The sequence below is a fragment of the Brachypodium distachyon genome, chromosome 1 (assembly GCF_000005505.3).
Source record: "Brachypodium distachyon strain Bd21 chromosome 1, Brachypodium_distachyon_v3.0, whole genome shotgun sequence".
Taxonomy (NCBI): Eukaryota; Viridiplantae; Streptophyta; class Magnoliopsida; order Poales; family Poaceae; genus Brachypodium; species Brachypodium distachyon.
The window spans coordinates 27,345,996-27,465,437 of NC_016131.3; the positions used below are offsets into that span (position 1 = coordinate 27,345,996).

At 46.2% G+C, this 119,442-nt stretch overlaps 17 protein-coding genes and 2 long non-coding RNA genes across 28 annotated transcripts; 6 read left to right on the forward strand and 13 right to left on the reverse strand.

Annotated features, from left to right (window-relative positions):
- Window positions 1–2,474: 2,474 nt before the first annotated feature.
- On the forward strand, window positions 2,475–7,215 carry LOC100846182 (receptor-like cytosolic serine/threonine-protein kinase RBK1). Of its 2 annotated transcripts, XM_003563302.4 has the most exons (9): window positions 2,475–2,913; window positions 3,098–3,154; window positions 4,050–4,628; window positions 5,084–5,338; window positions 5,761–5,915; window positions 6,010–6,089; window positions 6,203–6,338; window positions 6,487–6,636; window positions 6,714–7,215. In XM_003563302.4, the coding sequence occupies exons 1-9, from the start codon at window positions 2,898–2,900 to the stop codon at window positions 6,873–6,875; spliced, it is 1,590 nt and encodes a 529-aa protein (XP_003563350.1). In that variant the 5' UTR covers window positions 2,475–2,897; the 3' UTR covers window positions 6,876–7,215. The 2 variants fall into 2 exon arrangements, with proteins under 2 accessions (XP_003563350.1, XP_010240347.1); XM_010242045.3 differs by lacking the exon at window positions 2,475–2,913 and having other exon boundaries at window positions 2,928–3,154.
- A 7,962-nt stretch (window positions 7,216–15,177) lies between these two features.
- Window positions 15,178–20,664, reverse strand: LOC106865915. Its single transcript, XR_002960547.1, has 6 exons — window positions 18,278–20,664; window positions 17,032–18,172; window positions 16,491–16,578; window positions 16,357–16,410; window positions 15,996–16,275; window positions 15,178–15,904 (listed from the first exon to the last, which is right to left on the reverse strand). It is a non-coding gene; the product is annotated as an uncharacterized LOC106865915 (long non-coding RNA).
- Window positions 20,665–21,125: 461 nt separating this feature from the next.
- Window positions 21,126–23,509, reverse strand: LOC100833448 (fructose-1,6-bisphosphatase class 1). The gene is made up of 3 exons (XM_003560361.4): window positions 23,075–23,509; window positions 22,197–22,593; window positions 21,126–21,779 (listed from the first exon to the last, which is right to left on the reverse strand). Exons 1-3 carry the CDS (start codon window positions 23,483–23,485, stop codon window positions 21,379–21,381), a joined length of 1,209 nt encoding a protein of 402 aa, XP_003560409.1. The 5' UTR covers window positions 23,486–23,509; the 3' UTR covers window positions 21,126–21,378.
- Window positions 23,510–24,911: 1,402 nt separating this feature from the next.
- LOC100833752 (aspartic proteinase nepenthesin-2) lies at window positions 24,912–26,333 on the forward strand. The gene has a single exon (XM_003560362.1). The coding sequence runs from the start codon at window positions 24,912–24,914 to the stop codon at window positions 26,331–26,333; it is 1,422 nt and encodes a 473-aa protein (XP_003560410.1).
- Window positions 26,334–28,821: 2,488 nt separating this feature from the next.
- On the reverse strand, window positions 28,822–31,546 carry LOC100834062. The gene is made up of 2 exons (XR_733235.3): window positions 30,830–31,546; window positions 28,822–29,799 (listed from the first exon to the last, which is right to left on the reverse strand). It is a non-coding gene; the product is annotated as an uncharacterized LOC100834062 (long non-coding RNA).
- A 1,171-nt stretch (window positions 31,547–32,717) lies between these two features.
- On the forward strand, window positions 32,718–37,634 carry LOC100841921 (vacuolar-sorting receptor 6). The gene is made up of 13 exons (XM_003563288.4): window positions 32,718–33,338; window positions 34,453–34,933; window positions 35,017–35,323; window positions 35,424–35,493; window positions 35,653–35,736; window positions 35,834–35,910; window positions 36,040–36,121; window positions 36,206–36,288; window positions 36,386–36,449; window positions 36,568–36,696; window positions 36,799–36,902; window positions 37,010–37,115; window positions 37,296–37,634. The coding sequence occupies exons 1-12, from the start codon at window positions 33,047–33,049 to the stop codon at window positions 37,112–37,114; spliced, it is 1,878 nt and encodes a 625-aa protein (XP_003563336.1). The 5' UTR covers window positions 32,718–33,046; the 3' UTR covers window position 37,115; window positions 37,296–37,634.
- On the reverse strand, window positions 37,572–41,884 carry LOC100823137 (formin-like protein 3). 5 transcript variants are annotated; one of them, XM_010242064.3, is made up of 5 exons: window positions 40,979–41,884; window positions 40,737–40,880; window positions 39,676–39,861; window positions 38,810–38,902; window positions 37,572–37,913 (listed from the first exon to the last, which is right to left on the reverse strand). In XM_010242064.3, exons 1-4 carry the CDS (start codon window positions 41,882–41,884, stop codon window positions 38,822–38,824), a joined length of 1,317 nt encoding a protein of 438 aa, XP_010240366.1. In that variant the 3' UTR covers window positions 37,572–37,913; window positions 38,810–38,821. The 5 variants fall into 5 exon arrangements, with proteins under 5 accessions (XP_010240366.1, XP_010240368.1, XP_010240370.1 ...); XM_010242066.3 differs by having other exon boundaries at window positions 37,572–37,929; XM_010242068.3 differs by having other exon boundaries at window positions 37,572–37,932.
- A 3,920-nt stretch (window positions 41,885–45,804) lies between these two features.
- On the forward strand, window positions 45,805–49,009 carry LOC100834368 (myb family transcription factor APL). The gene is made up of 6 exons (XM_003560364.4): window positions 45,805–46,332; window positions 46,449–46,525; window positions 46,670–46,727; window positions 47,080–47,140; window positions 47,366–47,438; window positions 47,899–49,009. Exons 1-6 carry the CDS (start codon window positions 46,128–46,130, stop codon window positions 48,451–48,453), a joined length of 1,029 nt encoding a protein of 342 aa, XP_003560412.1. The 5' UTR covers window positions 45,805–46,127; the 3' UTR covers window positions 48,454–49,009.
- A 3,798-nt stretch (window positions 49,010–52,807) lies between these two features.
- LOC100821898 (ALA-interacting subunit 1) lies at window positions 52,808–56,499 on the forward strand. The gene is made up of 8 exons (XM_003563308.4): window positions 52,808–53,217; window positions 53,665–53,723; window positions 53,830–53,904; window positions 53,986–54,102; window positions 54,174–54,244; window positions 54,447–54,747; window positions 54,973–55,262; window positions 56,130–56,499. The coding sequence occupies exons 1-8, from the start codon at window positions 53,124–53,126 to the stop codon at window positions 56,182–56,184; spliced, it is 1,062 nt and encodes a 353-aa protein (XP_003563356.1). The 5' UTR covers window positions 52,808–53,123; the 3' UTR covers window positions 56,185–56,499.
- Window positions 56,500–57,067: 568 nt separating this feature from the next.
- On the reverse strand, window positions 57,068–60,733 carry LOC100826520 (haloacid dehalogenase-like hydrolase domain-containing protein 3). Of its 2 annotated transcripts, XR_002962427.1 has the most exons (6): window positions 60,558–60,733; window positions 59,926–60,381; window positions 58,884–59,591; window positions 58,082–58,383; window positions 57,791–57,997; window positions 57,068–57,701 (listed from the first exon to the last, which is right to left on the reverse strand). XR_002962427.1 is itself a non-coding variant. In XM_003563323.4 (4 exons), exons 2-4 carry the CDS (start codon window positions 58,337–58,339, stop codon window positions 57,339–57,341), a joined length of 816 nt encoding a protein of 271 aa, XP_003563371.1. In that variant the 5' UTR covers window positions 58,340–58,383; window positions 58,884–59,126; the 3' UTR covers window positions 57,068–57,338. The 2 variants fall into 2 exon arrangements, 1 of the variants encoding a protein (XP_003563371.1); XM_003563323.4 differs by lacking the exons at window positions 59,926–60,381; window positions 60,558–60,733 and having other exon boundaries at window positions 57,068–57,689; window positions 58,884–59,126.
- A 3,396-nt stretch (window positions 60,734–64,129) lies between these two features.
- On the reverse strand, window positions 64,130–65,856 carry LOC100834974 (protein UNUSUAL FLORAL ORGANS). Its single transcript, XM_003560366.3, has 2 exons — window positions 65,000–65,856; window positions 64,130–64,902 (listed from the first exon to the last, which is right to left on the reverse strand). Exons 1-2 carry the CDS (start codon window positions 65,794–65,796, stop codon window positions 64,323–64,325), a joined length of 1,377 nt encoding a protein of 458 aa, XP_003560414.1. The 5' UTR covers window positions 65,797–65,856; the 3' UTR covers window positions 64,130–64,322.
- A 3,525-nt stretch (window positions 65,857–69,381) lies between these two features.
- LOC100835283 (probable allantoate deiminase) lies at window positions 69,382–74,256 on the reverse strand. The gene is made up of 11 exons (XM_010242092.3): window positions 73,945–74,256; window positions 73,762–73,856; window positions 73,013–73,116; window positions 72,852–72,936; window positions 72,638–72,754; window positions 71,753–71,862; window positions 71,560–71,665; window positions 71,389–71,475; window positions 70,574–70,813; window positions 70,336–70,461; window positions 69,382–70,225 (listed from the first exon to the last, which is right to left on the reverse strand). The coding sequence occupies exons 1-11, from the start codon at window positions 74,012–74,014 to the stop codon at window positions 69,878–69,880; spliced, it is 1,488 nt and encodes a 495-aa protein (XP_010240394.1). The 5' UTR covers window positions 74,015–74,256; the 3' UTR covers window positions 69,382–69,877.
- A 7,730-nt stretch (window positions 74,257–81,986) lies between these two features.
- On the reverse strand, window positions 81,987–83,823 carry LOC100835591 (F-box protein At5g07610). The gene has a single exon (XM_003560368.3). The coding sequence runs from the start codon at window positions 83,653–83,655 to the stop codon at window positions 82,510–82,512; it is 1,146 nt and encodes a 381-aa protein (XP_003560416.1). The 5' UTR covers window positions 83,656–83,823; the 3' UTR covers window positions 81,987–82,509.
- A 1,878-nt stretch (window positions 83,824–85,701) lies between these two features.
- Window positions 85,702–87,557, reverse strand: LOC104585431 (F-box protein At5g07610). The gene is made up of 2 exons (XM_010242118.3): window positions 87,320–87,557; window positions 85,702–87,232 (listed from the first exon to the last, which is right to left on the reverse strand). The coding sequence occupies exons 1-2, from the start codon at window positions 87,412–87,414 to the stop codon at window positions 86,026–86,028; spliced, it is 1,302 nt and encodes a 433-aa protein (XP_010240420.1). The 5' UTR covers window positions 87,415–87,557; the 3' UTR covers window positions 85,702–86,025.
- A 4,987-nt stretch (window positions 87,558–92,544) lies between these two features.
- LOC100835898 (F-box protein At5g07610) lies at window positions 92,545–94,477 on the reverse strand. 2 transcript variants are annotated; one of them, XM_003560369.4, is made up of 2 exons: window positions 94,323–94,477; window positions 92,545–94,203 (listed from the first exon to the last, which is right to left on the reverse strand). In XM_003560369.4, exons 1-2 carry the CDS (start codon window positions 94,400–94,402, stop codon window positions 92,946–92,948), a joined length of 1,338 nt encoding a protein of 445 aa, XP_003560417.2. In that variant the 5' UTR covers window positions 94,403–94,477; the 3' UTR covers window positions 92,545–92,945. The 2 variants fall into 2 exon arrangements, with proteins under 2 accessions (XP_003560417.2, XP_014753020.1); XM_014897534.2 differs by having other exon boundaries at window positions 94,300–94,459.
- Window positions 94,478–95,568: 1,091 nt separating this feature from the next.
- Window positions 95,569–97,576, reverse strand: LOC100836207 (putative F-box protein At3g52320). 2 transcript variants are annotated; one of them, XM_010242136.3, is made up of 3 exons: window positions 97,049–97,576; window positions 96,932–96,973; window positions 95,569–96,839 (listed from the first exon to the last, which is right to left on the reverse strand). In XM_010242136.3, the coding sequence occupies exon 3, from the start codon at window positions 96,832–96,834 to the stop codon at window positions 96,052–96,054; it is 783 nt and encodes a 260-aa protein (XP_010240438.1). In that variant the 5' UTR covers window positions 96,835–96,839; window positions 96,932–96,973; window positions 97,049–97,576; the 3' UTR covers window positions 95,569–96,051. The 2 variants fall into 2 exon arrangements, with proteins under 2 accessions (XP_010240438.1, XP_010240434.1); XM_010242132.3 differs by having other exon boundaries at window positions 95,569–96,416; window positions 96,509–96,839; window positions 96,932–97,576.
- A 241-nt stretch (window positions 97,577–97,817) lies between these two features.
- LOC100836509 (putative F-box protein At1g50870) lies at window positions 97,818–99,598 on the reverse strand. Its single transcript, XM_024456561.1, is given in 3 exon segments — window positions 97,818–99,174; window positions 99,177–99,340; window positions 99,435–99,598. Coding segments are annotated over 3 exon segments (1,179 nt in total). The 5' UTR covers window positions 99,455–99,598; the 3' UTR covers window positions 97,818–98,179.
- Window positions 99,599–100,176: 578 nt separating this feature from the next.
- On the forward strand, window positions 100,177–102,001 carry LOC100836821 (F-box protein At5g07610). 2 transcript variants are annotated; one of them, XR_001406519.2, is made up of 3 exons: window positions 100,177–100,334; window positions 100,422–101,744; window positions 101,913–102,001. XR_001406519.2 is itself a non-coding variant. In XM_010242141.3 (2 exons), the coding sequence occupies exon 2, from the start codon at window positions 100,440–100,442 to the stop codon at window positions 101,586–101,588; it is 1,149 nt and encodes a 382-aa protein (XP_010240443.1). In that variant the 5' UTR covers window positions 100,177–100,334; window positions 100,422–100,439; the 3' UTR covers window positions 101,589–101,887. The 2 variants fall into 2 exon arrangements, 1 of the variants encoding a protein (XP_010240443.1); XM_010242141.3 differs by lacking the exon at window positions 101,913–102,001 and having other exon boundaries at window positions 100,422–101,887.
- Window positions 102,002–103,869: 1,868 nt separating this feature from the next.
- LOC104582103 lies at window positions 103,870–104,606 on the reverse strand. The gene has a single exon (XM_010231432.3). The coding sequence runs from the start codon at window positions 104,434–104,436 to the stop codon at window positions 103,990–103,992; it is 447 nt and encodes a 148-aa protein (XP_010229734.1). The 5' UTR covers window positions 104,437–104,606; the 3' UTR covers window positions 103,870–103,989.
- Window positions 104,607–119,442: the final 14,836 nt, after the last annotated feature.

Sequence of the window (119,442 nt, forward strand, 5' to 3'; positions counted from 1 at the left end):
CGGTAAAAAAGTGGGGGTATACTTCTTTTTGTTTCTGCTTTGCTTCGTTTGTCACGTCTAACTGTCTAAGTCTGGTTCGGGCATGGGGGGTTAGTGGAGCACGATTTGGATTTGGAGCCTTATCCGCCGCCCAGGAAATTAGTCCGAAAGTGTGTAGAAAAGGATGAGCATATAGTTCCAGCTAGTGTTTTGACCCGTGCCCGGACGACGCACGTTCGTGCGATGCTAAGGCTCCGTTTGGCATTACGGTAGATTATCATAAAATTGTTTTTTTTATTTTTTTTTATTTTCGTGTTTGGCTAACCAACTTTTTATTATTTTTATGTGTGTTTTCTCACAATGAATTATAAACTAAGTTTAGTGCAACACAGTTTAGCAATGTCAACTGAACATACGTCGCTAGCTACCGCTCGAGATTCAACTAATCCTTCCATCGGGCTACTAGCGTCTTGCAGCCTCGCGTGTCACATTGTCGGCGTGTCCTACGCGTCCAGCTGGATTTTAATCTCAGACATGGAGCTGGGTAGGACTTTTTTTTAGGAAGGAGCTGAGTAGGACCGTAGGAATGTGGTATTAGTCAAATGCGGTCCGCATCAACGCATGCCCCGCTGGAGGAGGTGGCATTGAAGCCAGGCGATGACTAGGATTAAGAGCCTCGTTGATCCTGACATTTGGTCCGACACACTGATTTTTTTTTTGAACGCACGTCCGACACACTGATTGTTACAAGCGCAATCAATTTTACCTGAAAACATCTTTTTCTTCTTCATTTTGAGACGCAGAACCGGAATTAACGGGAGAGGAGGATTTGGTTCACCGGCCCACGGAGTGTTTCTTTGTCACGCGCTCCTGCTCACGTTTTGTTGCCGATGGGATCGTGGGACGGACAAAGTTTTCAGGTCACGTACGTGGATGGATGTACGGTCGCAGAAAAGGCTGCTGCGTCGTCTTGCAGATTTGATTTGCACGAGCGGCCCCTTTTGAAAGAAAATAAAGTATAGAGTTGGGAGGATCAGCCTCACCTGCTCCTGAGTTCCCCTGAGTTCAGCTCGAAACCAAAGCCACCAAAGAGCTTCAGCTTTTTCTTTAATAAAAAGATACTCCTAATGACGAAAGGAGTACTGTGTTTTTTAAGACAACGACGAAAGAATTTCAGTTTGCACGATCCCATGTCAGCTCGATGGGCGATGGTGCCCGGGCAAGACATTGATGCCAGACTTTGAATTTCGAGAGCAGACAAGTACTACTAGTCTGCCTACGTGCGTGGTAGCTGTAAAATGTGGAGTACGTACAAGTCTTGATTCTTGTCGTGTCCAAGGTAGATACCACGGATTTATGGATCATGCTTTGCTCTCTCCGGTGATGTACTAGTAGCACGGAGTATACAGGAGCGATTAATGTTCCTTCTGTGGGGGCCAACGGAATGCTCTCCGACGTGCTTCGGTGTTCGAAATTCGAACCTCCCTACACGATCGACCAAAGAGGAACAAAATTTGAATCCCAAGAGTACAGAAATGACCCCTTTCTTTCTTTTTTTTCTTTCCTTTTTTGGCAGGAGATCTTTGATTTTTATGGTCGCAGGGAAATGACAGTTGTCTCATTCTTTGATCTTTACTGGGGTACTAGCATTTTGTTTTAACTCGTGAAAGTTTAAAGGCTTGGCGGTTACCCATTGGGACAAGGGATGCTTTATGCGACCTTTTGAAACGAGCCTTTATTGCCGCCACGCCGTGTAGCGAAGCATGATCCATAAATCTTGCCAACCGGCCATGCCGCTTTTTGCACCAAATCAGGCTACTCAAATTTCGCATTCTTCATTTCAATGCATGTATTCTTTCCCCCAACGCCTACTCCTCCTCCCGGTACTGCTCCTAGCCTCCTACCAGGCAAAATGGAAGTGCCCCAGCACCAAAACCTCACAGTACTTATCCACTAGGAGTAGAATGGAACCAGAAGAAAAAAAATATTAAGTGCTGTGGTTGGAAGGACTACTCCATAGGAAAGATGTCGCCTTCCAACTGCCAACCTTACTGCCAACCTTACTGGAGTAGATCCAACATGGTCAAAGAAGTTTATTGTTTGTTTACGCCTAATTGCACAAAGGCAACCACAAAATCAACTTAATTGCCCCCCTCCACTGTCCCTAACACTCTAACAGCAACATCTAATCCATGCACCAAAGATTTACTGATATGCAAGGTAGAGACAAGACACACAGAAACTGATCAAAATATAAAAATAATCCAGTTTTCCCCACACCACCAACTCTGGTATCTCCTCTCTTTGCATCACCCAGTGATGAGACCATGAGAACCATTCCATTACAGAGTTTTTTTTCTTTGTGTACACATTTTTTTTTCTTTCTCTCTTGCTGGTCTTGGCTTGGGCGGTGTTTGTATCTGGTGTGTGGGCCCCCTACAAGTCCAAGGAGGTCATTACATAAAGTTGCATTGCACCATACTCATTGCTCATTGCCCTGTCCCTCTCTCTCCCCACACTCTCCCTCTCTCCATAGACTTCCTTCTACATTGTTCTCTTCTTTTGAGAGAAGAGAGGAATATCTGCCAGCAGAGAGGGAGAGAGAAACACTCCCAAGTTTCAAAAGAACCCGCCAGCCACCCTTTCTCCTTCTCTCTCATATTTATTTTCGGTTGCCTCCATCCTCCATTTTCTTGGGCGCCGCGCAGAGCTGCAAGGACGGCTGCTGCTGCTGAGACCCTAGTAGTACCTTGCATCGCATCTACTATCTTCCTCATTTCTGGTTCATCCGACAGTCTCTTTGGTCTTCAATGCAAGAAAGCATAGGTAGAAGAAGCTGTCCTTGGTGAGGTCTCCCGTCAAAGCCCATCGCCCCCCCTTGGAAAGCGAAGTTTTTGGCGGACGGACAGGCGGATATAATGGCCTCCAAGGAAGGTATTCTTCCGTTCTTCTTCCTTTCTTCTCCCCCCGCCAGATTCGTTCTGGTGCTCAGAGCACACAAAAAATCGCCCTTTTTTGTTGTTGTTGTTGCCCCCCTTCTCCGTTCTTGGCGTCCATTAATCTGAAGAAAAATTGTTGGCGATGAAACTGAAGGAGTATTTCTTGCTTGAATCTGCAGAGGCAGGCGAAGATCAGCAGCGGAGGGTGAAGATTCTTCTTGGCCCTGATGAGGAAGGTTAGCCGCGGTTACTGATTGCTTTCCTCATTTCTACCTCTGAGTGATTTGTTTCTATGCTGGATCTTTTGTTTCCCCCTTTGGCCATTGTGCTCCACTGTGCAAATTAAAAAAATCTCTCTTTTTTGGCACTCTATTTTGGAGCTATTTTTTCTTCTCATTTTTGTCCTGGACTTTAGTTTGAGCCACTGCCACCACACGTGTTCTAAGGAAGCGTATGTCACAGCTTTGAATAGTACCAGTATACTATTCAAAGTTGATCCCGGAGCATGTCTGAGTCTTTTTGAAGAGAGATAATTGATGTCAGTTTTGGATGTGGCCTTGTTTGTAAATGTTTAATAGTCTTTTATATCTCTCTCCATAGAAAAGACTAGTACTATGCAAAATTGATCCTGGAGTATTTGTCTTTTTAAAGAGAGATAATTGATGTCAGTTTTGGGATTCTGGCCTTATTTGTAACTGTTAAATATTTTAGGTTGAGCTGTCTTATATACCTTTCCATATAAAAGACTGATAGGTTGTCAAATTCCTCCAAAATGTCCTCCCTTTACCAGAATCTCCGAAGTGGACATTTATATTTGTTTATCTGCACCCACTTCATATTTTGGAAGGGTGCAGGGGTGGTGCAGACGTCAATTTGTTGGGGGAATGCATATCTATGCATGAGAATGTCTCAACAGGCAGCATGTGCCTTTCATGGCAGACCAGAATCATGGTGGAATAGAATAGAGTTTGTATGTGATAATGATGTGTTCCTTGGGGTGATCCGTGTCACGCTTTGTCTTGTTCTTGATAATAGGTGGTTGATTTGTCCATGACTAGCTCTTCAGTTTTGTAGCCTAACAAAGTTATGGCAGCCCATTCTATTGTGTAAATCTCGTTTTTGCCTGCTTAGTGCAAGGAGTGAAGCAAGAAGAGAGCAGGAGGGGCTCCAGCAAACCGGCTGATGAAAATTGTGATAACAGCGGTTCGATAATTGACACCGCTGTACCGAGTGAAGATCCTAGTTACAGGCACATCAGTGATACCAGCAGCCAGTGTGCTGATTCTGATGGAGGTAGCACAGGGGTGCCTGAAATCAACTCCAAGGACAGCAATGATGAGAGCAGCGACTGCGTAGATAGGAGCTCTCCCCGTGCTGTGCTCGACATCTCGTTATCCGGCAGTGTGGACTCAGACGAGAGCTCCACCGTTGAGCAGTCAGCAGAGTCCAGCCGCAATGTGCAGTGGAGGAATCTGATCACTGGACTAATAGTGAGGAGAAAGAAGTGGATGGCGAGAGCAGTGACTTTCCCTCAGAGATCTAAGAGCACAGGGCTTAAAAGGTACCTGGAGAGAATCCGCAGTGGTAAGAACCAGATGGACTGCAGCGCCATAGCGCCAGAGATCTTTCCTGAGATTGAGAAGTGGAGGCCATCATGGAGAAGCTTTGACTATGATGAGCTTTGTGCTGCAACTGACAAATTTAGTTCAGGTAACATGCACACCAACTTCTATGCTACTGAAATTCCGTGACTTAATTAGACTGTTACTATCATTGCATAACTTGTGGGATGTAGCTTTGACATAAAGTTTTGGATTATAATTGGATTGGTATGGTTTCACTAAGGAAAGAAGGTTTGAGGTCCTAATCATGAACTGTTGTTTAGGTTAATGATGGTTGTTACTGCTTACCAGCTGGAATCTCAATTGCTATGACCTGCTATTTTATTACTATATGCTAGTTTCTTTAGCATGTCTGGACTGGACTTCTACATCTCAGTACCTTCAATATCATGACAATAAAAACATGGAAATCTAATCCCTTAAGTTTTGTTTTACTTCCAAATGTCCTGCAACACACATATTGTTCCTCACTTGAGTTAGTTTTCTGTTTCTGCATTGCCTCTTAATATTTTGTATTGACTCCTGAATACCTGATATCACTAGAAAACTTGATCGGGAAGGGAGGGCATGCTGAGGTGTACAAAGGACAGCTTGCTGATGGACAGTTTGTGGCGGTGAAGAGGTTAACAAAAGGCGGTAACAAAGAAGACAGGATTAGTGATTTTCTATCCGAGCTTGGAATAATAGCACATGTTAACCACCCAAATGCGGCTCAGCTCTTGGGGTTCAGTGTGGAAGGGGGCTTGCACTTGGTTCTTCAGTTCTCACCTCATGGAAGCTTGGCTTCTGTTCTCCACGGTATAGTCCTCAAACAACAACTTGTTAGGCAATGAATGAAATAGTTGAGGTGTTGCAGCGGCATAGTTTACCACATTTGTCCAAAAGAGAGAGGAATACATAAAATCTCTTGACGTTGTCAGTACAACATAACCATTCAAACAGCATCTTGGATGTGGTTGTCCATTGACTGCATAATAATATCATGAAGGGTCATAATTTGCATTTCTGCGAGCTATGTGTAAATTCTGTGTCATCACTTCCGTAGTATTGTTTTCAGTTGCCTCAGAATCGCATATAACCTCAGCATGGTCTGAATCATCATTTTTTTCTAAATAAAGACAATATAAATAAGGTTCGTTTCAAAACAAAAGGCAATTATAGAAATAAGGTGTACTTGAGGTGCTGTTAGTCTAGTGCTAACATAGAATTTAGCTGATCAGGTGCCAAGGGAGCCCTCAAGTGGAATGCCAGGTTCAATATTGCACTTGGAATCGCTGAAGGGCTCCATTATCTACATGAAGGGTGTCATCGGCACATAATTCACAGAGACATCAAGGCTTCAAATATTCTTTTAACTGAAGAGTATCAACCTCAGGTATGTATTCTACTTTTAGTCACTTTAAACTAGTCAGTACCGCCCATTCTGCCAAGGATGTAAACTCCAACATCTTTGCTTCCTTCTCAACCAGATCTCAGATTTTGGCCTCGCAAAATGGCTTCCTGACAAATGGACCCATCATGTTGTGTTCCCTATTGAAGGCACATTTGGGTGAGTTTGATATGTTCCTGACGAAAACAGTGATTCATGATGATTTCATACTACTCAGTATACCAAAACAATGTCTAACTCTTATTTCAACTATGATTTTTACACCTTTACAGGTATATGGCTCCAGAGTACTTCATGCATGGGATCATAAATGAGAAGACCGATGTGTTTGCATATGGAGTTTTGCTTCTTGAACTAGTGACAGGGCGGAAAGCGGTGGACTCTTCCAGACAAAGCCTAGTGATATGGGTAAATATAGCAGATTGCTCTAATATATACTTCATGATACATAGATTCAATCAGCTCGCTCAATATTATTGTTGATCATAAAAGCATGCTATACATACGTATTTCTGGAACCCTTTGAATTCACAAATTGTTCTTTATCATCTCAAAGGCAAAACCACTGCTCGACTCGAACAACATGAAAGAACTAGTGGATCCTTCTCTTGATGTTGGATATGACAGAGAAGAGATGGCACTCACCCTAGCAGTGGCATCCATGTGCATCCACCACAGCTCAAACTTGCGGCCTAGTATGAAATCGGTGAGTGACTTCGACGGCTCTGTCGCTCAAGTGGAAAAATAAGGATTTAAATTGATGAAGGAATGTCTTGGTTGCAGGTGGTCTGTTTCTTGAAGGGTGACAGAGAGTCACTTGAACTGATGGGGAAACCTAAACCCACAAAGCCCCTTATGTTTGACTCCTGTGATTCAGAAGATTACACCCGGTCAACTTACCTCCATGACCTGGACAGGCACAAGCAGCTTGCCTTGGAGCAATGAAATTTAGTTGACTTTGGACAGATTTTGGCATCTTTTTGTACATCATCACTATCCACGTTGTGATCCTCCGCTTTCCAGAGATGTTTAAAGATTGTATGGATGGATGTGAGGCATCAATCTGCCATTTACTTCCTGGTTGCTGATCTGAGGTTTCATGTTGTCTTTCCATGCTTAATGCATGTTCTGATACTCTATGATCTGTATGCCCAGGCCATTATATCAAGTGATGCTGCCCAGTAACAGCATATCACTAGTCTTCATATGAAAACATGTTTAGAAATATAGAGGTGTGCATGTATTTTGATCATCTGAGGTGTTAATTCATATTTCCTTGTTGTGAGCTTTTCTTCTCAGCAGTTGTTGGGGGGATGACCCCGGGTAGAGTTATGACGACACGCTTTAGCCGAGAAGACGAAGGCAAAGTTGGCAAAGTCATGTATGCTGGCATCGTTAAGCCAAACTAATACTAAGCCGGCATACCAAGTGTATGTCTGCATGACTATCTTGTCTTATAAGATTGCAGGATAAAGACGAATATTTTGATCTCGGCTGGCGTCAAGATGTTTCAACGGTCTTATCCTCATCGCGTGGCGCAAAGTAAAACAGTGCTATCTTTATCACGAAAAAGCAGTTGCCGCTTACGTTGCGGTGCCAGGCGATTGCGCAGAGAAGCACCGAAAGAGAATCTCTGACGGAAGCTGGCAGATGACTGCTGTACTTGTTGCAGGGCGCCAGGGAAACGTGAAGTTGTTTTGTCCCCTGCGGCGCCACCCGGAGGGAACCAAGGCGCGTGCCCGGCGGGTCCGAAAGAAGATAACGTTAGGTTTCGGCCCGCATGTCAGTGTGACATGGGCGGTCCATAAATAGAGCACTACCCCTCCAGAAGAGGGGGGCGATCACTTAAGCATCTAGGGTTTTCTCTTTCTCCTTCTTCTTCTTCTTCCTCAATAATACAGCTCAAGGAGTGCCATTGTAGAGCTTGTTATCTCGGCTAATACAACAAAGCAGGAGTAGGAGTCTTACCTCGGCAAGAGGGCTCCGAACCTGGGTAAATCTGTGTGTGCTTGTGTATTCGTGTGTGTTTACCTTCATGTCCTCCCTCCTCTGGTTCCTCCTTTGTCCATCGGCCCCAAGATAAGCCATCCCATGGCATCTGCCGTGACCGCACCACGACAATTAGCGCCCACCGTGGGGCCAGCAGCGGCGCTGGCTGGAGTTGCCATCCGGACGGGAAGCTTTCTCGCCACCGAAGAGCGCGTTGGTCTCCGGTTTGGTCCAGAGATTCGGCTCTCTGGGCTTCATCGACAACAACGTGGGCTGCTTCAACACACCGCTTCCTTGCGTGGGCCGCTTCATCAACTTCGGCATGCATGAGGTTTATGTCACTACTGACAGTCCCTGCAGGTATCCCGAACAGGTGGTGGTGGCCGAAGATCTCCCCGCTGTCTGCACGGTTCGCGGCCGGCATGTCGACTGCCCCGCTGACCATGTGGAGGTCATGGTGACGGTTCATGGCGTCGATGCTGGCAAGGGCACCGCAGAGACTGGCGCGGTCCCAAGCAAGTCCGGTAGAATGGCGAAGTTCCCCCTGGAGAAGCCGGATAATGTCGCTGCTCAAGCCGGCACGTCGGCTTTGCCGCCGAAGCCGACTCAGCTCTAGGCCTCCATCAAACGGCTGACTGCGCTGGTGGCGTCAAACGCTAACCCGGGCCAGCTGCAGGCGGAGTTGGAGTTGGAGCGCCAAAAGCTGCTGAAGGAGGCCGTCGAGGTGGCTCGCCCTCGGCAAGAACTTGATATTTCGCTCCGTGAGTATAACAAAGCCCATGGTCTCAATTCTACTGCATTGACTAACCCTAGCCGAGTTGGCGAGGTGCGTAACCGTGGCAGGAACTTGAATGCCGAGATAGCCAGAGATGGCAGAGGGGTGCCCGCAGTGTCGGCAAGTTTTGCTTCAGCGCTGAGGCCAAAATATAACACCCCTGCCAAGAATCTCAGGGCCGCCGAGGCTGCGGCCGAAGAGTTGTCGAATCTCACGAGAGAGGCACTCCGGCTGCAGCAATTGCACGTGAAGGAATTGCTCCACACAACCAACGAGCAGAATGAGGCATACATGAGGTTCACTCGGCAGTGAGTGCCGATGGCCGGGCTGACAAACAAACATCCTCGCCTGGTGGCAAACGGGACAAGAGTGTCAACTCAGGCCGAGATAAGCGCCTAGAGCATTATGATCTGGTTCTGGCCGAGAGACAAATGGTCAGGAGAGTCGATGACAGCCAGACTGGTCTCCGTCTCGGCAATAATCGCCGAGATCAGTAAGAACGTCACTCGGCTGGTCATGGACACCAACCTCGGGGTCTGACACCCAATACTGCTGCAGGTCAGCAGGGTGTCGGGCGTAACCCCCTGCATCGAGGTGAAGATCGCCGTTAAAATCGTTATGATGACGGGTACTCGGCCATGGGTGATGAAGGTTATCTCAGACGGGAGCGTGATAATCTCGACCCGCTCGGAGCCCGAGTTGGGAACCGACAAGTATCGCCGCTAGATGCCCGGCATCGGCTTGACAGAATTTATCTGTCGGAGCTTCTGAAAGAACAAGACCCACCGGGACCGTGTTGTTTCGCGCACCGGATCATGAGGGAGACACCAGCTCAGGGGTTCCAGCTGCCCAGGGGTACGAGAACATATGACGGCAGTACTAAGCCGGAGGATTGGCTGGAAGATTATGTCACGGCGGTGCATGTGGCAGGCGACAATCGCCGATGGGCACTACGATATGTATCCCAAATGCTGGTAGGGCCGGCAAGGATATGGCTGAACAATTTGCCGGAAGGCAGCATAAATTGTTTGATAGACTTTGAAGAAGCTTTTGTCAGCAATTTCACTAGCACTTACAAGAGGCCAAACCGCCCTCAGCAGTTGTCCATGTGCAAACAAAGAGACAACGAGACTGATCAGGATTACCTGACAAGATGGAACAACCTCCGCAATTCCTGCGAAGGGATAGTGCAATCGCAAGCCATAGCGTGGTTTGCCCAAGGATGCAGACACGGCAGCATGTTGTGGCAAAAGCTGCAAAGAGAAATGCCGGCAACTCTGTCTGAGATGATCAAGATCGCCGACATGTACGCGCTCGGTGATCCGACTCAGCCATCGCTGATGTCGGTGAAACCGCAAAGGGAACAGCCGACATACAATCCTGCTGGAGCATTCCGGAGAAATGATCATCAAGACCACCGCAACAAGAGAAGGGATGACAGGCCGGATTACCGGTATGGGCCAGCCCATGTCATCGTATTCAGGATCAACCCGATGCCGGCTCTAGCCAGTGTCAGAAGACAAGGAATCAGCAGTGGGTCAAGAGAGCAAAAGAAGCCCTGGCAAGATAAGCCGAAGTATACGTTCGAGGTGATGCTGGATCAGCCTTGTCATTTTCACACAACAAACTGGCCAATCACACAACGCGGCAATGCAGCTGGATGCAGCGGGTCGAGAAGGGTGAGGCAAGTCGGCTGCCCCCTCCTCCACCGCTCACAGGTGCTAACGCACAGATCCAGGGACCCCCTCCGGCAAACAATGTCGTCAACCAGGTGGAAGACCAAGCTATTCCGGAATATGCCGGAAGAAATGAGTATAAGGAGCATCACCAAAGCTACATGATCTTCATCACGGAGCCGACTGACAAGCAAAGTCAGCGCAGGCAAGAGATGGAGGTCAATGCCGTAATGCCGGCTGTTCCGAAGTTCATGTACTGGTCGGAGCAGGAGATCAACTGGAACCGGGCAGATCATCACAAGGTTATGCCCAACCCCGGTGGATATGCTCTGGTGGTTGACCCGACACTCATCGGGCCCGACATTAATGTCAAGTTCACTTGGGTTCTCATTGATAATGGGAGCAGCATAAATATCCTCCGGGACACGATGCTTAAGCTCGGCATCACTGATAACATGCTTGAGCCTAGCCGGACTACCTTTCATGGTATTGTGCCGGGAGTGTCTTGTGTCCCATTTGGCAAGATCCGAGTTGACGTCTTCTTCGGCACCAGGGAGAACTGTGGGACCGAGAACTTGGTGTTTGAGGTGGTAGACCTTAGCAGTCCATATTATGCGCTGCTCGGCAGTCCGGCACTCGCCAAATTCATGGCGACTACTCATATTGGCTATCTAAAGGTGAAGATGCCGGGACCTAATGGTACCATCACCATCACTGGCAACTACAAGCGTTCAATAGAATGCGCGGCGGCAGGGTCTGCTTTGGCCGAGTCACTAGTCATCGCTGGCGAGAAGAAGAAGTTACAGCAAGCTGTCGCGATGGCCCAGGAGGCACAAATTGGTCTGCCGGCTATGACCAATCCCCATGGGAGTGTGGCTTTTGAGGAAGCCAAGGAGACGAAGAAGATACAGGTCGACAGTGAATTCCCGGACCGCACCGTCATCATTGGTACCGGCCTGGGTGAAAAATAGGAAGGCGAGCTCACCAGCTTCCTCCGTGAGCATCGGGACATCTTCGCATGGTCAAATCAGGACCTACCGGGTGTGCCGAGGGAGCTGGCTAAGCACTCATTACATGTTAGACCAGACGCAAGACCGGTGAAGCAGCCCCTTCGACGCTTCGCCGACGACAGAAGAAAGATCATATCGGAAGAGATGCCCCAGCTTCTAGCTGCCGGCTTTATCATGAAAGTTTTGCATCCCGACTAGCTGGCAAACCCGGTCATGGTCGACAAAAAGAAAGATGACTCAACTGCTGCCAAGATGTGGCGCATGTGTATCGACTACACCAACCTGAACAAGGCATGTCTCAAAGATCCTTTTCCATTACCTCGGATCGATCAAGTGATCGACTCCACTGCTGGGTGTGAGTTGCTGTCCTTTGTGGACACGTAATCTGGTTTTCAGCAGATACCGCTGAATGATCAAATAAAGACATCATTTATCACCCCGTTCGGGGCTTATTGCTATCGCACTATGCCGTTTGGTTTGAGAAAAGCTGGGGCTACTTATCAAAGATGCATGCAGAAATGCTTGCACGATCAACTCGGCAAAAATGTATAGGTATATGTCGACGATGTCGTCATAAAAGCCAAGGAAAGTGCCACGCTCTTGGATGATATCCGGGAAACATTCGCAAATCTAAGGAGATTTCGAATGAAGCTAAACCCGGCCAAATGCACCTTCGGTGTGCCGGCAGGAAAGTTGCTTGGGTTCCTGGTATCAAGCCGAGGTATAGAAACGAACCACGTGAAAATCGCCACCATAGAGAGAATGAAACTGCCAAAATGTGTAAAAGATGTGCAAAAATTCACTGGATGCCTAGCATCGCTAAGTCGTTTCGTTAGTCGGCTGGGTGAAAAGGCAATGCCCTTATACCAGATGATGAAGAAAACTGACAAATTTGTCTGGACACAGCAGGTAGAAGTAGCTTTTCGAGAGCTGAAGAAGATGATTGCCATGTCGCCGATATTAGCCTCGCTGATGGAGAAGGAGCTGATGTTGTTATACATAGCAGCAATAAACCGAGTCGTTAGTGCCGTCATAGTAGTGGAAAGAGATGAGGACGGCAAATCGGTGCAAAGGCCGGTATATTACTTGAGCGAGGTGCTATCATCGTCTAAGCAAAATTATCCCAATTACTAGAAGATGACATACGGTGTTTATATGGCGGCAAAGAAGCTGAAGCATTATTTTGATGCACATCAGATCCGGGTTATATGTGAGGCGCCCATCTCGGAAATTATGTGCACCAAAGACGCAAGCGACCGGATAGCGAAATGGGCTATTGAGTTAGCACCCTACACGCTGCAGTACGACAGACGGGATGCCGTAAAATCTCAGGCTCTGGCGGATTTATTTGTGGATTGGGCTGAGATGGAGTATGAACCACCGCCCCCTGAAACTATCTACTAGAAGATGCCTTTTGACGGCTCCAAGATGAAAAGCGGGCTTGGTGCCGGCATAGTTCTGACCTCGCCAAAGCGCGACCAACTTAAGTATGTGTTGCAAATTTACTTCACAGCATCCAACAATGTTGCCGAATATGAGGCGCTTGTGCACGGACTGAAGATGGCAAAAGAAATTGGAGTTCGCCGAATTCAATGCTTCGGTGATTCCGATCTGGTAGTCCAGCAAGCTTCCGGCAATTGGGATGCATTGGATGCCAATATGGCGCTATACCAGTTCCATGTTCAGAAGATCAGTGGTCACTTCGAAGGGTGAGAATTCCACCATATACCGCGAGCGGAGAACGAGGCAGCCGGCACTCTGTCGAAGCTCGGCTCAACACGACAGGCCATCCCGGCTGGTGTGGCATCGGAGCATTTACGCAAACCATCCATCAAGCCATCACCAGAATCGGAGTCAATCTTTATCCCGGCGAGCTCAGAGGCTGACGTCACCCCCATGGACATTGACAGTGGTAACGGTTCCAGTGACCCGGGGACTGAGCGCCCCAACTCGGTGGAAGCAATCGCGGTTGAGCCAATGGGGATAGACGTACCAGAGGAGCCGGTCTTTGCCACTCGTCCCGTGCCGACTTGGGCACAACCGATAATGTCTTATTTCAAAGATGGGAATCTCCCGAAAAGGAAGTGTTGGCAAGGCAAATTCAAAGAAGGGCAAAGGCGTACACCATCATCAATGGTGAGCTATACAAGAGGAGTGTCACTAACGTCCTGCAGCGATGCGTTGAGCCGGAAGAAGGGCAAGAGATACTCCAGGATATTCATCAGGGAGAGTGCGACCATCATGCATCTTCAAGAACGCTGGTAGGCAAGGCATTCCGACATGGTTTTTATTGGCCAAGCGCACCATAAGAAGCAGAAGAATTGGTTAAGAAGTGCAACGGTTGCCAACGATATGCCAGCAAGATTCATATGCCGGCATCCGAGGTCAAGACTATTCCAATCACTTGGCCATTTGCCGTGTGGTGTTTGGATATGGTGGGACGTTTCAAGCGGGTGCGAGGAGACATGATGCATATCTTGGTCATGGTTCACAAATTCACCAAATGGATCGAAGTGAAGCCGATACGAATGTGTGACGGCAAGACTGCGGTATCATTTTTGAAAGACGTCATCTTGAGGTATGGTTACCCGCATGGTATCATCACGGATAACGAAACGAACTTCGCGGCAGGACCTTTCGCGCGATTTTGCGCGGAAAAGAATATCCGGCTAGACATTGCCTCCGTGGCATATCTTCAGTCCAATGGACAGGTTGAGAGAGCAAACGGCATGGTTCTAGCCGGCATAAAACCTCGGTTGATTGAGCCAGTGGAACGCACTCCATGATGATGGTTATGAACTCCCAGCTGTGCTATGGAGTCTCAGGACAACTCCAAATCGCTCTACCGGTTACACGCCATTTTTCCTCGTATACGGGGCGGAAGCTGTCTTGTCAGCCGATATTGAACATGACTCCCCGCGAGTGACCATGTATATGGAGGCCGAGGTAAAAGAGGCCCGAGAAAATGATGTTGACCTGCTCGAAGAAGCACGGGAATTGGCTCTATCTCGGTCGGCCATCCATCAACAACACCTAAGGCGTTATCACAGCCGGAGGGTAAACCCGCGAGTATTCCGGGAAGGAGACCTCGTGCTCCGACTTGTGCAGCGCACAGCCGGCATGCACAAACTGTTGCCCCCTGGGAAGGACCCATTATTGTGAGCAAAGCGCTACACAACAATTTCTACTATCTTATAGATGCGCAGGATCCCAAAGCAAACAGGATGGACAAGTCAGGCGAGGAGACCAAGAGGCCATGCAATGTAGCTTTGCTTCGTCTGTTCTATACTTGAGAGATGAGTATTTGTATCGTTTTTTTTCCTTATGTTGAATATTTTGAGACGAGAAATTATCAGCTGGGTTCTCAAAAGGAACTCGGGGACTTCCATGCTATTTTCGTGTTATATTGCAATTATCATTTTGTATGTCGGCATGGCTTAGTTGTGTAATCTTATGTCGGTTTAGTATTGTGTCGGTATTGAAAATCTCCTCTATGACTTCGCTGCTGTCCGCGACCCGGCTTCATCGCAAGTTAGAGATTGGGAACGAGATAACTGAACACATGAAAAACGATTGCGTAAACAAACAAAGAAGCGAGCCGAGATGCACATCGTTTCACTTAACCCGGCATTTCATTTCGGTTTCGGGTATTTCCATGCGAGTCTGTCGAGTTTAATTTTTTGAAAGCGTTGTTCTATGACTTCGCGATTCATACGTCAAACGCCGACAAGGCAGACAAAAGAATCGAAGTCATAAAATTTCACAACAGAAAAAATAGACTTGGGGACTCGATTGGGAACTCAGTAATTAAAAGACTTGAATAAATTAAAAGTACGATGCTTCACAAGCAAAAGTGTTATAATTCGGTTACACCTGCACCCGGCATTCCGGAGATATGATAATTTTAAAGTATTTTGTCCGACGTGCCTAAGAAGAGACAAAAGGATTGGCGGCGCCAGAACTCGGAGCATCCGTTGCGGTGGAAGCTGACTCGACGACAATCTCTTCGTCGACTGCCTCCTCGTCTTCTTCCTCGGCCATTTCTGCCTCTGCTTCGGATACCGGGCCCTCCACAAACTTATGCACGTCGGTATATTGGATGAAGGAGTAGGCCCGCTCCTGCCGCTTTGCGATAAGCTCCGGATCCGAGAGGTAGGGGGAGCCGACACGCATCGACTGCAACACGTCGAGGTTGATGCCGTCGTACCAAGAAAGTACAAACGACAAGGCCTCGTCGGCGCCGACACGAGCGGCCGACTCCCGCAATTCATTAAGACGATCCTCCACCTCCAGAAGGCACGTTGCCAACTCCGGGATGTCGGTCGGAGCTTCTTCCCCAGGCCACAAAGCTCGAAAGGCCCGGATGCCAGCGTTGAGCATGTTCACCCTGAAGGACTTCAGAGGCTTTACCCGGCTCGCAATGCTAACCAGGAAATCCTCCAAGTCGTATTCGAAGGGTTCTGCCCCGGCTGGCTCCCTCCTTTCACGGGCTTTAATCACAGCAGCTTGGGAGGTCTCGACAGACTGCGGCAAAAAGATAGTAATGAATCTCGGCACCATATTGCTATCAACGGACAGGTGATAAGAGGAAGAGATTTGGACAAGGGCCACTTACTCGTCAGCATGGCGTCGATTTTGACGAGGTCACGCCGGCACACGCTGAGCAGGTGGGCGTTCTCGGCCTTCTCCTTCTCGGCAGTACTGGCGCGGGTCTCGACCTCAGCGACGAGATCCTTGCATTTCTGCACCTCGCCTTCTAGGCGGATCTTCTCGTCAATTTGGGCGGAGAGGGCCAAGGTCAGTTGACCTACCTCGGTCTTGTGCGCCTCCGCCTGAGCTTCGAGCTGTGCCTTCAGACGGGCCACTTCATCCCGGTGCTGCTCTTCGAGCCGGGACTTTTCATTTGTTTAGCAGATGTGTGTCACAAAGGTTTGAGTTTAAAAGGGATGAGACTCGGGATAAGGATAAGCTTGTACCTTCTATTTCAGCGACACGCTTCAGAAGCTCATATATTTGAGCATTGTCCCCGGCTGTAAACGAGAGCGCGTATCAGTTTCTGCTGTGCATCAATACTCGGACAAAGTTTTTATGACGGTAAAAATATACTTACTCTGGCTCTGGCGATCGGCTACCAAAGCCTTGTGCTCCGCCTCCAGCTTTTTGTACTTTGCTAGCAAGGTCTTGAAGGTGGCGGTGCGCTTATTCATGCATGTCCGCAAAATAGTGATCCACAGATAAGTCTAATACAGTGGAAGGTTCACAACTACTTGAGGAATAAGTGTTTGAAGTTTTTAAGCTTCAGGCCGACTATTCTAAACCCAGCCTGAATCTCGGGGAATAAGTGTTTGAAGTTTTTAAGCTTCAGGCCGACTATTCTAAACCCAGCCTGAATCTCGGGGAATAAGTGTTTGAAGTCTTTAAACTTCAGGCCGACTATTCTAAACCCGGCCTGAATCTGGGGAATAAGTGTTTGAAGTCTTTAAGCTTCAGGCCGACTATTCTAAACACGGCCTGAATCTCGAGGAATAAGTGTTTGAAGTTTTCTAAGATAAGCTTCGGGCCGACTAATTCTTACTCGCCCTAAACCTCGGGGACTAGGAGTGTGGATACTAGAAGTAGAATAAAAAACTTCAAAGAGGAGTTTTTCGTACCTCTGCAGCTCGGCTAGACTCGAATAAGGCGACCCTTGCCTGGAACATCCGGGCGGCCACGGACTCTGGAGTCGCCGCAGGCGCGGGTCCCACCAGAGGGCTCTGCCGTGCTGTCTAGAGGGTGCTGGAGGTCACTTCGTAACCGTCAGCACTGTTCTAGTCTATTACGAGCGGGCCTAGTGACCCCTAGCTATGCCCGTTGGCCGTCCTGGCCGTCCTGAGGGGAACTCCCTGGTTGCCCCGGGCAGGCTGTGAGTTGGAGGAACTCGGAGGCGCTTGTCCCGCCAGGATAGCGAAGCTCCTAGCTCTCTTAGCTTGTGCAGCCGCAAGTTGAGTAGCTTGCGGCTGCGGTGGTGATGACGGCGGTGTTGGAGTCATTTGTGGTTCTTGGGGCCCCATTGCTGGTTGTTGCGGGGTCTCAGTGACGAGCGGCTTCGTTTGCGTCTCAGTTGCCGTCGAGGAAGGAGCAGCCTCGACAGTTGAAGTCCCGGCTGCGGACGTCCCGGCTTGGGCGACGCTCGAAGCGTCGATGCTCGGGCCGACATTCCGGACAGGAGATGTCGGATCCGCAGCAGTCTCGGTCTCACCCGTGGCTTGAGTTGCAGGCTCGGCACGGGGAGATGGAGCCTCCGGGATCTCAGACGCGATGCACATCTGAGATTGGGTAGCTATCAAAGCCGCCCTGCAGGAATGAGAATGGATTATTCGCATAATAGCTAAGAAGTAAACCGACATCAAGATTTAAGTTGTCATAAGTCTTACCCAACGGTCATGGGTTTCGGCTTAGGACCACGAGAGGCGACTTTATTCCGCTTCATAGTTCGCGGAAGATCTTTCTCGGCTCCGCGCTTTTCACGGACCGGCGCTGTAGCCGCAACTGGACCGACGCCCCAGCAGCAGCAGCGGGATCGGCCGAGTCGGTTGTCCCCGGAGAAATGCGGGTGTGAGCAATCTAATACTAAGTGTTATAGTGACTAAGAGAAGATGTCGGGAATTGTTACCTTCGGAGCGACGGGGGCCGGCATGGGCGATCGGCATGTGATCCTCTGAGTCTGGATCTTCATGGTCGATGGTCGTGCGCCTGGCTCCCAAAGCGTTTATCCGGGGAATTCCCGTCTTCGTTGCGCTGAAGGGTAAATTTCTACACAAAAGAATCAAATGGCGCCGAGATGAGTCTTTATCAAATAAAAGCCGGCATAGCCTTATGTCGGATGAGAACAGAAGACATGAATAAACAAAAACTCACCGGAGGCGGACGATGCTTCCGGCTGTACGCCGGCATACCCCATTCCCAGCGTTCCGGTATACTCATCTTCGCGATCGCGTTGACCCGGCGCCGGACTTCCGCCTGGTCAAGCCGGACGGTGGACACCCGGTTCGGGTCAAACTGTCCACCATAGAAGCACATCTTGTGCGTCCGACTTTGTAGCGGGTACAGCCGCCGGTATATGAAGGTGGCCAGCAAGTCATCGGCCGTCATCCCGTCTTCCTTGAGTTCGAGGATGCCGGCATGGATTTCGTTGATCTCGGGGATGGTCTCCTTCGGATCATATGTCCAGTTTTACTTCTCCTCCGGGGGGCTGACTACGAATCCCGGCAAGTTGATCTTGTCGGCCTTGGAGGAGTTCTGGACATAAAAGAAGGTCTTGAGCCACTTCTTACAGGACTCAAGACCTTGAATCCGAGGAAAGGCTGAACCTCCGCGAGGTATAACGGTGGCGGCGCCGCACTGAGTCATGGGATTAGGGGCGCTGGGATTCTCTTTATCAGGAAGAACTTGGGGCCGGAACATAAATTATTTGGCCCACAAGTCGATGGAAGGCCAGAGGTCGAGGTAGGCTTCGCAACAGGTGACAAACGCCGAGAGAGTAAGGATGGCGTTTGTCGGAAGGTGGTGCGGCAGAAGGCCGAAAAAATCTAAGAACTTCCTAGTGAATTCACTGGCCGGGAGAGCAAAACCGCGTTCAAAATGAGCGAGGAAGATGACATGCTCACCAGGCTCCGAAGTCGGCACAACCTCGTCGCCGGGGATCCGGCACTCCACTTCTTCCGGAATCCGCCGGGAGCGGCGGAGCCACGCGATGTCCGCCTGGGACACATCGAAGCCCTCCCAGCCAGCTCGCTCCGAGCCCGCCCTCTCTTCGACCTGCTGAGCAGCAGGGTCGACGGCGGCGGCACGGAAGGAGGAAGCCATGGATTGAAAAACTAGATCTAGGGTTTGCTTCTCCGGTGAGAAGGTGCTGGCGCGAGGCTCGAGCAAAGCAAGGAAGTGCGGCAGAGAGCCAAGCGAGCGCGCGCGAGTTTGCGGCGGCGAGCTCGGTGGCTAAGAGCTAGGAACTGCGGCGGCAGAAGAACTTGGAGCTACCAGCAATGGCGGATTGCGCAAGGAGCAAAGGAGCAGAGGAGAGCGAGAGATGTGATGAGTGCGAAGGGTTTTTTACCCTCGCCCCCTCTCTCTATTTATACCCGCGGCACACTAATGGGGCGCGGATCTTCCATGCCCACGATCCCTATGGCCAACGGAAAGAACGCGCACGATCATGGGGGCATTCAACCCCATTAACGCGCACGCGTTCGGAAACCGTGCGGCGTGGCACAAAGAATCCTGTCAAATCCGGGAGGATAAGTATCCGTGTGGGAATCAAAATTCCCCTCTTAATGGCTCTGTCGGCTTTACTGTACGATGGGATGACGCGCTCGCCTCAAAAAGCGCGCCGGCAGTACTTCGGGTTTTATCTGCCCGTTATTTAAGCAGAGCCCAGAGTGCGAGCGACAGGTGGTACCATTATTGGCAGAAGCAAGTTTGCTAGTGTCGGCTACGAAGGAAAAAAGAATCTCGGCTCAAGGCAGAATAAGCACGTCGACTTGATATGTCGGAATAACTTGGTCTCAACTAGGAGAACTCGGGGTTGTTTCGGTATCCTCTTCGGCTAAACCCTGGTAGGCTTCGGTGGTAGGTCTATGGGAAACTGTCATGGTCCGACATTCTTCCCTGCCGGAGCGCAACAGCTTCGGGGACTAGTGTCGGGGATGACTCCGGGTAGGGTCATGACGACACGCTTTAGCCGAGAAGACGAAGGCAAAGTCGGCATAGTCAACGATGCCTTGGTATGCCGGCATGACTATCTTGTCTTACAAGATTGCAGGATAAGGACGAATACTTTGATCTCGGCTGGCGTCGAGATGTCTCGGCGGTCTTATCCTCACCGCGTGGCGCAAAATAAAGCAGCGTTATCTTTATCACGGAAAAGTAGTCGCCACTTACGTTGCGGTGTCAGGTGACTGCGTAGAGAAGCACCGAAAGAGTATCTCTAACGGAAGTCGACAGATTACTGCTGTACTTGTTGCAGGGTGCCAGGGAAAAGTAAATTTGTCTTATCCCCTGCGGCGCCACCCGGAGGGAACCAAAGCGCGTGCCCGGCGGGGCCCAAAGAAGATAACGTTAGGTTCCGGCCCGTATGTCAATGTGACATGGGCGGTCCATAAATAGAGCACTACCCCGCCAGGAGAGGGGACGATCACTTAGGCATCTAGAGTTTTCCTCTTCTTCTTCTTCTTCCTCAAGAATACAGCTCAAGGAGCGTCATTGTAGAGCTTGTTATCTCGACTAATACAACAAAGTAGGAGTAGAAATCTTACCTCGGCAAGAGGGCTTCGAACCTGGGTAAATCTGTGTGTGCTTGTGTATTCGTGCGTGTTTCCCTTCACGTCCTCTCTCCTCCGGTTCCTCCTTCGTCCATCGGCCCCAAGATAAGCCATCCATGGCATCTGCTGTGACACCACCACGACAACAGTTTTAGGCTCCATGAACATTTGTTTCATTCTGTTTTTCTACATAATCTAATGTATGTAGATCTGAGAAAGTTGGACAAGATTTAGTCAGTGACACAACCAGCTTACATAGAACTGACAAGACATAAGGCTTACCAGTTACCAGACAAGAGGCCATGAATTCTCAACACTGGTCACAGCTGCCCCCTTTTCATCTTGGTGTCTTCCGGCTGCGTCCCTTTTTCTTAGCATTGGCAAAGCACAATGTTAGAGAAAATCCCCACAGAAAAAGAAATACCAGAGCACAATGTCTACAAATATGGTGAAATCACAAGGAACTAATTATATTCTTTAAATAAAGTTATGTGAGAGCTCCCAAAATTCACATCATCTTCCATTGACACAGCGAACTGCAGCAAGTTATTCTATCTTATACTATGCAGGATTCTCTGTAACCGCATAGGTTAAAAAACAAGACACAGAGACAACGTTGGTCCTGCAAATAAACTTCCCATAGGTACACCATTTACATCGTTCTATGCTACAATACCTCAAGATTTCACCTCCTGCATAACACTAAACCTCATAGCCAGGATTGACCTTCTGCTGGACATCTTCATAGCTTTCCAATTCAAGCATGTCCTCCGTGCTTCCCAGGAACAATGGCAGCCTCTGGTGCAGCTTCACGGGCTGAATGGAAAGGATTCTGGTCTTGCCATCTGAGCCTCGACCTCCTGCCTGCTCGGCCAGGAAACTGAGAGGATTTGCCTCATAAACCAGCCGAAGATGATCCCTTGGGTTCATGGCCACTCCACCGTATATGAGTGTCCGATGAAAATCAGCAACCAGCGAGCACACATACCGAGCAGAGTACTTTTTTGGATGCTGCCCCTTGCCTTGCCTGATTGTGTCAATGTACTTCTTTAGGCCCTCAGGCCAGTCGAAATATCGTGCATCATTCACCGAATATATCTGTCCTGACATAGTATGCAATTATAGCTTTTGAGCAAGCTAAATTAAACTGCAAAAACATGTATTTCTAACTAAGAGTATATTAATACTGCAAATGCGAAAGCAGCTATATGCAGTGCAAGAGTATATGAGTTCAAATTTGATAATACTAACACTGCAGATTTGAAAGCAGCTATATGCAGTGCAGTTAAGTAATATGGGTGCAAGTTAGTACAGTAAAACTGCAGATTTAAAGATATTTGTTCAAATTTCAGTCTTTAGGTCATAAGTAAATTCTTCCACAGTATCTTCTAATTACTCATGTTTATGATTGCTCATCGAGCCATACAAATTTAGCAAACTTTTACTATTAGTACAACTGAAACTAGGTAACATCAGTGCAAGAATTTAATAGAAGCAAGGATAGTATACATCTAGCTCACCTCTAGGTGGTATTTGGATGGAAGGATGCGTTAGAATAAATTCTCCGGTCGAACGATCCAATGTGAAGCCATGGGTACCTGTGCCAAAGCTTATACAGAAGATGGTGGCAGATGAATACAGCACATACCCAGCAGCGACCATGCGAGTACCACTTTGCAGTGAATTGAGTTGAGCTCTCTCCTCCACAGGGAGATGGTCGAGTTCCACCAGCCTATTGTATACCCCAAATATTGTTCCAGTGGGGATGGAGACCTCAATGTTGCGAGAACCATCAAGCGGGTCAGTAACAACAACATACGGACCATCATCACACATCCAAACGGGGAGATCATTTTCTTCAGACGCCACCACTGCGACTTTTCCTGAACTTTGGAGCGATGACATGATGATCTCATTCTGAAATTAAAAAAACTATAATCCAGGTTACATGAAGCTAGTATTATGCCAAGATGCATAGCAGTTAGATCAGACACAAGAAAAGCAAACAGCATGTACTATTTTCAGTAAGATTCTGCTGTGAGCACAAGACATATGGCGCAATGATGCTTGTTCTTGAGGTATAAGGTACAGTTACTTCTTCTTTATGAGACCATTTATAAGGAAGAATTTTTGAATTCAAGCAAACCAATCTAGTGGGAGATCTTTGCGGTGACAAAAAAAGTTGCTAAGCAAATAACAACGCATTTGCAAATGTTTACCCAATTACAAACTCTACATATTTCAGTCCACCAATGGCTCAGGTGTCCGAGCCTGCAATTCTAACAGATCGCAGTTCTTATCCAGCATGTAAGATGAATCCCACAACAGCAGTACTTTTTTTTTTAACAGAGAATCGAAACACCAAAATCAAACAATCAGGGGAGGCCCCGGCACGCACCGACAATTCATCGAGCGGCTTGGGCGCGTCCCGCCCGGCCGCCACGACCGCCGCTCCGCCGCCCGCCTTCCCCCGCGAGAGGTCCGCGTTGGCTGGGGACGCCGCGAGCGCCGCGATGCGCTTGCAGGCGCCCTGGATGTGTGCGATGACCACCGCGAGGTCGGCGGGCGTGCCGGCGCGGCCCATGTGCTCGAGCAGCGTCGGGGGCGAGGCCGCCGCTGCAGGCGCGGCCATGTCAGTGGCGCCCGCGCGTGGTGGCCGGTCGAGGGGGACGCGGCGGCGCGTGAGTGGCGGGAGGTGGAGGAGGAGGGGGTTGGGGCGGGGGAGAGACGGCGGCGGTGGGTGGTGGCGGTGGTTTGAAGTTGTCGGGAGCGGAAGGGAAAGGGGAAGGCAGAAAGCGGATAACGGCATAGTTTGGCCACTCGTGTTGATCGGGGAAAGACCAGAGAGTTTATTCAGCAAAGTTATTGCAGTGGCCATCGTGCTATCTCAAATAGATCTGCACATGCATTAACTAACCATTTACTAATTGACGATCAGACATTAATCGATTCGACCAATCTCGATCAATTGTCACGTTAGTGGTATGTTAGTCGTTGGTAAATTTGCCATCTTAGAATTTTTGATGATGTAACACATATTAAATGAAAAAAAGAGTAATTCGTAACGCTAAGGTCTCGGACATGTAACCGCGTCACGGTAATTCTCCTTATATTTATGATACGTCTGGCTAGGCGTATGCTAGAAAAAAAATGGAAAGTAATGAATGTCGTATGTAGATTAAAATACACCCATGCACAAGTCATGTGTATTCTCTCACCTCTCATTGGATAACTACGTTGGAATGGTTGTATGATGCATTACTAGTAAATGCCGTATACATTTTTCACGCAACTTTAACATGCATGCTGTTGGATATGTCCTTATCTCTCTCATCTTGGTTGTCATGCCAAGCACACGGTTCGAGTTTTCTTAACTAGATCGTAAGTTAGTTGTCGTACGTATATCAGTTTTCTTTGGTTCTAGTTGTCGTGCCGGGCACTGCTACTTATCATGCGTGTACTACCTAGACACCTAGTTAACATATTGTTTGGTGTTAGTTTCTATGTTGTTTGTTCCTAACCGGTATGTCGTACATTACTAGTGCTCATCTTTATTTGTCCCTAATTGTCATGTTGTTTTGGCAGGTTATCATGTTTTTTGGTCCTAATTAACATGTTGTTTTGTCCTGATTGACATGTTGTTTGATATATATTTGTCATGTAGTGTACTATCCGGTTGCCATATTGTTTTCTACGTAATACCTATGACATTACTAATCCCCCCTGCCCCCTCTAGTCACTAGTTTATTCTGGTCGCAGTTGGCGTGTTGTGTTTTTTTATCACTACTCAATCATCATACAGTATTTTTTTTAACCCGACCAAGTTATTTGATCTTAGATGTAATGATGGTTTATATCTTGAGTAATTTTTTTTTGGAATGTTCTAAAACTGGGTTGTTGGAGACGTCTGGGCTGCACTGTTGGGCTGGGTTACGGGCTGTACTAAAAAGGCCGGTGCGCTGCGCCGCGCGGACGTTGGCGCGTCGTGCGGAAGCTTACGCACGCGAAGGCTCGGAGCTGGCGCGCCGCTCCCTAGCCACACCGAGCGGTGCCGCCCCTAGTCAAACTCCCAGATGAGAGGATATGCAATTCCGAGCACCGGATTGCATCATTTATGGCTTCAAGCTCGATATCCATCATTTATGTTCTCATGGATTCAATGTCGATCAGTATATAAATAGCTTCCCCATTGACAAAACTCACCATCCATCAATAATTCCATAGCAGCAGCATCCATGGCGGCCAAGCTACGACTACCTGCGCTGGTCCTCCTGGCCACCGCCCTCGTGACCTTCTTCTGCTTCCATGGCGTCGCGGCAGCCTCGACGTCGCCGCCGCTCAACGCCAGTAGCAGCGGCGGCGGCGGCTTCAGCCTACGGCTCGTCTCCAACAACAGCCACCACAGGTACACCGACTTGGACAGCCTGCAGCGCGCCAAGCAGGAGGTCAGATGCCGGATTGCGCACCGCTTCGCCGGCGCCGACATCACCGCCGCCAGCATACGGACGTACCTCTGCCCGCCGGCGTCCATGGTGTACGCCGTCGCAGTGGGCGTGGGCACGGAGCACGGGTACGAGAACTACGAGCTGGAGATGGACATGGCCGCCGGCTTCTCCTGGATGCAGTGCGCGCCGTGCCACCCGTGCCTGCCGCAGCTCAACCCGGTGTTCGACCCGGCCAAGTCCCCGACCTTCCGCCCCGTCAGCGGCCACAACGCCGTCCTCTGCCGGCCGCCGTACCACCCGCTGCAGGACGGGCGGTGCGGCTTCGGAATCGCCTACCGGAACGGCGCGTCGGCGGCGGGGTACCTCGCCAGGGACACCTTCTCCTTCCCCACCGGCGACAACAACTTCCAGCATCTCCCCGGCATCGTCTTCGGGTGCGCGAACCGGATCGCGCGCTTCGACACCCACGGCGCGCTCGCCGGCGTCCTCGGCATGGGGATGGGCGCCGAGGGGAAGCCATTGACGGGCTTCATGCGGCAGCTCTACCACAACGGCGGCGGTCGCTTCTCCTACTGCCCGATCGTGCCGGGGACGACCGCCTACAGCTTCCTCCGGTTCGGCAACGACATCCCCAGCCAGCCGCCGGCGGGCGTGCACCGCCAGAGCATGGCCGTGCTCGCGCCGACCACGACCAGCGAGGCGTACTACGTCAAGCTCGCCGGCATCAGCGTCGGCGCGCTCCGGGTGCCCGGCGTCACGCCGGAGATGTTCGAGCGCGACCAGCACGGGCGCGGCGGGTGCGCCATCGACATCGGCACCAAGATGACGGCGATCGTGCAGACGGCGTACGCCCACGTCGAGGCGGCGGTGCGGGGCCACCTGCAGAGGAACAGGGCCCGGTTCGTGCAGAGCCCCGGCCACCACCTGTGCGTCCACCGCACGCCGGCGATCGAGGAGCGGCTCCCGAGCATGACGCTGCACTTCGTCGGCGGCCCCTGGCTGCGCGTCAAGCCGCAGCATTTGTTCTTGGTTGTCGGGTCGCCCACCGGCGGCGGCGAGTACCTCTGCCTCGGCTTGGTCCCGGACGCCGAGATGACGGTGATCGGCGCGATGCAGCAGATCGACACGCGCTTCATCTTCGACCTCCATAATAACATACCCATTGTGAGCTTTAATCCGGAGGACTGCCACCTTGATGCCGGTACCCATTGATGCCGGTAGCTATCAAACAATGTTGTATCCAAACAAATAAACCTGTTCGATGGAATCTTGTTCATTTGAAATATAAACCATATGAACGTAGTACTGGTTGAGAAGCATGCATGCTCTCATTTTTTATGTGTACGTGCATGGAAATATCAGCTAGCTCATGATCAATTGATTAGTGTGTTCTTGCACGTATTGATCGATCTGTATCGCAGTATTAATCCTTCAAGCAAACTAAAAAAAAAAGCCAGAGCTGCATGTGCATGCTGTACGTATAAACGTACGTACGCGTAGCCTGGAGAAGTTGATGTACTCGTATACGGCCGGACGACTTGTACGTACGTACCCGTCGTATTTGTATACGTACATGCAGTGATATGATGCGTGCTGTACCAGCCGGGAGAGCAGATAAAAGGCCATCCGGAGATTATTCAGCTAGCCGGTAGAAGAGATAAGGCCTCCCGCATGACTTCTGCCAAGGACCACGGAGCTCGTAGCTATCCATTGCTGCATGCGACTTGTTAGTTGCTGCCTATAAAAGACACAGATGCCAGCGCTCGAGAAGGATTCACCTGGACACGGGAGACTTACACAGAGGAAACTTCCGAGGGCGCACGCAGAAGCAGCAGAGCACGCTGAAGCTACGCTCAATCGGGAAGGAAGGAGAAGAAACTACAAGAAGCATCAAGCTAGCAGATTAAGCATTGGTGGCCAGGAGTGAAGGCCACCTTTAGGAGGTTGACGTGAATCAGCAAGTCGACAGCAAGCTACCTTTCATGGCCTTTTTCTCTAATGGTGAGGATCCTGGCTGACTCTCTGACTCTCTCTCTCTCTCCCTCTCCCTCTCCCTCTCCCTCTCCCTCTCGTCCTTTCTCTCTCTCCCAACGGTCGCATGGCCGGAGTTACCAGCAAGCAGCCCAAAGGTTTCTCCGTCGAGCACTGAAGATTAGCGTCACCGCCCTTCGTCGAACTCGTCAGTGTGTGGCTCGCGGCATCTCGGCGTCATGGAGGATGGAGCTCGCTATCAGCTGCAGCCCATCACCGTCAACAACAACAACACGACGTCAGCATCGCGGAGGATGGAGCTCGCCAACAGCTGCAGCCCGTCGCCGTCAACAACAACACAACGTCGACACCATGGTGGATGGAGCTAGACGGCTCCTGCAGCCTACCACGGCGCCGGCGGGGCCTATCATCAATCCATCACCATCAAGTCATCAACGACAAGTCGTCATCAAGCTGGGCGGAGGAAGGGTTCATCGGCAGGCACGTCATCAAGGGTCGTGGCAGATGGAGCTCGTCATCATGCTCAGCGGACTTGCCGGCGTGCAGTCCCTAAGCCGTCGCATGAAGACGACGAGGTGCTGCGCCCATTACTTTGCGGTTCGACCAAGACGAGAAGGCGCGCCGACACCTATGATGACCGCCGTGTCAACTCGGCGTCCGACTGAAGGTGTCATCGCTGGCTGCGCCAACCACGCCGACAAGTGCGCGTGCCGGTTTTAAATCGGTGCCGGTCTCCACCAATCACATACTCTCACGGGACACCCGTCACCTACCCGATGAAGCTGCTGATCGTCAAAAAGTCCAAACGAAGAGGACCCGTGCTACTACAACTACAACCCATCTATGCCGTTCAAGACCGACGAGCCATGACGGCGGGCGGGCATGGCCGGAGCAAAGGCCATGCTACCTGCGGCGCATGTACCGACGAGGACACGGACTCTGCCGCCACCACACACACATCACCTCTTCTTCATGCACGGGAAAATGAAGCGAAGACCGAAGACGACAACCACGTGGCTTAATCGGAGGTATCTCGCGGCGCAACCTGCGGGAGTAATTAAAGGCCCCGGGGACAAAGAGACCGCAATCGCCATAGTCAGGCTGGCCGCGCTAGTAGGCCACGGAGCGCAACACGTTCGGAATTGTATTTGTTTATCCTTGAGATTAATAAAATACTTTTCCTGCACTTTTATTTGTGTATCTCAATACACTGGCACGTCCGCATACATATACACATGCTATATCTCTCCCTTTTCTTAACCTGGTGCGTAGAGATACACTCCACCCCTCCTCCGGAGTGTTTTCTCGTGTCGAACAAAACCTTCATTTGATATGTTTTGAGATCAATGCTAGCATCTGAAAGTTTGTAGTCTATGTGTGACGGCACAAATAAAATTTGATCAAATATTCAGTTTATCGGTTGCAACGTCTATCCAGAAGAAAGAAAGAAAGAAAAAACGCCGGTCACAGAACAACAATGCTGTGTTACAGTCATTTATAAGTAGGGCGTGTCCGCGCGCACTCCCTAGTCTCATCCGGTGCTCACTTTCCGACAGTCCCAAATAGGAAAACCGCGTATTCCTAAAAGCGTTCTGATGCATCCACGTGAGGCCGCAGCTCGCTCGTTTGTGTGATCAGTCCGTGTGAGCTGTTGCAGCTGTGTACCGCCACAATACATGTTGTAATAAAAAGTGAAAAACAACTGGAGTGACATGTACAGTGTGCATCAGAATTATATATGAGAAAAAAAGTACAATATACGTGTTAGAAATTTCCCGCTGGCTTCAAAATAATTCTATAGATCCAAGAAAGTAATGAGAACAAAATTACATCTACTGGTCTATATAGACAAAGAAAATTCTTGCACTTCAGGCAGAAAGAAGCTTGTTCTGCCAGACTGTCCAATGACGAAAGCATTCCAGTAACCCAAGAAGAGCAGAAATTTGTTCTGTTCGTTTCAGTTAATGCCTTGTATGTGCGGAAGTAACCTTGATGGATGCAAATCCCATTCCCATCCACCCTGTAAACAAAATAAGAACAATAGAAAATTAGAGCAACAACTAGCAGATGTAGAGCTTATCCAAAAAAATCGCAACCATTAGAAAACAACACAAACAGGGAAGAAACTTGGGGTCTAACCAAGATAGATACGCACTCCCTAGCGGCTAGCGTCACATGGCTCGTTCGTGCATACCTCTAAAGACCTCGCACAGATAGGATTTCTCATATTCCCAGCTTGAATTTAGCAATATACTAGCTAGCAGGAGACATCGCATAAACATTGGGATGATCCAGACTCCTAGTAGACATTGTAAAAAGGGTAAAAAATCATCAAGCTGATGTGATATTTAGGGCATGCACCAGAATTACATCCGAGAAAAGATTGTTACATCCAAGAAAAGATTGGATATATAGTTATCGGCTTGAGAAGAATTCTATAATCCAGCAAAGTAATGAGAACAAAAGTAAATCTATTAGTCTATATAGACAAAGACAAATCTTACACCTTGACTAATGAAGAAAACATTCCATTTACCCAAAAAAATAGAAACTTCTTCTAGTAGCTGCAGTAACTGTCGTGTCTGGAAGTAATCTCAACGGATGCAGACGTCTTCCCATCCACCCCGCAAACAGCAAATGAATGACGGCAGCACAAAATAATACTCCCTCGGTCCCTAAATTTGAACTAAAACGACGACAAGAATTTAGGAACAGAGGTAGTAGGAAATAAAACAGTAGCAATAGAACAAGCCGAAGGTTATGAAGTGAAAATTACTAATTAGTGTGCTAAAAATGTAACAAAGCACCGGGGCAGCAAAACTGCATGCTACTACCAGCATAAGTACAGAAATAATGAGATCAGACATCACAAAGCTGAAGCCTAGAGAAATTTGATAGATTAGACAATCAAATCACGTCTCACTAATCAACTTGAAATCAAAAGTAACTACAGTTCTGTTAGATATATTTACATAATAAAAAAAATACATCCATATCTCTAATAATATAGGATCCACAATACACCAACAAAACGCTAATGTAACTCATAGTTACATCTAACGTTACGTCGAATTTACACCAAATAGTGATCAGACAATCATATCACCATCTAATTAATTAAGTTGGTATCAAAAGTACCTACATATCTGTCAGATGTAATTACGTAATCTAAAGTTACGACATATCTCTTGTAATATAGGATCCACTACACAACATCAAAATACAAATAATAGTTTCATCTAACGTAATTCAAATTCACATCCAATAGTGATGGGTGAACCATCTACTAAACCTAATTGCTTGGCAAAATAACTTCTGATCTTGATCCAAACGAAAGTAGCAGTTCACATCCCCATGAAACTTTGTCCAAGCTACAAGTAGATGTAACTTTTAACATCACAACTCTACCTAAAAAATCAGAAAGTAACTTCTAACATTAAAACTACATCTACTGAACTCATGAAAGTAGCTGGCATGTTGAAATTACATTCAGCAAAATCGTAAAGTAACTCTTAACCTGAAAATTACATCTAACTCTCTCAGATGTAATATTTAAAAATGAAATTACATCCAAAAAGAAATGGGATCCAATTCTTTTGGAAGAGCCTGCTGGAAATGGATGCATATAGGTGCTACTGCCGGTGTTCAGCGTAGAAGTGCCAGGAGAAGCAGGTGGAAAGGTCATACCAGACGCCACCGTGGTGATCAACACGTACCAGGGCAAACACAACCAAGCCATCCTGGCCACGCTCCACGGCAACCAGCACCAACTGCACGTCTGCATCTCCACCTCCTTGCCGCACATCAACCCCCGCTTGAACAACAACCCTAGGCTGTTCCGGATGCCAGCGCCGCCCGTCGCCTTCCTGCCATCGCCGCCGACGCAGCAGCACTCGGCCACCTTGCAGGCGATGAAGAAGCTCGCTGCCGCTGCATCAGGGACGATGACAACGGGGGATGGTGGTCACCGGCCATCTCTCGTGCCCTTCCGGCGCCGGTAGCGGCAGATCGGAGGGCGCGCCGACTACTAGATCACCATCGGCGGCGCTCGAGATGCGTCTCGGCGGCTGGGGGGTGGGGGAGAGAGAGAGGAGGAAGGAGGGGCACCTATCCACAGCCGCGCCGACGAGCCGGCGGCTGCATCCTGCATCTCGGCGAGGGGAGAGGAGAGGAGGAAGGAGGGGCTTGGGGGAGGGGAGGAGGAAGGAGGGGCTCGAGGGAGGGGGAGGAGAGATGACGAAGGAGGGAGGGAGGTCGCGCCGACGAGCCAGCGGACAAGCCGGTGGCTGCATCTCGGGGGAGGAGAAGTGGAAGGCTGGGCTCGGGGGAGGAGACGCAAGGAGCAGAGAGAGACTGACAGAGTGAGGGGGATGAGAGGATAAGGTTCAGGTCGATTTCAGAGGGGAGTCGGGACCGATGTGAACACTTTTTCGAGACGAAACGGTGCGCGCTCACCAAATAGATTAGACGTTATAAGTAAATAACCAGCTGCTTTGAGTGTCGGATATGTTGGAGTAGCATATAGTATAAGTGCACTGCTAATCCATCGACGGGAAGGTACCGGTACCGTTCATTTCTAACTGGTCCGTGAAGAGAACTGTTCAAAATCCACCGATATATGTGTCTTGCAAAATCCATCCAGCCCCCTGATTGCAAAGCTCCTTGTTGAATGAAAATTGATGGTACTGCAAAACTTGAAAAGCTGCAGTTACTCACGCAATACATAAACTGTTAACGATAATACGTTCCATGAACCATCATCTTTTAGTTACGCATGTGTGGCATGATTCTTCAGCATCAAGATCGGAGAATGGAGTTCTGACCCCTCCCCTCGCTGGGCCCCCGCCGCCGCGTCGCCTAACCTAGCTCGGACGTGGCTTGGGCCGGCCCGCGAGGTGGCACGCAGGGCCGCTAGGGACGAGACGGTCGGGGCAGTGGTATGGTACTGCTTGGTAAGTGGACTGGGCCGCGAAATGCTTTGACATGGTCACATGGGCTGCCGTCTTCAGGCCGCCTCCAGCTCGCGGGCTGGCCCGGTCTAGGCCTGACGAGCTCAATTCTGCATCTCGGCTTGGGCTTCCAAGGGTGTTTCAAGTTTTTTTCGACTCTCGAGCCAGCAGTCCATTTCTTTTTTTCTTTTGACCCAACGGCCACGACCTACCGTCAACTCTTGGGCGTCAAGTCCAGAGAAGACTCGAAGCACACGGTCGGTCACGGCTCTAGCCGTGCTTCGCACCCAGCCACCCAGCAAATTCAACGACCCACGACTAATTCAACCACGGTAAAAAAAAAAGTCCAAATCCACGCCACAAATTCTAAAAAGAGCCTTTCTGATGTACTATGAGTACTAAAAAAAAATTCCCCTCAAAAAAGGAAAAGAAAAGGAGGCGCTCCTTTCCTTTCTACTACTTCTTTTTTTGTTACTTCCTCCTCTATTACAGGTATATAGATGTTTTTTAGACAGAAATACATTTATATTACGACAAATTTGAATCATTTAATATGGGACGATATAGTATTTTCTTTTGATAATCCTCTCCTTCTCCCTTTTCATTTTGTCTTATAAAAAAGGTGTTCCCTTCCTTTCATGCTCCTACCCCTTTTGCCAGTGCCAAGCAAGCAAGCAGTTAGTTGGCTGCTGCTCCCTCCCACACATGTACACTGACACCTTCTTCCTCCTCCTCTCGCTGTCACCTTCTTCTTCCCTTGCACGTCACACAAGCCGACGCCGACGCCCAATCCCCCCTTTCACCAATCCCCAGTAGTACAGCCCAAGCAACCCCAACCCCGGCGGCCCCTCAAACTCTCCTCTCAACTTCTCCCTCGTGCACCTCGCTGCTGCAACCCACGAGCTAACTAGAAACCCGCGGGCAATTAGAACTTTCCCTTTCCTTGGCCTTCCTCAATCCCCTTCCTCTCGATCAAGCTCGGCTATGGCGGCCGGCGTATTATTGGTCGTGGTGGCGGCGGCCATGGCGATGGCGGCGGCGGTGGAGGGGAGGTTCGTGGTGGAGAAGAGCAGCGTGAGGGTGCTGGCGCCGGAGCACATCCGGGGCCACCACGACGCCGCCATCGGCAACTTCGGCGTGCCCGACTACGGCGGCACGCTCACCGGCGCCGTGCTCTACCCGCCGGACAAGAAGGAGGCCAACGGCTGCGCGCCGTTCGCCTCCAAGTTCACCGCCAAGTCCCGCCGCCCCGTCGTCCTCCTGCTCGACCGTGGAGGTAATCAATTCTTGATTCCGTTAACCTACGCTATAATTAACATCCCGCCCTTCAGTTCACAAAGCTCTTCCATTAATCGCCCTACTGATTCCTGGTCCTCTTTGCTTTAATTGCCTTTTGCTACTGATCGAGTCTCACGAGGAAGAAAGGAATTAGCTACCATTGTGTGTCCTTGAGCTCTACGTTCTGCAGTAGTTCTTCTCCCATGATTTTATTTATTTATTTTTAGGCGCGTATGATTGTCAAGTAGTGCTTGATATAGTTGATTCATGTCAGAGCTAGCTGCTGAGCTATTGTGAAAGACAGAATTGGCTATTATGATTGGCCAAGTAAGTCAATTAATGTGGCAATGTCTTCGCTAGCCGCCGCTAGGTATGAGTATGATCGCTAATGGTTAACTATTACTAGTATGTTAACTTGGTACACATGCTAGGTGGTATATGAGTATGACTAGGTACACATGCTAGTTATAATTTTTAGGAGTCGTACTAGTATTTTAACTTGTTGATGTGGATTGATCTCCAACTTAGATATCAAGAGGTGCTGCATAATCAGGTGGAGTGTATTTAATTTGCAGAGGGGAAAGGGAGTTTATGATTCTAAATATGCTAGTGGTGATGGATTTGGCCATACTCAGTTGAGTCAGCTGTTCTGTAATATACCGAATCAGGGGATTTTCCTAGTTGCCCAGAATATTGAATTTAACGGACATTTGAATTGGCTTCAGTTTGTTCCTCCCGTCAAGAGTTTCAGACAACCGTATGACCTGACAACTCTGAATCCAGAAAGCAAGAATAATCGGTTCAGACCATTTGATCCTCATCGATCCATTAAATTATACGGCCATGAAATTGTAAATTATCGATGCTCATCGCATTTGATCCAACCATCGCAACGCACTTGATCACAACATATCTGCTACCAAATCACTCATAATCCGTATTCAGTGGGGTGTCGCATCCTTAGTTTCCAAAGGCAGCAGCACATCACAGACCAACAATCTGTTCCATCCTTAGTTTCCAAGCAAAGCCTCTTCTTACGTATCCTAAAATTCTAAAGTTACCAGTACGCTTTGATAGTACAAATTTTAACAGAATTTTGATCGTTGTGACAGAATGCTACTTCGCGCTCAAGGCGTGGAACGCGCAGCAGGCGGGGGCGGCGGCGGTGCTGATCGCGGACAGCGTCGACGAGCAGCTGCTGACCATGGACACGCCGGAGGCTTCGCCGGGTACGGAGTACATAGACAAGATCAGCATCCCGTCGGCGCTGGTGAACCGGGCCTTCGGGGAGTCCCTGAAGAAGATGGCTGAGAAGGCGGAGACCGAGGGGGAGGTAGTGGTGAAGCTCGACTGGCGCGAGTCGATGCCACACCCTGACGAGCGTGTGGAGTACGAGCTCTGGACGAACAGCAACGACGAGTGCGGACCACGGTGCGACGAGCAGGTGGAGTTCGTGCGAAGCTTCCGTGGCCACGCCCAAATCCTCGAGCGCGGCGGGTATGCCCGCTTCACCCCGCACTACATCACCTGGTACTGCCCCGACGCCTTCAAGCTCACCCGCCAATGCCAGTCCCAGTGCATCAACCACGGCAGGTAAACCAAATAGTTTGTTCGAAACAGCTCCGATACCATGTTTTTGAGAAATTCAAATAACAATGTGGTTTGGGTTTCGATAGGTATTGTGCGCCGGACCCGGAGCAGGACTTTGGGGAAGGGTACGAGGGGAAGGACGTGGTGGTGGAGAACCTGCGGCAGCTCTGCGTGCACCGCGTCGCCAACGACACGGGAAGGCCGTGGGCGTGGTGGGACTACGCCATGGACTACAAGCTCCGGTGCTCCATGAAGGAGAAGAAGTACAGCAAGGCCTGCGCCGAGGACGTGGTCACATCGCTCGGGCTGCCGCTAGACAAGGTGCTGGAGTGCATGGGGGACCCCAATGCCGACGCCGAGAACGCCGTCCTGTCCAAGGAGCAGGAAGACCAGGTTAGTTCAGTTCTGCCCAATCATCGCAAGGATCTCGATCTCTGAAGCATCTTGATTGAGATTTCAGTAATTGATCTTTTTGGTGGATGGTGTTTTTCAGATTGGCAGTGGGTCGCGAGGAGATGTGACCATCTTGCCTACGCTGGTCATCAACGATGTTCAGTACAGAGGTACATATATAAATTTCCGTTGTTGCAGCATCTCTTTCTTCAACAACCCTGTCAAGAAGAACGGAGGAGCTACCCAATACCCATGAGATTCGACGGATGTGAAAGTTGCATCTTTCATGACATGATTTGGAGCTGAATTATGTGTGTGTGTCTTTGAAGGGAAGCTGGAGAGGACGGCGGTGCTCAAGGCCGTGTGCGCCGGCTTCAAGGAGGGGACTGAACCTCGCGTCTGCTTGAGCCATGGTAGTTACCCAAGGCCTTGTTTAACTGTCAGAGAAAATGGTGTTTTCTTTTCTTCTGAAATTGTGATGAACTTTTTCTACCTTGTGATGCAATGCAGACATGGAGACGAACGAGTGCCTTCACCGGAACGGCGGATGCTGGCGAGACGAGGCGACCAACGTGACTGCTTGCAGGGTGTGTGTTCTGAATTTGCTAGAGGAAGACTTTGATGCTGTATCATTTGTCCGAGGACGACAGAGATTGTTGTTATGGCTATAATACTATTTTTGACACAAATTATGTTTTTTCTTTGATGATGCTCAGGACACGTATAGGGGCAGGGTGTGCGAGTGCCCCACGGTGAACGGCGTCCAGTACCAGGGCGATGGCTACACCAACTGCAAAGGTCTTGACTCTTGACGCCTATATTTCCTTGAGATACCGAGCAAAGGCTGAAGCTTATATATACATGTTTTTGGTCATGTTTCAGCTGTTGGGCCGGGGAGGTGCTCGCTGAACCACGGAGGGTGCTGGTCGGAGACCAGAGGGGAACACACATTCTCCGCATGCTCGGTACTCCTCCTCTCGCCTTTTCCGGCACAATCTTACTATCATCCATCTTAGATTTCTGGCTCTCCGCTAACCGACACGCTCCGGCGAAATCATACAGGACACGGCGCTGACCGGATGCCGGTGCCCGCCGGGGTTCCATGGCGATGGCCACAAGTGCGAAGGTAAAACTTTTTCTTTTTATCTTCCCCTGAAACTGACACGGCAAAGTGACCTGGGAAAGAAACTGGTGAAGAGTTGTCTTCTCATCTCCATCTCCATCTCCATGTGTGCTGCCAACAGATCTGGACGAGTGCAAGGACAAGCTGGCGTGCACTTGCCCGGACTGCCACTGCAAGAACACCTGGGGCAGCTACGAGTGCGGCTGCAAGGGCAACCAGGTCTACATACGAGGAGAGGACATCTGCATAGGTAAGTAAAGTAACCTGCATCATACCAGTTCCTATGTTGGCCATGGCATGGTAAAGTTGCTTCAGATGCTCATTCATGGCATTGGCTCTGTGACGGATGCAGCTAGCAGCATGTCAAGGTTTGGCTGGCTCGTCGGCGTCCTTGTCGTGTCCTGCGCCGTCGGCCTAGGGGTCGCCGGATACGTGTTCTACAAGTACAGGCTCCGGGTATGTTCGCCGTTGTGCAAACAATTGTCTTCTTTTATGTTTTGGAGGGTACACTACACATGTGTGGAGGCAAGTATTTGACAGCTTCGTTGTTGCATTTGGTCTAGTCGTACATGGACTCGGAGATCATGGCCATTATGTCCCAGTACATGCCGCTTGACAGCCAGAACAACGAGCACCAGCCTCTCAGGCAACAAGAGTCAGAAGCCTAAGGTAATCACTCACTCACTACCCAGCCAAATGGGAATCCTACTTGCCAGATTCTAGGATTGCAGAGCTGCTTAACAGATGGAAATGCAGGAATGACCTCTAGATATTATGCCGCTTTGAGTTCATGCAAAGATGGATGTTTTAACACTAAATGACCTATTCAAAATGTCTGACTTTTGACAGGCAGCAGATGGGTTTGTAAAGTGGAACATGCAGAGTTACCTTGTGTTTCAACCCTACTCGGCAGATACTAAGTTGTGGTTTCAATCTTGTTGTTTTTTTACATCTGTGTAAAATAGAAAAGAAAACAATGATTTGTACAATAGCAGAAGGGGTGAACTGTAGATAATTAGCTAGGTAGGCATTTCCGCTCCCCTTGTGGATCAATACACAATACAAACAGATTACTTTGGCCAAGAAACAAATTTGCACAATAGATGACCCATATCAGCACTGGTGTTTTCCTCATTTGAGGTTTGTTTTCTTGAATGCTTTCCTGAAAACACCAGGAGCTTCTTATTATGAAATGCACCGATACTTCTGTAAGTGCTTCAGTTTTCAGAAATCAATGATAAGACAGACAGACAGACATTCTGACAGTTGATAAGTTGCTGCTTTTCTAGTAGGCAAAAGTGCCCTTATGAGTAACTCTAATTCACCAATAGCTGCCTGAGTGGCCATGTGTTGTCCCACAATCCATTTCTTGGGCACTGGAGCATGATCAGGTTCAAGGTTTGTGTAGGTCGATCAACAGGTCCATGATGTGATTCTGGTGGTCCTACTTGGGCAGTCAACTTGCACCTGAAAAGAGGACCGCCTGCTGAGAGCGGGCTCCCTCAGCACAAAATCCCATCCATCTCTAAAACGGTCCAAATATGTGATCCGTAGTGCACAACAGATGAGGAAATTACACTGCAGGTCCATGAACTTGGCAGCAATGTTCAGTTTCATCCATTAACTTGAAAACTGTTCAAATGACTCACTAAACTTGGCAGCTTAGTTCATTTTAGTCCAAATGGCCAAAATCAGATGAAATTCGGCCACGCTGGCATGTGTCGTGGACCTGGCCGCCATGTGAGGGGGCTGTTCACAATTTTTGGTTATGGACCTTTTCTGTTTAAGCCCCTCGAATCTCCAGAATGGGGAGACGCTGCCCTCACCGGTGAACCCACTTCGGCCCGGCATACGCGGTGTCCACACGAATGGCTCCGTCGATGGGTTCGGTGGCGGCTACTCGAACGGCTAGAACCATGTCACATGCCATCATGACCGAATTTCGTCCGAATCTGATTATTTGGACTAAAATGAGTAAAGTTGTCAAGTTTAGTGAGTCATTTGAGAAGTTTTCAAGTTAATGGATGAAACTGAACATCGCTGCCAAGTTCATGTACCCGTAGTGTAATTTCCTCCACAACAGATCACCACATGATCAATTCAAACATTCATGGTTTTGTTGATTAGCACCTTAAAAGGCAAGGGAGTTTCGATCGCCATAAATAATGGCGACGATACTTCAAGTATCAAAATGACGAGAGAAATTCTCCCGAAGGAAAAGATCAGGTTTATCAATGATTTTATTACCATACCAATAAAAGAAAAACATATTGCATGGACTGAGTATGACATCACATCTTCTCCCAAAACACGGAAATCCGCTAAATCTTCTTAGGTCTAAATGAGATCTTACAACAGCGTACCAGAAGGCTTGTTTACTTGTATTGTTCTGAAACTTCACGGACAAACTTGTCCATGAATTGACATTTCTTGTCGAAACCCCAGCCAGGATTATTCTACAAAACAAGGGAGACACAAAGAAGAAATTCACCATGTTATGCTACATCTTGTGTTTTCTGAGAAACAGGGAGAGCAGAATAGTAGCAATTAGGAAGCAAAGTTTCTCAAAGCAAAAAAAGAGTTCGGAAATACATTATAAAGGGTACGAAGACATATTTTTTTCCCTTTTCAGGTACTATCTACAACAATCCACAAAGCTGTGATGTGCAAATGATTATGTTTTTTTCTTCAAAAAAGACGGGGATATATTTTGAGTTTATGATGTTAGCTGCAAACATTTCAATATGTTGTCTACTTAGCTTACAGGTGTTTACAACAAGCTGACTTTAAGCATATCTGCTTAGCCAGCCGATAGATAGTGTCAGCCATTTGCCATCTTTGAGAAAGATAGGGTAAGCAGTTTTAAAATGTATCTATCTGGGATACTATACCATGATACACACAGCTAGGTAAGATAGTAAAAGACTAAAATGAGACTTGAAGGTGAAATCGAGATTGTATGAAGACAATTTCTACATAAAAATAACGTTTACAGTTAAAATAACGTTTGATATGCTAACAGAAGTAAGATAGTAAAACAAGACCCAAATGAGACATGAAGGTGAAATCGAGATTGTATGAAGACAACTTTTACATAAAAATGTGACCATCTTTAGAGTTAAAATCACGTTTCATATGCTAACAAAAGGCAGCTCTATTTTTGGAAACAATCTGGCTTTCATAAAACTGTCAGAAATCAATAGTAATCAGTTCTAGTAAGAAGGCGAACCTTAAGAGAGAGTAAAGTTTTATCAGTAAACCGCTTTACTGAAGAGGGTATGCTTTCTGGAAGAGTGTTCGCAACTCTTTGCAGCTCCTCTTCTTGCTGTTTTGCAGCTACAACATCAGGTCCACTGTACATATCTATCAGCTCTTTCATATGCGGTGCCCTTTCCATGACATCTTTCACAGCTTCCTAATAAAGATACAGTAGATTATACTGGGTAAGTTTAAGGTACTTAAAAGGAAATCATATAACAGCAAAGTAAAAGCAAGCTACAACTGTGGGCTGTTAATTTATGCATGTACTGGCCAGTGTATTACTTGAAGGCTAAGAGACAGCATGCAATTTAACATTTTTTTACAGGATGTAATTTAACATTTAGGGTGCACCGGTGCACTAAAAGCTCAATTGTAGGATCAGAGATGCTTATTTCTACAAGTCTGGTCAATATCTGGGAACTATAATCGACTTACTTTAAATATTTGATGATTGTTGAAAATTAATTTACATATCTTATATCCAATATAATTAGAGAACTGCCTTTGTTCGGGACAACTTGAAACTCATCTGGTAGTTTAGCAGTGTAACCTGACCAGTCTGCTTGTACAAGAAAATTGACCAAAAACACTACTATACAAAACTAAGATACTCTGCATATATATTTTGTGGTTGAGAAAGTCACATATTCTGCATATATCTTGCATTGCCTCCAGATCCCCATATATGCATATCAGCTATGACATTACAATGATCATATTGACTTCATCTGAGTGGTTTTACTAATGGACGAAATTAGGGGAAGTTTGACTACAGACATACCACAAGGATATACACATGCAAACTGAAGTTACAATACATTGATGTTAAATTGCTAGTCTATGGTGTTGGTCCAAGTCCAACTATAGACATGGACCCCTTTTTGCAAACTATAACAGCAAAACATGGTAGTAAAAACACCCTAGCCTGGCAGACTTAGTCCAGCACATTCTAATGCAACTGGTTACTCTACTTGCACAAACATTTCCAGGCAGAACATAATATGGCATGAGGACAATTAAATAAATCACCTCCCATTCTTCCTGGTTCTTGATGCCTTCATAGGCAATTATGAATGGTTTCACCTTCTGCAGCATCTCCTCCAATGACATTGGCGGTTTCTCCTCAATATCAGGATTACCAAAATTCACATGGTACTCTGGCTCAAACTCAATCTGCACAAACAAACACACAGGAACAAAAACCATCAGGAATCTCACAAGCACACACAGATCTGATAACCCTGATAGCTCTGATGCAGTGCGGCACGCACCATGTTATTGGTGTGAACAGCGTCGAGGTACGCATTCTCCATTGGGTCTGGCAGTGCTTCCTCCGCCGCCTCATCGAACGCTTGGTCTAGAATCTTCATTTTATCTTCACCAAGCCGGGTCTGGAGCTTCTCGCCGTCAGTGTTATCTCCCAAGTAGACCATGTACCGATCGTCCCCAGGAACAGAGCGGCGGCCACCATCGCGCCCACGTCCGCGGCCCCTGCGCCCCCCTCCTCTGCCGCGTGCGCCGCCGCCGCCGCCGCCGAGGAGCTCCAAAGCACGCTTCACGGCGTCCTCTGGCGCCAATTTCGGCTGTCCGCTTAGAGCCGAAGGGGACGACGGGGCTTTCTTCTCCTCGCGACGTCGAATGAAGCGGTTCTCCTCGGGGGCCCTATCCACCGGTTGCGTTACACGCGGCACGCCGCGGCCGGCGCCAGTGGTAGGCGGCGAACGCGGGCGCTCGGAGGACGAGGCCACGGGGGTTGGCGGCTCCGGATCGGAGCGGGGAGGGGCGGCGTCGAAGCGCTCGGTGAAGGCCGGCTGCTTGGGGGCATCTTCGCAGGGCGGCGGCGGCGGGGGCGGGGGCAGAGGCGATCCACGACCGCGGCCAGCGCCAGAGAACGACGGGAAGGACGGGATGGTGGGGGAAGGCGGGGCCACGGCACCCCCGCGTCCCCGTCCAGCAGACGCGGCCGCGGAGAAGAGATCCGCGCCTTCGCCGTCGTCGTTGTCGTCGGGGATGGGGCTCCCCGGAACGCGGGCCGTCCCAGAGGGCGGTAGGCCGCGCCCGCGCCCACGTCCAGCGCCACCGCCGATGCCGGAGAAGGAGGAGAAAGCGGCGGCGTAGGAGGATGGGAGGTGCGTGTGGCGCCTGGCGGCGGCGGCGGCGGCCCCGAGGCCTCGCATGGTGGTGGTGGTGGGATGGGTTTAGCCGCGCGGGATGCTCCCTAGGGTTGGGCTCGCGAGCTGTTCGACGAAATGGTAGTGGGCTGCTGCTTGGAACGAATTGTGATCAGATCCGGTGTAAAGGTAGCCATTGGATTTCATTTGATGGCTAATCTTTTAGCCGTCCGATCTGCCATCTAAGTGCCGATGTACACGAGTAAATTCCACCATGTACCAAAAAAGACACAGAATGAAAACGGTCTTGCTACAGTATTTGTGAGCAGAATTACCCTTTTAGACACAGGTAGGCGTAGGGGCTGTTTGAAAACGTGTCATTTGTTTGTAAAAAAAATTATATTCGAATCGATTTTATTTGAACCAAATATCAAAATGTAATAAAAAAAAAGGCCTGACCCAGACCTTAAAAAATTGATGGATAAAAGGCAATGCCCGCGGTGGCATTTGCAGTTCTTACCGCCATCTGTTTGAGGTGCAGCCCAACCAGAACTGCCTTCCATCCGTGCCCTCGCGTCCTCGTCGAAGCAGAACTCAGGTAGGAGATTTTTTAATTTGAGGATTTCTTATTTGGCAGTTTTTTTAGATGGATTCGGTCAGGTTTTGAGAGAGAGAGGAAGAGAAACAGCCGGAAGAGAAGAGACGCTGGGGGAGTTTTTTTTTTTTTTTTGAAACATGGCGCTGGGGAATTGAAGTGGAGGAGTCGAACAGTTTTTTTTCCTTTAGGTGAGAGGAATCGAGAACAGTTCGGTCGATTGGACATGATCGCGTGGAGGGGAAATGTTGGCGCTGTCTCGTCCAAGCCCAAGGCCCAACCGCCCAGGTAAATGTTAACAGATCAATATAACTAGGCCCAGGTGGGCTGGGCCGCTGGGAATAGAGCATGGACATCGATTAGGAGCCTGGAGGTGTATCGCTTGGGCAAACCGCAAAAACGATTAGGAGCCCACCGCAGGAGCTCCGGCAGTCGTGATCCATCCATCGATCGAGCTGCTGAGAGCTGAAAGTTAGCTGGGGCCAAACTTTGTGAGTAATACCTTCGTGACGCGTCGATTATTTTATGCGGCGCTTTGCACGTGGATTAAGTTCTTTTTTCCACAGCGAATCTCTCTACCTTGTTATACTTACCAGCAGCATGCGTTTGCTCGATCTTAGCTGGACTAGACAGCCAGTTCAGCTTGTGAGGCACATGACAAGATCGACCTGTCGACTTGGTGACGTCATCAGCATAATTTCCATTCCAAATACTCATGTCTGGGCCTTTCCCAAACACCTTGTAACGGCATTTTCAAATCAACCATGACTCTGTTTTAGTAAATTAACTAAGACTACATTGCCTAGCAGTAATTATCTTTTGAAAATGTCTTGTTATTAAGTTGACAGAGAGATCGATTCTTACTCCTAGTTAAGTTGGCGATCTTGACAATGAGTTGGTCCTTTGTCCAACGATTTTAAAAATTGTTTCTGAGCTTGATTGACTTATTATAAATCAATAACTATTTTCCGGATCAACTTAGAAAGAGCAATATTTTCCCTCCTTAATTAGTATGTAGTATAATTCAGATCCTTTCATCAAAATATCACTCCCACGTGCATCTCAAAGCTCATCCATAGTTAACAGAAAACAGCATCTTTTGCTTAATTGTCAAAGAAGAAAGCATATATTCCCTCTAAGGCAAAGAAACCATACTCTCTCCCTCTCTCATCACCTCGTGGGAGATGGCCAGGGGTAGGGGACGACTGAGCTAGCTAAGCTCCTTTATAATGTTCTCACTCATCCTCTCCACCTTTTTCTTCTAAATATGGGCCCCTGAAACCCTCCATGATTTTTTTGTATGGATTTGTGGCTGCCATATAAGGTTTGCTTTAGTGATGTATACTTGCATGGAGAGACAATCTTCTATTCTACTAAAGGGAGAGTGAGACCATATAATTAAGTCGAACTTTGTTCGATTCTGATTCTTTGAAACACCATTATTTGTCGCGCACATATTTGCTGTTTATTGCTCTAAATTAACACTTAACACACTCCTTAATTGAAACTACATACAGGCTAGTCAATCAAACTTGATGTGGCAGACAAGTGGATCTGCCTAGTGCTCCCTCCGTTCATAAATACTTATCGCTCTATGACATGGGAACTGTCTCTAGCACGCAGCTTAATTTGACCATTACTTTTCATATCAATAAATTTGTTGAATATTATAAATGTATTAAATTTTGAAATTATTTTCCATGGAAAATTTAATTAATAAGAACATTTTTGTTTGACAAATCTTGTTACATTTTGCGTATTACAAGTCAAATTGGTAAAATTTGATGGCCGCTTTCTAGGATGCCGTCTCATCTATTTATGCACATGTAAATTTTAGTTTAAGTTGATACATCTATTAATTAAATCATGGAACCCATAATTAGAAGGGAACCTATTGGTTTGGGGCATAACCAAAAAGGGAATAGGCAGATATATATATATGTGTTTAATTTATTTGGTGCCTAAGCTAAAAAATAAAAATGATCACATGAATAAATCACAAAGGGCTGATAATATTGGGCTTGAGCACCAACAAAATAAGTGAAACATGGCTGCTGGCCGGCCTGCTAGCTAGGTCCCCCACGACAGCACTATATTTATGCCATGCAATTTCCCCGCTCTGGAGTCTGGTGCAATGGTGCCTTTAGCTAGGTTAATTCTTGGGTATGCTGTGATGTCTAGTTCCTCAACTAACAAGTCCCGGGGCTCAATGCAGATGCATGCATTTTAAATTCCAACTCAATCTGCAAGAAATCATTCAGACATGATGGTGCTTGGGGTATACTCCTACTTTTGCATGCATTAATGTCTATATATGCATAGCTTGATCCATTGATGATTTGTTGTACAATGATAAAGTATAAAAGTTGGCTCCTTCTACTCATGATCAAGCTTCTTAATTTGATGCACCTGGCTCTAGGACATGCATGATAGTTGAGTATGACATGCACAATAGTTAATAGTAGGATTTAATTAAGGTTGTTATTTGTTTCCCAGTGTAGTGGCAATATGGAGTACATAGAGGGGGTCCGGCGGCCGGCATGCAGAATTGTTTGGTCATTTCAGCTTGGACACATGAACATATATATGTATGGTTGTTGGTTTGTTCCACAATACAAGTTAATTATGCAATGCGTACGTACTACAGATTGCATTCTCTAGATGATGTGTGGGAGCCATTTAGACTTTCAAAACGAGCATCTAAATCATCATGCCTGTTACGGTTACACACAAGAAATCATTTATATACAAATGAACCATGTGAACATCAAAAAGAAAAGGAGATAGACAGTATTGTCTCTTGTATGTACACTCATTTAATATATTAACCTTAATGCTTTTATGGAACACTACTCTTCGTAATTTGCAGCCACAAGCAGATGACGCTCGTTAATTAATTTACATAAGGTTAAAAAAATCGGTTTTGCTATTTCTTAGGTGATGAGAACAACCTTTTGATTCAATCATTGAGATTCGTGTAAAATTATTGTAGGTCCGATGGATAAGAAAATCTTGATTCGATGGCTATGATTGTTGACCGAGAAATAACTATTTCTTAGGCGAATAAGAAATAGACACTCTCTAAAAAATAGTATTATTAGTGCTGATTTATAGCCTGTTACCAGCAGATGATCATTTCAGTACTTGATCTGCATGCATGCAAAGAACTACAGGGTATAACAATATATACTATATGTTTCGTTTCAGTCTTCGAGGGAGGCTTAGCGATGACAAAATCCAACGGCTTCTCTCTTTGTTGAATGGACCTCTCTCTCTATCTCTCTCTCTTTTGCAAAGTGGCTCGAGGCTTCGAGTAGTTGGCGGTGGCTTTTCCTCCCTGGAGAATATCATCACCCCATAAGCTTTCTAGGCGCAGCTAAGACAGAGAGAGAAGAGAAGAGAAAGATAAAGAACCAAAGCAAGGAAAGCAGCTGCAAGAGAGAGAAAGAGAATATCAAGAGAAGGGAGACCAAGCAAGGAAGTAGCACCACCACCACTAGAGCAACCAGTAGTACTACACCTCTCTACTACTACTACAACCACTATACGGTCCTCCTCGGTCTGCGTGCGGGAGCGAACCCTATTCCTTGTTCTTCTTGAATCTCGTCCCAAATCCGCGGCAGCAGATCAGAGAGAGATCAGGCCAGAGAGGGAAAAAGAGATCTCCAAAGAGAAAGAGAGAGATTTAAGAGGGGGGCAGAGAGAGGGAATAGAATGTTCCCAGCTGCCGCTGTTTGCTCCAAGAAGCCCGGCGCCGTAGTGAGCTCATCGCCAAATGATCGGCCGTGCGTCGTTCAGGGCCAGCAGGGAGGGGATTCCGGCCTCGTCCTCACTACCGACCCCAAGCCTCGCCTCCGGTGGACCGTCGAGCTCCATGATCGCTTCGTCGACGCCGTCGCGCAGCTCGGAGGCCCTGACAGTGAGCACCAGATCATTCCATTGCTTGTTTGAGCTTGATTTATTATATGTTGTTGTTTTCTGGTGAGGATTTTGTGGAGTTTGTGTAATTGGTAATTTGGATGATGATATGTGTAGAGGCGACTCCGAAGACTATCATGAGGGTTATGGGAGTCAAGGGCCTCACGCTTTACCATCTCAAGAGCCATCTTCAGGTATGGACGTACTAGAACAAGAACTAGGTTTCTCCGTTTTTGTTTCAGTACTCTCTCTCTCTCTCTCTACTAGAACTAGGTTTTGCCGTTTCTCTCTCTCTCTCGATCATCTGGTCTGAATTATCAATTTCTTTAATTTCTCAGAAATTCAGGCTAGGGAAGCAGCATAAGGAGTTTGGCGATCACTCGTCTGTCAAGGAAGGTAAAGATATGCAGATCTACTTATTAAACTGATATGCATGCATGCACACATGTGATGTGGTTAGCTTCTTCAGTTAGTAATTACATGCACGTTTGCATTTAGTTAACCTGTTGTGCTCTCTAGATATAGGTTAAATGTGTAACTGATCTGAGACTCTGTACATAACGTGTATGAGGTTGTGTACAGATGAATCTTTCTTCTATTTCTGGATGCATATGATTATGCTTAACCTAACTGTGAAGTTTTCTCAATTTTGTAACATTATTTTCGTAGTTCTAAAAAAAGCAAAAAGTACTTTATCTCGTTCAGAAAATCATCTCCCAATGACTTTATCTCCAAACTAACTGTGCAGCAATGGAGATGCAACGGAATGCAGCCTCTTCTTCGGGTATGATGGGAAGAAGCATGAATGAGTAAGCTAGCTAGCTCTACTAAGCAAGTAAAGCATAATTAGTGCCATCCAAATTCACAAAGCAAAGAAAATCATATAATTACCCTAACAATTAACCAAGTTCCTCCAGATGTCCTTAATGGTCTTCAAAATCCTTAACAAAGCTCCTCTCGCCCCTAGCTAGCTTACCATGCTTACAACTCTAATAGTAACATTTCTTGTGTTGCCATTTGGCTAAATTACCCAGCCGCAGCGCGCACATGAACGAGGCATTGAGGATGCAGGTGGAGGTCCAACGGAGGCTCCACGAGCAATTAGAGGTATTTGGATTGCATTTCAGCATCTAATATTAATTAAGTTCTTTTGGGAAGTTTACACACATGATACAACTTTAATTTCTCTATCTGTCCCCTACACTAAACTATTCATCGTACACTGTATATACACTACAAACTACATACCGTTGCTCCTGAACTTTGCATGCATGCATGCACGAACGTTCTCTGGAAACTTACACGCTAGCTGGCAGCTGGCAGCTGACATGGCAATGTTTGCCCTTCACATGCATGCATGTTGTGAACTCCATGTTTGCAAGAACATTCTTGGGAAGTTTACGTACTAGTACGTACTTTACTTAGCATACACAACTTTTTTGTTGCACTCATGAGCTTGGCATATATGCATTTTTCATGATCTTGGCATGTATGTGCATTTTTACTTTCTAGGCAAAAAGAAGTGATCACTTTTGATGCATGCATGGCAATATGCACGGCATTGTAGGTGCAGAAGCATCTCCAGTTGAGGGTGGAAGCACAGGGGAAGTACATGCAGTCTATCTTGGAGAAAGCCTACCAAACTCTGGCGTCCGGCGGCGATTGCGCCACCTGGCCCGCCGCTGGGTACCGGTCTCTAGGCGGCGCCAGCATGGATGTTGGCAGCTCCATGAGCTTCCAGGACCTCACCCTCTACGGATCAGGAAGCAGCCACCTAGACCTGCAGCAGCAGATGGAGATCAGACCAACAATGGCGCCCATGGACAGCTTCTTGGCATTCAATGAGAGCTGCATTGGCAGGAGGAGCCCTGCAGATGCAGGTGGCAGCTGTTACGGCCGCGCCGCCGGCAAGAGCCCGATGATGATGATGTGGGCTGGCGATGATCAGCAGGCCAAGAGCTGTGGTACCGACGGCGATGACCAGCTCCTCCAAATGGCACCGGCATCGACAATGATGATGGAGGCAGGCGGCGTCGATGCCATGGATCCTATCATGTCCATGTCAGGCGACTCCTTGGGCAGTAATAAGGGCTTCGATCGAGGGCCCGAGCTCCAAGCATGAGACCCATGAGGTCGTATCAATCGTATCTACAACTATATAGGAAGCAAGAGGAACTTTGTCATACGGTTAAATATATTGAAGATCGGGCGTGTTTGAAGGAGGAACGTATTTATTGGTAAAGTTTTGGTATTTAGTTCAAATTTGATTTGAATATCAAAATTTTACCAAACAAATCCATTCTTCCAAAGAGCCCTAAATGTGCCTTTAATTCCTTATTCTGTGAGAAGACCATTAAGAGATAATTAAGTTGATATCTTGTTGTCATAAACCAAGCTTAATTGTCGATCGCATATGTAGATCGCTAAATAAGCATGGCTTGGGTTGGGAATGGTAGTTTGTGTGTTATGCTCATGTTTATTCATCAGATATAATCACTTTGTTATATATTGGGAGGGGGAGGGGGCATCATTTGTTTCATGGTGCCATGTAATTTATATTCTTTTTAGGATGGAGTATAGATAACAAATTGTGTTTTAACATCTTGGAGATGGTTTAAGGTTTGTACATTTCGATGTTATCGTGAAAGCATGCTGATGTGAAACATGCTTCAGTATCATAATTCGGACTCGCTGCATGTATTAACGAAAATATAGAGCAATATATAGTTCCGAACTTCTGATATTTACCAGCGCGCCACGCATTGTTTAAGTATGCATGTGATAATGTGTTCTTTGCTGTTACATATGTTCGCATGAATCGACTTTTTGGTAATGTTACGTGTCATTTTTCTTCTAACCCTTTTCACTGTCTTAATTTCTTTTCTAGCTTGCAAAAATTAACATTACGTCTGCAATCTTAGCACATGCGTTAATTGTCGTTGCATTGTTTCTTCTACGACCGTAGTCAAGTGTTGACAACATAGATGCCAGAAATGTTTAAATGTTTGCTCTACAAAATGTGAAGGTAAATAGGATATCCCGCTTGCATCCTTTATTAATGGACGCAGAAAGAGAGAGAAATTTGATCTTTACCCAGAAAAAAAAATCTCTTCCATCTGCTATATACTGAACTCAAGCATACACCGACAGCCAGACTGACAGAGAGGCCATAGAAGTGCAGAGAACGTTTGTCAAGGCAAAAAAAAGAAGCAAAGAGAGGCTAGATATAGAGACTGAGGAAGCACACAGATCGAGCAAAGGCGCAAGGCAGATGCATGCAGACCCAATTGCAGAGATTTCGAGGAAGCTTCTTCTTCTTCTACGGCCTTTTGCCTCCCTCCTCGATCGGCTAAAACAAAGCTCCGTTCGTTCGATTCTCAAAGGCACGCACAGCACCCAACGCTGATCTTCCTCTGGACTTTGCCCTGGACTTTGAAGACTGCGGCTAGCTGGTACTTAGCTCTGGAGAAGATATCCCATGCTCCCAAACTTAGGGTGCTACCGTCAGTTGGAAAATAAATTGAAATAAATTGAGTAGCTTTATAAGGTGTCAAAAGTTTCAAATTCAAATTCAGTATATGCATAAAGAAACAAAAAAGACAAATCCAAATGTGAGTACGTCACAAAAAGACAAAAACACGAAAGACAAATTTTTTGACACTATTCATGTTTGCATTTGTCTTTTTTTGTTTCTTTCTGTGTATAATGAATTTGGAGTTGAAACTTTGTGACATGGTAGACACGTATCATGAACCCACTCAATTTATTTTGAAATTTTTAAGAGGTGGGCGTACTGGATATTTTCTCTATAGCTCTGCAAGTGCAGCTAGCCTTTGATCCGCATGCAAAAAGAGCAAGAGACCATGCATTGCGTATTTGCATGTCACCGGGCCGGCAAGGAAGCTTCGTACTCACTGTACTGCTACCTTGCGTGCTGCTACTGTATCTGTCTTGTATACAGCTTTGCCTGGATCAGATGGCATGTAGCAGCAATTGGCCCAGCAGCTTAGCTCCTTTTGCTTGCCCTGGTCCTTGGTTTAAATTTCTCGGTGAAAAGCAAAAGCCAGGCCGCGGATGAGAGAAAAAGCAGCTAGAGCTCGGCTAGATTGGGGGTGCCTTCGTTTTGTGCTCCGGTGCATATATTGCTAGCTACTTGTGGCCTTGTGGACATGGGCATGAAATGAACGTGGCTTCAGCGTCTCAACCATGAAGTACTGAGGGTGTGGGTGATCGAGCCATGTTTCCGGTGCATGTAAGATTATTAGAAGACCGATTAATTGATTCCTAGCTGATTCCATTATAACCTACAAACTACTACTCCCTCCGATCCATATTAATTGTCTCAAATTTGTCTAAATATGGCTGCATCTATGCCTAAAAATCGTTTACATGTCGGTGTTACTTGTCGGAATATTACATGTATCTAGACACTTTTTAAACATAGATACGTTCTTTTTAGGCAAATATGAGACAAGTAATATGGGTCGGAGAAAGTAGCACAGTTACAATATTAATTCTACCAACAATACTTTATGTTGGTCAGTTGAAGCTGTGCGTTTATCACTGGCATGATTGATTTTTTTTTTACCGCTTGTCTGTATCAAAAGAAAAAATTGTATGGTAGGTAATTTCTACTGTGGCAAGAGAACGAAGCAATTACATACCCTGAAGAAAAATTAGTGCTAACTTCCCCATCATTTCCGTCCGGCCCATAACGGAGCCCAACCTACATGGAAATGCAGCCCAATAAGATTTCCAAACGATCACGACCTTGGCTTTGGCCTTTCACTTTCAACTAGGCCTCGCGATCTTCGTGTAAAGATTCCACACGTGAATCGTCTCTGCTGAACCAAAAGAATTTATACTGCGAAATATTTTTGCCCAAGAATAGGATCCCGCGATGATGAACAGTCCAAGTTCCAATCTTGCTTCTAGAAACAGAGGAACCTGGTGCTGTAAAAAAAAAAGAGGATCCTGGTATTTGTAATTTCCTTTTTTTTAACAAGGATATGTCTATTGGTCCATCGAACAAAATATATTAAATTGAAACACCTGGGAAAAAATAACAACAAAGATTCACAATGAAATAAAAAGTTACGTCGAAATTCTATCGATTTTTTTTTCAAAATTAACGTCTCAATGGTGTGTTCACTTTTGTAAAAGAAAGAAGAAATAGCCTAATATATACAAAAAAATCAACCGGACTTAGATTAGTATTTTGATCATGCACATGGTGATTATTTTGTTATGCTATGGGAATTTATCTAGAGAAGATTGTGATATTCCCAAACAGGATCTAAGCGACACATCTTTTTGGTGGCGTATCTGGTGAAAACTTTCATTCGGTGCAAACCGTGCAAACTTCATAAAAACCTTGTTTAAAAGTTTCAAAAAATTCTACAAAAATACCATATATTGGGAGTGTGATGTCCTACAAACCTGCAAAATTTCAAGTTCAAAGTCAAAATCATTTGGAAGGAATTAAAAGAGAAATTTACGATGAATAGTGTCAGACATTGAAAGATCACTATTCATGCAGAATTTGTTTTTTTATTTGCTACCAAATGCCATTGATTTTGGACTTGAAATTTTGCACATATATAAAACATCACTTTTCTAACATATATGATTTTTTCGAGAATTTTTTGAACCTTTTTGGATGGAGTTTTCACAGTTTACACCGTAGAGGTGGTTTTCACCGGATATTTTGCCCTTTTACAAACTGAAAAATTGCTAAGTGGGCTGTGGGTATAAAAATGATTATGTTTGGTACTGTGTGCAATCACCAGGGATTAGTTAATTTTAAAGAAGAAACGGTCAAAAAATAGAGAACACACATTAAATCGAGAAGTCACGTGCGGGAGAAAGATAATGTATTGACAAAAGACTATCCCGCACCACTCCAAAACGGCAGTTACAAACATCATCAAACGACCGACACAACAAAAGGCACCACCATCATATTAGTGATTCATACATTTAAAGCCAGAGCAATGTACGACAAATGCGACTGCTGCATACTCCGTACATTATTACATCGAGAACTTTCTAGAGGATAATATACGTTAACTCAGCTAGTTGGCGTCTAGTTAGAGTAGCCAAATGTATGCCACATTTAACACCACATTTAACACAAGTTGTAACCAATATTTCTAATCTGATACACATGGATGCCCTAGTTTTCCATATACGACATTTTAAGAAGGAAAAAACCCTTCTAAGGTTTTTTAAGAGACTAAAAAACAATCAAAAGTAAAACACAAATGCAATTTCGTCTGAAGAAACCAACATCCATTAGTAAAGTAACTTCATGGACCCCTCTTTGTTTTTGATCCAGTGGCCATCAATTTGACAGTGGAACGAGGTTAATGGAATTGTTATCCTCTTCTTGAAAGGAAAACAGGAAGGATAACTTTCTACAACGAACCAGACAGTGAAAACAGAAAGGCAAAGTCTTCCATTGACTCACCTCTCGGTCCCCGGAGGCCCGGAGTCGTCTCCGCCGGCTCGGCACGAGAACCCCCACCCCCACCCACCACTGGCACGTCCTCCTGACCTCCTCCTCCTTCCTTCCTTCTCGAAGGGAGCCAAATCAATCCACCTTTTCGCCCCTTTTTCTTCCTTCCAATCTAAGCAAGAAGAACGAGGCCGAGGACAGGGGAGTCCCAAGATAGCCGCAAGCAGCCCTCCACCTCAATCGCCTCTTCTGGTACTCACTTCTTGCTGCCGGACGGACAGCTCGCGAGCGAGGTTTCTTGGCTTCCGAACCAGCGGCTTCTCTTGGTGTGGGGGATGGACAGCAGCAACGCGGCCGGCACGAGCAACGGCGGATCCGGGGATGGGGACCCGGCCGCGGCGGCAAGGAGGAACACCAAGATGCCCAAGTGTGAGATCTAGTCGCCTCGGCTCTTATCTTCTTGATTCTTGCTGCTAAGAATGGGATGGGATGTATGGACTAGTGTTCTTGACGGTGCTGATTTGGCTTAGCGCGGGGTGTCTCGAGATGCTTCTAGGTCGTGTTTTCTGTTGGGGCTGGTACTGGTGATGGAAGAGTAGTTTAGTTGCTATACTTCCTAAGCAGCGGAGCTTGCCCTAGTGATTTAGCTCGTTTAATCCAGAAATAGGCATTAAATCTAGTTTTTACATGATGCTATTTTTTGCCTGTTTATGACCAATGGATATCAATAGACCTTTGAGATGAAAATGTTGATGAAGTGCTAGAGAAGCTCCGGTAAAAAAAAGAAGTGCTAGAGAAGTTCCTAACCTTGTCTTGCGCTGTGAATCATGTTTCGAGCATGTATGCCAATTCTTACTCTTAGATTCCTATGCGCAGATTCCAAGTTCACGCAGCAGGAGCTGCCGGCTTGTAAGCCGATCCTTACTCCAAAATGGGTAAGCTCACTGGTTCTAGTGGTTATGGCGTTTCTACTTCTAGTTCTAGAAGGTAAGACTATGCATGTTGGGGCAACTCGCAAATGTGTTGGCTTGTGTTATGTAGGTTGTCTCCGTGTTTTTCCTTGTCGGCGTCATCTTTGTCCCAGTTGGTGTCGTTTCGCTGCTAGCTGCACGAGATGTACGGCGCTGAGTATCTTTTATTCCTTCTTTAAGATAAACGCTGGTGGTTTCTGTCTTTATTCATGCTGAGTGACTGCAGGTTGTTGAGATCATTGACCGGTACGATGATGCATGTGTGCCAGTTAACATGACCGACAACAAGCTTGGGTACATCCAGAACGAGACCATATCCAAAGAGTGTACAAGGACTCTAACGGTAATACTCATTATTGAATGATTGGCTTACAATTATTTTATTGAGTGTGTGACATGTGTATTTCTGTGCAGGTCACAAAGGATATGAAACAGCCAATTTTTGTATATTACCAACTCGACAACTTCTACCAGAATCATAGGAGGTATGATCATACTTGGGTTTTTCAGTCAATAACTTCTCGTACAACTTTGCTATTTCCTGTTCCTTCACATATTATAAATGGATATTATACATTTAAAATTGAAAAGGCACAATGTGTAACAGATTAACCAATGGCTTCCGCTACCGTACGTTAAGTATAGCATGTATTGAAGACTTAGCATGTATAACACTTTCTAATTCAGGTATGTGAAGAGCCGAAATGATGCACAACTAAGAGATTATAAGAAGGCAAATCAGACAACCTCTTGTGAACCCGAGAGAACCACCGCAGATGGAAAACCAATTGTTCCTTGTGGTCTGATTGCTTGGAGTTTGTTCAATGATACATATATCTTTAATCGTGGTAATGAGAACTTGACAGTGGACAAGAAGGACATCTCATGGAAGAGTGATAGGGAGCACAAATTTGCTAAAAATGTCTATCCAAGCAACTTCCAGAATGGTGGGCTCATAGGTGGAGCAAAACTTGACTCAAGTATCCCGGTATGCGAATTCTTAATCTGTTCTCTCACATTGTTGCATAGATGTGCAGGGCTTATTGTTCACTTATAATATGTATTACCATCAGTATCTTAATTTTTAACTATTGTTCATTTGACTTCTGATCACGTAGATACAAAAAAGTGTCTGGGTATGGAATATCTGTAGTTTTTTTCTCGGACAATATCTGTAGGAGTTATTCATGCCAGTTCTCATTTTATGTAACAGTTGAGCGATCAAGAGGACCTTATCGTTTGGATGAGGACTGCGGCTCTTCCAACATTCAGAAAGTTGTATGGGAGGATATATGTTGATCTCAAGGAGAATGATACCATAACAGTGAAACTGGATAACAATTACAATACATATAGCTTCGGTGGCAAGAAAAAGTTGGTCCTTTCCACAGCAACCTGGCTTGGAGGAAAGAATGATTTCCTTGGGTTTGCATACCTTATAGTTGGCGGCCTCTGTATTTTCTTGGCATTTGCGTTCACCTTGCTATACGTCATAAAGCCAAGGTTAGTAACTCTTTGAGCTCAGGTCTGTTACAGTTAAATGAAAATTTGCTGCTGGCTACTGCTATAGTGCTATATACATGGAGCAAGTAACCTACACTATGAAATGCTACATTCGCAGCATGAATGCGACGTGTGCAGCAAATCTTCTGGATATGGGGTCTTTAGTTCAGTGCCTAATATAGCGACACCTACCACACCTTTTCCTGAAGTGTTTAGTTGCTTATTGATTTTTTGACTTGCCACTTTCTTAGCTCCATGGTCCATGACTCCATGTGCCATATACATATATTTTTTCCTAACTTAACCACCTTGTGGCTTGTTGCCAGTTTGCCACTATTTTGGTTGCCACAAAAAGAGTAGCACTTGCTTAAGGTTAATTGTGGCAGATTAGCCTATCAAGTTTGGGAACTTGTTGCTGTTATCTTGATGATGAACTCCATTTTATCTTATTTCCTGTTATCTCGTTGAGATTATTGGTGGCATTGAGGCATTAGATTGTATCCTTGTCTGTGCAAAGTTCTTGATTTTCATTCTTTGTTCCATTTGAGGAAGAGATTGGGTAGAAGCATTTCTGATATTATCAATTTTAGTAGGGCCAGGAAAAGGACTAAACCATGCAACCAGTTGTTCCCATTTACCATGACCTTTTACAGTTGTTGGTTTGCCCTGGTCTTTGTACCACTGTTAGTATGCTGGATCCGTAGTCAGCTCATGCATGACCATACATGTGCCAACATGTTCAGCTATCACAAGAATGATCTTTGTTGGCCTTGAACACCAAACCACCACATCATTTGTTGGATTTGTGATAATTAATCAGTGTTGATCTTGTTGACCTATCTGAATAAGAGCCTTTTAAATTTGCAGGAAATTGGGAGACCACAACTACCTGTCCTGGAACCGGCACCCTGCGGGCCGCTAAGATGTTTTGGAACTCGATGCCGCATATTATGCCCCAACTGCTTGTAGTATATCATGTTCTAAATGAGATTGCCAGTAGGACTAGACCTCCATGTACATGTTAGCGAATGAATCTGTTTTTCTTTTTTTGTCTTTTTGATCTGCATATAGCAGTGATGCATGAATACTATGGATTGTGCTGTTGTTGTTTTTTCTTTTGCGAAGGTTGTCAAACTGCTTATTTTGTGACATGGATGTATTACCAGCTTAACACCCCAATGGGTCCCTTGGGAAATATTTCAGACTCTATCGGAGTCCAGCTCCCTCTATTCCTAAATTATTGTCGTGGTTTTAGTTCAAATTAGTACTCCCTCCGATACATAAAAAGTGTCGTCCATTTTGTACTTAACACTTTTATGAATCGGAGGGAATACCAAAGATGCTTCTTGTGATCAGACAAACGCAGTAGATTCAGTAACGTGAAGCTATTCAATTTCCCGCAGTTTTGAATGCAAGCTGTCATTACAAGCTGAAAACTTCTGCTGGTAATCAAATTCATGTTGTGAGTTCAGGACACCCCAAAAATTATATTCCCCACGCGGTGCAAGTAATAGTGTTTCTCTATTACTACCTTTATTTCTAAATATAAGATGTTTTACTTTGTCTTAAGTTAAATTTCTTAAAGTTTAACCAAGTTTATTGAAAAATGTTTCAACATTTCCAGTATCATACAAGTATATGATGAAGATATTTATCATGACAAGATGTCTGTAGATTTGCTTGGCCAAACTTTAAAAAGTTTGACTTATGACAAAGCAGTAACATCTTATTATTAGGAACGGAGGTGGTATTTCATAGACAATGAATGCTGAACATAATTAGAATTATTATTCGTCAAAACAGGATTCATGAACGGAGGTGGTATTTCATAGACGATGAATGCTGAACATAATTAGAATTATTATTTGTCAAAACAGGATTCATGGCACGCTAAATTGCTTGCCATATTCAGCAATCGGCGATAGAACTAAAGGCTACAGCCAGTGAGCAGCTCCGGCTAATTACACCAGCCAAGAACCACCGCCTTTCTCCTCCCATTAGTACAACATAACCTGTTTCTTTGGCTCACCCATTTCATAGCAAGGGCACAAAAGGGACCATCTGAAAGGCCAAAACTCAAAGCTTTTCTGACATCCGTCGCAGCAGGGAAGCCGCTAGAGGCTCCTCTTCAGTTTCTGCCTTCTGATTCTGGGCAAGCCATGCTTCAGCAGCTACCAGGTCGGGAAGCACAGGCGCACCAGACTGCTTCCAGCTCTCGGCATCGGCGGTCTTGAATCGGTCCAAAAGCAAGCCATGCATCCCGATGCTCCGTGCAGGGACATAGTCCTTGCGCATGCTGTCACCTATGTGAAGCGCTTCTTCTGGTGCGACGTTCCCTGCCATTTCCAGCGCGATCTTGTAGATTGCTGGGTCAGGCTTCTCGACACCAACAATGCCCGAGAACACCCCAAAGTCCCATTCCGAGCCCTAATTGCAAAACTAAGACATGCATTAGGACAGTGAACTTACGAACAAAGATAACAGATGGTTGTATAAGTGTCTAACTGTCATGTGTGATGTGATCAAACCTGATTTAGCCCTAAAGCAGGTAAGATGACCTCTTTGTAACGATACTCTGCATTGCTCACAATCCCAACTGTGATTCCCTTTTCCCTAAGCCCCCTCAGGAAGGGTTGTGCATCAGGAAACACCGAGTATGGCGCAGAGGAGCCAAAAGCAGAATAAATACGTTTGAAGATTTTCTCAAATGTCTCGTCATCATAATCATAGCCAGCCTGCACTATATACATAAAAATCAGACCACTGGTAACATAAAAAGGGTGCCACTGGTTCCTACCATATTTGCGAAACGATTTTACCTTAACGAACGAATCCTTGACACACATCCTCCACCATTCGATTGTTGGCATCTTTGCAGCAAATCCAAAGCATGGGTATTTTCTTGCCATCTCAGTGTATGCAAGCTTGAAGCCTTCGTGCATTCGGTTATAGTCAGGGCACGGCTTTCCAGCAGACTTAGCAGCCATACAGTAGTAATCGCCAAGCCGTCCTTTGTAAGCGATCAGAGTACCAGTCACATCCACGGTGACTAAGCGTAATTTTGAAAGGAGCGACATGTTTGATGATGATCTGGACTAGAGCCTCTGGTATACACTATTATCTATCAGCAAAAGCACATCACAGAGATTAGGACAATATGCAGGAGCGGCTAGATAGACATTCACACAAGCAACATGCACTTGAGCATCTGCAATTACCTTATCAGTTTAAACTTTAAACTGAGTCTTTTACACCAGAAATTAAATTCGCAAGAGCAAAACCCTATTTCTTAACTAGTAATTTGATGCAATAACATGAGAAATTTAAAAGGAAGGCAGCATACGAAAATGTTCACTGGCGTTGACATGGCGAGATATCAAATCACACAATAACACGGAAACAGTGATATTTATCACTGCAAACAGTAAAAGGGGGAAAACAACGATATTATCACACATCCCTGTAAAATAAAATTGAAACGACGAATTATAGAAGGGGAATCATCAATCAATCACAGTTTCATTTGATTTATACACTAAAGTGCAGCAGCTCTAAAATAAACAAGGGGAATAGCATCAAACAGCACGAATTTGGGGGGGAGGGCAGTGAAGTCGGGACTACCGATTGGGGAATAGGGCCCGGAGAAATGCTGCGACGGGGAGACCAACAGACGGCGGGAGGGGGAGGCGTTGGGGGCTTGGGGCGGAGCCGCGTGTGTCGAGGCGGCGGCCACCTGCTGCGATCTGGAGTATCTCTCTTGCTCGCTCGCTCGCCCCCGATTTGCTCTCGATTCTCCCGAAGTCCTAATGGCAGCGGCGAGTGAAGATATACTATGCGGAATACCGGCGGCCGGTGTTGCTGGTAAGTGGTCCACGGTTTTGCTGGCTCGTTGGATTTCAGGCCCCCGTTTGTTTGTGAGCTCTTTCGCACACGCTGCGATTTCTGGAAACGGCTTCCTGTATTGAAAGCCGTAGTACAGTTTGGAACAAACCCAAAATAAAACCATTTGTTTTAGGGTGCCTATGGCACTGAGAAACACAAATCTCACTCAACCGATCCTGTGCGTCCAAAGTAATGATCGTACGCCTTCGTCAACGAAAAAAAACACAATTTCAAAGATGATCGTACGGTCGAGAAGGCGTCGACAGAGAAAAACACAATCTCAAGCGACGGAGCCCAAGCAAAACCATTTGTTTTATCATTTGCAAAAAATGATTTAGACACATGCTGCTACATTTATAATTAAATTTCGGAAATTCAACGGCACAAAAAGGTCTTTCAGACCGATTTGCCCCGATCACATAAACACGTATCGGCAGTCATCGTAACCTGCAAAACAAAAACAAAAAACCCAGTTAGGTGAATATAAAATATAAATTCAACGTGAGATAAAATTTGCGGACAAGAGGCACACCCTAATCTTCTTCTTTTTTTAGAAATCAGGCAGACCCTAAAGGAAAAAAAGAATGCTTGTCTTGTTTTTTTAGAGCAAATGCTTGTCTTGTTAAGACAAGGATCGGATTAGCCCAATAGAAACTCGCCCCACAAAATGGGCCACATCCTTCGATGGGCCAGCTAACTTAAGCTATGGGCCTTTGGGCCAACCGGAGAGCCTTAAGAGTGAAGACTCACTTTCCCCTCAAAAAAAAGAGTGAAGACTCACTGGGGTCTCTGGTGATGAGCATGGCGGCGCCCGCGAAGTCGCAGGTGCCGCCGGCGACCTTGGCGCGCTGCCAGTAGCTGTTGAAGGCGTGGGAGGCGTGCGCCATGAGCGTGTCCGGCAGGAAGCAGGGCCCTCCGGGTGCCGCCGCGTCGCAGTCGGCGCCCGACCCGCACGCGTAGTCCATCGCCGCCTGCACCTCCTCGCTCTCCACCGTCGGGTTCGCCACGCACCACAAACCCTGGGTCCTCGCCGGCTGACGAGGTGCCGCGCCGCGGGGGCTCGCTGGAGGCGGCGGCGGCGGAGGGTACGCGCAGTAGGGCGGCGGTGCCGGAGCCGGAGCTGGAGATGGAGACCCGCCTACTCCGATCTGGTATTTGTACGGGGGATTCGCGAGGTATGATTGGTAATAGCGCCAGTCTCTTGTTATTGTTACTGAGGCGCCATTGGCTTTAGAATCTGCGTCAGATCATGCATGGAAATTGAGAACAGAGAACAAATTCAGAAAACAACTATATATGTATACACATTCAGGTACATCAACATTCAAATTCAACACAGTGGTGTGTGCAAACAATATTGGAGCAAATCATACGTATGCATGGATGTTTCAATTATGGATGTGCATTGGTTACCATGTTGGATGGACATGATAAGAGCTAGGAGGATCATTGGGTGCTTCTTGATGACCATCATCATCATTAGCTCCATGGGTTTGTCAGACATGAGACAAATTAGTGCTTAATATGCATGTATATATATGAGGCCATGGGAATCAGATTGTGGCAATGTTAGAAAGGAATATAGGGGAGTGGTAGTAGCCAAGTCTTGACTCTCGTGTAGCCGGCCAGGTAATTAAAGAAGGGGAGGCAGTGAGGAAAGCATATGCAAGACCTCACTTTTTATTTGATATACTCCATATTACTAATTAAGTAATTGAACCATGGGATTATATTTTGTGCAAATGTTTGCTTCTTTTCTCCGGATGCAGTTTTGGCACATGTGCTTGCTTGGTCAGAGAGAAATTCAAGGAACAGAATAAAAAGGGAAAGGGGCAAAAACTACAGATCATGTATTAGTGGTCTTTATGGTTGCTTCAGTTCCACTCAAGCAGAGAGACAACTGGCTGATCAGTTCCTTGTCTAATTTAATTACATACTGCTGCTTTAATGTAACTAATGCAGCTTGTTCTATTCCTTATTGTTCTTATATATGTGAACAAATGTTTCCATCTCAACGGCACATGAATGTATGCATCCCATGGTATAGTAACTACTACTAGCAGCTAGGTTCTAGCTGGTGAAAAGCCCATGTCTTGTCAATCATAAGAAGTTGACAATACTCTGGATATTGGGCTCCCACGTTACTTGCATGTATTGACAATCCCATGGTATTGATGTATATACACATCATGTATTATTATGTGCGGTAGTGTCTAAAGTTCCTGACAGTTTCGTCCCAGAGACACTTTGGTCATTTCCTAGGAGCCTAGGACGAACTGCTGCCTAACGGTGTTATAGATCCATTTAATTGCTTGTAATATCTTTTTTGTCATGTTTTCACACACGTTTGTAAGGGCATTTTCACAGAAAACATATAATTAGATGGGCATTTTCACAGAAAACATATAATTAGATGGGCATTTTGATACTTGCATATATTTTGAAGAATATTTTGACAGTGCTTTGACACTTTGGTCATTTCCTAGGAGCATAGGAAGAACTGCTACGTAACGGTATTATAGTTCCATTTAATTGCTTATAAGAACCTTTTTGTCATGTTTTCTCACACGTTTGTAACGGCATTTTCACAGGTATCATATTTAGATGGGCATTTTGATACTTGCATATGCTGAAGAATATTTTGACAGTGCTTCTTTTACTACACCATATCCTCCACCCAACAAGGTACCGTGGAGTTCCAATTTTTGTAAGAAAAACTTTCCTTAAAGAAACATAAAAAGCATTACTCATTTCCTTTCTACTATGCGACACAGCAGAGTGTAGTCAATCATCCAATCTACTCTTGAGGTCTTATCACCATGGATTCAGAATTACCAGAGAATATATCTTCTCAGTGACTCACCAAAGTTCATCACTTTGTACATACAGATATATCCAGGGCAGAAAATAATAATGTATTAGTCTATCCAGGGCTAGGGCTAGGGCTAGGTGTGCAGGGCAGGGGAGCCTATGGTTTTTGTCTTGCATGCTGTGGCAGGCGAGAGGCTGTACTGCTCCATTGATTTCCTTGGCCAAGGGCAGAGAGAAGAGATGAGATGAGAATCCAGCAGCATCCAACCACGGGAGCCCTTGCTTTCCGTGGGCGCTAGCTGCAGGTTCCAGCCGATCCGGTCAAGAGGTACATGTACTGCACTGCGTCGATCTGCAAGTATACCCTGGCGCTAACAGTACTAAACTCATGTGCATTCCCCATAAGAGATTCCTCCATTCTACTGTGCATTGCCAAATATAGTTACACTGTACATGCATGTACTTCACATGTAGTTTTTTCAGCATGGAAATTATGATTAGTGGTTAGAATATATGTAGAGAGAGGAGAAGCACATATGTCAGAATCTGTGAAGAAGGAAAAGAAATGTATGCCATATATATTCACTTATACTTTGACATTTTCAAATCCTCCAGATTGTTAAGTAAATTAAAGCCAATCCTGTACATTTCAAATGATTCCATAGAAGAAAAAAAAAATCCTATGTGAGTCCAATCCAAGTAAGATCGGTCACGAACAGAATTTATATGAAATATGTCTCTTGCAGTCTTGCTCTATTAATAGAGTGGAAACTAGAAAACCGAATTATCAGAATGATGAAGTAAATTTGACAAAAAAGGTAATGATTCTACCCCTTGACCGACTGATGGATCGATCGAGCCCTCGACTCGCTCCTCGTGCAAGGACTCCTCTTCCGCAGTTCCGTGTGTTCTCTCGCCTAGCCCCAAGTGTAACCAGATCCATTTACATCCCCTGGCTTCTCCTCCTCCACCCTCCCTTCTTTGCCCTAGATAGTGGTTGCATGCATTTAGGCTGCGTTCTTTCCGGCTTCTAGGACTGACTGGCTTCTCTTAGAAGCTGCACTCACCTAACTTCTTAGAGAAGCCGTATCTCAGATTTAGTTAGGTTTCCAAAGTAATTTAGCCCAAACTAATTTACTAGCCTAATCAAATTTAAGTGACGGCTTCCCCAGGAAGGTGGGGGAGGACAACTTCTCAGAGAAGCCGGTACAGGAAGCCTAAAAGAACTGGCCATATTGTGCCATGGAGCTTCCTCCATCTTCACCATGGAGTTTGGAGGACTTTGCAACTCCAACATGCCATCGGGCTTGAAAAGGTGCTGGGACTAAGGGGAATGGTTTTGGGGTAGTCTGATCCGCTCCAGAGAATCCCACGAGTTGGATTCGTGGCCTAATCAGCTAAGACGGTGCCTCAAACATGTGGCAATGGGAGGTCACTGAAGTTGAGTTTTTGTATGTCGCATACATTATCTTGACATGCTGCAAAGGACGCGGTTGGTTAATTTGGTGTGTATGCAAAGGATGTACATTGCAGCAATTTTGTATGTGGTGCGTGATATTTTGTCTTCATGGTACAAATATGATTTTTGGTTCTTTGGTGAATGACGATTTACGCATGGCCAAAAAGTTTCTGCTACATGCGTGGGTTTGAAATGTGTAACATTTTTAGTAAATTTTGATTGGTTCTCGGGAAAAAAGTGTTGCAATGTCAATTATATACGCGCAAAAATATTATTGCACGAGGAAATCATCTAATATTGCGATGATCGCATCGGTCCAATTTGGCGCGCTTTTTTCAAGTAGAAAGCGAGTTGATCAGATGAAACGCTAGCTAGAAATCATATCCTTATCGTCGTGCATAATGACACGCCAAAATATTGCATACACCTGCATGTGATCATGAAACTATATACTAATTTCTTTAGCTTAGTTTTGTCTTGAGAACAATGACATCATCAGCAGGCATGCATGGTAAAGGTTTTTCAGATCCATGCCAAGAACAGATCGAGTAACAAAAGAAAAGCAAATAAGTAGCAGTAGTCAGCAGGTTTTCTAGAAACGCAGTACCGGCCTGCATGCTAGAATAACATTAGATGCATGCCACATAAATACCTGCTAGTCGATCACTCCTGCTCTTTGCATTCATGCATGTTACTACAATTTTCAGAGAGAAAATTAAACAAATTGTATGCATACTTGCATTTGCATATAACTAAGTCTCAACCACACATTACGACATACCACCAGACCTTTGGTACCAACAATTAATTAAGAACTTAACATGCAAGACCATCCATCCATCCATCCATGCACGCATGACACAACTAATTAAGGAGTACTAGTAAAACACAACTGATATATAATCGATCTAACCATGCATGCCATGCTGCAAAGCCACGGGCGTCGCGGCGTCGAGCAGCCCGACAGCCGGCGTCGCGAGGCGAGGCTCGTACGGCACCACCCTGAACCCTTCCCCGCCCCCGCCGACAACATACGGGCACGGCGGCGCCCAGCGCCACTCTTCCCTTCGCGCGTCGAACACGAGCACCTCCGCCCCCGCCGCCCCGCCGCGCGGCGCGAGCACGACGAAGTCCCCGTGCGCCGCGCACTCGAACCCGCGGCCCGCCTCCGCCGCCGCAAACCGCGCGTGGATCTCCTCCGGCATCCTCGCCACCTCGCTCCACGCCCCGGCATTGCCGGTGCCGGTGCCGTTCCGGAGCGTCCAGACGCGCACGCTCCTCGGCACGCTCAGCCGGCTCTTCTCCACGCACGCCACCAGCCCCACCCTCGACGAAGAAGACGAGCCTTCTCCCCTGCCATGGCCGCCGAGCTCCACGAGCGCCGGCCACCGCAGGAACCTCCGCATCGGCGGCTGCAGCTTCCTCCAAGCGTTCCCCGCCACGTCGTACTCCAGCACCCCGTACGGCGCCTCGCTCATACAGTAAAACCTCCAAAACCCAACCAGAAACCACCAGTTAATTCACAAACATGTCCTAATCATTCACGAAAACCATGAATTCGCAATCTCCTGATATAGTTTCTTACCTGCCGGAGGCGAATGCCATGCCGTGGCGGGGGTCGAGGGACGAGAGCCGAGGGAGGAGCGAGGCCGGGGCGCGCCAGAAGCCCGAGCTCGGCACAGAGCCCGCATCGGCAACAAAAGTGTCCGCAGAGATGTTCTTGACCGCGAACGGCGACACCAGGTCGTCTCCCGCAACGACGGCGACGATGGAGGTCGGCCCAGCGGCGAGCCCGACGGTGGGGCACAGCCGCTGGCCGGGGCAGAGCGGGAGAGCCGCCATGAGCCGCGTGATCGGGTTCACCAGCAGCAGCGTCTTGTGTCCCGGCGCCGACGACACGAACGCCAGCAGCCCCCCGGACGCTGCCGCGGGGGCGAAGAAGGCCGGGAGCTGCAGCGGGAGGAGCGACCAGGCCGATTCACGGGCCTGGGCTTGGGCCTGGGCTTGGGCTGATAATGGGTTGAAGAGGAGGAGGTGGGAGGAAGGGGGTTGTTGCTGGTGAGGGAGGAAGGCGAAGAAGGGGAGGTGAGGGGAGAGGAGGAGGTGGGAGTGGAGGAAAGGGGAGGAGAACAGGAGGCTGTAGAAGCGGCGGCAGGCGGCGCGGCAGCGGAGGAAGGAGGGGGTCGGGAGGCAGGCGAGTATGCGGTCGACGAGCGGCGGCGGCAGGCGGCGCCACACGCGCGGGTCCATGGAGATCTCGGCTGCTGGGGATGGCGGCGCCGGAGTTGGAGAAGACAGCTGCGAGTGAGAGGGGTGATGCTGGACGGAGGAGACGATGGACGACGGCAGCGGGAGCTGGTGGTGCCGGTTGTTGTTTATCATCTTGGGCTGGGGGAGCTGGAACTCTGCAGGGTGAGTGTGAAGTGAAGTGGAGTGAGCCAGTGAGTGAGAGGGCAGCTAGCTTGTGAGCAAAGGAGGGCAGAAGAAATACTCGAGATGCTCTCAAGGATTTCATGTGATCCTAGGTGAGCCAAGATAGATAGGTTGCGGCCGCCTAACCGGTGGTAAAAGTTGCCAGCATGCAGTGATTGTTGTTGAGATCCCAATCGAGCGACCCCTCTCGTGTATACATTTTGATGGAAATGTTCAGTAAACTAGTTGTTTGTCTTGAATTCCAGGGTATTAATTGCAAAGAAAATCTTACTCTGATCCTAAATTTTTGTTCAGTTCAATTTTGAACTGAAACCACAACAAGAATTTAGATCCTGTTTATTTGGATTTCTGCTTCAGCTTTTGGTGCAGATGTGTTAGATTGCTAGAAGCACCAAAACTGAAACAGAAGCCCAAACAAACAGAACCTTAGGATCGGAGGGAATGCGAGGGGACATTAATCCTTTTGTGATTCACGAGATTTCAAAAACCCTCCCATATGGAAAATAAATAAAGAGGAACTAGATTTCATGGCATGTTAAATTAATCCTACGAAAATTGAACACACATGAATTTTCTTTGACAAATAATTTCATTAACATCCAGCCTTTGCATCCAGTTGATGCACATGGACAAAAGTCATCACAAGTGAAGCGAAGTACAAAACATGCTAAAAAGGACAGACTATCCGGGATCAACGGTCGGCCCAGCCAACAAATGCTAAACCTAAGTCCCCCTGAAAAGTCTCCAACGCACGTCGATGTTATTGGACCCAACCGGCCAGCAAAGGGCAGATCTTGGATACATTTTCATTCTGAAGTGGACGGGTTCAACCTCTAAGGCCAAAGCATTGGTCCAATACAAAACCTTCATTAAGGAGTCGTCGTTGCCAGATCGACCAGTGAAGGATAGATCATGATCTTTCACTCTTGAAGAGAGCCAAAATGATGATCAAGGCACCAAAATCTTCTCAATTAGGATCATATCATCTTCTATATGGGCGGACTAGATGGATTTATTTCTTCGTTCAAAAATGCATTTAAGGTAGTTCATTTTGCAACAAATACCACATTGGATTTCATTTTTGCAAATCAAACAAACTCCACAACAAAGTACTAAGAAATAAAAACTCCATTTTTTTAATTTCTTTGCACCAAAGAAGCCCTGGAAATTTTTCCTCGACACAGAACCATTTCATAAGAATTTGGAAACTTGTCGATAATTATACCCCATTACCCCCTTAGCTCTAAAGGAAGTAACCCCGAGCAAAAGTGTTTTATAGCGGTGCCGGGTATGTACCGGCACCGCCAAAGCCAATCGGAGCAAAGTAAAAGGCCCCCCCAGGTGCTGATCAATAAGCTCCCACACCCACACCACCACGTGCCAGGCAAGAGAAGGAATGTGACTGGTATTGGATTTGCTATTTTTTACTAAATGTTACTTGTACAAATCATTTAGATGTCCAAACAAACTCAGAATTTTATGAAAATTCGAGGGCACATGCACTTGGTACGTGGAGGGCTCCCATCGCCGCTTTGGTAACCCAAAGCCATCTGGAGAGAATTTTGTTGCTTCCGTTGAGGACAACCACACTAGTACTTGGAGCAGTGGCTATGGCTGCAGCTATGCTAAGCTACCTAGCTAGCCAGGGCATATGCACTTGGTACGTAGCTGTGGTGAGATCAGAGCTGTAGCCCAAACGAATTGACACCCATGAAGTAGCCAACTCGAAGCCTATCAAAGCTTTCTTTCTCTTCCAAAAAGCTGTCATGTTGAGAGTCTCGAGACATGAGAACGCTGCATCCTGCATGGGCCGGCATCCGTCGTCACCCCCATCTGCAAGCATCATCCGGTTTGCCTGTTACCACTTCCTCTCTCGTGTCGCTGTCCCCCACATCAACTCCCGGCATTTTCGTGCCACTCCATTTCCATTTTTGCACAGTGATAGCTAGCTTCTCCCTTTCTGAAATTCCTAATTAACAGCACACGCCGGCCTCTAGCTGTCAGTGCTAGCAGCTAGCTTAGCTCTCGATCACCTCAAGGGACCTGGCTAAGCTTACTAGCTGGGCAGCTAGCTTCTGCTCGCCCGCGGACATCAGCGATGATGGATGCAAAAGGACGTAAGGTTCAATCTGCTTAGGCTGACATGATAGCAAGCAAAATCAATGGATCGATGGAAGGGATATTCATGGCTGTCATGCGAGGATCGGAACAGTTTCGATGACATATGTGAAACATTGCAAAAGACTAAGAGCAGAAAAGGGAATTTAATGCTGCAATGTCATTTCACTAAGTAATCAACACCCTATGTCATCCTTGCGTGGCCAGTAATTATTTATACTAGTAGTAAAATCAATACATGGATGCATGCATGTTAATTAGGTGCAGTTCTACCGTTGCACGTCCTCTCAATGTCCATCCATTAGCCAATAATGCAACTAAAGAACCGATCAGGTCGAAAGAGCAGTTCAACCAAAAGCTCAAACTGGTGAGAAAAGAAGTCAATTCATTCGTGCTTTAACACTCTCCTTTAATTGTGGATTTCACGGGTCTAAATATGGACCGAAAGTGTACTGTAATTTAATTAATTGTACCAGCCGGGTCTCGAGACCTCTTAATTCTGATACCATGTCAAGATCTTGCACTGAATGAATTCAACCAAAAACTCAAACTGATAGAGCAAGGTTACGCGTGTAAACTTCATGCACTAGCTAGCCGACACGATTTGACAAAAAAAAATAGGAATCCAATTATACAATTCAACACGCACCACGGGCTAGCTAGCGACAGAGTACGTACGCAGCATCGTTTTGTACACCAGAAGTGCGTGTGTGCCCGCGCTATATACGCATAGTATTGTGTTGCCTATACTAGCTCTCTACGTCCGTATCCCCGAAGATGAGATGGATACTTGCACGCGTACGTATACGTACCATATGTGTGTGTGTCTATATATATGCATGCTAGCTATGATATCTTTTGCTTTGTTCCCTTCCGCGCTGGCAAAGTATTTAATTTCCCGTTGCTGCTGCTGCGCCTGCAAGGCGCATCGATCGATCGATCAGGCACATCACATGCATGTATATACGCGCGCAGGAGACAAAGGAGGAGCCAACCTTTTGGTATTTGGTTTACTTGCAAAAGAGGGAGAATCCTGGCAGCAGGTTTTTTTTGGTCACGCAGCTCTATGATTTGGACCCTGTACGTGAAAGAGCCTAGCCTTTGCTGCACCGCGTGCCATCCTGCGTGCCTTGACTATACCTTCCCTGCAGGCTCCCAGTGTCCCATGCAGAACCTTCCGCGTGCCATCGATGATAGATCAAAGATATAGTTCGTCTTAACAGAAACGAGATTTCAATCGAGGCTTGTGATTCTTTTTAGGGCATAATTAAGTAAGGATTTTTTTTTAAAAAATGGAAGAAAAGAGAGAGGATTTTCAGAAACCCGGGCGTGTTGCACACTCACTGTCCCGGGCTTCGCTTCTAGATCTGCGCCCAACGCACGCTGCAGCACAGTATAATCTGTAAGAAAGATCCAGGGAGAGCGTTCGGCTCAGATAACTGCTCCTACAATGCGCTCAATCAACAGAGCAGAAATTGAAGTTGGGTTTCCAACCAGCACAGCACAGCACAGCAGACAGGCAGGAGAGGGAGAGCCCAGACCACACGCTACCTTCCGTATCTCCGCGCGGCATCCCGGAGACGTCCGGCGGCGGCCGGGCCTGGGCCTAGCTAGCTTGTCAAATCTAGCTTGCCCTGCTGCAGCATTGCCCGCTGTCTTTTTTTTTTTTTTGAGAGGATGCTCGCTGTCCAACAGGCAACAGCCTCGCTCTGGATCACATCGAATGTGCCCGCGGACAGGGCCGGGCCTAGGTCGCCATTCCTTCAATTAAAAGTCTCACCGAAGAGACCCGGGCCCTTTATTAATTTGCTGGCCCAATAACGCAACGGCAATCCATCTTTTATGTACACAAGCTTAGCAGGCCACGACAGGCCCACCCACCCACCCACCGAAGAATCAGCCCGATCCAATTTCACAGCTCTTCTTCTTCTTCCGCGGCGGCGGCCACGTTCTGGTGTTCGACGAAGCGGAGCAGCGCGAGGCCCGCAGCCCAGACGTCGTCGTCCAGCACGGACTCCTCCGGCGAGTGGCTCACGCCGCCGCGGCACCGCACGAACAGCATCCCCACCTTGGTCAGCCTCGCCATCGCCATCGCGTCGTGCCCCGCGCCGCTCATCAGCACCGGCGGCGTCCTCTCGGCCTCAGCGCTGCACCCGCCGCCGCCGCCGGGCGACGTCATCGTATTCGAAAGAGCCGACCGCGCCGCGAGCTCCAGCTGCGTCGTCAGCTCCGGGTCGCACGGCGTGGCCGGTGCCGAATGCTGAAATCAGATAAACACATATTCTCCAGATGAACACGGTGAATTGAAGCTGTGCAGTTCTTTCAGCTGCAAACAAACAAACATGGCGAAATCCTTTCGATCCCACGCACCTTGTGCTGGACGGCGCAGTCGACCAACCTGTCGTCGCACCTCTGGAGGACGATCCTCGAGAAGCTCGTGACGATCGTCTCCCGCACCTTGTCGTCCATGGCTCGTATGTCCACCGTGAAATTCACCTGCCTCACAATCACACCAAGCTTAATTTTAATTGAGTTTGGTTGTATATGCATGGCATTGCTGACCTGACCTGACCTTGCTGGACAATGACAAGATGATGGATGAGCTGACCTGGCCGGGTATGACGTTGCTGGCGCTGGGCCACGTCGTGAGCTCGCCGACGGTGCAGACAAGCCCCGCGAGGGACTCCTCCGTGAAGCACCCGCATTCCTCGTCGTACGTCAGGAACCTGTGGGGCTCTTTGCACAGGCTCTCCAGTGTTACCACCAGCTCTGCAGCTGCAACCATCGGATCACGGCGCAATTTCATTGGAACCGTCCCAGCATGTCCTTGGGAACCGTTAATTATGACCTAAGATGACCAAAAGTATACTAAGCATTGGATCTTGGAAGCAAGCCATCAGGAACAATTTGGCCTACTCTGGTTGCTGTAGGAATTTAGACTGGGCAGACTTTAGCTTTTAGTAGAGACTAGAGAGCACCTGGTCATACTAAACTCACACTGAAAGCAGCACACCTGAATAATTCATATCGATATTAAAACAGAATAACTTCGCTGATGGCGATACTCGTGTCTCCTGAATGGTTCACTAGGAATTATTAATTCTACGATTAACCATGACATACCATTGTACTTAACTACCAAGGGCTCTATTAGTTAAGGGCTTCATGTTGACTGCTCACATTCTTTGCCCAAAAGAGGACCACTGACCTGGTTGTTATTTGATTGTTTACATGCTACCAGCCAGTCATGGCTGATGTTTTTGTAGTTGGTATCAAAATATCATGCTGATTCTTTTGCAAAAGCTGGTCATAAGATACTGTGCCATGCAGCTTGACTGCTTGAGTCATAATTTAGTTTGTGTTCATACAGTTCACCCTTAGTGTCGATGTGAACATAAAAAATAGCAGAGAACTCGAATGCACCTTCAATCGAGTCTGTCCTGCAATTCCTTTTACGACGCCAAGGGGATAACGGAGGGCTTCCAGGACAGGCCCTTGTTCCATGTGAACCTACCATACATAAACAGAAACTGTTAAGTACTGTACTTCTTTTCATGAGCAACTACACAGAAACAATATGCAAATCATTTATACCTCAACATAACTGCCCACCGACTCCGGGCTGTACTTGACTTGACCAAGAGCAGCGGCAGTAGCCTCAAAGGAGTTCAACTTAAGAACATCTTGAACTGTAGTGCCACTGAAGAAATTGAATGCAACATACAGACTGCATCAGCAAATCATTTTCAAAAGTAGTCCGGTTGGTTTTTGCAAAAAAAAAGACAACCTCTTGTCAGATACTTGTAAAATTGATTCAGGTAGTGTACCAGCTACAGCTGCGCTTCCCAGAAATGTTGTTTGAAATCTAACACCCTCCTCATCGCTGAATGCAATCACCTGACGTAAAACAGGGCAGAAAACAAGTACCATGCTCTGTTATGGTGATATTTTCAGATGTTGATAATGCTAACAAGATCATGCTCTGCAGTGCCATGTTTCGCTATACTACTTCGCTACATTAGCTCAAAGGAATCTAAGTCAGCAATAACAGATGAATTGGCCCTCAAACATATCAAAACTTACATGCATATCCTGATCTGAATACAATGCTATCGCATTTGTTATCACAAGTCAAACACATGACATCCAGTAGCTTGTGAGCTCTGATACTAGGACAGCTAGCAAAACAAAAGGTAAGCCATGTACACGTTATCCTCTAGATTAGTGGGAAACAGACAGCTGATTAGAGAAACATTAAAAAACTAGATTCCTCCTGGCCTACATATGGCATGTCTGGTTATCTTATTACAATAGCAGCAGACCTCATACCTACTTATTAAGTTAGATCTGGAACAATCAAGTAATGGACGATATTTAAACTTTGCAAGGGCAGCTAGGGAAATAAAGAAAAGATATCCTGAAAGATTATGCTGACTCGAAGCGAATAGAGAACAATATTAAGCATTGTAAAATAGTAAAATACACAAGACAAGACAAGTTTTGTGCAGATAGCTGTCGTATTTGTAGGACGCATGTGACTCATCATGCACTTGAGAGGAATAAGATAGTGACTAGTGTAACCAGCTAACAAATTGCAGTGAGTGACAAACACACTAAGGTGATAAAGTAGTAAGAGCACTGCTATAATGGAAACACTATACAATTTTCTAACCTCTACTGGTCTAGTTAGCCTCTGAAGTTTGCCAGTAACTTTCAAAACCTTCAGAGCAGAAATTGCACAAATAATGCCCAAGGCTCCGTCATACATGCCAGCATCAATGACAGTGTCCTGTTTTTTTTTTTTCAAATACAAGATTTTTTATCAGTGAAATGTCTTCAGTTGCTATAAGAAACACAGCAGGAAATTCTTAGTAGATAGTTCTCACCATGTGAGATCCAATCAATAAAGCCTCTTTGCTTGAATTGGCCGGTTCAAATCGACCATGAATGTTACCCATTTGATCAACCCACCTTCACAACGAACAGAGTCTTATAGTCAGTTAAAGGCAAAAGTGGGAGAAAATGACCGCAAGACAAAGAAACACACGTCGGAAGTCCGGCATCTTCCATCCAGCTGATAATGACTCCAGTAGCTCTGAGAGAAGCAGGACTCAAGAATGTCCTTTCAAGGTAACCTTCCCCATCAGATATCTGATTCACACAAATCAACGCCGTATTAGAAACGCATGGATGCGGAACTAAATTGTCATGACAAGTAAAAGAGAAGATGCAGCACACATCTTGGAAACAAGAAAGTGCTCAGTTTGGGTATTTTAATAACACTAGCTATAGGCGTGGAAAAGCAATCTCATTACTTTACATGAATTTGCTTTGGTAGCTTGTCTTGTATGAGATGGTCTCTAAGAGCAGTGTAATCTTGCTTACAAAATGAAACATCCACTATTCATGCTCTCTTTGAGGTCGCAGATATTATCAGCTCATCACTGTTGTGTACAGCAATCTCTGAATTCAGAAACGGAAAAAAAAAATCTGCACCTACGAACCCAAATCATATCTGGCCACTCGATTTCGTGTAATAATTGCTCTTGCACACAGCCCCTACAAAACATTCTTATTTGCATCTAGGCGTCTACTAGGAGGAGACACTATAGTAAGCAAGCAGGGCATCCTCGTCATCGAATACTCAACAGCGAACTAACAGTAACAGTCCCAGCAAAGCAATCAAACAGGGATTCCCGTATCTCGAGCCGGAAAAGCGGGCCAGCAACCGGAATATCCCACGAGGTCACGGATTCAGCAACAGAGTAATCAATCGATCAACAACAACAATCTGACCTGGCCCAGCTCCTTGAGCCGCCGCACCGTCTCGTCCCGCAGAATCTCCCTGTACAGGCCGCCGCCGCCGCCGTCTGCCCCCAGCTCCAGCCCATCTGATCAAAATCGTCAGAAACCATCTGGTGAGAACAAATTAAGCAGCACATTCGGATGGGCTGCAGCGAAACGGAATGGAACACGCACCGGAGATTGGCGTCGAGGCGAGGAGGAGGAGGAAGGAGAGGGTCAGGAGGTGGAGGGAGGAGGGAGCCATGAGCCGCCGCCTGTGTGGGTGTGGTCCGTGTGCGCGCGTGTGGGTGGCGGGCGGCGGCTCGTCCGTCCCTCCCTTCCTTGTTCGCACACAACAGAGCAGGAAGTTGTGTGTGTGGCTGTGCGCGTCAGGCGGCCGCTTTTTGTAGAGCGAACCGCTAGAAAACGCTCGTTGGCTAGCTCGTGCGTGCTGCTGCGACACGGCTCTAGCTACCGGGAAAGAAAGATCGTGGCTGGGCTCCGGCGAGGCAGCCCGTGCCGTGTTGTGTTGGGGCTCGCCTCAGCATGCATATTCTGTTTCCACAAATCAAAAGGAAGTACGAGTAGAATCCTGAGAAAAAAAAAGAGTGAGGACGGTGAATGAATCCGGGGGAGGAATTCCGTCCAAGATGAGAACTCCAACGGATCACGTCCGTCCGTCCGTCCGTCCAAAGCGTCGGCCCACCGTATCTCAGCCCACCCATCCGCACCGTTGGACGAGCCAGACCGGACACGTGTACGGTGTTACAATGCACACGTCGTAGAGGAGACGAGGAACGCGACGCTAAAGGCAAGTGCATGGAGAGAGAGGCTAAAAGGCAAGTGGATGCATGCATGCATACGCATAGACGAGACAAAGAAAGGCCAGTCGGCCACTAGAGCGTAGTAGAGCCCATCTGAAGATAAAGCTGTGGTCTAGAGAATCCCGTGGTTAATAAATCGCTCACGGCACGCACGCCGTACGTTGGCGAACACTGAAAGATTCAGGAATCCAGCACGCCTCCGACTAGGAGCCGGCGAGCCGCCAGGCCGGGTCGGGCCGGGGGTTTCCTGCGTCAGACGGTGGGCCCCGGCAGGCCCATCCGTGGCCCATGGATCCGATCTGCTGAACCATCACACAGGTGGAAGCGCTTTGCGGTTCTGTCAGACTTGAGTTCCGTGCAACGGCAAAAGAGCACAGGTTGAGGTGAGCAGAGAAAATTAGCTTTGGCTTGTGCCGATCGGGACGTGTCCAACAGAAAACATCAGCATCCACGGCACGAGAGTCGACAGCAAAGGCGCCTCGCCCCGGCCCCGATCGACAACAAAAAGATGATGACTTCACGATGCACCAAGGGAGGATTCTCTTAGTTTGGTCCTTGAACGACCAAGAAAGACTGCTGATTCCAGACGGAACCCTCGCTCCGTGAATCTCTGCTGATCTGATCTCATCTGAGTATCTGACCGGATATCGGATATGTTTGCTTGCATGACATGTATATGCATCTGCAGATATGTATCCTAGACGGTAAGACGTGCAGCTGCACTGTTTGCGTTGTTCGGGCGCACGCACTCGACGACGGTCCGATCCGATCCAATGGTTCAACATCTGGTTCTTTTGTCTCCTCCGTTCCTCGTTTCTTCTCTCTCCCTTGCCCCGATTGTTTTCTCCTCCGGCGGGTGTTAGCCATGGCAGATTCGCTGTGCCCGCACAGGCCGCCTCCCTGCAGACCCGGTTGCACATCGTCTTCCTCCTCAGCAGAAGGGGATGTCGGTCGCTGCGCTGCGCGCGAGGTGCTCCACGGTCATGGCCAGTTGGGCGCCGGTAGTGCTAGCCAGCCGCAGCGGAACCCATGTCCTCCGCCGTCTTCCCCGCCCCAATCCGCATCGAGTTAGCCACAATTTCACGCCGTCGGCCGCTAGCCGTGGCAGGCCCTCGTCCCCAGACTATAGCCTCCTCCTTCTCGGCAGCGGCAGCTGCAAGCGCGTGAGGCGCTCCACGGCAATTTCATCCTCAGGGGCGTCGAAGACGAGGGCCGACGGGGGTGGCATCCCAGAGTTGGCTAAGCTGCTTGGCTGCGTAATGTCGTAATCACTTGCTCTTATTTGCTTCCGTTGGAGATTAGTTATCCATGCGGTGCCGCTGCTAAAGTTCTGTGACCGTGCGATTTTTCACTGGCGAGGTCGTGCATCTGCTGCTCTTGTGGATCAGGGAAGTAGATGCCTTGGCTCAGTTCTGCATATAATTTGCATACTAATCTCCACTGAAGTATCAGCAGGTGTGGTAGGTAAAACAATGCCACATTCTACTGGGTCTTCCCACTTTTTTGCCACTCTTTTGAATTATGTATACTTTAGTTTGTACCTTGATGTGGGTCCAAAATTGATGGCCCACCCAAAAGTTGTATCATGCCTGAATACAAAGTTGCTAAAATTTGTAGTTCGTTGCAAAACTAAATCAAATAGTTGCTTGATGTTGATCCAAAGTTACTGCACCTCACACAAAGGTAGGATCGTGTCCGAATGCAAAGTTGTTGAAATTTATAGTTAGTTACAAAAATAAGATAAATACTCGCTTAACATTGATCTAAAGTTGCTGCCCTCGACACAAAAGATGGATCCTGCGTGCATATAAAGTTCCTAAAATTTTGTAGTTATTTGCAAAATTAGGCCAAAATAGTTGCTTAATATTGATCCAAAGTTGCTGCACCCCACGCAAAGGTAGGATGATGTCTGCATAAAAAAGTTGTTTAAATTTGTAGTTAGTTACAAAAATAGATTAAATAGTTGCTTAGTGTTGATCGAAATTTGCCGCAACCCACACAAAGATATGATAGTGTTAAAAAGTTGCTGAAATTTATTGTTGGTTGAAAAAATAGGCCAAATAATTGCTTAATGTTGATTCAAAGTTGTTGCACCTCAAATAAAAGGTGCTAGTATGGAGCAAAAGTTACGGATATATACAGATGCTCGTATTTGACCCAAATATTCTGCACCCGGGCCACACCGCGCGACCGCCGCCCCAAACGGCCGAACCAAGTTTTCTGCATGTGACGTAACCAAATTACCACGGGGGACTCCGGCAGTATAAAAGCACCGAGCGCTTCAGTTTTTTTTCATGCAACCTAAGAAAGTTACGTTCAGGCCACCGGCATCTGCCGTACGTAAAATTATGTCGGCAGACTGCTCTGTTTCTGTAGCACACACGGTCAGGAATGCATGCGACGTAAGAACTGTTCGTGTAGCCTCATGCATGTAACGTAAGATTATGTGTCAGATCGATCCAACGTAGGCAAGTTACGAGGGGAGAACACGGCTCTTTTCTTTAGCATAATCGTGCCAACCACCACCCGGAAGATATGCTTTTAGGTAATGCACTAATTATATGTTTCTTATGCCAGTCATTTGTTTCATGCGTGAATTACAAAAGGTAACGTTTAAGCCAATGCTTCATTCAAGCACTACAAACATTTTGAGGACGAGGATATGTTTTATTGCACGTTTGCCGATACAAAGGACACATTAATGAGCAAAATACATTTACATGGACGTGGACATTACAAAAGGAAACATTCTGCTACATACAGATGTGTAACTTAGTTCTTAGGGAGAGGATGCACAACCGGAGCTTCAAAACAAGTTTTTCACATGTGGATGGACCAGAACTTCTCCAGAGAATCAGGTAAAAGCCTGACTTCGTTCAAATCATGGAAGACGAGGTAAAAGAGATCTTCAGCCCTATACTGATTCTCCTTTGACCGCAGTACACAAACTTTTGATGACAAATTGCAAAATTGGAAGATTAATGTCATGTATGGAATTTAGTAAAGTGACTAAAAATACCGGTTCAATGCTTCTGTTGAACTTGTCAGACAAAAGAACCAAGTAGTGCTCTGAAACTCAGTTTTGAACCAAGTAGGAATTGCCCGAGGTTATAAAAGTCTCCAATAATATAGAGGAAAAGCTGTACTGATGTCTTAGGCAAACTTCCCTGAGTATTATTCACTTCATCGGCGATTGAAGGAAAAAATTAGATAGGCAGCAGTTCATACTAGAATAAACAGAAAGCACCAAAAAATGTTGTTTACCTGCAATTGGTTGACTAAGCCGAGAAGGTGAAGGTGATTCTGCCTGAGAAGAGTTAAAGGAATGGTGAGGAATAGTATACCATAAGGATTTAATTTATCAGCAATATGAATGTCGGTAAGATAAAACGAAACAGATATATTTTTGTTTCTGTCAAATTAAGCTGGTCCAGGCAAATCAAAATGAAGTCATTAATGAGATTAGAATAAACAGAAAGCACCAAAAATGTTGTTTACCTGCAATTAGTTGACTAAGCCGAGAAGGGGAAGATGATTCTGCCTGAGAGTTAAGGAATCGTGAGGAATAGTGTAGCATAAGGATTTCATTTATCAGCAATATGACCGTCGGTAAGACTGAAACGAAATAGATGTTTTTGTTTCCATCAAATTAAGCTGGTCCAGGCAAATCAAGACAAAAAGATCAGCAAATGAAGCCATTAATAAGAATATGAGATACCACCAAAGAACATTGTCAATGAGACATTACAAACATACAATCTGATCGAGATGATGGTAAAGAAACTGTTGCAGGCAAAGAAAATGACAACAGTAAAGCAGTGCAAACCACAAATTTATCTGGCTTAATTCAATGTGCCGACAGTTTGATGGCAGTGTCTAATCAGATTACTGTCTGCTTTTGCACTATCTTGAAGAAAAAAAAGATTATTGGATAGGAAGGATGACAATAGAATGCACTATCTACAGCAGGCAGACCAAGAACAGTTTCAAGTACTGGCCCAACAACAATATACTAGTTTCAGACCTGGAGTTCATATTGATGCATCTAATTGTTGTTTTCATAAACCAAATCATAATTCAGTAGCAGAAGAAGGGGGAGACCTAAAGGCATGTGAAATGAAGAACAAACCACTTATGACTATTAAACAAGAAAGAGACAAAACTTCAGAGAAATAAAGTACTCCAGTTGCAGGGAATGAATATCTTCAGGCAATTCAGAAACAATTGCTCTTGCGACCATTCCTACCATCAAACTAGCAAAAAATAGAAGAGATTTGCAATGTTGAGCCACCATTTCCGTTAGAAGATATCTCCAGCAATAAATAGAATGCATATATAAGAATTGAAAAAAAAAAGTGCTCACAGTTCTTTGATATGGGAAACCAGCCGCCGCCTAGGCTCGTTGCTCGCCATTCGCCGCCGGCCGCAATCCCAATGCAGTCGCTCGGCGGCCACAACCCGACTCCAGCGAACAAAAAATCCCCAAACGGTACGCAAAATTTGAGGAAGGTGGGCTTAGCTCCAGGGAGAGAAACCGCCGTTGTAAAAAAGGAAAAATTAAATCAAATGGGTGAGACATTGATGGAAAATTAGTCGACCGTGCTACACTATCACGCCCATCCAGCTCAGCAAGAAGGTCCAGCAATGGGTGCTGGCACCCGTTTTCGTCGGGGTCAGCCTGGAAGACCTCATCCACCATTCTCAGCTCCTTGACAAGAGTGCCCATTCATCAGTTTGGAGCTTCGATAAAGGCCACGCCGGCATGGCCCAGGTTAACCTCGGTGTGCATGGTCTTGCGAGTGCCGACCAGGCCATGCTTCGGAGAACATCTATAGTTGTTAGCAGCATGCAGCCTCAAGGACCTCAATTATGCTCACAGCACCTGCCTAAGCCAGCCTGGAGAGCAATATGCATCAATCCTGAAATCATTGCAGTGAAAATGAATTAATTAGGGGAAACAGAGACCCTAAACAGTAGGATACAATTGACTATTCTTGTTGCAAAAAACCCTGATTCAACCTAGAATTCAAATTCATAACAGACCAAAGAAGTAAAAAAAACTGAGCAAAATTTGACGGCGAAAAGCACCTCATAAACATTAAGACAAACTTCCGTCGGGCACAAGTTTAATGCATCTAACATCCAAAAGTTCCTGAAAGATGAACTCCTGGCAGAACAACAATTCAAAGGATATGATCAGGCCAACTCTGCAGTATAATCTTTTCGTAAGCTGAAGCAAATGGCATCGAATTAAACACACTCTCTTCACATCAAACTGCAGTCACTTCCAATATGCAAATACAACTTGTGTCTGCCATTTCATCAAACAATTAAAGTGCAGCTCTACTGGTTGAGCTAAGTACAATAACATCAAAGACAAACCTGAAAAAGGTATTAAAATCCTAGTGATGGGTTGACAAAGAATCCATTTACCTTAGGTAATTGCTAATGACTTCATATTTCACACTAGCTGTTTATAAATATACAAACTCCATTGATTAATTAGTAAGCAATTCTATCCACGCCTCTAACTTTTCCCATGTGTAAGCAACCCTTAATTTTAATCCTAGCAACATGAATCACAGCAGAACTTATATATAAAGCATGTTCTTTAGGGCATTAACACAAACACATGGCATGCGGTTGAGAGTAAGGTCTGAGAGCAAGGACTTTACACCCGACGATTACCGGCCTCAGATCAAGCAAGACAAAAGAAAAACAGGAGGAAGAATATCCTGAAAGGAGTTGGTCCTCACCTCCTTGCAGGTTACTGTGATTAATTCCACAAGGTAAACAAATCGCCAGCCAGCAACAAGTCCAATGGGCACCACCATCAACAACAGAGCTGAGTTGAGTAGAGAACACACTGCACGAGAATTGAAAGAGACCGAGGAGAAGAAAAATTAAGCAAAGCACCACTGTCGCCTGTCGTCGTCGATGCCGGCGCCGCCGCCTCTTCCTGAGCGGCAAAGATATCCTGGTCGCCAGCAAGGTGGCCTTGCGCTCGGCGAGGTTGCGGGAGAGGTGGAGGTCGCGGGAGTAGGGGAGGTGTTGCGCTCGGCGAGCTCGCGGCAGGCGTCCCGCTCGAGCATGTCGAGCTGCTGCTCGCGGTGCTCGTCGTCGAAGCCGCCGCATCCCCCGCCGGCGCTTAGGCTCGATCCAGCCGCCGCCACGCCTCTGCTCTCGCGCGCCAGCTCCACAGCCGCCGCCGGCTGCTCCTTCCCCGGCCGCCTATAGGGTTCGCCGCTTGCCACCCGAACCGCTCGCACGATCTGGGAAAGTGGGGGTCTTTTTTACGGAAAGGTGGAGGGTTCTTTTCTTTACGGAAAGGTGGGGCGGACGTAACCTGTCGTCGTAAGAATATGAAAGGAAATTACGTCGCGGTTCGACGGTGCTGGTCCCGCTCGGTCGACCGACCAAGGTGAAGAATAACTTATTCTACGCTCAGGGGTATAATAGAGTTTTTCTCTGTACTTTATAGCAACTTTCATGGCAGTCACCGGTATAGAAGTCAAAGTTGCAACCTTAAGTATACGACAAGCTATTTTGACTCAATTTTGTCGACAAACTTATGTTCTCCCTAGCAAATTTCACTCCAATATAACACGGTTGACAAAGTTGTAAAATAGAATGAGAAAGTTGCACTGTTTAACACAAAAGTTGCTTCTTAAAAATATTCGCTAAAATATATCAAATTGGATCTAATTTTGAAGATCTCGTCACGATAAAGTTAGCGCTGAAAACAGATTATAGTTTGGACGTTCCGGGAAGCTGTGGCGTTTTGAATCTTTTTTAACAAAATTAAATGCGTGTACAACTACTGGACGAGCGGGATAAGGAAGTTAATTAATACGTGTGGTGCGCTGGTATACTTTCATTTTCCTCGCGGAAGACAATCCAATTATGCTAATCGTAAACTTACATAATTAAGGCCGTTGGCTGGCTAAGCTTAACCAGCCAACGGCCGCTAGGGACGGCCTGTATGTATAGAGTATAGCCAGTATGGTAGTATGTACGTGTTTGTGGACTGATGACCTACTAGCTCGATAGCTACTTGGAAGATTCTGCCTGTTGATTTGAGTTTTAAATTGAGAAAAGCTCCAAATAATCACCAGAGAAGTATATGCACGCAGGAATGGCACTGCCTGCGTGGAGAGCAAAAGGTCTGCCACCACTAGAACTGATCGATCGTGTGGCCAAGCTGCCAAGGGGCTGAAAGCAAAGACTGCCATGCATGGAAACTGCACATCATTGCTTATTTCAACTCTTTAAACCTTCCCACCTGAACAATGACCCATGAACAAAGATGATGCCCTCCCCCTCTGGCACTCTGCTGAAGCAATTTTGTGTCCGAGAAAGAAAGCAAGAAAAAGGGTTGTCTAACAGAGGTCTAACAAGGAGTGAACATTATGATCCAAGAAACTGTTGGGTCTTATTACTTCCGCTTTACCTTCAAAAATAAAAAAGGCTTGCTGATGTTCTGCTAACAACATTTCCTATTTAAAACACGCCAGAAGTAACTCACAGCAAATTAGGAAGTGACACTGTATTCATCAAAGTGTTTCAGCATTGGAAAAGCACATAATAAAGAAAGTTTACTTGGTCTCCGACAATGAGATGCTTCTCCTTTCCCCGACTAAAAATAGAAGATATAAGTATAATCTGTATGGTAATCCTTGATCATGTCTCTTGCTAAATAGTCATGGTACCTTCGCTCAAACAGTCCGTGAAGCTAAGGGAGCACGTGGAGGTACTATCGGTATGCACTTTAAGAGAAATCAGCCAAGTTGCTTCCTTAATGAACCAGCATTCCAGGTAGACAAAATTAGAACCAAATTGAAGCACACATACTAAACCCCGCTACTCATACGCATGAACAATGGAGTCCTGTCGAAGATCAACACCTTATAAAGGCACCAGCAGTTTAGTACTGATGTCAAGTGTGCAAAGGTTGTAACTCTGAGTAGACGGGCACATATGGCAGATACGGTGGCCGGTCATCTCTATGAGCAGGGAATGGGATCACTTTGGCTTGCCGAAGATCCATGTTATAGCACATGAATGTGGTATCCCGTTGTCCCAGAGTGAAGAAGATCGAGTTACAGTTTGGATGAATCGCAATCCAATCAAAACCTCTATCAATGTCAACAGGTATCCCCCCAAATACGTATGAACTTTCCACACTATGCTTCAATGTCCACTCTTTGCTGCCATAGTTCTCGAGAATATAAACTACCAATCGAACAGCATCATCATCATCATCATCATCATCTTCACCTCTCTGAAAATTAGCATAATGCAAGCAGCCCTGTGACTGATTAATATAACCTTTCCTCAGACCACCTGCAGGGACACTGAAATGTTTCCACGTTTCCCCCTTGGTATCCACCGCAGCCAGACATCGGGACTGCTCACTGTCAGAGGTGTCAAAATGCAGATAGCCGTTAAGAAAGACAGTTGCCGACCGATGATCACGGAAACTGGTGCCTTGGTTCCATCCCTTGTACTTATGAATCCATCTTCCGGTTTCCGACGAATACACAGCAACTCTAGTGAGGCTGGAGCCCCGGCGACGGTCCTGCTCCAACTCAAACACATAGAAGTGTAACGACACGCCCGGTTCAAAGCCCAGACGTGCAATACCCATCATGTTGGACTGGCCAGAGTCCGGCAACTGGACCCACTTCTCCGTGGCCGGATTGCATACAAGGTAACTGTACTCGCCGCCGTAGGTTAAGATGTCATACCGGCGGCAGAGGAGGAGGCCGTTGCAGCAGTCCAAGATCCCGACCCACATGCGGCAGGGCAGGAAGCCCAAGACAGGGTGCATCAGAGGGCAGCGGCGGCATCCCGGGGCACGTGTGAAGTGCAGAACTAAATCCAGGACCAGGATGGGCTCCTCCTCAATGTCCCTGCTGTTGAAGAAGCCGGCGAGGTTTTGGGGGAGCTTCTTGCGGTGGTGGGGATCGGTTGTGAGGCTCAGCCAGTGCCTGGAGACGCACTTGAAGCGGCAGAGCGACTTGGCCGGGACGCGCGAGAGGATCTCGATCAGGATGTCGTCGGTGAGTCGCTCGACCGCCATCCCGCTGTGGGGAGAAACGAACGGATCGATGGAGGAGGAGGAGGAAAGCTATCCGCGAGGGTAGACGCCGCGGCGGAGGATAGCGGCGGCCGGCGGCGGCATGGAGCGACGAGCGAGGAGGATGTGAGCGAAACCTACCGGCACTGGATATATTTTTGTTGTTGTTGAGAAATGTTACATGCCACACCTTACAACTTGTCCATTTCTCTTTATGATCCTCACATTTTATGAAATACACCATCAACTTTAACTAAATTCTCTCCATCCAGTCCAAATCTTATGCATATTTCTCCATGTCTTAGAAACTGTCAGTGACAAAAAGTCTTTAGAGAATTTGATACCTGTTTCCTTAATATTTTCATAGCCATACCCATAGTACTACAAATTAATCTTGCAATTTTTGTTAAGAGAATCTGCCATGCACATTTCAGAAACATTTCTTCACCGAAGGATCGATCTCTCAACATTTCAAAAGAACTTGAAGCATTTTATAAGAAAATATTTCAAAACCTGAAGCATTTCTCAACATTTCTGCACCGAAACATTCATCTACATTTTTATCGTCAAACAAATATTTTGCGCATATTTCAAAAACATTTCTTTCATGCATGTCTCTTCAGATTTTATCATCAAACAGATCAAACTATGACCAACACAAATATGCTCTTTTATCCCAAGAAAATTTCAATCCTATCCTAAATGTTCATCAAAGCATCTTGAAGATACAAAGTAAATCTGCACTGAAAGAAGATCAAAGAAATTTTGGAGGAAAAGAATCATAATATTTTCGGAAGCAACAATCATGCATGTATCATAAAAACACACTCTCAAATCCAAGAACCATACAGTGAACCAGCTCGTTTGTATGTGTTTTCTCAAGAACAAGAATTAAAACCCCGCTTGGGTTGTTATTTTTTTAGTGGTAGCGCTGGTGTTTACTTCAACTTTGGGAGGAGTTGAACAAGAACCAGCTCATGTGTATGTGTTTTCTCAAGAACAAGAACCAAATTCAAGCATGCATACCAAACCCCGCTGCTCACAATAAACTCCAGTCAAAGAACGAGTACTTATAAAGGCACCATCGGTTTAGTTTTTGTGAGGGAACCACCAGTTTTAGTTTTGATGTTAAGTGTGTAAAGATTGTAACTCTGAGTACTGCGGCACATATGGCAGATATTGCGGTTGGCCATCTCCAAGATGCAAAATAAGGGGTCACTTTGGTTTTGCTGATGATCCATATTCTATAACATGAATAATGTGCCTATAAGGCAAATTTACCATGCAACAACTATTTTATAATCACTGTAGATGCCCTAAAACCGATTGCGTGAGGTGTAGATGGGGTGAAACCATGACGGTGTGCACGCATGAGGTATGACAAAATAGAGAGAACACTTCGAAGTTTCCAAAGTGTCATCGTACGGCAATGGTGTCTAGTGGTGCAAGTGCAACAACACAAGGAGAGTTTTTGCCTTTGGGATGCATGCTTGAAGCTGAAACCGGGGCCCTGCACTACAGAGCCATGACAGATGCTTGTTACAGTGTTGACATCAAAATTTTGAAGTTCAGAAATAACGTAGCAAAGTTGCATTGGACTGGAGCTGATGTACAGCATTACGGGTACCATGTAAAACTGGAAAGTGCATAGCTTGCTTATTTCAGTCTCTTTCTAACCTATCTACCTGAACAAAAGGCACGAACAAAAAGGTTACCTTCAAATCTTCTGGCGGAATTTCGTGTCAAAATAAATCATCTAACAAGAGAATGAACATTATGATCCAGGCACAGCTAGGTGATGTGCTGATAAGAACACTTCCTATAAATAAAAACATGCCACAAGTAATAGTGCATCAAACAAAGTGGCGCTGTTTTCATCCAAAGTGTTTCATCATCAACAAACACATACTCCCTCCGTTCCAAAAGAGGAAGGCGTATAATCTTGTTCCGTAAATTACGAAATGCAAGGCACAGCTAGAGAGAGTTGCCTTGGTATTAGCGAGCAAAAAAGTACGCCCTCATTTTCAGAACAGAGGGAGTATCTAGCAATAAATGAAACTGCTGTCAAACATTATATCATTAACAGGCAAGCGATAGAATATCTGAGTTTAAACTACAACATAATCATTATTCAGGCCTTTTACCAAATGATCATAGTACTAGCACTGATCTGCTAAGGTAACCGGACATGCAGAGGTACCACCATTATTATGCAGAAACAAGTGCAGACACAATCTTGAAGAAAAAAAAAATGCAGACAACGGAAAGCGAACCATTAATATGCCTTTTGCCAAATGCTGATAGTGCCTTGGCTGTAGCACTCCTGCCATACCAGATCAGCTTATGAAAGGCACAGGCAGTCTCATATCGATGTCACATGGGCAATGATGGTAGCTCTGCGTACAACGGCACATATGGCAGGTACGGCTTCTTGCACTCTTCAAGATTGCAGATCACTTGCGCTTGCCTCCGATCCATATCATAGCAGATGAATTTGGAATCCCACCCCAGAGTGAAGTAGATCAAGTTATATTGCGGGTGAATCACAATCCAATCAAAGCCTCCATCAAACACAACATGTATACTTCTTGCCAGGTCGAAAGTATGGATGCTATGCTTCAATATCCATTCCTTCTTTTCATAGTCTTGGAGAACATAAACTGCCAGTCGATTGGAGAAACCATCTTGGCCGGCTCTCTGTAAATTGGCATAATGCAAGCGGCCCTGCGACAGCTGAATAAAACCCTCAATCGTACCACCGGGGACAGCGAAATTGGTCCATGTTTCCGCATCGGTGTCCACGGCAGCCAGACAAAAGGAGGATAGCTCACGGTCATAGGCGTGCAAGTGCAGCTTGCCATCGAGAAAGACAGTTGATGACTGGCGTCTGGTGATGCTGATCTGTTGGTCCCAAGTCTTGCGCTTATGAACCCATCCTCCGGTCTCGGACGAATAAACTGCCACGCTGGTTCGAGAGGAATAGTACACCGGGCTCCATGTGGCGAGGTAAGATATAGAGTGGCAGATATCATGCTGGTCCTCCAACAGGAACACATGGAAATGCGGCGACACGGCCGGGTCGAAGGCCAAGCGCACGGTGCGTTCCTCGGGGTTAAGAGCCGCGCCCAGGACAGCCGCCTGGTGACACTCCGGCAAGGCGGCCCACTTCTCCGTGGCAGGATTGCAGACGAGGTAACGGAACTCAAGGCAGCTTTCGGCGGAGGCGTCGAACCAGCGGAAGAGGAGGAGGCCGTTGCGGCAGTCGAGCAGATCGAAGCGCCTGTGGCCGGGCAGGAAGGCGAAGGAGGTGTCCACCGGCGGGCGGCGCTGGGTCCCGCCGATGTTGGTGAAGTCGACGCGCGATTCCAGGAGCCCCTCAGCCTCCTCGCTTGTGCTGTCGTGGAAGAAGCCGGCCACGGTTTGGGGGAGCTTCTTGCGGTGGTGGGGGTCCTTGGTGAGGCCCAGCCAGTGCGGGGAGACGCACTTGAAGCGGCAGAGCGACTTGGCCGGGACGCGCGACAGGATCTCCACCAGGATGTCGTCCGTGAGTCTCTCGGCCGCCGTGCCGCCAGAACAAGTCCTGCCGAAAACACCGGAATTAAGCAGAGGAAATTAGGACCAAATTAAGGCTGCGATGCTGATGCTGCTGCTCGTGATACGTACGTACCGGATACGAGTTGAAGCGCGGCGTCCCTTCCGCGGGCGAGAGCTGTCCTCCTCGGGGACGGTCATGGCGGCGGAAGGAAGCGGCGGCGGCGCCATCGAGCAGGATCCACGCGTGATAGGGTTGCCTATCGAATTCTCTTTCCTTATCTTTGGTTCTGATGAGAACCGACTGAGGACTTGCCGAATGTGGCCGTCGGTGCGCTCGCTGAAGACTCGAGTGTTGTATATATCTCGCCGATCGCGCAACAGGGCACAGGAGCTGACCAAGGGAGAGCCTTTGCGGTGCCAGAAACACCCGCGGCCGGGTAAAACGAAAGAGTGATTATCTGCTCTCCAATTTTCTATTACAGCACATGTGGCTTTCGTTCTCAGGTCCAGGAGCATGTAACTGCAGTATAGCGGTTATTATTACTGCGGTTATCATAGCTACCAGACAATCTACACGACACGTGAGATGCGGCGTGAGGTGGTGCGTGACAGCGAGACCGCAGTTATCATAGCTACCGGACAATCTATGCGTCAGGTTGCGGCCCGTGGCGGTGCCTGACAGCGAGATGCGGCGTGTGCTGGTGCGTGACAGTGAGGCCGCCGCATTTTTTTCCAGTGAGATGGAGTTCGCTACCGTATGACAGCCGAGCACTAGCTTTACTAGCCAGAAGGACTTTGCATACGGACAGTGCAGAGAGAGAGAGCTCGGCACGCAAATGATGACATCATTGCGTGGCACAAACACCCGGTACACGAAAGTCTGAGTAGATTCTCCCCTCTTTCCGTATTACATGACACGTGGTTTTCATTCTTAGGACTTTGAGCATGTAACTGCAGTGCGATAGTTATCATAGCTACTAGACAATCTACGCGTGAGGTGGGGCGCACGTTATTGCGTGACAGCGAGCCCCACCAGCCTTTCCAGCGAGATGGAGTTTGCTACCGGACAACAGCCGAGCACCCATTGCTCTACCGGACAATCTACCGGGCGCGCGGTTGTGCGTGACAGCGAGACCGCCGCCTTTTTACAGCGATATGTTGTTCGCTACCGTATGACAGCCGAGCACCAGTTTTTTTTAGCGATAAGGTGTTTGCATGCTGACAGTGCGGAGAGAGAGAGAGAGAGAGATCAGCATGCAAGTGATGACATCGTTGCGCGGCAGAAACACCCGGTACACGAAAGACTGAGTATCCGCTCCCCTCTTTTCGTATTACAGGACATGTGGTTTTCGTTCTTGGGACTTTGAGAATGTAAGTGCGGTAGACAATTATTATTACTACAATTATCATAGCTACCGGACAATCTAAACGTCAGGTGGTGGCGTGTGGTAGTGCGTGACAGCGAGCCCCCACTAGCTTTTTCCATAGATATGGAGTTCACTACCGTATGACAGCCGAGCACCAGTTTTTCTAGTGAGAAGGAATTTGCATGCAGACACTCTAGAGAGAGATCGGCGCGCAAATGATGACATCATTGCACGGCAGAAACACCCGGTACATGAAAGACTGAGCATCTTCTCTCCAGCCTTTTTCCAGCGAGATGGGGTTCGCTACCGGACGACAACCGAGCACCGGTTATTCTAGCAAGATGGAGTTCCCATGCAGACACTGCAGAGAGAGAATGAGATCGGCATGAAAATGATGACATCGTTGTATTAAATGCTAATGTAGAAAATTAAAAAATTTATGTAGCTCAAAACGCATGCCCGATCTATAAATTAACCATATGAACAAAATAGCGGTATCTTGAAAATAGAATTTGATCAATTTATAGGACAATATTATTAAAAATAGAATTTGATCAATTTTATAGAACAATATTATTAAAAATAGAATTTGATCAATTTTGTAGAAAAGTAACATCTGTAATACCAAATATACTCTAATAGGTCAAGCATGAACTATATTTTCTATAATGTATTTATTTGGTATTAAGGATGTTTATAGTTTTTCAAGTTTGGTCATATTAAAAGTTTTGACTTAAGACAAAATAAGTATATGCCTTATAATATGGGAAGGAGGAGTATCATTTTAAAAGTTCTCCTTTTTTTGGGGATATTTGTACCATAAAAGCTGTGAAAATTTGAATTGTACACCGTACATCATACTATATAAAAAGAAAAAAAATCACTTATTTCCTTTTTTTGTATAGTAATATGTGCATGCAATTTTTGCACAAAATTTGCATGGATATCTTAAATTCTTTCGATATACTTAGGGTTACAGAGAGTCAGGCATTGGCTGGATGGATGGTTAGGGTGGTGGTTGTACTCACGGTCCATCAGAGACCGGCGAATTATCCTTTCGGTGGGTGACGACATATTTGTCGATAGGTTTTATTATGGGGGGGGGGGGGGGGAGTTCACCACCATTTATGATGGTGATTGTGTAAACGTGAAATATAGAACAAGTACTTCTGTAATTTTAGAAATTGAGTACGGCCCCCTTTCTCCACCATCCTGGCTACACAGACCACGTGTTTTAATATTTTAATAATTAAAGTGATAACATGCACACAAATAGTACTGCTCGAACACAATAGATATTTATTGAGAAAATAACATGTGGAAAGTAAGTATCGGATCACGTTTAACAGTAAACAAATTGTAAAAGGTACTACATAAATTAAGTACAAATTCCCAGTCATCTGGATGTTGTGAAGGGATGCTGATGATCGAAGAGCACATGGAATTTCAGGTTCAAATTATAGTCATTTGGATTGTGCAGAAAGACAAACCCGGAAATTAATACTGATATTTACTGGTTGTTATTATGATGAACATGGTTTCATGGTTACAAAACATTATTTCCACAACATATTTTTAAATTTTTATTGAGAGCTTGGAACAAGGTTTTCACCTGTAGCGTGGATTTCACCAGACGAAGTCACGCTTATCTTATTGTGCAGGATTTATTTCCAATTAGAGCAAGTAGTCGACTTGGGTGATCCTCTACTTGGAGGCATACCAGTTAAGGGAACGTCCTTCGAAGACACTTCTACTGTTGGGGTGCATGTTGTTAGGGAGCTGAAAAGACAAAAGGGCTGGAATCTGTTTCTTCGCTGGCCGTTTGCAAAGATAAAATGACACGGTATGTCTAAGCACTGGAAGCAGGATGAGGATTGAGGAAGCAGTTTTTCCTGTCTGTTTCTGGTAATTACTCCTATCTGACCCATTGCTTCTATGCATCTATAGCTCACTACACATAGTCCTAGATCCAGTATCAGCATACCCTTTGCTGACCGATGACCTACTTCTTGGAAGATTCTGTCCCAGTTAGCTGCGGCTCTCAACTCTTAAGTGGCCGTGGTCTTTTCATGTCTGCATTAGCTGAAGGCCTGTAACAAATTTCAGGTTGTTCCCTTTTCTCCATTGTTGTATGAGATGCCTTGGATGTATAGAAATTAAAAACAGAGAACACTTTGGATGTGGTGCTTTTGCCACACAGAAAAAGAGAATGCTTCAAAGTTTTGGAAAGTGTCATCTTACGACAACAGTGGCTAGGGGTGCAGCAGATACAAGGTTTCAGTTCAGTTTGTGTTTGTCTGTGGGACGCTTGACGCTGAAGCTCGGGCTCCGGATCGGAGCCATGACAGACACTCGTCTTAGAAAGTGGACGGCATGCTATTTCAGACTCTTTTAACATGCCGACCTGAACCAAACCCACGAAGGAAGAGAATGCAAGTCTTCTCAGGAAATTTTGTATTAGAAAGAAATTGTTTAATGAAATAGTGAAATCCAAGCACAGCATGATGATGTGTTCCGAACAATGTTTCATATTTAAAAAAAGCCACGAGTAATTAGCGCCAAATTAAGTAAGTGGCCCTGTTTTCATCAAAAGTGTTTCATATCAACACATCACATCACATCATTAGCATACAAAGCAATGGTTTACATGGTCTCTGTCGATTAGATTGATGCTTCAACTTGCCCCCCCAAGTGTAACTGGGTAAATATGAGATCTGAGTAAGCTACATCATAATCATTAAGGAGGCCTTTTATTATCATAGTAACTGGACATGCAGAGGCAGCAGTCTACCACGAGCATGCAGAAACAAGTAGATGATACACCAGAAAGTACATTAAAAATTCCAGTAACTACTCGCAGAGAAATCAGCCAAGTTGCTTCCATACTGAACTACAATTGTTCCAAACTTGAAAACATGCAGACATCAGCACTCAACTTAGGTACCAATGGTTATGCACTTTTAAGAGAAATCAGCCAAGTTGCCTCCTTAATGAACCACCATTCCGTTAGAGAAAACGAGAACCAAATTCAAGCACACATACCAAACCTACTGCACATAAGCACGAACAGTGGAGTCCTTCCTACCCAAGAACGAGAGTAATACAGTACATGCATGGTTCATGGTAGTGGTAAAAAACAGCAGTGATAAAACTTGATGGGCTAGGCACTGAAAATAATCAGGATTCAGGAGTAATGCCGTCTTACAACAATGGTGTCGTGTCATGCAACAACACAAGGAAAGTTTCAGTTTGCCTGTGGGATGCAAACTGAAACACATACTCCCTCCGTCCCATATTAAGTGACTCAAATTTGTCCAAATATGAATGTATTTATGTCTAAAAAATGTCTAGATACATGTAACAGAAAGTCACTTAATACGAGATGGAGGGGATACTTGTTTCAGTATTATAGGACGTCAAAATTTTGAAATTCACTCAGAACATTTGGTTAAGCTAGATAACAGAAACAATACTCGAGTGAGACAAAACCATTTTCGGTATGAGGCTACAAGAAAACAGGCATAGACGGAAAAATCTACGTGTGAGGTGGGGCGGGTAGTATAGTGTGTTACAACGAGCCCGCCAGTTTTTTTCCAGTGAGATGGAGTTCGCTACCGGACGACAGTCTGTGGGAGGCTTGACGCTAAAGCCCTGGCTCCGGATCGGAGCCATGACAGACACTTGTCTTAGAAAGTGAAAGGCATTCTATTTCAGACTCTTTTAACCTACCAACCTGAACCAAACCCACAAACAAAGAGGATGCATGCGAGTCTTCTCAGGAAATTTTGTATTAGAAAGAAATTGTTTAACGAAACAGTGAAATCCTAGCACAGCTTGATGATGTGCTGCTAACAACTCTATTTAAAACAAGCCACAAGCAGTTAGCACCAAAGTGGCCCTGTTTTCATCCAAAGTGCTTCACCGTCAACAAATACATATCTAGCAGAAACGAGACTGATCTCACACATCACAACAATAGCACACAAAGCGATAGTTCACCAGGTCTCTGTTGATTAGATTGATGCTTCAACTTCGCCCCCCAAGTGCAAATAGAAGATCTGAGTAAGCTACATCATAATCGTTGATCAGGCCTTTTATTATCATACTAACCGGACATGCAGAGGCAGCCGTCTACCACTAGCATGCAGAAACAAGTACATACACCAGAAAGTACATTAAAAATTCCAGTAACTAGAAATCAGCCAAGTTGCTTCCATACTGAACTACAATTGTTCCAAACTTGAAAACATGCAGACATCAGCACTCAACTTAGAGAAAACGAGAACCAAATTGAAGAAGCCATACCACGCGCTCGCTACTCCATAGCAGCAAACAATTGACTCCAACCATACCAGATCCACTTAAAAAGGGGCCATCATTCTTATACTGATGTCACAAGCCGGACATATGCGGGATCTCGCTAGCATCCCTAACGTGTAATGATGGTAACTCTGCATACAACGGCACATACGGCAGATATGGCGGCCGGCCATCTTCAAGGTCGCAGATCACTTTGACTTGCCGAGAATCCATATCGTAGGACCTGAATGTGGAATACCTCCACCCCACAGCAAAGAATATCAAGTTACAGTCCGGATGAATAGCAATCCAATCGAAGTCCTCGTAGCTAAAAGACGACATCCCTTTGAATATGTATGCCATTTCAACGCTATGTTTGAACTTCCATTCTTTGCTGCCATAGTCCTCAAGAACATAAACCACAAGTCGAAAGGCAGCACCATCTTCACCTCCCTGAAAATTGGCATAGTGCAAGCGGCCCTGAGACCACTGGATTAAACCACAAAGCACACCGCCAGGGACACCGAAGTTCATCCATGTTTCCGCCTCCGTGTCCACCGCAGCTAGACGACAGGTGTACTCACGGTCAAAGGCGTGAAAGTGCAGATTGCCATTACCAAAGACACTCGCTGACCGACGCTTGGTGTGCCTGATAAGTTGGTCCGATCTCTTCTCCTTATGAACCCATCCCCCGGTTTCCGACGAGTACACCGACACTCCGGTTTCGGTGTCATGCACCGAGAATATGGACAAGAAATGGGCCCTGGGATCAAGCTCCTCGACGAACTCAAACACATGGAAATGCGGCGACACGGCCGGGTCAAAGCCCAGCCACGCGGTGCGTTCCATGGTGAGACGAGTCAGCTTGTCCTCCTGGCCGGAGTCCGGCAAGGCTGCCCACTCTTCCGTGGCAGGATTGCACACGATGTAACGGAAATCGCCGTACTTGCCAGAGACGTCGTACCAGCGGAAGAGGAGGAGGCCATTGCAGGAGTCCAGCAGATCGAGGCGCCGGTGGCTGGGCAGGAAAGCAAAAGAGGTGTCGATCGGCGGGCGGCAGCATTGAGTCCCGCCGAGATTGGTGAAGACGACAGGTGATTCCAGGAAGCGCTGCTCCGTTTTGCGGCTGCTGCCGCTGTAGAAGAAGCCGGCCAGCGTTTGGGGGAGCCTCTTGCGGTGATGGGGGTCGTTGGTGAGGCCCAGCCAGTGCTTGGAGACGCACTTGAAACGGCAGAGCGACTTGGCCGGGACGCGCGACAGGATCTCCACCAGGATGTCGTCAGTGATTCTGTCGACCGCCATTGGCGATGCTGCGAGAAGAAGAAGAAGAGGAGCAAGAAGACCTGGCGACCTGCATAAACATGGGAGCAGCAGGATCGGTCGGAATAATTTTACAGCTCAAGACCGAACAAATCTTACAAGCGAATTTGCTCTAAAAAAATCTTACAAGCGAATTGACCTCAGACGGACCTGATCAGGAAGCTACTGGGGATCGGAGCCAGAGGTAGAAGAAGCAACAAAGAATAAAAGAGGGTTCTGAATCTTCCCATCACTAAGGACTTGGCTTTTATAGGCCCTCTCCCACTCTCACACAGACACACCGGCCCACACAACTTCACTGAAGGTCAACCTCCCCAACGCGTCTGCTCCGCTGGATGGCTAAGATAGCATGTGCCACGCGCTGATTTTAAAATTACAAGGATCAAAACTGGATGACGAGACGTGTCATATCAATGGCATTAAGTAAGTTCATCTAGATTATAGATCGGATGGAGAAAGAGATACAATCCCAGTTGACTGCCAGCAGGATCAGAGACACTTCCACACGGAAACACGAACCACTCGGGGTGCCTTTGCCACACACAAAAGGATACTCCTAGAACACTTCCAAGTTTTTGGAAGTGTCATCTCACAACACTAGGAGCTAGCGGTGAAGCAAATACCAGGAGAGTTTCAACACTGGGAGCTAGTGGTGCAGAAAACTGAACTGAAACCAGAGCCCTGCTACAGAGCCATGGCAGCCACTTGATTCAGTGTGCGTCAAAAAGAAGATGCAAGTCTTGTGGAGCTGAATACCATGGGAAGTGGAGGGCTTCCTGTTTCAGACTCTTAATCTACCTACCTGAACAAAACCCATGAACAAACAGGATGCAAATTTTCTGAGTGTTAGAAAGAAATTGTTTAACAGAAGTGTAAAATCCAAGCACAAGCTTCATGATGTGCTGCTAACAATGTTTCCTAGTTAAAATAGGTCACAAGTTGTTAGCACCAAAGGAAGTGGTGGCACTGTTCCAAAGTGTTTCACAATCAACAAACACATATCTGGCAGTAAAGGAAAAATGATCTCACACATTATATCATTAACAAACAAGCGATAGTTTTCTAGGTCTCTGTAAATTAGATTGATGCTTCAACTTCCCCCAAGTGCAAATAGATCTGAGTAAGCTACATCATAATTATTGATCAGGCCTTTTATTATCATAGTAATCGGACATACAGAGGAACCACTAGCATGGAGTACATACAACAGAGTACATTGAAAATTCCAATACGCAGAGAAATCAACCAAGTTGCCTTCACAACTGAATAAACTACCATTGCTCCAAACTTGAAAACATGCAGACATCAGCACTCAACTCAGAGAAAACGAGAACCAAATTGAAGAAGACATACCACCGCAGCAAACAATTGACCCCTACCATATCTGATCCACTTAAAAAGGCCAGCAGTCTTATATGACGTCACAAGCTGGACATATGCGGGATACTGCTAGCATCCCATGGCAACTCTGCGTACAACGGCATATATGGTAGATATGGCGGGCCGCCACCTTCAAGATCGCAGATCACTTTGAGTTGCTGACTATCCATATTGTAGGACATGAATGTGGAACAATTAATCGACGCCAGAGTGAAGAAGATCAAGTTATGTTGTGGATGAATCGCAATCCAATCCAAGTCATCAAGGCAAACAGACATCCCTTTGAATATGTATGACTTTTCAACGCTGTGCTTCAATATCCATTCTTTGCTGTCATAGTCCTCAAGAACATAAACTACAAGTCGACATGCAACGCCATTTTCGCCTCCCTGAAAATTGGCATAGTGCAATCGGCCCTGTGAGCACTGAACAAAACCGTCAAGCAGTCCATCGGGTACAGCGAAGTTGGTCCATGTTTCCGCCTCGGTGTCCACTGCAGCTAGACAACTGGATAACTTATGGTCAAAGGCATGAAAGTGCAGATTGCCATTAAGAAAAACAGTTGCTGACCGAAACCTAGTGAGCAAGACAAATTGGTTCGGCCTCTTCTCTTTATGAACCCATCCTCCCGTTTCGGACGAATACACTGATACTCCCGTTTCAGGCGAGTACACTTTGAATGACACTTGGCTGATTCCGGCGAGGAAACTGAGCTCAGGGCCCGCTCCTCCTCCTCCAATTCAAACACATGGAAATGCGGCGACACGGCCGGGTCGAAGCCCAACCGGGCCGTGCATGCTGTGCTGAGTGTGCTCGGCTTGTCCGCCTGGCCGGAGTCTGGCAGCACGGTCCATTTCTCCGTGGCTAGATTGCACACGACGTAACGGAACTGGTTATCTTTTTTGTTCTTTTTCTTTTGCGCAAGGAACTGGTTGTCTTTGGCGTAGACGTCATACCAGCGGAAGAGGAGGAGGCCGTTGCAGCAGTCCAACAGATTGAGGCGCTGGTGGCTTGGCAGGAAGGCGAAGGAAGTGTCGATCGGTGGGCAACCGTGGCTCCCTGAGAGACTGGTGAAGACAATAGGTGATTCCAGGAACTGCCCCTCGGTTGTGCTGCTGTAGAAGAAGCCGGTCAGGGTTTGGGGGAGCTTCTTGAGGTAGTTGCGGTCGTTGGTCAGGCCCAGCCAGTGCTTGGAGACGCACTTGAAGCGGCAGAGCGACTTGGCGGGCACGCGCGAGAGGATCTCCACGAGGATGTCATCGGTGATTCCATCGACCGCCATTGCCGCTGTGGGGAGAAAAAGAGGAGCAAGACATGAACAAACAAATCCTACGCCGGAATGCAGCTCAAGACCGAACATATCTTGCGATCGAACTAACCTCTGATACCAGGTGTAACGCCTCGTTGCCACCGACGGGTTGCTGGGACGTGAGAGGATGGATCTGAGGAAACTGGGGATCAGAGCTAGAGGTAGAAGAAGCAACGAGGGAGGATACCTTTTCTTTTCTGAATCTTCCCATCACATACGACTAGGCTTTTATAAGCCCTCGCCCACTCCACACAGACACCTCCAGCGCACACACTTCACAGGTCAACCTTCTCTACGTGTCTGCTCCGCGGACAGCTAGATAACATGCCTTCTTAATTCCGCGTCACCACTTGCAGCTTTCAGAAGTTCCAGTTATTGGCATATACTATATAATATCTTGTACATAGTGCTGTCGTAACCAGATCAAGATAAAGTAATGTGGCCTCCTCTGGAGACAGATCAAGATAATGTTCTTTACTAATTATTTCCTACCATCCTACGATACTTGTTGACTGTTGACAACAGTGGCTAGTGGTGTCTTTGGGAGGCTTGAAGCTGAAACCGGAGCCCTGCTACAGACCCTTGACCGACACTTGTTTTAGACCGCATGCTATTTCAGACTCTTTTAACCTACCTACCTTAACAAAACCCACAAACAAAGAGGATAAAAGTCTTCTGAAGAAATTTTGCGTTAGAAATATTTTTAATAAAAGAGTGAAATCCAAGCACAGCTTGATGATGTGTTCCCAAGTTTCCTATTGTAAACAGGCCACAAGTAATTAGCACCAAAGGAAGTGGCACTGTTTTCATCCAAAGTGTTTCACCATCAACAAATATACATATCTAGCAGTAAAGGAAACTGATCTCACACATTATATCATTAGAAGACAAGTGATAGTTTACTAGGTCTCTGTCAGATTGATGCTTCAACTTCCCCCAAACGCAAATACAAGATCTGAGTTTAAGCTACGTTACAATCATTGATCGGGCCTTTTACCAAATGATCATAGTGCTTTCGCTCTAGCACTCTGTGAAGCTAACTGAACACGCGGAGGAACCATTAGTAGGCCCAAAACAACATAACGTACACTAAAAAAAATATACATGCAACTACTCGTAGAGAAATCAGCCAAGTTGACTCCATACTGAACTACCATTGCTCCCAAACTTGAAAACATGCAGACAACAACACTCTAGTTAGAGAAAACAAGAGCCAAATTGAAGAAGACATACCAAGTCCGCCGTTCCATAGTAGCGAACAATTGACTCCTACCATATAAGATCCACATATAATGGGACCAACAGTCTTTTACTGATGTCATGCATGCAGTGATGGTAACTCTGCATACAACGGCACGTATGGCAGATATGGCGGCTGGCCATCTTCACATTTGCAGATCACTTTGACTTGCCGGCAATCCATGTTATAGCACATGAGTCTGACATCCCACCCCAGAGTGAAGAAGATCAAGTTACATTCTGGATGAATAGCAACCCAATCAAAGTCCAGATCAAGGCGAACATCAATGCCTTCGAGTATGTATGACATGTCAAAGCTGTGCTTCAATATCCATTCTTTGCTGTCATAGTCCTCGAGAACACACACTACTAGTCGAACAGCAACACCATCTTCACCCCACTGAAAATTGGCATAATGCAAGCGGCCCTGTGGCCTCTGAATAAAGCCATCAACCAGACCAGCAGGGACGGCAAAGTTGGTCCATGTTTCCCCCTCCGTGTCCACCGCAGCTACACGATGGGCTAAGCAACGGCCATCGGCTTGAAAATGCAGATTATCATTAAGAAAGACAGTTGCTGACGGCAATGGATGACAAAGGAGCCTGATTTTTTCATGCCATCTCTTCTCCTTATGAACCCATCTTCCAGTTTCAGACGAATACACTGCCACTCCTGTGAGGTCAGGGTCCCAGTGATCCTCCTCCGACAACTCAAACACATGGAAATGCGACGACACGGCCGGGTCGAAGCCCAACCGCACGGTGCTCACGTCAGCGTAAAGAGATGTGCTCAGCTTGTCGGTCTGGCCGGAGTCCGGCAACACGGCCCACTGCTCCATGGCGGGGTTGCAGACGACGTAACGGAACTCGTCGCCCTGGGCGGAGACGGCGTACCAGCGGCAGAGGACGAGGCCGTTGGAGCAGTCCAATAGCTCAAGGCGCCAGTGGTTGGGCACGAAGGCGAAGGAGGCGTCGATCATAGGGCAGCCGCTCCCGGGGATGTTGGTGAAGCGGAGAGCTGATTCCGGGAGGGAGTCCTTGACGGTGCTGCTGTAGAAGAAGCCGGCGAGGGTTGGGGGAGCTTCTTGCGGTGGTGGGGATCTGTTGTGAGGCCCAGCCAGTGCTTGGAGACGCACTTGAAGCGGCAGAGCGACTTGGCGGGCACGCGCGAGAGGATCTCCACCAGGATGTCGTCGGTTAGCCGCTCCGCCGCCATCCCGCCGTGGGGTGGAAATGTAGATCTGCAAGCACACACGCATGTACAAATGGAGGAGGAGAGGTCAAGGGTGGAAGGAGGGCTGCGATTATTGATGCTTCCGGCACTGGTATGCGTACCTGACGCGAGTTGATCCCATGGGTCACGGGGGAGAGCGACCCGCCGGGGTGGCTTGAGAAAGTGGTGGTGGTGGCGGCGCCGTCGACGGAGGGGAAGGGAGCGAAACCTACCGCTACCCGAAGGTTTCGAGCCCAGGCTAGATACTATTTTTGTCTGGAACTAAAGTGAAAAGAATTAGAAAATTATTTTTGCCGCGAGGACTCGCTTGATTCTAATTTTTTGTCGTGGTTTTAGTTCAGTTTAATCAGAGGGTAAATTTTTATCGTGGTACAAGAAACAAAAATTTAGGATCGAAGAAAGTACTAAACTGAAGGTTGTAAAACAAACTATCAAACTAAAAGTGTTTATTCATTTTTAATACTTCCTCCGTCTAACAAAAGATGTCTCAAGTTTATCAAAATTTGGATGTATCTAAACATGACTTAGTGTATAGATGCATTCAAATTAGTCAAAGTTGAGACATTTTTTGTTGGACAGAGGGAGTACTAATATTATTTATTATCAAGTTTTTTATATGATGAATGAAATTATTCCAATATTTCTATTATGAAATCAGGATAAGAGGTACATATAAATATTATGCTCTTATTTATTGGGAGTACTAAAAAAATTAATGCAAATTTACAGAATCTTCAAAAAATGCCATTTGAAAGATGTCACTGCTGTGGTATTTTCAAATTCGCTAAAATTGCGGTGACATACGTCGAATTAAGCAAAACTGAAAAGAAAAACACTTCGGTGGCAGTTACTGTAGTAGACCGCTACTCCTATTAGTCTTGTCGTGAATCCAGACCCCCCGGCCGCCTGTTTCCGTCCTCCGTCCCCTATTCTCCGCTCCACGCCGAACTTCCATAGCCGGCGCCGTAGATTGCAGCCACCGCACCGGGAGCCCGTAAGGGGTACGCCTGATTCCCGTATCTCCTTGCTCGTCTTCCAGTTCCTCCCTCCCTCCACGGATCTGTAAACATTTCTCATTTCTTGCCCAGATTTGCCTGCATCGACGGATGGATCGCGTCAAGAAGACGAGCAGCCCCGCCGCCGACCTCACCGACGACCTCATCGTGGAGATCCTCTCGCGTCTCCCGGCCAAATCGATCTGCCGTTTCAAGTGTGTCTCCCCGCACTGGCGCAGCCTCATCACCGACCGCGCCAACCGCAGGAAGCTCCCCCAAACCCTCTCGGGCTTCTTCCGCCACACCGTCGGGCAAGACGGACACAACGAACCTATATCAGTTCCTGTTTTTTACAGCATCGTCTCTGGGTTGGGGGAGGAAGAGAAGCATGTTCGTGACCCCTCATTGTCCTTCTTGCCCGGCTGCTACAAGACAATTATTCCGAAGGACTGCTGCAATGGCCTGCTCCTGTGCCTCTGTTGGAAGGGTTCTCCCAAAGACGAGTCCAACTATGTGGTGTGCAATCCTGCTACGGAGAAATGGGTGATCTTGCCACAGTCTGACCAGGCCAGCCAATTGTTCGTCAGGCATGTGGGTTTTGATCCCGCCGTCTCCTCCCATTTCCACGTGTTCTCCGTCCTCGAGGGTCTGGACGGGTATACCACTGGAGTAGATGTGTACTCGTCCGAAGCAAAAGCTTGGAGTTACAAGGAAAATGGCTGGGCCGATGAAACTGTGTTGTATGAACCAAGTGTCTTTCTCAATGGCATGATGCATTTCGTCTCCTGTGAATTTACAATAGTTGCATTGGACACACAGGGCAAGTCATGGAGGACCATTCCTCTGTTGCAAACCATGGGTTATGAAGATTACTTCTACGGGAATTGTGCTATTATTGGTCAGTCCCAGGGTCACTTGCATTATCTAAATGTTAGGGAAAGAGATGCCTCTACACTATCAGTCTGGACTCTTAGTAACTATTGCAGTGGTGAATGGCTCTTCAAGTACAACATTAACATTTTCCAGCTTTTCGGATGGAAGGATGTCATCAATCAACGCCAATGGGACTATACTTTGGTTGCAATCCATCCAGAATGCAGTTTGATTTTCTATATTTTGCATCATGAGAATATGCTACTATCATATGACATGGATCATGGGAAAGTTCACGTTATCCGCAAACTCAAAGAACATTACTATGGAGCTACATACATTCCATATGTTCCCTTGTTCACGGAGTCATTGGTTGATCATGAATAGATATGCTTCTCCCACACGGAGTCATTGGCTGATCATGCATAGATATGCTTCTCCCAGAGTAAATGCCAACAACTGTTTTCGTAAGGTTACAGTGATGTCTTTTCAATTCCTGTGTCTTGAGCCGTGATATAATTAAACTCTGGAGTGGCAACTTAGGTATTTAATTCCGTGATACTTCTGTTTGTGCTATGCATGCATACCCACTTTTATTTTGTCAATAACTTTAGTTATACCATGGAGATCTTGTAACTTGACATTACATCATCAGTGATTCAGTTAATCCAACCTTTTTGTGACTAGTTAGCAGCACTTTTATCCATGCAGAGGCGCTGCTTTTTGTATTGAGTCATATGAGAAGAATGAATAACCTAATAAGAGAAATAAAGGCACAAATTGTGTCTCAGTCTGGATTATTGATGACTATTGCAGTGGTGAATGGCTCTTCAAGTACAACGTTAAAATTTTCCAGCTTTTCGGATGGAAGGATGTCATCAATCAACGGGACTATACTTTGGTTGCAATCCATCCAGAATGCAGTTTGATTTTCTGTATTTTGAATCGTGAGAATATGCTACTATCATATGACATGGATCATGGGAAAGTTCACGTTATCCACAAACTCAAAGAAAAATTGTATGGATCTCCATACATTCCATATGTCCCCTTGTTCACCGAGTCATTGGCTGATAGATATGCTTCTCCCAAAGTAAATGCCAACAGCTATTTTCTTAAGGTGACACAGATGCCTTTCCAATTCTTGGATCTTGAGCTGTGACAAAATTAAACCATGGAGCAGCAACTTAGGTATTTCTTTTCATGATATTTCTGTTTGTGTTTTTTATGCATACCCACTTTTATTTTGTCAGTAACTTTACTTATACCATGGAGATCTTGTAACTTGACATTACATCATCAGTGATTCAGTTAATCCAACCTTTTTGTGACTAGTTATATATGTCGACACTTGTTAGCTGCACTTTCGTACATGCAGGGGCGCTGCTTTGTATTAAGTCATAAGAGAAGAAATAAATAAGAGAAATAAAGGCACAAGTCGTGTCTTAATCAAAATATTTGGTGTGTCTTAGTCAAAGTATTTATACTGCTCAATGCTTAATCCAACACAACCGTGGGTTAAAGACAGCTGTACTTAGAGAGAACTGTAGAAACTAAAAGCATTTCTGATTCTGTGCCGTCTTGGATACTGAATGTGAAGACTACAAAGGAATCATGCCCAGTAAATAAGGCTGCAATACTGGCTTCTTCAGATGAAAAAAGAGAACAAGATTGTTAGACGACATCTGACTTCAGGGTGGCGAGCTTAATCAGTAACCATGTAAGATGTAACATTGGAAGATACATAATGGCCAAGCATAGAACTACAGAATCTCTCCTAAAACTGCCTTCCAGTGTTCTCAGAAAAGTTTGTGTTAAAAGAAGTTGTTTAACAGAATGAATGAACATTAAGATTTAAGCCCAGCCTGTTAATTTGCTTGTAACAACATTTTCTATATTCAGTTAAAAAACAACAACATTTCCCATTCGAAACAGGCCACAAGCAATTAGTACCAGATGAATTGCACTGTTTTCGTCCAACGTGTTCACCATGAACAAACACATATGTTGATATGTAGCAGTGAAGGAACCTGATTTCACACATATTATCATTAGCCGACAAGCCATAGCTTACCAGGTCTTTGTCCTTAAATTGACGCTTCTATTTTTTTTCTCCAAACTGCAAATGGAAGGTCTAAATTTGAGCTGCGTGATAATCATCAAAACACTCTGCGAAGCTAACCGAACATGGGGAGTACCATTAGATACATAAACAACTACAGAAAACAGAAAGTACATTAGCAATTTAAATAACTACACTCGAAGAAATTAGCCAAGATTTGTCCATACTGAACCACCATTGCTCCAAGCATGAAAACACAAAGACATAACAACTCCAGTAACTAGAGAAAAGGAGAAACAAAACCAAGCCCTCTGCTTCATAGCATGAACAATCAACTATTCGAAGATCCACTTCTTATAAAGGGCAAAGGCACCAGCAGTCTCATAATGATGTCACGTGTGCAACGATGGTAACTCCGCATACAGCGGCACATATGGCAAATATGGCAGCTTGCGATGTTCGAGATTGATGATCACTTTGAATCGCCGACGATTCATATCATAGCACATGAAAGTGATGTCGTATGGTGCTTGCCCTGCAGTGAAGAAGATCAAGTTACATTCTGGATGAATCACGATCCAATGCAAGTCCCCATCCAAGCTAACATATCTCGTTCCGAATTGGTAAATTTCAACGCTATGCTTCAATGTCCATTCTTTGCTATCATAGTCCTCAAGAACATATACTACCAATCGAACATCAGCACCATGCGGCGACACGGTCGGGTCAGAAGCCCAAACGTGTGATGCCAGCCACGCTGCCGGCAAGGGCGGCCTTGCTGGTGGCCGGCAATGCGGCCCGCTCATCGGCAGCGGGAGTGGTGATGATGTAGCCGTACTCCTCGTCGGTTGCCTTTGCGGAGACTTCGAACCACCGGTAGAGGAGGAGGCCGTTGCAGCAGTCGAGGAGTTGGACATGCTGGGGGAAGGACTGGGAGGCGTTCCCGGAGATGGTGGTGAAGTGGAGAGTTGATTCTTCCTCAGCCTTGCCCATGGTGCTGAAGAAGCCGGTCAGGGATTGTCGGAGCTTCTTGCGGTGGTGGCGGTCGTAATTGAGGCCCAGCCAGCGCTTGGAGACACACTTGAAGCGGCAGAGCGAATTGGCCGGGACCCACGAGAGGATCTCGATGACGATGTCGCCGGTGAGCCTTTCTGCTTCTTCGGCTGTCGCCATCCTGCTGTGGGTAGGAGAAGAAGAGGAGGAAGATCTGGACAAACAGGGATGGAGTTAGTGTTGGAAATATGCCCAGAAGCAATAATAAATTAGTTATTATCATATTTCCTTGTTCTTGATAAATGTTTATTATCCATGCTATAATTGTATTGACGGGAAACTAAATACATGTGTGGATAAATAAACAAATACCGTGTTCCTAATGCGCCTCTACATTAGCTCGTTGATTAAAAGATGGTTAAGGTCTCCTAACCATAGACATGTGTTGTCATTTATTAACGAGGTCATGTCATTAGGAGAATGATGTGATGGACAGACCCAAACCTAAGCATAGCTTTTGATCGTGTCACTTAAGTTTAAATTGCTAATGCTTTTATTATGTCAAGTATCATTTCCTTAGACCATGAGATCATGGCACTCCCTAATACCGGAAGAATACTTTGTGGACATCAACCGTCATCTCGTAACTGAGTGATCATAAAGGTGTTCTTCAGGTATGTCGGAAGGTGCTTGTTGGATTGTATGGATCAAGACTGGGGTTTGTCACTCCATGTGACAGAGAGATATCTCTAGGCCCTCTCAATAATATAACATCCTAATGAGTTTGCAACCATGTGAAAAATGTGTTTAGTCACGGGGATATTACATTGCGGTACGAGTAAAGAGAACTTACCGGTAACGAGATTGAACTAGGTATGGTGATACCGACGATCAAATCTCGGGCAAGTAATATATCGCGAGACAAAGGGAAATTGATACCGGATTAATTGAATCCTCGACATCATGGTTCAACCGATGGACATTCAGGTCCTGCTATGGGTTATTGATCGGAGAGGTGTCTCGGTCATGTCCACGTGTTCTCGAACCCGTAGGGTCACACACTTAACGCTTAATGTCGCTAGGGTTTGATGAGATAAAAGGAGGTGCCGTCGGTTTTGCACTAAGATTGATCTCATCGAAAGTTCCACTACGCCAACAACGATCCCGTGATCGTAACACTGTGGTCTACGAGGGTATGATGATCATAATCCCTCTTGTTACTTACATCTAGTAGATATGATCTTGGGTTTCTTCCGCACTTCTTGTAAGAATTTTTTTGTTTTCCATGCAACGAACCCATGAGTGGTATCGGAGCTAGATATAGGCGTAGATGTTTTATACAAGTAGAACACAACTTGGTTGTGGACGTTGATGTTCATGTTGCTACCTCTTTTGTGCACTTCGGATTTTGTGGGATAGTGGGATGAAGCGGCTCGGACCAACCTTACTTGTCATCGCACAAGAGACCGGTTCCGCAATTGACATGCAACTTGTATTGCATATGCGGCTGGCGGGATTTTGTGGGATAGTGGGATGAAGCGGCTCGGACCAACCTTACTTGTCATCGCACAAGAGACCAGTTCCGCAATTTGATGTATGAGATGATCATGTTTTGTAATATTTCATGACTTGCTGTCGATGAGTTTGGCAACCGGCAGGAGCCGTATGGTTGTCTCATTAATTATGTATGACCTTCGTGTCAACATTTTAATCGCCATGTAATTGCTTTACTTTATCGCTAGTAGTAGCAATAGTTGGTGGAGGCAACTATACTTGTTGCCCGAGGACCTAGGCAACAGGCTGGTGATGATGGAGATCATGCTCATGCTTTGGAGATGGAGATCAAAGGCACATGAAGAAAAGACCATATCATGTCACATTATGTATGCATGTGATGTTTATCCCTTTTATGCATCTTATTTTACTTAGTTGACGACGGTAGCATTATAAGATGATCCCTCATTATTAATATCAAGATAATAATGTGTTCTCTCTTAGTATGCACCGTTGCGAAAGTTCGTCGTTTTGAAGCACCACGTGATGATCGGGTGTTATAAACTCTACGTTCGCATACAACGGGTGTAAGCCAGTTTTACACATGCAGAAATACTTTGGTTAACTTGATGAGCCTGGCATGTATAAACATGGCCTCGGAACACAAGGAACCGAAAGGTTAAACATGAGTCATATGAATGATATGATCAACATGTTGATGTTCACCATTGAAGCTACTCCATCTCACGTGATGATCGGACTTGGTGTAGTGGATTTGGATCATGTGTCACTAAACAACCCAAGGGATGTTGATTTTAGTGGGAGTTCATTAGTAATTTGATTAGATTGAACTAATTATCATGAACATAGTCTAATTGTCTTTGCACATATGTTGTTGATCAATGGCTCGCACTAGTTTCAATTTTAATGCGTTCCTAGAGAAAGATAAATTGAAGTCCAACGGAAGCAACTTTGAGGAATGGTTCCGCAATCTGAGGATTATCCTCACTACTGCTCAGAAGGATTATGTCCTTGATGCAACGCTTGGTGATCAACCCCACTCAGATGAGCCTGAAGATGTTAGGAACGTCTGGCAGACTCGTACTGAGGACCATTCTGTAGTAAAGTGCGCCATTTTGTGCATTTTGGAACCTGAGCTCCAAAAGCGTTTTGAGCACCGCACGGCATTTGATATGATTGGGGAACTGAAATGATATTTCAAACCCAAGCCCGTGCGGAGAGGTATAAGGTCTCCGAAAAGTTCTTTGATTGTAAGATGGAGGAGAACAGCTCCGTTAGCGAGCACGTGCCCAGATTGTCTGGGTACACCGAACCCCTAGGTCATCTTGGAATTTTGATTCCTAATGAACTAGGCATTGATCGGAGACCTAAGCCAGATACAGAGTGCTTCAACTGTAAGAGGACTGTCCACTGGAAGCGTAACTGCCCCAAGTACTTGGCAAATAAGAAGGCTGGCAACCTCAATAAAGGTATATTTGATATACATGTTATTGATGTGTACCTTACTAGTGCTCATAGTAGCGCCTGAGTATTTGATACCGGTTCAGTTGCTAACATTTGTAACTCGAAACAGGAGTTACAGAATAAACGAAGACTAGCAAGAGATGAGGTGACCATGCGCGTCGGGAATGGGTCAAAAGTTGATGTGATCGCCGTCGGCATGCTCCCTCTACATTTACCTTCGGGATTAGTTTTAAACCTTAATAATTGTTATTTGGTGCCTGCGTTGAGCACGAACATTATATCAGGATCTTGTTTAATGCGAGACAATTATTCATTTAAGTCAGAGAATAATGGTTGAATGGTTTATTTCTATTAGATCTTGATAGTAGTGATACACATATTCATAATGTTAATGCCAAAAGATGCAAAGTTGATAATGATAGTTCTACATATTTGTGGCACTACCATCTAGGTCATATTGGTATAAAACGCATGAAGAAAACTCCATTCTGATGGACTACTTAAATCACTTGATTTCGAATCATTTGATACATGTGAATCATGCCTCATGGGTAAAATGACTAGAACCCTGTTTCCAGGAATAATGGAACGGGCAAATGACTTGTTGGAAATCATACATACTGATGTGTGTGGACCAATGAGTGTTACAACGCGTGATGGATATCGTTATTTTTTAACCTTCACATATGACTTAAGTAGATATGGGTATATTTACTTAATGAAACACAAGTCTGAAACATTTGAAAAGTTCAAGGAATTTCAGAATGAAGTGGAGAACCATCGTAACAAGAAATTAAATTTCTGCGATCCGATCGTGGAGGTGAATATTTGAGTTTCGAGTTTGGCACGCATTTAAGACAATGTGGAATTGTTTCATAACTCACGCCGCCTGGAACACCACAGCGTAATGGTGTGTCTGAACGTCGTAATCGTACTTTATTAGATATGGTACGGTCAATGATATCTCTTACTGATTTGCAACTGCCATTTTGGGGTTATGCATTAGAGACAGCCGCATTTACTTTAAATAGGGCATCATCTAAATCCGTTGAAACCACACCGTATGAATTATGGTTTGGCAAGAAACCTAAGCTGTCATTTCTTAAAGTTTGGGGATGCGACGCTTATGTCAAAAGGCTACAACCTGATAAGCTCGAACCCAAGTCGGAAAAATGCGTCTTCATAGGATACCCTAAAGAAACAATTGGGTATACCTTCTATCACAGATCCGAAGGCAAAGTGTTTGTCGCTAAGAACGGGTCCTTTCTAGAGAAGGAGTTTCTCTCGAAAGAAGTGAGTGGGAGGAAAGTGGAACTCGACGAGGTTCTTGAACCTTCTCTCGAATTTGAGAGTAGCGCAGCGCCGGAAACTGTTCCTGTGCAGCCTACGCCACCTAGAGAGGAAGTAGATGATAATGATCATGAAGCTTCGAATGAAACTACTACAGAACTTCGCAGGTCGACAAGAACACGTACCACTCCTGAGTGGCACAATGATCATGTCATGAATTTCATGTTGTTAGACAACGATGAACCTACAAATTATGAGGAAGCACTGACGAGCCCAGACTCCGAAAAATGGTTAGCCGCCATGAAATCCAAAAAGGGATCCATGTATGAAAACCAAGTACGGACTTTGGTAGACTTACCCAATGACCGAAAGGCCGTTGAGAACAAATGGATTTTCAAGAAGAAAACTAACGTTGATGGTAATATTACCGTCTATAAAGCTCGACTTGTCACAAAAGGTTTTCGGCAAATTCAAGGAGTTGACTGCGATGAGACTTTCTCACCCGTGGCGATGCTAAAGTCTGTTCGGATTATGTTAGCAATTGCTGCATTTTTCGATTACAAAATCTGGCAGATGGATGTCAAAACCGCATTCCTTAATGGTCACATTGAGGAAGAGTTGTACATGCTACAACCCAAAAGTTTTGTCGATCCTAAGGATGCTAATAAGGTATGCAAACTCCAGCGTTCCATTTATGGGCTGAAGCAAGCATCTCGGAGTTGGAATCTCCGTTTTGATGAGGTGATGAAAGGGTTTGGATTTGTCCAAACTCATGGAGAAGCTTGTATTTACAAGAAAGTGAGTGGGAGCTCTGTAACATTTCTGATACTATATGTGGATGACATATTATTAATCGGAAATGATACAGAACTTCTTAAAAGTGTTAAAGCCTGTTTGAATAAAAGTTTTTCAATGAAAGACCTTGCTGATGCAGCTTACATAATAGGCATCAAGATTTATAGAGATAGATCAAGACGCCATATAGGGCTTACATAAAGTACATATACCTTGACAAAGTTTTGAAAAAGTTCAGAATGGATCAAGCAAAGAAATGGTTTTTGCCCATGTTGCAAGGTAAGATATTGAGTAAGACTCAGTGTCCAGCTACGACATAAGCTAGAGAAAAGATGAATAGTATCTCCTATGCTTCAGCCATAGGCTCTATTATGTATGCTATGTTGTGTACTAGACCGGACGTGTCTCATGCTGTTAGTTTGACTAGCAGGTACCAAAGTGATACAGGAATGGAGCACTGGACAACGGTTAAGAATATCCTTAAGTACCTAAAGAGGACTAAGGAAATGTTTCTCGTTTATGGAGGTGACAAACAGCTCGTCGTAAAGGGTTATGTCGATGCTAGTTTTGACACTGATCCGAATGACTCTAAGTCTCAATCCGGATACGTATTTATTTTGAATGGTGGTGCAGTTAGCTGGAGAAGTTCCAAGCAGAGTGTTGTGGCAGCATCTACAACTGAGGCAGAATATGTGGCTGCTTCAGAAGCGGCGCAAGAAGGGGTTTGGATGAAGGAGTTCATATCCGAACTTGGTGTGGTTCCGAGTGCGTTGAATCCTATGAATATCTACTTTGAGAATACTGGTGCCATAGCCAATGCCAAGGAACCAAGGTCACATAAGAATTCCAAGCATATTAAACGCCGGTTTCACACTATTCGTGAATATGTCAAGGATGGTGACATAAAGATTTGTAAAGTACATACGGATCTGAATGCCGCAGACCCGTTGACTAAATCTCTTCCACGAGCAAAACATGATCAGCAGCAGGACTCCATGGGTGTTAGATATATTACGATGTAAACTAGATTATTGACTCTACTGCAAGTGGGAGACTGTTGGAAATATGCCCTAGAGGCAATAATAAATTAGTTATTATCATATTTCCTTGTTCTTGATAAATGTTTATTATCCATGGTATAATTATATTGACAAGAAACAAAATACATGTGTGGATAAATAAACAAATACCGTGTCCCTAATGCGCCTCTACATTAGTTCGTTGATTAAAAGATGGTTAAGGTCTCCTAACCATAGACATGTGTTGTCATTTATTAACGAGGTCATGTCATTAGGAGAATGATGTGATGGACAGACCCAAACCTAAACATAGCTTTTGATCGTGTCACTTATGTTTAAATTGCTAATGCTTTTATTATGTGAAGTATCATTTCCTTAGACCATGAGATCATGGCACTCCCTAATACCGGAAGAATACTTTGTGGACATCAACCGTCATCTCGTAACTGGGTGATCATAAAGGTGTTCTTCAGGTATTTCGGAAGGTGCTTGTTGGGTTGTATGGATCAAGACTGGGGTTTGTCACTCCATGTGATAGAGAGATATCTCTAGGCCCTCTCAATAATATAACATCCTAATGAGTTTGCAACCATGTGACAAATGTGTTTAGTCACGGGGATATTACATTGTGGTACGAGTAAAGAGAACTTACCGGTAACGAGATTGAACTAGGTATGGTGATACCGACGATCAAATCTCGGGCAAGTAATATATCGCGAGACAAAGGGAAACTGATACCGGATTAATTGAATCCTCGACATCATGGTTCAACTGATGAGATCTTCGTGGAATATGTGAAAACCATTATGGACATCCAGGTCCCGCTATTGGTTATTGATCAGAGAGGTGTCTCGGTCATGTCCACGTGTTTTCGAACCCGTAGGGTGACACACTTAACGCTTAATGTCGCTAGGGTTTGATGAGATAAAAGATGGTGATACCGAATTATGATTCAGAGTCTCAGATGGGATCCAGGACATCACGAGGAGCTTCGGAATGGTCCGAAGATAAAGATTTATATATGGAAAGTTGTTTCAGGGTTTCGGAAAAGTTCGGAATATTTTCCGGTATTGACCGAGAATATTCTAGAAGGTTCCGGAAGTTATCGAAAGGTTCTAAAATGTTTCGGATTATTTTTGAGAATTTAAGTGGTCCTCTGCATTAATTTATTAGAGAAATCTAATTAATTATCCCCTAATGGGCCTAAGCAGGCCGATTAGGGGAAAAGGGAAGCCTTCGTGGGAGGGACTCCACCACGAGGTGGAGAGGGAGGTCGGTGGGAAGTCCTGGGAGTCCTCCCGGGACTCTTTTTCCTTCCCCTAGCCGGGCCTAGCCTCTTCTTGGAGGAGAGGCAAACCCTGGCCACCACCCCCTACATAAATAGAGGGGAGGAGCAAGGGAAGAAGACACACCAAGCCCTCAGCTGGATCTCTCTCCCCTGAGCCCCTCTCCTCCTCTCTCGCGCGCAGCAAAGTCTTTCCCGCAGAGCTCTCCACCATAGCCAACACCACGCTGTCGTGCTGCTGGAATCTCATCGACCTCTTCCCCTCGCTTGCTGGATCAAGAAGGAGGAGACGACGTGAAGCTGAACGTGTGGATACCAAGGAGGTGCCGTCGGTTCTGCACTGAGATTGATCTCATCAAAAGTTCCACTACGCCACTAACGCTTTGTGGTCTACGAGGGTATGATGCTCATAATCCCTCTCGTTACTTACATCTAGTAGATATGATCTTGGGTTTTTTCTGCACTTCTCGTATGAAATTTTTTGTTTTCCATGCAACGAATCCATCAGCTGGAGAGGTCAAAGGGATGAGTAAAGAACGGGGAGCAATTATCGATCGGTTCTTCTAGCGTACCGGGATGGCGGCTCCGGCTCCGGCGGTGGGCGGCCAACCAGAAGATAGTTCACGTTCACGTAGAGCAGTGGTTCTGTTTTTGGGCTCACGATCGGAACTGAGACGCTTGACTTTGACGTGAAAATGCTTGACTTTGACGATCTGGCCGGCGGGCGTGGAACAAGATTATCCAGCAAGCTGAATTCCAAAGTGCGGTGTCTAATTAATGACTTCTCTGTTCGGCCAACATTTTCTACTCGTAGCAGAAGAAGTGGCCACGAGTGTGTTAAGGTTGTGTTTGTTTGGGCTGCAGCTTCACAGCTGCAGATTTCAGAATCAGTTGTGACTGCCAGCTGCAGCTGTAAGGTTGGAGTTGTCTGATGCATGGTTATTAAATAATATACTCCCTCCATCCCATATTAACTAACTTTTTATTACATGTATCTACACGCTTTTTATGAATAGAGACATCCATATCTTGGCAAATTTGAGTCACTTAATATGGGACGGAGGGAGTACATCTTAGATCAGTGAAGTTTCACAAATATCAAACAATAATTGATTAGTGCATACACATTGGGTTCTACTAAAATTTCATAGTGCAAACACCTTAGTGCATGGCTGCATGCGTATATACCTTAGATTAATGCTTAACAATTGATTAGTGGATACACCTTAGATTAGTGAAAAGATGGTTCGAGAGCGACACATGGCAGGCAAAGACATCGGGAGAGAGAAAAGGCACATGAGAGAGAGAGAGAGCACAGAGAGATCGAGAGAGACGCACAGAGAGGCAGGGGGCACGGGAGCAGGAAGTCGGGGAGCAGGGTTGGCCGCACCTCAGGAGCTCGGGGCGGCTCCGGTCCAAGGCAGCGGGCTGGTACGCGCAGCTGGGCGGCGGCGATGTGCAAAGGAGGGCGGAGACCCAGGTTCGGGCAGGGGAGTTTCCAGCGGCGGCTCAGGATAGGTATGTTCATTCGGAAGAAGGAGATCTACGGTGCCGGTGGCCGAAGATCCGTCGGAGGAGTGGCGGGCCTGGCGGCGGCTGGAGGTCAGGAAGGCAGAGGCGCACGGCCAGGAAGTCGGGTAGATTTGGGGCAGAAGGAGGAAAAAGAACGAACCGTTTTGTGGCATTTAGTACGTTATATGTGGTTTGGTGGGAGGGTATTCTGGTAAATGATTCGTTTGGAGCAGCAGCTGGCTGGAAGAAGCACCGATTTTGCAGCTTCTCGTCGCTAGTTGATGTTCGAGTTGTGCTCCAAAAAATCCACTTCTAGAATCTGGACCGAAAATAAGTGTTTGTTTGGGCTCCAGCTTCTATTGCCTGGAAGCTGTAGAAGCTGCTCCTAGAAGCCCAAACAAACACACCCTAACTCAGGCGAGGAACAAGCAGCAGCGGTGGCTCGCTCCTCCGATTTGCCATCTGAAGGAGAATGTTGTAGTAGACATTAAGGGAGGCAAGTGCTTGTAAGTAACTTTAATCAATCTTTAAGCCTTTTTCTTTTTAATTTCTAGTTGTCTAGTTGCTTTAATTTTTGCAATGTGTAAAATAAACAAAAACAAAAACTAATGGTCACAAGAGCAGAAAGTCACATCAATTAAGTAGTCCTAACACAAACCTTAAATATCAAGCGCGCCCTCGCGCATACATGTCTAGTACTTCTTCCAGAGATTCAGACATTATTTTTTTGACGAAAAATCACAGTGTGTGCTTTTATATATCAGAAAAGTTACGAAAACACGACCTTGAAGTAAAAGTTACAAACACGAGTCACAAAAACAGGAAACTAAACATTGTCACAACTCACAATTGGAACATGGTACTCATTCCAGCCATATTCATTACACTTACACATGAACTTGTATGTAACCAAGATTATGGCAACCTTAATTAGTGGATGTCATACTTCTATACCTATCTAAAAAATACGGACATTTCCCTCCACCCTCGTTTGTGAAACTTCCCATAAAATTTGTGGGCTCTCAGGATTGCACCGAATCTATCTATACCAAAGTAAAAATACACACTGTTCCACCATTTTTCCTCTCTTTTTTTCGTCAAGCCCTCGTCCGCTCGCACGCAAACCACTCCTTCGTCCACTCCAGACGCCGAGCTCCCCCCTCCTGGCGCAGCCCAATAGGAGACCCTTCCTAATTCAACATAAAAAATACTTCCCCTAGCGCAGCGAAGAAAACCCAATTAAAAGCCCAAAGGTATCTCTTCACACCGTTGACCTTACTCTACCGCTTTGCTGATGCTCGTTATCTGTAGGTGCAGCGGCAGATTGATTCGTCACAAAAAATATGATCCAGCATGCGGTGCCTCCTTCCATCTAAGAGCCGGCGGTGGTGGCCTGCAGGCTCCATCTTGTCATACACCGTTTAATTCCAGAGAAAACAGGGGAACATGTTCGTTCTCTCAGCCCTAATCTCAATGGGAGCCGCTACGATAACGCGCGCTAAGGCGGTTCAGCATCCGTTTAATTCCACAGAAAACAAGGGAACATGTTCGTTCTCTCAGCCCTCATCCCCGGCGTGTCGATTTGGGCCAACGGGAGCCGCTACGACAACGCGCGCTAAGGCGGTTCGGCCGTGATTATGGGGGATGATTGAGGAGGGAAAAGGAAGGAAGGGCAGTGGGATACGGTTCAGAGCACCTGGACGGGTTGCGGGTCGAGGAGGCGTCGTCGAGGGCGGAGATTGCGGCGGCCGGCACGCGTGTGTGCTGCTTTTGGCGCGAGGAGGATGACGGGCACGAGTGCGGGCATGGGCGGGGCGCTCTCGGGGAAGCTAGCCCAAGAGGGGGAATGGGTGTAGCCCAAGAGGAAAAAAAGAAAAAGAGAAGAAAAAATAGAAGACCCAAAAGTGGCTTTTCTGGGCCGTGGCAGCGCATGGGCATTCTGCTAGTATCAAATACATATCGATGAATAGTCCTTTTACAATACTTGAACAATATTGATACATGGTAAAATCCTCATAATATATGTCATATAGCAAATGAAAAACCAAAGCTAGTGATCGATCTCAGCTTCTACACATCATTTCTTGTCCAGGAGGCCCAGGTAACAACTACTTGCACATAAACCCGGTCATACAAGCTGTCACAAAGTGAGTACCAATTAACTCTCCAATTTTTCTTGAACAACAGAGTGCAAAAGACTATCCAGATTCCCATTACACATCCACAACCCATTGCGAGGAAAAACGAAACCACATCGCTTGCATCTTCATGGTTTTCTATGTTAGCAGGCATTGTCTCGGGCTGTGAGCAATTCCGTGTAAGAGGAGGACCGCAAAGGCCCGGATTTCCGATATAAATATATTCTGGGTCTTCAAGTGTTTGCAATTGATTTCCAGATGGTACCTCTCCTGTCAGATTGTTATAGGACAGGTTCAAGCGACTCAAATATGTGAGAGACGATAAGCTTGCAGGGATTTTACCCAACAACTCGTTGTGTGATAGGTCGAGAGACTCCACTTGCACCAAGGCACCCATCTTGTCGGGACTTTCTCCACTGAACGCATTCCACGACAGGTTTAGGCTCTTCAATGAGACAAGAGCACCAATTTCTTCAGGGATACTTCCGTTAAGATTGTTACACGACAAATCAAGATTCACCATATATATGATTTCTCCTGTGTGTAGTCTCTCTTGACCCTTTGTGAGTACTGTGAAATTCTCAGTATACTCGAATTCATTGTCATTAAGCGATTCTTCAGAAGTGAATACAGACTGAAGTTCATCAGCGTTGTCTCTAGCTCGTGTCATCCCTGTGAACTGAATAATAATTTTCGGCATGCTCCCTGATATATTGTTGTAGGCAAGGTCCAAATATTGGAGATGAACGAGCTTCATAAGCTCATCTGGAATGTGACCATAAAACATATTGGACCTCAGTCGTAAGAATGACAAAGATGTCAGCTTCTCTCCAATCCATGCTGGCAAAGTCCCAAAGAATTGATTTTGTGCGAGATCAAGAACGAGAAGCTGTGGGCAGTTCTGGAGAAGTGCAGGAAATTCACCCAAGAGATTGTTGTTTCTTAGGCGCCCGTAGTTTTTCCCTCTCGTTGTTTGAGAGGGTTTTCCACGTTAAATCCACGTGTCTTGTGCTGTGATTTCTTCTTCGTTCTTTGTTCTTGCTTGTCGCGATCATAACAAGTGGTATCAGAGCCCCAGGTTCCGCCTAGGGTTTGCGACATGTCTACCTTGAAGTTCGATCTGCCGCAGCTGGACTACACCACACGATTCTCGTTGTGGCAAGTGAAGATGCAGGCGATTCTCGTCCAAACTTCAGATCTGGATGAAGCGCTTGATTCCTTCGGCAAGAAGGATGAAAAGGAGTGGACTGCCGAAGAGAAACGCAAAGATCGTAAGGCTTTGTCTTTGATTCAACTTCATCTGTCCAATAATATTTTGCAAGAAGTGTTGGAGGAGAAATCCGTAGCAGCCCTGTGGCTGAAACTAGAATCGATCTGCATGTCTAAAGATCTTACCAGTAAGATGCATGTAAAGATGAACTTGTTCACCCATAAGCTGCAAGAAGTTGGATCGGTAATATCTCATATAACTGTTTTTCGAGAGATAGTTTCTGACTTGCAAGCTTTGGAGGTTAAGTATGATGATGAGGATTTAGCCATCTTACTCTTATGCTCGTTGCCGAGTTCCTATACAAATTTCCGCGATTCAATTCTTTATAGCCATGACTCTCTAACCCTTAATGAGGTTTTAGAAGCACTTAGACAGAAAGAAAAGATGAAGTCTATGGTGCAGATTGATGGGTCGTCGTCAAAGGCAGAAGCTCTGCAAGTTCGTGGCAAGACCGAGCAGAGGAACAGCAACTTTGGTAACCGAGATAAGAGCCGGGACGAAAAAGCTCGTTCAAAGTCCCGTGGAAAAGATAAGTTCTGTAGGTATTGTAAGAAAAATAATCATGTCATTGAAGATTGTTATAAACTGCAGAACAAGGAGAAAAGGAACGGTACCTACAAACCGAAAGATAAGTCTGATGGTACTGGTAAGGCCGCTGTCGTTTCCACCGACAGCTCTGAGGGTGAATGCCTCGCTGTTCTTGCTGCTTGTATTTCCCGTCATGATGAATGGATTCTTGATACAGCATGTTCCTTTCATATTTGTTGTAACAAGGATTGGTTCAGTTCTTATGAGTCTGTGCAGACTGGAGATTTTGTGCGTGTGGGCAATGACTATCCTTGTCATATTGTTGGCGTTGGGTCCGTTCAGATCAAGACCCATGATGGCATGACACGCACGTTGAAAGAGGTGAAGCACATACCAAGCATGGCAAGAAATTTGATCTCACTTAGTACCATGGACTGTGACGGGTACAATTACGCCGATGGGCGTAGACTTTTGAAGGTATCTAGAGGTTCTCTTATTCGCATGATAGGTGATATGAATTCTGCAAAACTATATGTTCTTAGAGGTAGCACTTTGCCTGATTTTGCTGCTGCCGTGACACCTAATGATTCTGATGATTGTGCAAAAACGAATCTGTGGCATATGCGTCTTGGGCATATGAGTGAACATGGGATGGCAAAGTTGGTCAAGAGAGAGCTCATCGATGGCTGCAACTTGAGTAAGCTTGAGTTTTATGAGCACTGCGTTTATGGTAAGCACAAGAGGGTCAAATTCGTTTCTTCCATTCATACCACCAAAGGCATATTAGATTATGTGCATGCTGATGTTTGGGGACCCTCCCGTAAGACCTCTATTGGTGGTGCTAATTACATGCTTACCATTATTGATGATTACTCAAGAAAAGTTTGGCCTTATTTTCTGAAACACAAGTCCAATGTTTTTGGTGCTTTTAAGAAGCGAAAAGCTATGGTAGAAAAGCAAACTGAAAGTAAGGTGAAAATTTTGCGTACTGATAATGGTGGTGAATTTATTTCTGATGAGTTTGAGGAGTTTTGCAGCAATGATGGTGTGGTTAGGCACTACACGGTTGCCCGTACTCCACAGCAAAATGGCGTGGCTGAACGCATGAATAGAACCATCATATCCAGGGCCCGTTGCATGTTGTCCAATGCAGGTTTGGGCAGACGTTTTTGGGCTGAGGCAGCTTCCACCGCATGCTACCTCATAAACAGGTCACCTTCTATTCCACTTGACAAGAAAACTCCCATTGAGGTATGGTCTGGTAAACCTGCTGGTTATTCACAGTTGAGAGTTTTCGGTTGCACCGCTTATGCTCACATTGATAATGGAAAGCTAGAGCCTAGAGCTGTTAAGTGCATTTTTCTTGGCTATGGTTCTGGAGTTAAAGCTTTCAGGTTGTGGAATCCTGAAGCTAAAAAGATTTTGATGAGCAGGAATATTGTCTTTATTGAAAAAGTGCAGGTAGAGCACGTTGATGAAATTGTTGACAACGACGATGCTCAGGTTGATCATGGTAATGATGATGGGAACAATGATGATAATAATGATGATATGTTCCACCCTCACCATCTGTTTTGCAGCAACCCACACGGTCTATTGCAGCTGACCGCCCAAAGAGGAATAAAGGTTCTCGCCCACATTTAATTGAAGAGTGTGATCTTGTTTATTATGCTTTGAGTTGTGCAGAACAGGTGGAGCATGATAGTGAACCGGCCACATATAATGAATCAATTGTTTTCGGCGACCGTGTGAAATGGTTGTCTGCCATGCAAGAGGAGATGCAATCTCTTGAGAAGAATGGCACATGGGATGTTGTGCCCTAGCCTAAATAGAAGAAGGTCGTTCGCTGCAAATGGATTTTCAAGAGAAATGAGGGTTTGTCTCCTAATGAGCCTATGAGGTTTAAGGCAAGGTTAGTGGCAAAAGCTTTCAGTGAAATATCAGGTATTGATTATAATGATGTGCTGTCTCCAGTGGTAAAGTATAGTTCCATCCGTACTTTCTTTGGTATTGTTGCTATGCATGATTTTCAGCTTGAGCAGTTAGATGTGAAGACTGCATTTTTGCAAGGAGAGCTTGAGGAGGAAATATACATGGACCAACCTGAAGGGTTCAAAGTTCCTGGTAAAGAGGAGTTTGTGTGTAAGTTGAAGAAATCCCTTTATGGTTTGAAGCAATCTCCTAGACAGTGGTATAAAAGGTTTGATTCATTTATGATCTCACGTGCACTACAAGAGAAATAGCCCGTAGAGACACTATAATTGTCTCTACATAACTTTAGACACGCTTAGTACAATGCCACAAAACTGCCACTACGGACAGTGTTGCTATGTGTGATGAGACACTAATAAAACATCTCTACTGTTTTAC

Coding starts and splice junctions, on each gene's coding strand:
- LOC100823137 (XM_010242064.3), bottom strand. CDS start 41,884: ATGCGAGGCCTCGGGGCCGCCGCCGCCGCCGCCAGGCGCCACACGCAC. Junction 39,862..40,736: donor AGAACCAGGAAGAATGGGAG/GTGATTTATTTA, acceptor TATCTTTATTAG/GAAGCTGTGAAAGATGTCAT. Junction 38,903..39,675: donor AAACTTTACTCTCTCTTAAG/GTTCGCCTTCTT, acceptor CTTGTTTTGTAG/AATAATCCTGGCTGGGGTTT.
- LOC100846182 (XM_010242045.3), top strand. CDS start 3,061: ATGAAACTGAAGGAGTATTTCTTGCTTGAATCTGCAGAGGCAGGCGAA. Junction 5,339..5,760: donor CTTGGCTTCTGTTCTCCACG/GTATAGTCCTCA, acceptor TTAGCTGATCAG/GTGCCAAGGGAGCCCTCAAG. Junction 6,090..6,202: donor CCTATTGAAGGCACATTTGG/GTGAGTTTGATA, acceptor ACACCTTTACAG/GTATATGGCTCCAGAGTACT.
- LOC100821898 (XM_003563308.4), top strand. CDS start 53,124: ATGGACAGCAGCAACGCGGCCGGCACGAGCAACGGCGGATCCGGGGAT. Junction 53,724..53,829: donor CGATCCTTACTCCAAAATGG/GTAAGCTCACTG, acceptor TGTGTTATGTAG/GTTGTCTCCGTGTTTTTCCT. Junction 54,748..54,972: donor AACTTGACTCAAGTATCCCG/GTATGCGAATTC, acceptor TTTATGTAACAG/TTGAGCGATCAAGAGGACCT.
- LOC100833752 (XM_003560362.1), top strand. CDS start 24,912: ATGGCGGCCAAGCTACGACTACCTGCGCTGGTCCTCCTGGCCACCGCC.
- LOC100833448 (XM_003560361.4), bottom strand. CDS start 23,485: ATGCCGTTATCCGCTTTCTGCCTTCCCCTTTCCCTTCCGCTCCCGACA. Junction 22,594..23,074: donor AGCCGCTCGATGAATTGTCG/GTGCGTGCCGGG, acceptor TTTTAATTTCAG/AATGAGATCATCATGTCATC. Junction 21,780..22,196: donor CATCCAAATACCACCTAGAG/GTGAGCTAGATG, acceptor ATACTATGTCAG/GACAGATATATTCGGTGAAT.
- LOC100835898 (XM_003560369.4), bottom strand. CDS start 94,402: ATGGGAAGATTCAGAACCCTCTTTTATTCTTTGTTGCTTCTTCTACCT. Junction 94,204..94,322: donor CCCAGTAGCTTCCTGATCAG/GTCCGTCTGAGG, acceptor ATGTTTATGCAG/GTCGCCAGGTCTTCTTGCTC.
- LOC100841921 (XM_003563288.4), top strand. CDS start 33,047: ATGGCGGCCGGCGTATTATTGGTCGTGGTGGCGGCGGCCATGGCGATG. Junction 33,339..34,452: donor CCTCCTGCTCGACCGTGGAG/GTAATCAATTCT, acceptor TCGTTGTGACAG/AATGCTACTTCGCGCTCAAG. Junction 35,494..35,652: donor CAACGATGTTCAGTACAGAG/GTACATATATAA, acceptor GTGTCTTTGAAG/GGAAGCTGGAGAGGACGGCG.
- LOC100835591 (XM_003560368.3), bottom strand. CDS start 83,655: ATGGCGGTCGAGCGACTCACCGACGACATCCTGATCGAGATCCTCTCG.
- LOC104582103 (XM_010231432.3), bottom strand. CDS start 104,436: ATGGCGACAGCCGAAGAAGCAGAAAGGCTCACCGGCGACATCGTCATC.
- LOC104585431 (XM_010242118.3), bottom strand. CDS start 87,414: ATGGCGCCGCCGCCGCTTCCTTCCGCCGCCATGACCGTCCCCGAGGAG. Junction 87,233..87,319: donor CGCGCTTCAACTCGTATCCG/GTACGTACGTAT, acceptor TGTTTTCGGCAG/GACTTGTTCTGGCGGCACGG.
- LOC100836207 (XM_010242136.3), bottom strand. CDS start 96,834: ATGGCGGTCGATGGAATCACCGATGACATCCTCGTGGAGATCCTCTCG.
- LOC100835283 (XM_010242092.3), bottom strand. CDS start 74,014: ATGGCTCCCTCCTCCCTCCACCTCCTGACCCTCTCCTTCCTCCTCCTC. Junction 71,863..72,637: donor GGCTAACTAGACCAGTAGAG/GTTAGAAAATTG, acceptor GTTTTACGTCAG/GTGATTGCATTCAGCGATGA. Junction 70,226..70,335: donor ACTGCGCCGTCCAGCACAAG/GTGCGTGGGATC, acceptor ATCTGATTTCAG/CATTCGGCACCGGCCACGCC.
- LOC100834368 (XM_003560364.4), top strand. CDS start 46,128: ATGTTCCCAGCTGCCGCTGTTTGCTCCAAGAAGCCCGGCGCCGTAGTG. Junction 46,333..46,448: donor GCAGCTCGGAGGCCCTGACA/GTGAGCACCAGA, acceptor TGATATGTGTAG/AGGCGACTCCGAAGACTATC. Junction 47,141..47,365: donor ATGGGAAGAAGCATGAATGA/GTAAGCTAGCTA, acceptor TAAATTACCCAG/CCGCAGCGCGCACATGAACG.
- LOC100826520 (XM_003563323.4), bottom strand. CDS start 58,339: ATGTCGCTCCTTTCAAAATTACGCTTAGTCACCGTGGATGTGACTGGT. Junction 57,998..58,081: donor TCAAGGATTCGTTCGTTAAG/GTAAAATCGTTT, acceptor TATATAGTGCAG/GCTGGCTATGATTATGATGA. Junction 57,690..57,790: donor CTGCTTTAGGGCTAAATCAG/GTTTGATCACAT, acceptor TTTTGCAATTAG/GGCTCGGAATGGGACTTTGG.
- LOC100836821 (XM_010242141.3), top strand. CDS start 100,440: ATGGATCGCGTCAAGAAGACGAGCAGCCCCGCCGCCGACCTCACCGAC.
- LOC100834974 (XM_003560366.3), bottom strand. CDS start 65,796: ATGATAAACAACAACCGGCACCACCAGCTCCCGCTGCCGTCGTCCATC. Junction 64,903..64,999: donor ATGGCATTCGCCTCCGGCAG/GTAAGAAACTAT, acceptor TGGGTTTTGGAG/GTTTTACTGTATGAGCGAGG.